The sequence below is a fragment of the Salmo salar genome, chromosome 14 (genome assembly GCF_965601325.2).
Source record: "Salmo salar chromosome 14, fSalSal1, whole genome shotgun sequence".
Taxonomy (NCBI): domain Eukaryota; kingdom Metazoa; phylum Chordata; class Actinopteri; order Salmoniformes; family Salmonidae; genus Salmo; species Salmo salar.
Genome location: NC_138304.1, coordinates 64,355,323 through 64,480,914, shown reverse-complemented (window position 1 = coordinate 64,480,914; position 125,592 = coordinate 64,355,323). Strand labels below are relative to the sequence as shown.

General features: G+C 41.3%; 4 protein-coding genes across 6 annotated transcripts; all 4 read left to right on the top strand.

The window, feature by feature from the left end:
• Positions 1–26,300: 26,300 nt before the first annotated feature.
• Positions 26,301–63,875, top strand: LOC106570109 (pre-B-cell leukemia transcription factor-interacting protein 1). Of its 3 annotated transcripts, none has more exons than XM_014142121.3 (10): positions 26,301–26,458; positions 29,406–29,518; positions 45,890–45,971; positions 46,123–46,196; positions 46,379–46,988; positions 47,725–47,934; positions 56,457–56,494; positions 57,373–57,465; positions 58,794–58,974; positions 60,158–63,875. In XM_014142121.3, exons 2-10 carry the CDS (start codon positions 29,444–29,446, stop codon positions 61,270–61,272), a joined length of 2,478 nt encoding a protein of 825 aa, XP_013997596.3. In that variant the 5' UTR covers positions 26,301–26,458; positions 29,406–29,443; the 3' UTR covers positions 61,273–63,875. The 3 variants fall into 3 exon arrangements, with proteins under 3 accessions (XP_013997596.3, XP_013997594.3, XP_013997595.3); XM_014142119.3 differs by having other exon boundaries at positions 46,123–46,205; XM_014142120.3 differs by lacking the exon at positions 26,301–26,458 and adding an exon at positions 26,466–26,600 and having other exon boundaries at positions 46,123–46,205.
• A 2,344-nt stretch (positions 63,876–66,219) lies between these two features.
• Positions 66,220–67,604, top strand: LOC106570111 (protein S100-A13). Its single transcript, XM_014142123.3, has 3 exons — positions 66,220–66,371; positions 66,578–66,733; positions 67,281–67,604. The coding sequence occupies exons 1-3, from the start codon at positions 66,279–66,281 to the stop codon at positions 67,407–67,409; spliced, it is 378 nt and encodes a 125-aa protein (XP_013997598.1). The 5' UTR covers positions 66,220–66,278; the 3' UTR covers positions 67,410–67,604.
• A 1,079-nt stretch (positions 67,605–68,683) lies between these two features.
• On the top strand, positions 68,684–83,502 carry LOC106570110 (uncharacterized). The gene is made up of 3 exons (XM_014142122.3): positions 68,684–68,977; positions 78,241–78,375; positions 81,453–83,502. Exons 1-3 carry the CDS (start codon positions 68,975–68,977, stop codon positions 81,846–81,848), a joined length of 534 nt encoding a protein of 177 aa, XP_013997597.1. The 5' UTR covers positions 68,684–68,974; the 3' UTR covers positions 81,849–83,502.
• An 8,406-nt stretch (positions 83,503–91,908) lies between these two features.
• Positions 91,909–93,601, top strand: LOC106570177 (protein S100-A1). The gene is made up of 2 exons (XM_014142215.2): positions 91,909–92,161; positions 92,333–93,601. Exons 1-2 carry the CDS (start codon positions 92,009–92,011, stop codon positions 92,537–92,539), a joined length of 360 nt encoding a protein of 119 aa, XP_013997690.1. The 5' UTR covers positions 91,909–92,008; the 3' UTR covers positions 92,540–93,601.
• The last annotated feature ends 31,991 nt before the right edge of the window (positions 93,602–125,592 follow it).

Below are 125,592 nucleotides of genomic sequence, written 5' to 3'. Positions count from 1 at the left end.
AATGTTCTCCCTCCTACAATGAGTCGGGGTTAATGACACTGATACCTAAGCCTAAAAAAGAAGTGCTGCTCATCGATGACTGGCATCCAATTTGTCTTCTTAATAATGACTATAAGATATTAGCCTTACTACTTGCAAAAAAGAATTAAAGAAGTCCTGGATGCAATCATTGATGAAACATAGTCTGGCTTTATGAGGAACAGACATATTTCTAACAATGTCAGACTAGTATTATACATACTTGACTACTCAGACCTAATAACCAAGGACAGCTTCACATTATTTTTAGATTTTTATAAAGCATTTGACACAGCAGAGCATCAGTTCCTCTTCCACTCCCTTGAGACACTTGGCTTTGGGGATTTTTTCTGTAAGGCTATTAAGACTCTCTATACAAATAGTAACAGCTCTATCAAATGGAAATATGGCACCTCACCTAGATTTGAGTTAAAGAGATGAATTAGGCAAGGTTGTCCTATCTCTCCATACCTGTTTTTATTAATCACCCAACTTCTTACAAATTCTTTAAATAATAGTCCTATACAAGGTATTTCCATAGCTGGTAAAGAAATTATTATAAGCCAGCTGGCTGACGATACTGCACTTTTTCTGGAAGATGCTAACCAAATTCCCATATCGATCAATGTGATACAATCCTTTTCCAAAGTGTCTTGTCTATTTCTTAACATTAATAAATGTGAACTCATGGCTGTCAAAGATTGTGTGACATCTTCATATTATGCTATTCCAGTAAAAGAAGAACTTACATATTTAGGCATAACCATTACAAAGGATCAGAAGTCTAGAGGCTTACTAAATTTTAACCCTTTTATTAAAAAATCCAGAAAAATCCAGAAGAAGCTAAATCAATGGCTACAGAGGGACTTATCTTTAAAAGGAAGAGTCCTAATAACCAAGGCTGAAGGTGTCTCTAGACTAACATATGGCGCTCTATCTTTATATCTTGACAGTAAAATAAGCAAGGAGATAGACAAGATGCTTTTCAACTTTCTGTGGAGAAACTGTACCCATTACATTAGGAAAACTGTTGTAATGAACACTTACGAGAATGATGGGATGAATTTTCTGAACTTTACTACCTTAAATAATGCTTTTAAGATCAATTGGATAAAACAGTTCCTAAGAAGACCCACTTCTATGTGGAATTTTATTCCTCATGTCTTCTCTACTTTTGGTGGCCTTAACTTCATGTTGGTTTGCAATTATAATATTGACAAAGTTCCAGAAACTTTCTGCTTTTCATCGACAGGTTTTCTTGTCATGGTCCTTAATTTATAAGCATAATTTTTCTCCACACAGATATTATATATGGAATAATCAGGATATATTGTATAAAAATACTTATTTGTTTTTAGAAAATTGGTGCCGAAATAATATCCTATTGGTGAGCTAACTGGTAAATGCAGAGGGTCTTTTACTCAGTTATAAGGAATTCTTATCACTTTACAAGGTCCCTGTAACACCAAAAGATTTTGCAGTTGTTTTAGATGCCATTCCCTCAGGTGTTGCTTTATTATTCAGGAACGTGTCCAGACCTGACCCTCAGAGCCTACCTTCCGTTGACCCTGTTGACTCATCAGTAGGAAAGATTTGTTTCTCTTTTGGTCCATTCAACAACAGAGCGATACGAACCTTGTTTCAGCAGGATGTTGTATCTCTATACCTTATGTCATGCCTTATTGAAATGGATTTATTGCTAATATCTGTTGGAAAAAAGTTTGGATGTTGCCACACTCATACCTACTTGTTAACAAAATTAAGTAACTTTCCTTTAAAATTATTCATAAATATTATCCTGCCAACCACTATATGTAGAAGTTTAAGGAAAACATCAACTCAAATTGCTCCTTTTGTAATGACCACCCAGAAACAGTGTTGTATCTTTTTTGGAATTGTATTCATGTAAGAAAACTGTGACAAGACATCAGTAGATTTATAATTGAACACATTTATGAAGATCTTACCCTATTGTGGAGAGATGTATTGCTTGGATTCTTTACCTACGATAGAAATAAGCTGAAACATTTTTATGTAACTAATTTCATTATTCTTTTGGCGAAATTTCATATTCACAAATGTAAATTTACAAACCAAAAAAACACATTTTCTTACCTTACAAAAATAAATTGAACTGTATTTTGAGACAATTAAATACTCTACTAACAAAAAAGTTGTTAGAATTATAAGTGTATGTATGTCCCCTAAGGTCCTGTATGTATGTCCCCCTAGCCCCGCCCCCAGCCCCGCCCCTAGCCCAATTGTCCATTGTATATTATTCATATATAATTGTGTTCCCACATGTACTTCCTGTATTGATTTGTTGTTAATAAAATAAATAAAAAATGTAACAAAAATTCTCTCCCACAACTCCGCCGTATAGTTACTGTTGCTAAGACAGATCAGTCAAGCAAGGTGCTGAAACGAAAGCTAGCAATATGATGGCTAATAGGTAGCTAGCTAGCTACAGGTATCTTATACTGAACAAAAATATAAATTGTTGCAACAACAATACGAGTTACAGTTCAAATAAGGAAATCAGTCAATTTAAATAAATCTATGGATTTCACATGACAGGGCAGGGGTGCAGCATAGGCCCACCCACTTGGGAACCAGGCCCACCCACTTGGAAGCCAGACCCAGCCAATCAGAATCAGTTTTTCCCCCCAAAAGTGCTTAATTACAGACAGAAATACTCCTCAGTTGCATAAGCTGTCCGGGTGGCTGGTATGAGGTGATCCTGCAGGTGAAGAAGCCGGATGTGGAGGTCCTGGGCTGGCGTGGTTACACATGGTCTGCGGTTGTGAGGCCGGTTGGACATACTGCCAAATTCTGTAAAAACGACATTGGAGGTGGCTTATGGTAGAGAAATTAACATTTAATTATCTGGCAACAGTTCTGGTGGACGTTCCTGCAGCCAGCATGCCAATTGCACGCTCCCTCAAAACTTGAGACATCGATGGCATTGTGTTGTGTGACAAAACTGCACATTTGAGAGTGGCCTTTTATTGTCCCCAGCACAAGGTGCACCCGTGCAAATATATTTAAAAAAAATCTAATTTACATAAGTATTCAGACCCTGTACTCAGTACTTTGTTGAAGCACCTATGACAGTGATTAACAGCCTCAAGTGTCCTTGGGTCTGACACTACAAGCTTGGCACACCTGTATTTGGGGAATTTCTCCCATTCTTCTCTGCAGATTCTCTTAACTTCTTAGGGATAGGGGGCAGTATTCGGAAGTTCGGATGACTGACGTGCCCAAAGTAAACTGCCTGTTACTCAGGCCCAGAAGCTAGGACATGCATTATTGGTAGTATTGGATAGAAAACACTGAAGTTTCTAAAACTGTTAAAATAATGTCTGTGAGTATAAAATAACTGATATGGCCTGAGGAGAATCCAGCCAGATTGTTGTTGAGGTGACCACCCATTGAAATGCTTGTCTATGGGAAAATCAAAGGAAATCCTCCCAGATTGCAGTTCCTATGGCTTCCACTAGATGTCAACAGTCTTTAAAAAGGGTTTCTGGGTTGTTTTTTGAAAAATGAGCTAGAATCTGTAGTTTTTCAAGGTGGCTCTCATTTTGACTGTAGTCTTGTGGCGCGCATGGATGAGGGCGCGCACTTCGTTATTTATCTCCGGTATTGAACACACTATTCTCCGTCTTAAATTGTATCGTTTATTTAAGTTGTTTGACTTGTTTGGACAAAGTTTATTGATAACGTTTGGGATCCTTTATATGCATTTTGAACGAGTGGAACAGGTGGATTACTGAATCAAGCGTGCCAAATAAACTGACTTTTTTGGGATATAAAGAAGGACTTTATCGAACAAAACGACCGTTTGTTGTGTAGCTGGGACGCTTGGGATTGCAAATAGAGGAAGATCTTCAAAGCTAAGTGATATATTTTATCGCTACTTCTGACTTTTGTGACGCCTCTGCTGGTTTGGAAAATGTTTTTAATGCTTTTGTATGCTGGGCGCTGTCCTCAGACAATTGCATGGTATGCTTTCGCCGTAAAGCCTTTTTGAAATCTGACAAAGCGGCTGGATTAACAAGAAGTTAAGCTTTTAAATGATATATGACACTTGTATTTTCATGAATGTTTATTATTACGATTTTTGTATTTTGAATTTCGCGGTCTGCAATTTCACCGGATGTTGTCGAGGTGGGTCGCTAGCAGCACGTCTATCCCAAAGAGTGCTCTGTCAGGTTGGATGGGGAGTTTCTCCAGAGATGTTCGATCGGGTTCAAGTCCGGGCTCTGGCTGGGCCACTCAAGGACATTCAGAGACTTGTCCCAACACCACTCCTGCGTTTTTTTGGCTGTAGGCTTAGGGTCGTTGTCCTGTTGGAAGGTGAACCTTCGCCTCAGTCTGAGATCCTGAGTGCTCTAGAGCAGGTTTTCATCAAGGATCTCTCTGTACTTTGCTCCATTCATCTGTCCCTCGATCCTGACTGATCTCCCAGCCTCTACCACAGAAAAACATCCCCACATCATTATGCAGCCACCACCATGCTTCACTGTAAGGGTGGTGGCAGGTTTCCTCTAGATGTGATGTTTGGCATTTAGGACAAAGAGTTCAATCTTTATTTCATCAGACCAGAGAATCGTGTTTCTCATGGTCTGAGAGTCCTTCAGGTACCTTTTGGCAAACTCCAAGCCGGCTGTCATATACGTTTTACTGAGGAGTGGTTTCTGTCTGGCCACTAGATTGGTGGATTGGTGGAGAGCTGCAGATGGTTGTCCTTCTGGAAGGTTCTCCCATCTCCACAGAGGAACTCTGGATCTCTGTCAGTGTGACCATCGGGTTCTTAGTCACCTCTCTGACCAAGGCCCTTCTCCCCCGATTGCTCAGTTTGGCCAGGCAGCCAGCTCTAGTAAGAGTCTTGGGTGGTTCCAAACTTCTTCCATTAAAGAAGGATGGAGGCCACTGTGTTCTTGGGGACATTCAATGCTGCAGACATCCTTTGGTACACTTCCCCAGATCTGTGCCTCGACACAATCCTGTCTTGGAGCTCTACGGACAATTGCTTCGACCTCATGGCTTGGTTTCTGCTCTGACATTCACTGTCAACTGTGGGTTCTACTTTGTGCATGACACAAGTACATTTTCAGTCAATTGGAGGTGTACCTGTGGATGTATTTCAAGGCCTACCTTCAAACTCAGTGCCCCTTTGCTTGACATCATTTGAAAATCAAAAGAAATCAGCCAAGACCTCAGAAAAAATATTGTAGACCTCCACAATTCTGGTTCATCCTTGGGAGAAATGTCCAAATGCCTGAAGGTACCATGTTCATCTGTACAAACAATAGTATGCAAGTATAAACACCATGGGACCACGCAGCCGTCATACCGCTCAGGAAGGAGACGCGTTCTGTCTCCTAGAAATGAACGTACTTTGGTGTGAAAAGTGCAACTCAATCCCAGAACAGTAGCAGAGGACCTTGTGAAGTTGCTGGAGGAAACCAGTACAAAAGTATCTATATACACAGTAAAACAACATAACCCGACGACATAACCTATATCGACATAACCTGAAAGGCCGCTCAGCAAGGAAGAAGCCACTGCTCCAAAACCGCCATAAAAAAGCCAGACTACGGTTTGTAACTGCACATGGGGACAAAGATCGTACTTTTTGGTGAAATGTCCTCTTGTCTGATGAAACAAAAATAGAACTGTTTGGCCATAATGACCATTGTTATGTTTGGAGGAAAAAGAGGGATGCTTGCAAGCCGAAGAACACCTTCCCAACCGTGAAGTATGGGGGTGGCAGCATCATGTTGTGGGGGGTGCTTTGCTGCAGGACAGACTGGTGCACTTCACAAAATAGATGGCATCATGAGGCAGGAAAATTATGTGGATATATTGAAGCAACATCTCAAGACATCAGTCAGGAAGTTAAAGCTTGGTTGCAAATGCATCTTCCAAATGGACAATGACCCCAACCATACTTCCAAAGTTGTGGCAAAATGGCTTAAGGACAACAAAGTCAAGGTATTGAAGTGGCCATCACAAAGCCCTGACCTCAATCATATAGACATTTTGTGGGCAGAAACGAAAAAGCATGTGCGAGCAAGGAAGCCTACAAACCTGACTCAGTTACACCAGCTCTGTCAGGAGGAATTGGCCAAAATTCACCCAACTTATTGTGGGAAGCTTGTGGAAGGTTACCCGAAACGTTTGACCCAAGTTAAACAATTTAAAGGCAATGCTACCAAATACTAATTGAGTGTATGTAAACTTCTGACCAACTGGGAATGTGATGAAAGAAATAACAGCTGAAATAAATAATTCTCTCTACTATTATTCTGACATTTCACATTCTTAAATAAAGTGGCGATCCTAACTGACCTAAGACAAGGAATTATGACTAGGATTAAATGTCAGGAATTGTGAAAAACTGAGTTTAAATGTATTTGGCTGAGGTGTATGTAAACTTCCGACTTCAACTGTATACACACACACACACACACACACACACACACACACACACACACACACACACACAAAGCACAAATAAAACTTCACAAATCACCCAGAAAAACAGTTACATTCCTACACAAGTAAGTCCCCAATCAATACTTTAAATTGCCCGAATGGCACCATAACATCAAGATGAAATGTATTTAGAATTTTGTTCTAGTAATACGGAGCATTAAAACTAAAACCAGAGTTACCTAGCTCGGTGGAGACCCTAGGAACCTCAAAAGTTAACCAATCCTGTGAACGGTCAGACAACTCAGGTGTCTATAATTCAATAGCAAAGTTAGATAAGACAGACGTTTATGAATTAGGGCCTTGTAAACAAAAAGGGAGTAATGTAGAGATCTACAGGTCTTCAGCGAAGTCCAGCCAACCTTTTGATACAGAATGCAGTGATGAGTATCAAAACTGTCTGCTGTAACAAAACAAAGGGCACTACGGTAGACGGCATCCAAAGCTTTAAGAGTAATAGCAGCTGCACATTGATCAATAACATCACTGTAGAAAAGGCCCATGGAGTTGGTGGAAGGATCCTTTAATTCATGGCCACTTGCTCAGCTGGGCCAGAGGCGCTTTAATTAGGTCAGGTGGAAATGTCCGACAGATCTCAACTCCATAAAAGGAGGAAATCGCCATCGCCCGATCTCGCTGCTTTCTCTTCCTTAACTCTGTCTAATCCAGAAGTTCTGTGCGTGCATGAATCCACCGAATCTGTTACCTTTCATCTGAGCTATCTGTTGCGATCGGGAGAGCGGGCCATCAGTTATTGTTTATAGTTATTACCGCGGAGCGCGGCTTGGAGCGCACGCTTCAAACCTATTGTGTAATGTAAATGGTCAATGATCACGGCCCTACAGATAATCACAGGCCAAGTATGCCATCGATATCTGGTTAATATGTAATGAAATTACATGTACATTTGAAGACAAACGTGAAAGGGTGAAATATGAAACGTCATTGTTTGCTGAACTGATCAATTCTGATAAACTAATGGGGATTATAGATTGAATAACCGATCACTGTTTGAATTATTTGCGAGCCTAAATGACGAGCCTAAATGACGAAAAGGATGATTCCTATTGACTTCTTAATGAACTGGATTGCTGAATTCCCTAATTATGTTAATAATGAATGATTGTTATGATTTCATCTTTGTGATTATGAATTTGATTGGATACATGTTTTTCTGTTTCCTTTGTTATGCAGCACAGACTACCCAGTAAATATACCACTTTATGGTTGAAGGAATTCCTGCCTCAGTCTCATCCATTCCTCTGTCACCTGACCCGTGACCACCTGTTCACCTTCACTGTCAGTCATCCTACCTGTCCAGCTACCCACACAGATTCCACTAATCTTTCAATCACTATAATCAAGAACAGATAAAAAGGTTGACTGAATAAACAGCTTCCTACGGATTTTAGAAATGTTTGCTAATTTATAAAAAAAAAAAAACTGATATCACATTTACAGAAGTATTCAGACCCTTTACTCAGTACTTTGTTGAAGCACCTTTGGCAGTGATTACAGACTTGAGTCTTGGGTATGGCGCTACAAGCTTGGCACACCTGTATTTGGGGAGTTTCTCCCATTCTTCTCTGCAGATCCTGTAAAGTTCTGTCAGGTTGGATTGGGAGCATCGCTGCACAGCTATTTTCAGGTCTCTCCAGAGATGTTCTATCAGGTTCAAGTCTGGGCTCTGGCTGGGCCACTTTTGAGTTTGCCCCACCAAGGATTTACATGCTAAAATCACCACTGCATGACATGAAGTTGGATTAAATGCTCATGACTGTACCAGTTTTCTACCCTTGCCAATCACCAAACGTGATCCCACAGTTGCTGATATCACCATCCCCCACCAGTTTTGAAAATACCGCTTCATTAGAAAAATGCACCAAAGCGATTGGGGAAAAGACTATAAACATCTGTATCCTGAATCAGTTTTCCAATAAAAGCTATTTACTGTATGTACTGACCAAGAGGCTTTTTAAATGTTTCTGAAATGTACCTTATATAGGAGACCTCCTTCACTGGTGTAGATGGACGTCACACGGATGGGCTCCTACATGTGCTCATCAATGTTGACCTCCAGTGTGTACACCCCCACCTGGAACTCCTAGGACACACACAAACAAATGCATACCAATGTAGCTCTCCAGAAGCAGGGTAAATGAAATCGAGAAAATGCAGAAAAGTGACCAGGGCACCAAAACCCTGAGTAGGAGGCCTGATTTTGGATCAGATCCCATATGTCCTTATAATGCGATGCTTTCTCTATGGGCTAGCTATACACAATAATACCAAAGACAATTGCGTTCGTAAATTCACTCTGGCTATCTACTCCGACTTCAGTGCACTCTCACCCGGAACACAGAATAACTGATGAATTTACGAACGCGCAACACCTGTTGAATATGACCGGTGTCAGTAAACGTTGGCCAAATTGTTTAATTAAATTGTTGCCAGCAGCACAGTTAGTGACCAGCAATCTAGACACCATGAAAACAGCCTAACCACCTCTGCTAGGGTGAGTAAAATGGTCAGAGTGAGGTGTTCTCTCATTTGTGTCTAGAAGTAGCTAGCAAGCTAGCCAACTTTAGCCAGTTAGCTTGGGTGCTTGACAGGCGCTGCGAGGTCAGAACTCTCGGATCAACCTAGGGTTGCCAACTGTCCCATATTTACTCGGGATGTCCCTTATATTGGGCTAAATTGGTTTGTCCCATATGGGACCTCCCTTGTCCCGTATATTCATCCAATCACAGTATAGCGTAAATGCGCCAATTCCTGCAAAGTAATTTCTGTTGTTGTTTGGTTGGTTTGGCATATCAAGGAAATATGGATAAACCTACAAAAAATAAAAGACTGTGCAGCTACAACAAACAATGGGAAGCAAAAAAGACATGGGTTAAGCTCGTCAGTGGTGACTCGATGAAAGATTTCTGTACTTTATGCCGTCGGGAATTCTCAATTGGCCATGGAGGGGAGAATGACCTAACTCAGCATGCATCCACAGAAATGCACAAGAAGGCCACGCTAGCTAAAGGTGCTAGCAATATCGATGCATTCTTCGAGATGTCTACTGCGGGAAATGACAAAATCATGGCAAGTGAAGCCTCGTATGTGTACCATACGGTTAAACACAGACTCGGCTACAACAGCACCGACTGTCTTGTTAAGCTCAAGCTCAACGGTGCTTTGTTTCATGACTCAAATGTTGTGAAGAAGATGCACTTGGGAAGAACGAAAGCGGAGATGATTACAATGAATGTTTTAGGACCAAAGACTGTGCGGGATATTTTGGATGATCTGTCCCCGACCGAAGGCGAGCCCGTGTATTTCTCAGTTGCCAGTGATGCCTCAAACAAGGGGAATAGAAAAATGTTTCCAGTGTGCTTGAGATATTTCTCTGTGTCTGATGGAGTGCAGTGCAGTGCAGTGCAAGTTACTTGATGGTATACATCAAGCTCTGATGAACTGTCTGGAAAAGCATGAACTGGATATTAGACACATCCCAGCCTATGCAGCAGATAATGCCAATGTCAACTTTGGAAAACACCTATCCGTTTACCAGTTATTGAGCAGTGCCAACAATCGCATTCTGAAAGCTAATTGCCCAGCTCACATAGCTCATAATGCCTGCAAGCACGCCTGCGATCAGCTGTCAGTGGATATTGAGACAATTGTTTTAAAGATCTAAAGCCACTTCTCAGTATCTGCTTCCCGAAGAGAGGAACTGCGTGCATTTTTTGCCTTTGTTGACATTGAGTGGCAGGAAATTCTGCGACATGTTTGCACAAGATGGCTCTCTCCTCATCCAGATGTCGATCGTCTCCTGCAAAGCTGGCCAGCTCTTACTTCATACTTCAGGTCCCTTGGGGAGACCTGTCCTGTGGCACTGAAGAGTATTTTTGAGTATGAAGAAAAAACAGAAGCTGCTGAGATTTATCTGTGCTTTGTCCACAACGTGGGGTGTTTTTTACCAACTCGTAAAAAAGCTGGAGGAAACAACGCTCTGCATCACAGATGTTTTACGAGGAAGTCCAAAAGTTCAAACTGAAGATGCTTCAGCAGAAACAGGGCAGCTTTTTTGGATACCAGACCAAGCAGCTGATGGACAAACAATTGTCAGCACAAAGGCCCAAGCAACAACAGGACATTGAAGTTCCATGACACTGTCATTACTTACATTGACAAGTGGTTTGATTTTTCACCAGAAAATGTAATGGTGAAACTAAAACCGATCGGCCTCTATGCGGAGCTCTCCTTCACTGGCCTGGAGCAGGTGGTGGTTGCCCTCAAAATGACAGAGACAGTCAGTATGGACCAACTCTATTAAGAGTTTTGTGCTAGCTGGGAGGACATACAGAGCCCGACAGGATACCACAAAATCCACCAGTGAGAAGTGGGTGGTAGTTTTCCAAAACCTAGGGAAAGCCAACTTGATCAACATGTTCAGGATTGTCTCATTTGTCCTCAGTGTGCCAGGCTCAAATGCCTTTGTAGAGAGGATTTTCTCTCTGATGACCATTAAATGGTTAGACTCAAGTAACAGATGCAGCACAGAGCTTGATCAAAAATGAACTTCAAATATCTGTGAACTGTAACTTGTCATGTAAGGACTTCTCTCTGGCTATGCAAAAGGAGAAAGGACTGCTTGAATCAGTCGAGCAGCAAAAAATATCCATGGAAAAAGTAGACTTGGTGAGTGACTCATGCCCCTCTTTTGCATTTGAAATGTTTTTGCTTTTTTGCTGTAGTGGTCCAAATTGATTTCCAAAGTGATTTCTTTGATCATTTGAGGTTTATTCACATAAGTTTACATAATGATAGTTTTAATAAAGCTATAGACTAAATGGAATATAAACATGTTTTTCCTTTCAAATTGAATGAGAATATTCACTGTATATTCATTCACACAACACAATGCCCACACCGCTGTGGCGCCGTGCACTGGTACGCTGCCTTTTGTCCCTTATTCGGTGGTGAGAAAGTTGGCAACCCCACTCCTCAGCCAGAGCGTCCAGTGTGTACACTCCAAGAGCGAAACGCTCTGAATTTACGAACGGACAATCTGACAACGCTCTGATCTAGGTTGCAATCAATCAAATCATTCAATCAAATGTATTTATAAAGCCCTTCTTACATCAGCTGATGTCACAAAGTGATGTACAGAAACCCAGCCTAAAACCACAAACAGCAAGCATTGCAGGTGTAGAAGCACGGTGGCTAGGAAAAACTCCCTAGAATAGCCAGAACCTAAGAAGAAACCTAGAGAGGAACCAGGCTATGAGGGGTGGCTAGTCCTCTTCTGGCTGTGCCGGGTGGAGATTATAACAGAACATGGCCAAGAGGTTCAAATGTTCATAGATGACCAGCAGGGTCAAATAATAATAATCACAGTGGTTGTCGAAGGTGCAACAGGTCAGCAACTCAGGAGTAAATGTCAGTTGGCTTTTCATAGCTGATCATTCAGAGTCTCTACCGCTCCTGCTGTCTCTAGAGAGATGAAAACAGCAGGTCTGGGACAGGTAGCACGTCCGGTGAACAGGTCAGGGTTCCATAGCCGCAGGCAGAACAGTTGAAACTGGTGCAGCAGCACGGCCAGGTGGACTGGGGACAGCAAGGAGTCATCAGGCCAGGTAGTCCTGAGGCATAGTCCTAGGGCTCAGGTCCTCCGAGAGAGAGAAAGAAAGAGAGAAAGAGAGAGAGAAAGAAAGAGAAAGAGAGAGAATTAGAGAGAGCATACTTAAATTCAAACAGGACACTGGATAAGACAGGAGAAATACTCCAGATATAACAGACTGACCCTAGCCCCCCCCCCCCGACACATAAACTACTGCAGCATAAATACTGGAGGCTAAGACAGGAGGGGTTGGGAGACACTGTGGCCCCGTCCGACTATACCCCCGGACACGGCTAAACAGGCAGGATATAACCCCACCCACTTGTCCAAAGCACAGTCCCTACACCACTAGAGGGATATCTTCAACCACCAACTTACCATCCTGAGACAAGGCCGAGTATAGCCCACAAAGATCTCCGGCACGCACAACAACAAGGGGGGGCGCCAGCCCGGACAGGAAGATCACGTAAGTGACTCAACACACTCAAGTGACAAACCCCTCGTAGGGACGTCATGGAAGAGCACCAGTAAGCCAGTGACTCAGCCCCTGCAATAGGGTTAGAGGCAGAGAATCCCAGTGGAGAGAGGGGAACTGGCCAGGCAGAGACAGCAAGGGCGGTTCGTTGCTCCAGTGCCTTTCCGTTCACCTTCACACTCCTGGGCCAGACTACAATCATTAGTCCAACAGTTGCAAACGAGAGTTTCTATTCTACATTCAGGTATGTTTATCCCCGTTTCGTTCCATTTTCTTCTCTCTTCAGTTGGCTCTCTCATTCAACAACTAGTGACCTTCTTCTTCGTCTTCTATGAGGTTTAACGGCGGTTTGCATCTAATTTGTTGCATTACCGCCACCTACTAGACTGGAGTACAACTCCCTTATACTTTGCTTGAAAAATAAAAATGTACTAAATATATACCCTACCATCTAACACTACACTCACTAATTTCAAAATTATATAAAATAAAATTAACACCACCCTACTCCACTAATAAAATGTATTTATTCCTACCTCATGCCATCATCCTGAAAGGACGGGACAGCACCCCTTAACACACCCTGAACTCTTCTGATGTCAAGTCTCGCACACCCAAATACCTCTCTGCAGCTGCCACCTCAACCTCAATTTTTTGCAACTTCTGTTCCGTCCCTGCAGTACAGTTGATAATCATGGCTATAAATGCAAAAAATCCAATCTTACTGAAATGTATATCACTTTTTGGCCTATCCATCTGTACTGGTATATCTCTATTACTCTCACCACTCCTCCCCCTTAACCCATCTTCCTCTACTTTTTTCACTGCCTCAGCATATGACAACTTCAACACTACTCTAACCCTGTAAACATCAACCTGTCTCTCTCGCACTGGACACTTCTGATCCCCAGCTCCATGTGTACCCCCACAATTAACATATTCCACTACTTTCCCCAATTCTACACATTCCATGGTCTCATGCTCTTCTGCACACTTCTCACACCTTGGACCCTCCCTCCTACACACTGCTGCCACATGCCCATAAGCTTGACACCTGTAACATCTTAATGTATTCGGCACATATGCTCGTACAGGATAACTTATATATCCTAACTTCACTTTGTTGGGCAAAGACCCAAAACGTATCTCATCTCACTGGTCACCATAGCAGCACCCACCCGTAGCACATGCTCCAGCAGGTATATTTCACTGGTCACCCCCAAAGCCAATTCCTCGTTTGGTCATCATTCCTTCCAGTTCTTTGCTGCCAATGACTGGAACAAACTGCAAAAATCACTGAAGCTGGAGACTAATATCTCCCTCACTAACTTTAAGCTCCAGCTGTCTGAGCAGCTCACAGATCACTGCATCTGTACATAGCCCATCTGTAAATAGCCCATCCAACTACCTCATCCCCATACTGTTATTTATTTTATTTATTTTGCACCCCAGTATCTCTACTTGCACACTCATCTTCGGCACATATCACTCCAGTGTTTAATTGCTATATTGTAATTATTTTGCCACTATGGCCTATTTATTGCCTTACCTCCCTTATCCTACCTCATTCGCACACACTGTATATAGACTTTTTCTATTGTGTTATTGACTGTATGTTTGTTTATTCCATGTGTAACTCTGTGTTGTTGTTTGTGTCGCACTGCTTTGCTTTATCTTGGCCAGGTCGCAGTTGTAAATGAGAACTTGTTCTCAACTTGCCTACCTGGTTAAATAAAGGTGAAATAAAATAAAAATAAAAAATATATATAGGTGAAATAAATAAATACATTAAAAAAAGAACAGACTGACTCTTCTGTTTCCCCACTCTCGCCACCCTGTCTGCGTCATATCAAACGACGAGCATCACATACACCGGGAATCTTTCCCCTCAGCTGGTCAACTTTTATATTTACTGCTAACCCAGTTATCACTCATTGGTGCCCTTTTCTTGAGAGTGAAACAATTCACTTTTCTTGCCCCCATTCGTTTTACTCCGAGCGCATTCCACCTCTGACCAACAGAAACACAAACAATTATCACTAGACCACTTCTGGTTACCCTCACCGATTCCACATTACCTAAGACTTTTTTTCAGCCACATGAAACCCCAAATGGATCAGCCAAAAGGCAAGAGTCCACTTTTTCCATAAACTTCACTCCTACTGTCACAGACTCATCTTTTTCCTGATCCTCAGTGCAAACCTCGGTCTCCAATAACTTCACCACACCTACCACCTCCGATACATCACCCTCACTTCCATTTCTCCTCCTGTCTTCAGCTCCCTCTGCTTACACGTTCTACCATTCTTCTTTAACAAACCACCTCCCTTTTTTCCACCATTTCTTCCACTCAAGCTCACCCTAATCTTCCCTCTTTCTCTTAGACCTCCTCTCCCTCTCTTTTTCCCTCCATTCCTCCTCCGTTTTCCAAAAATACGTCTCCTTATGATAATATTGCAATACTCCTGACAACCATCTTGTTCTTGCTTTCTCTAGGGACTCCATTTCCACGACTAGTGACAGAATTGCATTGTGGATTTTGTAGTCGACTTGAGCTGCAACAGATTTCCACAACGATTTTTCCACGTTGCTACCAACGTTACTATATTGCCAAAATGAAGGAAAAAAATTTTGTTCACAAAAAACATTGTTCTCACACATTAACACTGTAAATTAAAACCTCCCTGGGCAAGGTGGGACGTTTGCGTCCCACCTAGTCAACAGCCAGTGGAATCGCGTGGCGCGAAATACAAATACCTAAAAAATGCTATAACTTCAATTTCTCAAACATATGACTATTTTACACCATTTTAAAGACAAGACTCTCGTTAATCTAACCACATTGTCCTATTTCAAAAAGGCTTTACAGCGAAAGCAAAACATTAGATTATGCCAGGAGAGTACCCTGCCAAAAATAATCACACAGCCATTTTCAAAGCAAGCATATATGTCACAAAAACCAAAACCACAGCTAAATGCAGCACTAACCTTTGATGATCTTCATCAGATGACACTCCTAGGACATTATGTTATACAATACATGCATGTTTTGTTCAATCAAGTTCATATTTATATCAAAAACCAGCTTTTTACATTAGCATGTGATGTTCAGAACTAGCATACCCACCGCAAACTTCCGGTGAATTTACTAAATTACTCACGATTAACGTTGACAAAATACATAACAATTATTTTAAAAATTATAGATACAGAACTCCTTTATGCAATCGCGGTGTCAGATTTGAAAATAGCTTTTCGGCGAAAGCACATTTTGCAATATTCTGAGTACATAGCCCAGCCATCACAGCTAGCTAATTTGACACCCACCAAGTTTGGCCCTCACCAAACTCAGATTTACTATAAGAAAAATTGGATTACCTTTGCTGTTCTTCGTCAGAATGCACTACCAGGACTTATACTTCAACAACAAATGTTGTTTTGGTACCAAATAATCCATAGTTATATTGAAATACCTCCGTTTTGTTCGTGCGTTCAGGTCAGTATCCGAAGGGTGACGCGCGAGCGCATTTCGTGACAAAAAAAATCAAAATATTCCATTACCGTACTTAGAAGCATGTCAAACGCTGTTTAAAATGTTTTTTTTATGCTATTTTTCTCGTAAAATAGCGATAATATTCCAACCGGGTGACATTGTATTCATTCAAAGGCTGAAAGAAAAAAATTGAGAATTCACATGAACGCGCATCTCCAGTGTCACTGTTCTCAGCCTGACCACTCACAAAATCTCTTGCTGTTTTTCGCCCAGAGACAGGAGAGACGTCATTTCACTTTCTGGCGCCTTCTGAGAGCCAATAGAAAATGTCACGTTACAGCAGAGATGCTGTATTTTTGATAGAGATGCCACAGAAGGAGAACAAATTGTCAGACAGAGCACTTCCTGTATGGAATCTTCTCTGGTTTTGGCCTGCCTTATGAGTTCTGTTATACTCACAGACACCATTCAAACAGTTTTAGAAACTTTAGAGTGTTTTCTATCCAAATCTACTAATTATATGCATATTCTCGTTTCTGGGCAAGAGTAGTAACCAGTTTAAATCGGGTATGTTTTTTATCCGGCCGTGCAAATACTGCCCCCTAGCCCCGACAGGTTATTAAAGGAATGAGTGGTTTTGAGTGGATTCTTCCTTTAAAAACTTCTTATGCCTTGAATCCCGTTAGCGCGATCGATATGACGATAGCCAGTGAAAGTGAAGGGCGGCAAATTCAAAACAACAAAAATCTCATAATTAAAACTCCTCAAACATACAAGTATTATACACCATTTTAAAGCTTTAGTTCTTGTTAATCCAGCCACAGTGTCTGATTTCATAAAGGCTTTACGGCGAAAGCAAACCATATGATTATGTTAGGTGAGCGCCTACACACAAAAAAACAGCCATTTTCCAGCCAAAGAGAGGAGTCACAAAAAGCAGAAATAGAGAGAAAATGAATATGACTTCATGTTACACAATACATGTACATTTTGTTCGATAAAGTTCATATTTATATCCAAAAATCGCACTTTACATTGGCACGTTATGATCAGTAATCTTTTGCCTCCAAAACATCCGGTGATTTTGCAGAGAGCCACATCAATTTACAGAAATACTCATCATAAATGTTCATGAAAATACAAGTGTTATACATGGAACTTTAGATAAACTTCTCCTTAAATGCAACCGCTGTGTCAGATTTCAAAAAAGCTTTACCGAAAAAGCAATAATCTGAGTACGGCGCTCAGACACAAAAACTTGCCATACAATATATCCGCCATGTTGGAGTCAACAATAGTCAGAAATAGCATTATAAATATTCACTTACCTTTGATGATCTTCATCAGAATGCACTCCCAGGAATCCCAGGTCCACAGTAAATGTTTGTTTTGTTCGATAAAGTCCATCCTTTATGTCCAAATACCTCCTTTTTGTTCGCGCCTTCAGTTCACAAATCCAAAAATCACGACACGCAGGTCAGACGAAAACTCAACAATGTCCATTACAGTTCGTAGAAACATGTCAAACGATATATAGAATCAATCTTTAGGATGTTTTTATCGTAAATCCGCAATAAAGTTTCAACCGGAGAAATCCTTTGTCTTCAGAAATGCAATGGAACTGAGCTACCTCTCACGTGCATGCCTGAGCCTCATGCCCTGCTGGCAGTGTTCTGACTCCAGGAGCTCTTATTCACCCCCACTTACAGTAGAAGCCTCAAACAAGGTTCTAAAGACTGTTGACATCTAGTGGAAGCCTTAGGAAGTGCAAAATGACCCCACAGACACTGTAGTTTGGATAGGGAATCAATTGAAAAACGACAAACCACTTCCTGTTTGGATTTTTTCTCAGGTTTTTGCCTGCCACATGAGTTCTGTTATACTCACAGACATCATTCAAACAGTTTTAGAAACTTCAGAGTGTTTTCTATCCAAATCTACTAATAATATGCATATCTTCGTTTCTGGGAGTGAGTAGCAGGCAGTTTACTCTGGGCACGTCAGTCATCCAAGCTACGCAATACTGCCACCATCCATAAGAAGTTTTAACATGACTGAAGTCAGAGATTAAGAGGCCCAACTCAGCGGGAAATCAGTCTCTTTCCAGCAGGTGGCATACTTTCGTTGTTTCGCACTCATGGGGTCAATGAGTGTCGAATTTGGTCAACAATAAAAATGTATGGCTTATTTGCTACGTAAGGTTTATTTGATCGAGTAGAAGTTTCTCAATGCTTAAGTTGTTACGAGTGTACTGATTTAAGTAGGACACGTTAAGTCCTGGCAACTTTGAGAAAAAACACTTTATGTCGGCGTTGTCTCCAGATGGGTAAGCATATTCATGACATAAGGCTAGTACCATAGCATCTCTCTCCATTGTTGGAGAGAGAGAAATTATTACAATAATGAGATCTAGTATGTATGTGTGAAATTGTGGTTACTGTTTTATTTTGAATGTCAAACTTGGGCTGGATTTTATGTCTTTTTTTTAATTGAAAGGATGAAAGGATAGGAGGGAGCTAGACAGCCAGCCTTGCGGCTTTGTGGAAAACGACTCCCATTAGATCGGAGAGACATGTATCTTGTCAGTATATCCATATTTGCTGAAGAATACTCAAAGCTCCAACTCCATTTCATTATTATACACACAAACAGCAATCTTGGTCAGGGAGAAATCCAGAACCAGTCTAATTGGAATGAACGGCAGTAGATGCATATGTGATGCTTTTACTTATGCAGGAAATTAAAAGTAAGGCATGTGAAGTTTCAGAAATGTTGTAGGCCTAAGGGAATTATAGTCAATGTAAAATATTGTCATATAATTATAAATACAGTTTATACAGGTTTTATACACATTTTCTGTATAAATAGCCTCTAAAATATATGTAAACAGTCCATAAATGTCTCAGATTTAGTTTTCTTGGAAAGGTGTGAGTGCTACTATATTTATAGACATGATTTTATTCAACCTTTATTGAACTAGGCAAGTCAGTTAAGAACATATTCTTATTTACAATGACGGCCTACCCCGGCCAAACCCTCCCCTAACCTGACAACACTGGGCCAATTGTCCCTATGGGACTCCCGATCACGGCCGGTTGTGATACAGCCCGGGATCGAACCAGGGTCTGTAGTGACACCTCTAGCACTGAGATGTAGTGCCTTAGACAGTTGCACTGAAATCAGTGACTGGCTCAAATCAGTAGCCTACTTGTTGCATTTACTACTTGTTCTATTATCAACTGATTTGAGCCATTCTGGCTGGCTAGCTAGCTAGCTAACACACATACAGTGCAGATAAATTCTCCACATTCACTGTTTTACACTATCTTACACCACTGGCAAACCATGGTTGACCAAATCCCTGATCAACATGGCTGACCTTTCGACTGTCATAAGGTTCATGTCATTCTAGTATTCTAATTCCTAATTCACTGTAAATCAGGTCTAACAGTTGTCTCGTGCGGAACTGCACATGTGCAGGCCATCAAATAAAAGGCACTCCTTCGATATAAAGTTGTTTTGTTGAAAATGAAAACGTGTCAGTTTGTCACTTTCATGAGGTTGGTGTAATGTTCAACTACTTAAGACATTTTCTCAAATCTAGTTTGCCTTTTTTAGATTCTTTGAAAATTAACAACTAAGGAAGAACTTCACTTCTCTCATTGACTTCTCAAACTCAAGAAGCAGACACCTCCCCTGACACTCCTGTGACCAACCCAGCAGTCTCCTCTCGGACCAGGAAATAACCTGGTTATGCAAACTCAACCAGGGGAGACCTAAAACAATGGGGTGCGTGGGTGTGTCTATAATCAAGAAGGTGATCTGTTCTGAATGAGTGTCCTGGGTCAACAAAGAAATAAAAACAGTAATGAGATGTACGAGCCCTGTCCCTATTGGACGATTATCCAGGGCTCGAACCGTGCTTCTACACCTGCATTGCTTGCTGTTTGGGGTTTTAGGCTGGGTTTCTGTACAGCACTTTGAGATATCAGCTGATGTAAGAAGGGCTTTATAAATACATTTGATTTGATTTGAACCGGAATGAGTGACTGTAGGAGAACCAAAGGAATGCGTAATGCAGTGGCCAGTGCGCTATCTAAACAATTCCCGGCAGCTCCGGAATCAGAGCTAATGGGAGTGAAGGGCGAGAGTTCTGTTCCATTTTATAGAGACATTAAACGAGTCTGACACGAGACGTCATTTCCGGTCACAACTTGTAGACGTGCTGCTGTGTGTTTTGTTGCTAACCTTACTTTGCTACCTGCCAACTTTACGTTTTTTACTTTTTAATTACCGTTTATATTTTTAGTTTTTCCCCTCGCTCAACTTTTTTTCATTCAACTTTTTCACTCCGGACACTTTATCTGGACAGCCAAAGCTAAGTAGTAACATTAACATGATGCCTTCTAATTGCAGTCGCTGTACTCATAATATACAGGAGAACGATTGCCTTATGGCGAGGATAGCTGTGCTGCAAGCCCAGCTTCAGATGCAATCGTTAGGCAAGGGTAATTTAAGTGTAGGAAAGGATGAAACAGCGTCTGTGCCACCAGTAAGTACAGATAGTAGTATAAATCCCCTCGCACGGTCCCCGCAGCCGGACAACATTCTCATGGCTTCTGGAAGGAAATGCCGTAGGAATGCTCAACTGGTGTCGCTCATTCAGCCGACAGAAACTTTCAACCGATTCTCCCCATTAAGCAGCGAGTTGGAGTCAGAGGCCGAGTCAACTCTGGTCTCTACTCCTCTCATTACAGGGTCTGAGACACCGAAGCCTCCCACCATTAGCTCTGACAAATTGAAAACCCTAGTCATTGGCGACTCCATTACCCGCAGTATTAGACATAAAATGAATCATCCAGCAATTATACAGTCTACCAGGGGCAGGGCTATCGACGTTAAGGCTAATCTGAAGATGGTGCTGGCTAAAGCTAAAACTTGCGAGTGTAGAGAGTATAGTGATATTGTTATCCACGTCGGCACCGACGATGTTAAGATGAAACAGTCAGAGGTCACCAAGCGCAACATAGCTTCAGCATGTAAATCAGCTAGAAAGATGTGTCGGCATCGAGTAATTGTCTCTGGTCCCCTCCCAGTTAGGGGGAGTGATGAGCTCTAAAAGCAGTCTCACAACTCAATCGCTGGTAGAAATAAGTTTTCTGCCCCTCCCAAAAGATATAATTTGTAGATAATTGGCCCTCTTTCTGGGACTCACCCACAAACAGGACCAAGCCTGGCCTGCTGAGTGATGGACTCCACCCTAGCTGGAGGGGCGCTCTCATCTTATCTATGAACATAAACAGGGCTATAACTCCTCTAGCTCTACAATGAGATACGGCGCAGGTGAGGCAGCAGGCTGTTAGCCAGCTGCCAGTTTAGTGGAGTCTGCCACTAGCACAGTCAGTGTAGTCAACTCAGCTATCCCCATTGAGACTGTGTCTGTGCCTCGACCTAGGTTGGGCAAAACTAAACATGGCGGTGTTCGCCTTAGCAATCTCACTAGAATAAAGACCTCCTCCATTCCTGCCATTATTGAAAGAGATTGTGATACGTCACATCTCAAAATAGGGCTACTTAATGTTAGATCCCTCACATCCAAGGCAGTTATAGTCAATGAACTAATCACTGATCATAATCTTGATGTGATTTGCCTGACCGAAACATGGCTTAAGCCTGATGAATGTACTGTGTTAAATGAGGCCTCACCTCCTGGTTACACTAGTGACCATATCCTCCGTGCATCCCGCAAAGGCAGCGGTGTTGCTACCATTTATGATAGCAAATTTAAATGTACAAAAAACAAAAAATGACGGTTTCGTCTTTTGAGCTTCTAGTCATGAAATCTATGCATCCTACTCAATCACTTTGTATAGCTACTGTTTACAGGCCTCCTGGGCCATATACAGCGTTCCTCACTGAGTTCCCTGAATACCTATCGGACCTTATAGTAATGGCAGATAATATTCCAATTTTTTGTGACTTTAATATTCACATGGAAAAGTCCACAGACCCACTCCAAAATGCTTTCGGAGCCGTCATCGACTCAGTGGGTTTTGTCCAACATGTCTCCGGACCTACTCACTGCCACAGTCATACTCTGGACCTAGTTTTGTCCCGTGGAATAAATGTTGTGGATCTTAATGTTTTTCCTAATAATCCTGGACTATCGGACCACCGTTTTATTATGCTTGCAATCGCAACAAATAATCTGCTCAGACCCCAACCAAGGATCATCAAAAGTCATGCTATAAATTCTCAGACAACCCAAAGATTCCTAGATGCCCTTCCAGACTCCCTCCGCCTACCCAAGGACGTCAGAGTACAAAAATCAGTTAACCACCTAACTGAGGAACTCAATTTAACTTTGCGCAATACCCTAGATGCAGTCGCACCCCTAAAAACAAAAAACCTTTGTCATAAGAAACTAGCTCCCTGGTATACAGAATATACCCAAACTCTGAAGCAAGCTTCCAGAATATTGGAACGGAAATGGCGCTACACCAAACTGGAAGTCTTCCGACTATCTTGGAAAGACAGTACCGTGCAGAATCGAAGAGCCCTCTCTACTGCTCGATCATCTATTTTTCCAACTTAAATGAGGAAAATAAGAGCAATCCCAAAAGTATTTTGGATACTCTCACAAAACTAACTAAAAAGCAGCATTCCCAAAGAGAGGATGATTTTCACTTCAGCAGTGATAAATTCATGAACTTCTTTGAGGAAAAGATCATGATCATTAGAAAGCAAATTACGGACTCCTCTTTAAATCTGCGTATTCCTCCAAAGCTCAGTTGTCCTGAGTCTGCACAACTCTGCCAGGACCTAGGATCAAGGGAGACACTCAGGTTTTTTAATACTATATCTCTTGACACATTGACGAAAATAGTCATGGCCTCTAAACCTTCAAGCTGCATACTGGACCCTATTCCAACTAAATTACTGAAAGAGCTGCTTCCTGTGCTTGGCCCTCCTATGTTGAACACAATACATTTTTAGTCATTTAGCAGACACTCTTATCCAATCCAGAGCAATTTACAGTAGTGAATGCATACAATTCACACATACTTTTTCTCCCCCGTACTGGCCCCCTGTGGGAATCGAACCCATAACCCTGGCGTTGCAAACACCATGCTCTACCAACTGAGCCAAACGGCTCTCTATCCACCAGATGTGTACCAAACTCACTAAAAGTGGCAGTAATAAAGCCTCTCTTGAAAAAGGCAAAACTTGACCCAGAACATATAAAAACCTATCGGCCTATATAGAATCTTCCATTCCTCTCAAACATTTTAGAAAAAGCTGTTGCGCAGCAACTCACTGCCTTCCTGAAGACAAACAATGTATACGAAACGCTTCAGTCTGGTTTTAGACCCCATCATAGGACTGAGACTGCACTTGTGAAGGTGGTAAATGACCTTTTAATGGCATCAGACCGAGGCTCTGCATCTGTCCTCGTGCTCCTAGACCTTAGTGCTGCTTTTGATACCATTGATCACCACATTCTTTTGGAGAGATTGGAAACCCAAAATGGTCTACACGGACAAGTTCTGGCCTGGTTTATATCTTATCTGTCAGAAAGACATTAGTTTGTCTCTGTGGATGGTTTGCCCTCTGACAAATCAAATGTAAATGTTGGTGTTCCTCAAGGCTCCATTTTAGGACCACTTTGTTTTCACTATATATTTGAACTCTTGGTGATGTTATTCGGAGACATAATGTTAACTTTCACTGCTATGCGGATGACGCACAGCTGTACATTTCGATGAAACATGGTGAAGCCCCAAAATTGCCCTCCCTGGAAGCCTGTGTTTCAGACATAAGGAAGTGGATGGCTGCAAATGTTCTACTTATAAACTCGGAAAAAACAGAGATGCTTGTTCTATAGGTCCCAAGAAACAAAGAGAACTTCTGTTGAATCTGACAATTAATCTTGACCTTGGCGTTACTCTGGACCCTGATCTCTCTTTTGACGAACATATCAACACTGTTTCAAGGACAGCTTTTTTCCAGTGTAGTTCCACACTGAGGAAGAGGCGAAGAGAGAAGTTTTACTCCACCCAAACTCCACAAACAGCCCACGAAGTGAGGAATTTTGATATGGAGGTCAGTAGCTAGGTTTCCATCCAATTGGCAACAGATTTTCATGTGAATCTAATAAAATCTACATAAAGAAAATATGCACATTTTCCCACAAGTGGTGTGTTTCCACCAAACTGACTTGTTGCTGATAAAAATCAGTGCGTGGTGACGTAGTACATACAAAATGTACCTTTTCGCTTAAATAAAACTTTTATTATTGCATGCACATTTACTAAATGAAGAAAACCTATGTTATGCATGTATGTAATTGTCTTTAAAAAAAAGTATTTGAACACAAAAGTCATGCATCTGTTACTTTCTGAAGGAGCACTAATGGTATCATTTTATACATATATTTATAAGATAGTCGAATGGACCGCTCTAAGTCCTCAAAGATGGAAATCAGGCAGGAGGAGGCGAGATCTGCTGTGACCATTCTAGCCAATGAGAGGACACGTACACCATTTAACAGCAGGCCACAGAGAAAGATAGGACTCATTGGTGGCAGGTTGCCTAGTGGTTAGAGCATTAGACTAGTAACTGAAAGGTTGCAAAATTGAATCCCCGAGCTGACAAGGTAAAATTCTGTCTTTCTGCCCCTGAACAAGGCAGTGTTCCTAGGCCGTCATTGAAAACAAGAATTTGTTCTTAACTAGGCTCCATTACAGTCTGTGATAGCATGGGCAGTGCCATTGAGGTTATCTCAATTTTAAAGTGGTCAATTATCTTCTTTTTCATTGGCTGATTGCTGCCAACTTATAGGAATCCCCACCCAGTTGACTACTTTAAAATGGTAGAATACTTCAATGGCAATGTCCATGTTAAATCAGGTTATAGCCATGATGAGTCCTGTATCTTTATGACAACAGGAGATATCTCTATGAATACAGGCACAACTCTTATATAGTATTTTTTTCCCCAAAGTTGCTGAAATGCCACATGTGGTCCACTTTTAACAGTGCATTCGTAACAACTTAACCATTACAAAACTTCTACTTGATCAAATAAGCCTCATGTAGCAAATTAGCAATTACATTTTTTGTTGACTAAATTTGACACTGAATAACCACATTTCCATCCAGTTCTTATGTGAGTAAAGACATAACGAAAGAAAACAAATCACAACAGCTGTGATAGAAACAGGAAGTTTCAGTGCAATTTTGTAAATGCCGACAGATCATTTGTTTGTTCGACATGGTGGGATATTTCTTAGTGTCGGTAATATGTATTATATGAGAAATGGCGGTGGAAACGCCCAATGCACAATTATTGATATAAAAAACATCGTATAGAAGTAAACTTGGAGTCATGATATGGTGTGTGGTCCTCCCACTACAACTCGGGAAACCATGCAGTTTATTAGGCTAAAGATTAAATTACTTATGATGAACTTCACAGGATGGTGAAAGTGCACAGTGATCTTGATGCTCCTTTCCAAGAAATATCAAGGGTCTGATTCTGGTGACATAATAATGCTTGACTGCCATTTGACAAATAAAAATATTCTCCCTTTTATTCATAATCTCATTATGTAGACTAGCCTACGCCTTCCTGCACTGTATCTGCCAGCTGTTGGCTAGAGCACACGTGCGAAGACCAGAGTAGGCACATTTGCTATTTAACGCAACAGTTTTTGTGACAAAACTATCGGCAGAGTTAAAAATGTGATGGAAACACATTGAATTTTAGATTTTTATTCGGTATATGAACTTAAGGAGTTCAAATGTGGTTTGGGATGATATTTCATGGTTACAATAAATTACAATAGGTCTACAGGTGTCCAACATAGACAGACAAAACTGTACCGTTTATTTTAGAATCTGACGAAAGTAGGGGGCAATAATGAAACAGATGGGCAATCTCATGCAACGGGGTTGAAGTGGGATAGTCAGGCTGGAAGTCCCGACAAATATAGCTCACTGCAAACACGTCCAATGTAAGGCTGGTTGAAGTTGCCTCCACTCCCGTATATAATGTGCACATGCAAGCATCTTATCATCGGTGAAGGAAGGGGTCTGTATCCATTACCTACCGCGTTCACCTGCGCACGTCAATCAAGCCGTTTTCCTGACACAACACTTCACCCTGGTTGGCTGTTCTGTTTGAGGGAGGTGACGCAAACGGCCATATTGACATCCCATTGGAAAAGACAGTGTGAAGCATTGGAGTGACGCAGCTTGGAATTCCCACATTTTCCGACGTTCACGACAGCAAAGCTGTCTGTGAAATAATACCAGGACTTATCGAGCTAAAACGGTGAAATTGAAGTGAAGTACGCGGGGTAAGAACATGTCTAATATTACTTTGGGGGAATTATTTTGTGTGGTCAACGCTATTGGAAGCGGAAGAGAGAGAGAGAGAGAGAGAGAAAGAGAGAGGTTAACTGTGGGAGTGATTGCATACTGCAGCCTTTGTTTACCATGGTAAGCTGATCAAAATATGCTGCATGTGTCTACAAACATTTATTTCCTTTGAGTTTGGTGTCACGACTTCTACTCTTATTTCACCTCTCGCTGGAGCAATCGGGGACAATTCACAACGGAAATGTAAGGCTCTGGCTAAAAAGAGAACATGTCGTCCTGGTTTTGTCGAAGACTAATCGAAAGCTCAGGTTTTGTTTAGCTACCAAGCTAACAACTAGCCTCCAGCCTAAGTTCCAACTGGATCTGACTTTTTGCTCATATCTGAACGGCACAGATACGATAGATGCAATTGAGGCTACAGCGTGAGGCCCTAATCAAGCAAGGTTTAGTTTATTAGGAGCCTCATTAGCTACTGCACATGCAGCAGCTACTCTACCTGGGGTCCGCATAAAAAGTACAAATATTTATGTTAACCTTAAACTAGGCAAGTCAGTTAAAACATTCTTATTTAGAATGACAGTCGAGGGACAGCCTTGTTCAGGGGCAGAACAACAGATTTTTACCTTGTCAGCTCAGGGCTTCGATTTAGCAACCTTTCGGTTACTGGTCCAACGCTCTAACCACTAGGCTACCTGCCGCCCTATGAAAGTACAGAACAGTAATAGACAAGATATGACATTAAATAAAATTAGTCATACATACATGCATACATACATGCATACATACATGCATACATACATACATACATACATACATACATACATACATACATACATACATACAGTTGAAGTCGGAAGTTTACATACTGAGAATGTGACGAAAGAAATAAAAGCTGAAATCATTCTCCACTGTTATTCTGACATTTCACATTCTTAAAATAAAGTGGTGATCCTAACTGACCTAAGACAGGGAATTTTTACTAGGATTAAATGTCAGGAACTGTGAAACTGAGTTTAAATGTATTTGGCTAAGGTGAATGTAAACTACTGACTTCAACTGTGTGTTTGTATCTCTCGCTCTCATATATATATATATATATATATATATATATATATATATATATATATATATATATGAGACCCCTGCAAAATTCAGTTACTATTTTTAGGTATGTGTTTGGGTAACATGAACATTTTGGTTTTCTATAAACTACTGACAACATTTCTCCCAAATTCCCCCCCCAAAATGTCATTTAGAGCATTTATTTGCAGAAAATGACAACTGGTCAAAATAACAAAAAAGATGCAGTTTTGCCAGACCTTGAATAACGCAAAAAAAAAGGTCTGGAGATTGGGCTGCCATGACAGGGTCTTGATCTGTTCGTCCCCAGATCATCACCAATCCTCCACCAAATTTCAGTGGGTGTGAGACACTGGCTTGTAGGCCTCTCCAGGTCTCACACCCACTGTGGAATTTGGTGGAGGATCAGTGATGATCTGGGGGTGCTTCAGCAAGTCTGGAATCTTTGAAGGACGCATGAATCAAGCCACGCACAAGGTTGTCCTGGAAGAACTTGCTTCCTTCTGCTCTGACAATGTTCCCCGACTCTGAGGATTGTTTTTTCCAGCAGGACAATGCTCCATGACACACAGCCAGGTCAATCAAAGTGTAGATGGCCAGCCCAATCTCCAGACCTGAACCCCATTGAAAACCTCTGGAATGTGATCAAGAGGAAGATGGATGGTCACAAGCCATCAAACAAAGCCGAGCTGCTTGAATTTTTGCGCCAGGAGTGGCATAAAGTCACCCAACATCAATGTGAAAGATTGGTGGAGAGCATGCCAAGATGCATGAAAGCTGTGATAGAAAATCAGGGTTATTCCACCAAATATTGATTTCTGAACTCTTCCTAAGTTAAAACATTTGTATTGTGTTTAGAAATGAATATGAACTTATTTTCTTTGCATTATTCGAGGTCTGACAACACTGCATCTTTTGTTATTTTGACCAATTGTCATTTTCTGCAAATAAATGTCTATTTTTATTTGGGAAAAATGTTGCCAATAGTTAGAATAAAACAAAAATGTTAATTTTACCCAAGCGCATACCTATAGATAGTAAAACCAGAGAAACTGATGTGTGTGTGTGTATGACAGCAAAAATACTGTTTACACACTTCATATGTACATTTTTAAATACAGTACAGTTTAAATTGGATCATTAGAAATAAGAGAGGCGCTGTGATATGTTTTTAAAGTTAAACTTGCTTTTTGCCTGAGTAACCTCTTGTGCCAGACCATTCTATGATGACATGGCTCTATACATAACTAAGCGACGCATTACATCTATTTTTGGCATGGGTACCGTAAAGAAACCCATAGTGGCGTGTCTGAAGTATATGTAAATAGATTATACAAGTGAGAATACAAAAAAGGGTCAGTCTGTTTTTAAAATGGCCACTCCCTCTATCGCAATTCACTAACTATGTTTGCCAATGTTATCAATGTCTCTACATTTTTGCAATTTCTTACTTTTTGTAGGGCGTATAGGCTTTTGTGTAGGTTACAGATTACAATTATTGCAACTGGAGTTTAAGGTAGGCTATGCAGTCTATTTCTCAGATGGTTTTCTTAGTGTCAAATTCTTCACTGTAGCCCAATTGTGACATTTTGGTGTAATTCAATTTCTGATATGTTGGTTTGAAAAATGACTTTTCCAAAGCCGTGGTAATATACTGTCGTGATATTTCTTCTCTACTTAGATACTTTTAGGCCTATATGAATAGTTTCTTCAATTGCATAATGAGAACACGGTGCAAGTATATATGTAGAAACTGCAGACATTTTAAAACCACATAATGAGTTATTATTGGGTGATTCATAATGACATTTGTTACATGAGTCAGTGAATCTCTGTCCTCTACAGAATAAGTTGTAGTTGCTGTGCTGAGCACCAAGGGGGCAATGTCTGACAGCAGCAGCACAGGCAGCAGCCGCAGTGGATCCTCGACCAACAGTTGGACCATGCTGTCCCCAGAGGTAAGATATACACCAGGGTTTCCCAACTGGTGGCCTCAACTTGTTTTATCCCCCACACCTAAAAAAAATAAAAAAAAATAAAATGCTTTTTGTTTCATAGTAGGACATAAGACTGTAATAACACCACGAAATCGGCTCCAAGTGATTTTAATTTAAGAAGTATTCCCACAAATAATAGTGACACGTGATTGTATACAAATGTAAGCAAGGTTTGAAATGATTGTTTTATGCAAACATTATACTGTATCTGTTTGGCCTTCTTGCAGTCAATTTGCAGTCTACAAATTATTTGTAATTGTGTTCCGGCCCCCCGACCATCCACCCAAGAACAAATCGGCCCGCGGCTGAATCTAGTTGATGATCCCTGATATCCAACCTGTACCAACCTCTGGTGTGCCAGCCAGACCTGGGTTTCAAATACTTAAATCTATTAAATACTTTGCCTGTTTGAGCTTGCCTTGTTTAATAAATCAATACTAAAGTCCCAAAACTGCAAACCCCGCTTATGACACTCCATGCCAGGTCTAGCTAAAATCTCTAGCCCAATGACCACTCAAACCTGCCCAAAAGACCTGAACTAGGCAATTTTTTTACACTGCAAGAGAGGAGTTGCAGCATTTATCCAATAAACCCTTTTTCCATAGCATTATCAAGCCAATTAGGAAAGAGTATCAACGGAACTTGTAACGACTTCAGACCCAATTTTGGTTTATAATTTGAAATAAATCCCTTTTCTGCATGTGCATAACTACAGTGCATTTGGAAAGTATTCAGACCCCTTCACTTTTTCACATTTTGTTACGTTACAGCCTTATTCTAAAATTGACTTAAATCTGGGGGGTTTTCTTCTCAATCTACATACATTACCCCATTATGACAAAGCAAAAAAGGGTTTAGAAATTTTTACAAATGTATTAAAAAAATACACTGAAATATCAGTCACATAAGTATTCAGACACTTTACTCAGTATTTTGTTGAAGCACCTTTGGCAGCGATTACAGCCCCAAGTCATCTTGGGTATGACGCTACAAGCTTGGCACACCTGTATTTGGGGAGTTTCTCCCATTCTTCTCTGCAGATCCTATCAAGCTCTGTCAGGTTGGATGGGAGCGTTGTTGCACAGCTATTTTCAGGTCTCTCCAGAGAACTTCGCTCAGGTTGGGCCACTCCAGGACATTCAGAGACGTGAGTGTCCCAAAGACACTCCTACATTGTCTTGGCTGTGTGCTTAGGGTTGTTGTCCTGTTGGAAGGTGAACCTTTGCCCCCAGTCTGTCCTGAGCAGGTTTTCATCAAGGATCTCTCTGTACTTTGCTCCGTTCATCTTTCCCTCGATCCTGACTAGTCTCTCAGTCCCTGCTGCTGAAAAACATCCCCACAGCATGATACTGCCATCACGCTTCACCGTAGGGATGGTGCCAGGTTTCCTCCAGATGTGGTGCTTGGCATTCAGGCCAAAGAGTTAAATCTTGGTTTCATCAGACCAGAGAATCTCTTGTTTCTTATGGTCTGAGTCTTTAGGTGCCTTTTGGCAAACTCCAAGTGGGCTGTCATGTGCCTTTTTACTGAGGAGTGGCTTCTGTCTGGCAACTCTACCATAAAGGCCTGATTGGTAGAGTGCTACAGAGATGGTTGTCCTTCTGGAAGGTTCTCCCATCTCCACAGACGAGCGCCTTGAGTGACCATCGGGTTCTTGGTCACCTCCCAGACCAAGACCCTTCTCCCCTGATTTTACAGTTTGGCCAGGAGTCTGGTGGTTCCAAACCTCTTCCATTTTAAGAATGATGGAGGCCACTGTTCTTAGGGACCTTCAATGCTTCAGAAATGTTTTGTTACCCTTCCCCAGATCTGTGCCTCAACAAAACCCTGTCCGGAGCTCTACGGACAATTCCTTCGACCTCATGGCTTGGTTTTTGCTCTGACGTGCACCGTCAACTGTGGGACCTTATATAAACAGCTGTGGGCCTTTCCAAATCATTTCCAATCAATTGAATTTACCACAGGTGAACTCCAAGTTGTAGAAACATCTAAAAAATGATCAATGTAAACAAGATGTGCCTGAGCTCAATTGAGTCTCATAGCAAAGGGTCTGAACACATATCTAAATAAGGTATGTTTTTTTTATTTTTAATACATTTCTAAACCTGTTTTTGCTTTGTCATTATTAGAGGTCGACCGATTATGATTAACGCCGATACCGATTATTGGATGCCCCCCCCCCCCCCCCCCCCCCCCCCCCAAAAGGCCGATACCGATTACTCGGCCGATTTTATTTATTATTATTTTTTTTGTATTATTATTATTATTATTATTATTATTATTATTATTATTATTATTATTATTATTATATATATATTTTTTTATAATAATGACAATTACAACAATACTGAATGAACACTTATTTTAACTTAATATAATACATCAATAAAATCAATTTGGCCTCAAATAAATAATGAAACATGTTCATTTTGGTTTAAATAATGCAAAACAAAGTGTTGGAGAAGCAAAAGTGCAATATATGCCATGTAAGAAAGCTAACGTTTAAGTGCCTTGCTCAGAACATGGGAACATATGAAAGCTAGTGGTTCCTTTTAACATGAGTCTTCAATATTCCCAGGTAAGAAGTTTCAGGTTGTAGTTATTATAGGACTATTTCTCTCTATACGATTTGTATTTCATATACCTTTGACTATTGGATGTTCTTATAAGCACTTTAGTATTGCCAGTGTAACAGTATAGCTTCCGTCCCTCTCCTCACTCCTACCTGGGCTCAAACCAGGAACATATCGACAACAGCCACCCTCGAAGCAGCGTTACCCATGCAGAGGAAGGGAAATAACTACTCCAAGTCTCAGAGCGAGTGACGTTTGAAACGCTATTAGTGTGCACCCAACTAACTAGCTAGCCATTTCACATCGGTTACACCAGCCTAATCTTGGGAGTTGATAGGCTTGAAGGGGTGGGTATAATTTGTGGAACGTTCCAACAGGAATCTGTTCCAAAAAACGTAAAGTAAATGGTTGCCAACCAACAACGCATACAAAGTAGCAACGCATACAAACCTAGCTAACTCACCACGTAGCTTATTCTTAATGTTTGTCCATAGGCAAACAGACGTGAGGACAGACATTTTTCGGAATAAATGTGATGAGTGAAAAACGCAATGAAATAGACCACTCCCTACCCAGTATCTTATTCTGCCGCTATACAACTTTGTATGCGTTGTTTTTTGGAAACCTTGTTATTTACGAAGTTTTTGGAATAGTTTCCTGTTGGAACGTTCCACAAATTATACCCACCCAGGTTGAAGTCATGAACAGCGCAATGCTTGAAGCACAGCGAAGGGCTGTTTGAATGAATGCTTACGAGCCTGCTGCTGCCTACCACCGCTCAGTCAGACTGCTCTATCAAATCATAGACTTAATTATAATATAATAAACACACAGAAATACGAGCCTTAGGTCATTAATATGGTCGAATCCGGAAACTATCATCTCGAAAACAAAACGTTTTTTTTTCTTTCAGTGACATACGGAACCATTCCGTATTTTATCAAACGGGTGGCTAAGTCTAAATATTCCTGTTAGGCATTGATGTTTATGGTTAGGTACATTGGTGCAACGACAGTACTTTTTTCGCAAATGCGCTTGTTAAATCAACACCCGTTTGTCGAAGTAGGCTGTGATTCAATGAAAATTAACAGGCACCGCATCGATTATATGCAACGCAGGACACGTTAGATAAACTAGTAATATCATCAACCATGTGTAGTTAACTAGTGATTATGTTAAGATTGATATTTTTTAGTCTAATGTCTAATGCTAATCTAAGTCTAATGCTAGCTAGCAACTTACCTTTGCTTCTTGCTGCCCTCACGTAACAGGTAGTCAGCCTGTTAATCCTTGCGGAGTGCAATGTAAGGCAGGTGGTTAGAGCGTTGGACTGGTAACCGAAGGTTGCAAAAACGAATCCCCCCTGAACAAGGCAGTTAACCCCCGTTTCTAGGCCGTCTTTGTAAATATGAATGTGTTCTTAATCTGACTTGCCTAGTTAAATAAGTGTAAATTAAAAATTAAAATTGGCAAATTGGTGGCCAAAAATACCGATTACCGATTTATGAAAACTTGAAATCGGCCCTAATTAATCGGCCATTCCGATGAATTGGTCGACCTCTAGTCATTATGGGGTATTGTGTGTAGATTGTTGAGAAAAAATATATTGAATCCATTTTAGAATAAGGCTGTAACGTAACAAAATGTGGAAAAAGTGAAAAAGTCAAGGGGTCGGAATACCAAATGCACTGTATATATAAATCCGACAGGAGAGTTTTGAGTGAAAGTTGGACAGAGGATCTCAATCTCTGCGCAATAAATATTTGGAAGAACTTAAACGGATGTTAGTGTATTTTCTGGCAATTGTGCCAGATGTTAAGACTACACGGCAAAAAGTCAGCTCTCAAAAACAAGCAGTAAAATATTACTTAAAATAAGCAAAATTATTTGCCAACAGAACAGGAACATGCTATTGCAATCGTCTTGAAATAAGGCTATATACCCTGGAATTTACAGAAAAATTGCATATTGTGCTTAAAATAAGTAACCCTGACTAAGAAATGTACTTCTACTAGAAATGAGATTGGCCTGCTTAAAGAACGAATGAATCTCATTTCTTTTCACTTTATTGAGGACTCAGTATATCCAGAGGCTGATATTGGCAGAACAAAGGATGCAAAAACAACAAATGCCATTGGTGGTCAAGGTGAAAATGTAAGACCTATGACAAGATAACAAACGTAACTGTGCTTTAAACCTTCTTATAATAAACAACAAACGCCCTGCCTATTTATTAAAGGTTATCGGTTCTCGGATCGGCCAATACAAAGTTCTGTTATCGGGACCGGAAATGAAAAAAATTGTATCGTGCAACCCTAGTCAGTAATGAACTTTTTCCACTCGGCCATAGCCTTTTTTATATGAAGAAGTCATGTCCTGGTTGTGGATGGCGTCCGAGAGGACTTCTGTCTGCAGCACAGAGAGGAGTGTCGCAATGCACTTGGGATATGTGAGGTAAAGGTGTAATAACGCCATGAGATGCATCACGCTGGCATAGATGTCCTCTTTTGGGAAGGTCACCACAGGCATGGTTCCAATGGCCAGTATGCAGTTGGTTTCGCAGACAATCACGACAGGGCTGAAGAGTGGTCTCACCTGAAGAAAGGTGTTGGGGTCTTCTGCAGACTGACACACACACACACACACACACACACACACACACGAGAAACAAAAGTGACCTCAAACAATTCACTCTTTGTATGTTATGGTCAAGTAATATGAAAATTCTAATACATGCACACATTTCTTACCTCCAAGGATGTGAGCATAGCCTCACTTGCATGTCCTTATTTCTTTGGAGCCACAGGTGATGGGAACATGTCTGGTAAAGCCTTCATGGCGATTGAGTTCTTCACTGTTAAACTAAACTAGTCTCATTTGATTTACTGCAGCCAAATATTTAAACAAACATTAATACTTTAGAATTCCCTCGATCGAGGATCCGCCGGAGTTCATCCATAACCTGACACACACACAGACAGACCGAGACAGAGAGAGTCTTACACTATCTAGCTGGAGGCATAGGAAGCATTAGCCTGGTTACTACCAGTCCGAATTCTCGCGAGCTCACTGTTTTACATTTGCCCGAAGTAGTTTACCTCCGTCCCTGCTATGGCTTCTCACGCTGCTCAGTTGCCACACCGTATCTCATTTGAGATTTGGTCTGGTGTTTACCAGGCTAAGGAAGCATAGGCCTACTTAAAATTAATACATTTGTTTACATGACCCAGTTCTCTGAAGCAGGGATACGCTTGAAGTATCTTGGTAGGTCTGTCCTGCTCCTTGGTAGCATCAGTCGATAAAGGCCCGTCTTGCTTGGAATTCAAGGCCCAGGAGCTGGGAAACATCCTTCTGGTTGGGTCTGGCTTTGGTTTTGTACATCTCCTGTAGAGTTTTATAATGTCTGGTTCTGTAGGCTCTCAGTAGTTTTTGATGCCAGAACACATTATAAACCCGACCAATTAATTCATGTAGACTGAAATTATTAAGACCAATGTTTCCGCTGGTACTACCCCCCCCCCCAAACCTCTCATTCCACAGGAAACACTTAAGACTAAATAGTCACTTTGTTTCTAGTCCCTCGTTTAGAGTAGTAGTAGAAGTTGCATTTATACGGAAACACCATCGACTATTTCAATTTGTGTACTTACCATCCAACTGTTCAACCTCTGGGGTGCTGCATCTAGATTGTGGGGATCTCTCCAAGATCAAAGTTGAGGAGGTGGATTCATCAGTCTCATCAGTGGACATCTCCTGGCTGCTCTGAAAGCTAAGGCTTCGTGGCCTCTTTCTTGAAGGGGTCGCTCCCTGCTACTTTTTGGGGGTTGTCACATTCTGAATCCTTTTCAAAAGCTGCTTCTTCAGTTTCCTAACAAACAACATTGTTTGTTATAAATCACTAAACAAAATCGAATTCAGAAATGAAACGATACAAGCAGACACATGTTGCTCTGATTTGATATGAATGAAGCACATCCCTTCTATTTTAAGTGTCAGATGTTTTGCAATTTGGCTGCCAGGTATCCAATAGGTCCCAGAGGAGGTGCCTGGTCTACACAGGTCTGATTCTTGACCCTGTATAAGACATACATTTATTTAATGGTAATTATAAAGGCAAAGAACACCACCAAAACAACTACATCTTTAGATACATGTATTGTAATGGCCAGGAAATGCTTCTTTGTTTAACAGGAAACACTGTCTGCATGGTTAGATTAAATGTCAAAATATAACATTTACTCATGGTGAAAATGAGACAGTCTCCAAATGGTTCTCCTTCTGAAGAAGTGCTCTGGCCCGGGAGGGAGATCATGTAAATCCTCCTTAGAGAGGCTGGGCAGCATGTCTGTGCTTATATTAGCAGCTGGAAAACACATTTAACCGCATGGTAAAGAGTTAAGTAATTAGCAACTAATACATAGTTTATAGATGCAAAGTGTCAGGTTGATATAGGTTGAGACATTAGCATACTGTCTTCCCTTTTCAGTTAATGCAGGAATGATTTACCAAGCTAGCTACTGTTAGCTAACAAAATTAGACTACCAGTATATCATTAACGTTGACGTTAATTACTTTAAACCAAAAGATAGTGCAAGCTAATGAAAATAACTAAACGCTAAATTGTCGCCCATATTGAAAATCTTAGTTACGTTAATCTTTGCTTGCCTAGCAAGCCGTCTTTGGCGCCCTTTCTATTTATTTTCTATTGTCAACAGAAAGGGCGCCAAAGACGGCGACGCTAAATAATCGACGGTGTCAGTCATTAGGGCACATTTACACCGTACGCTATTTCTGGCAATAAAGCACTATCACTCTAACCAAAGTTCAAGTGTTTTCAACAAATGGCCATTTGTGCAGTTAATGTCTAACAGTCAACGTTACCTAGTTAAAATTAGCATGCTAACTTGGTTTGCCAACTTTCCAATTCAAATGAACGTTAGCTTGCTAAGGAGAAAGGTAGATGGTATAAACAAATTGACATTACCTTTTAACACTGCGGTTGATATATGATCCATGCCCGGATATGTGTAATCCATTCCATCTTCATTCATGGTGTTAAATGACTCAAAGATTTGGACCGTCTTTGACTTTTTATTTATAGGCCTCCCTTATGTAGCTAGATAATGTGACGGAGTGCTGAATATCAGCACGGCTGTGATTCGGTCGTAGGTACGAGGCCATAGACCGAGTGCTGAAGATAATAATCAGTGTAACAGCATGACCTCGAGTGTAATGTTGCTTTTATACAACAGTTCTACAAGCGCCATTTATTAGTTAACAGTAACAAGCACCAAAAGATTGATTTGCTTATTTTGCTCCGCCAACACATACAGTTCCACAACTGGGCTGGACTGTTGCCAAGCACCACAAACATTTTCCTTCACACTAGCTTGCTACTTTGTGTAGGTCTACACATTACCGTCCTCTCCTGATGACCATTCATAATTTAACTCAAATGTTAGTGGAAATATGTTCATCTTTGCGGTGCGAAGTTTGTTACAATCTAAGATAACGATCGTTAATATAATTAAAGTTTATTAGAACACCTGTAAAGCGGAGTGATACATGTATCGTTAAAAGTCCGTGCTGTTATACTCTACTCCAATCAAATTACTTGGTCGTATTATAAATACTTCTGAACATAATTTTCAGTTATTTACGCTCTTTTCATCAAAAGCAGCGGGACCGTTTTACCTGAGTTTGCTTTTAGTAACGTTCAAGATGCTTTGGCGGTGCGTTATCTGCTGCGTTTTTATTACTTTTTCATTGAAACTGTTATTGAGCCGTATCAATAGATTGCACAGTCGCAGCCCTGATTTCTAGTTGCTCTGTGGTATTGACGGATGCACTGAGGAATATAGAGTGTACAATTCCTTCTATCATGTAAAGAGAAGACACCTTCAACACCTACTTGAAGGCACCGGACCAGGTGAACAGCCATCGGAGGAAAGCCAAGTACTACCGGAACAAGTAAGTAGCTTGCTAGGATTCTTTTTCTTTCTAGGTTAAACTTTTTTTTTAATGAACTATTTGATCATTTTAGCTATAATGGCTAAAGCTGGGTTAATGTGAAAATGATAAATGGGAACAAAATACTTAAAGCTCTATTGGTGAAACAATACAGTTTAAAATAATAATCTGTTTCTTTGATATGTGGTACACAGGACAACATTCATCCCGATTAGCTTCTAGCTAACTCTAGCATCACTGATCAGCAACTCCATACACCTGACTTGGATGAAGGGCAAAGGGGCATTGACCAACATGGAGCTGTCACAGTGCAACAAGTAAGTTGCTCGGTTGTTGGCAATCAATCTACTGAAATTGACCATATTTTTTTTTAAGTACTTGGCTATACTAATAGCATTCATAGTCTTCACAATCACTTTTCCTGTCACAAACGTTATACTTGTCATGTACTAGTAATGTCCAGCCTGCACATGTCAGGATAGAACATTTAATGTCAACCTTTTGGGGGGGGGGGGGGGGGGGGTTGACAACACATGCCACTGCTTTTGTGATAAATGCCAGAGCCAAGCATCGTCACACAGGTAAGATGTTTTTTTTTCTGAACAGAGCACAGCATTTGGTTAGTTACATTATGCAGAGCATTTTGTAGTGGTTCAGTGATGGTTGAGTTCATTCTTAGTGCTAGGTTGTCCGCCTTAGTATTGTTGATCCCTTATGTTAATGTCATAAGCAAAATCTGTATATCATAAGTATACATGATGGTGTGTTCCAACCTCTGATTGATCTGTCTCTCTCACTCAAAGGCGTGAATGACATTGTTGCTGGGGTACAGCAGTATCAATCATCACTATTGGACAACTTCAGGAAGCAGATGGCGGCAGTGCTAAAGAAGCATTCAGGAAGCACATCAGGTCAACTTGAAAAAGATGCAATGGATATATTTGACAATTTCATTGACCCCTTTTGCTGACGTTGCAGCAACATTTAGACAGGACAGTTATTAAGAAGCAGTTTAGCTGTTTGGACGCAGAGGAAATTCCAATTGCTCGAACCATATGCAGGATGAAATGTGGAGGATCAAAATACTTTTTCATCAAAGACAAATTATTTCATTCTGTACCATTAGTCAAAAGTCTAGAACAGTTGTTATCACACCCAAGGATTGTGTCTATGGTTGAAAAGGGACCCCAGATGTGCAGGGAAAGTTCTTTTTTCATGACATTGTTGGTGGTCTTCTAAAATCACATCCCTTATTTTCAGAGGCAAAAGCATTGCAGATTGTTCTGTACACAGGTGAAATAGAGATCTGTAATCCACTAGGATCCTTTGCATCAAAAACAAGTTAATGGTGTACTACACCCTAGGAAATATAAATCCAAAATACAGGTCTAAACTGGCTGCTATCAGGCTACTTGCCATGGCTAGATCAGCAGACCGCCGTCAATCTGGTGTAGATGTAATATTGAATAGAATCAAGGAAGACATGGATGCATTGTACAGTGGGGTTAAAATGCAAACTTAATGGAGAGAAAACGATTTATGGTGCCTTGGCCTCTCTCTGGAGACACCCTGGCACAACATGAACTATCAGGGTTCAAAGAGGCTTTGCCTACAGTAAGTGCAGACACTGAGTGTTCTTTTGAGGACATGCAGTCACACTTCAATGAGGATGCATATACTAAAAGGACATTGGGGAAGCATGTCAGACAGTGTGATGAAATAGAAAAGGCAAAGACGGACTTGCTTCGCAACAGCCTGAGAACAACCTATGGGATCAATAGAAGGAGCAAGTTAGTTGAATTCTCAGCCTTTGATATACAAACTCCGTAAGACATTATGCAAGGAATTCTGGAGGGCGTAGGTAGCCCCATTAGAAATCAAATGTGTTTTGAATCATCTTGTTTTGTCAGGACCGATTTGATCTGGACTCGGTGAATTCTGCTATTCTTGGTTTCCCTTATTCCCCTCTAGATGTTAGAGGTCGGCCATCCCCAATTTCTTTTAGTACATTAACGTCAAGGGATGGTAAACTAAAACAGTAATCTGGGCAAATGCTTGTCCTGCTAAGGATATTGCCATTTGTTTTGGAGAGTTTGGAAGCCAGCGTTCAAGGGCCCCTTGACTCTCCGGATGATACGGATTGGAGACCTGATGGGAAATACAGTGTCTTTAACACATCTGAGAACAGTTTTGGCGAAGTTGGTTCCCTGATCAGTTTGGATTACTTTAGGGAGTCCAAACGTAGAGAAGAACTTCACTACAGTCTTAGCCGTTATAGTACGGAGAGGGATAGCCTCTGGGTATCGAGTAGCACTGCACATTGTTAGTAAGTACTGGTTACCTGACCTGGCTTTCGGCAACGGACCTAGAAAATCGATTTATCACTCGTTCAAACGGTTCCCCCACCACAAGAATCGGGCAGAGCGGCGCACAAGGAACTGTTTGATTCGCTTTCCCAGTGAGTTGGTGTGCATGACATGTTTTACAAAATTAAACCACGTCAGACTTCAAACCTGGCCAGAAGAAATGTCGAAGGACTCTGTTATAAGTCTTTGTGATCCCCAAATGTCCGGACCACGCCTGGTCATGGGCGAGTGACAGCAGTTGCTGTCGGAACGCTGTAGGAACAACCACTTGACACACTTCACTCCAGTCACTAACTGTTATGAGCTACCCATTTACGCATCAAAACTCCTGCTTCCATGAAGTAGGCGGTCTCCGTAGTTTTAGCTTCCTCGGTGGAAATTACCGAAGCAAAACACTTGCTAGTGTCTCCCTTTTGACATTCAATCACCTTCTTGGGGGTGACAGACAGAATGCCATGTAATTGGTGTGCGATTTCACTTGAACCAATTTATCATCTGTAGTTTTGGTTTCTGGCTTGTCTTTTACCTCTAACACAGGAGTGACGTTACCACCAGCGATATTGTTCCCTAGTAGCAATGTGACTCCTTTTACTGTGCCACACCGGTGTCTTGTAAGATTTGTATGGGCTTTTGATCAGCTTGTTCTCCAGTTAAGAGAGGTCCCGGGTTCAAATCCCAGATGAGCCCCCATTATGTTACGCACGCCTCTTGGAGGAGGGAATGCAACACCCTGCTACACTCAACTCCCCGTGGAGTGAAAGAGGTATGGGATTGCAGGTGCGGGCAAGGATGACCGAGGCAGAGAATTTCTGTTAACAGGGAATGTATTTCCTTCACACGGTAATTTGGGGAAAAGGGGCTGGACGGAACCAAAGCAAAGAAAGTAAATGTTAGTCCTCTCACCTGCCTACCCACTACTTTCCTAACCTTAAGCACGCCCAAGCTGTCTTCCCCTCCCCCTGGGAACAAATTAAATAATTACTAACTTTTAAAGTGAACAATTTCAATAATCACAAACGCAGTCCTTTTGGCATACACATACCACAACAGAACCGGCTACAAAATCCTTTATGGACCAACAACGAAATGCAGGACATACAAAGAAGCTCTCTCCTTCCTATCAATGGAACACTGTTTTTTTTTTATCCAGCTGCAGAAGGAGTTTGTAATTTCCAACAGCTGTATCCCCTAACGAGAGGGCGGGATCAGACCTCCACTCTGCAATGGGGCTGACCAATCAGCTGCTTGGGGGAATCCAGGAAGCCATTTCCTGAAATACATACATATACACAGAAACTGGGGAACATAACATATATATACAACTGATAATTGAGCTAATAGAGATTGTACAGATAGTATTTGCACCTGTTCTTTCCATTGCGACTGTGTCTAGGTTGAAGTTACTCATTGAAAATCATTTGAAGCATTGGAAGGAGCTTTTCCAGACCGCAATGTTACACCTTAACAGCATTTTATAATACATTTTCCATCACAGATAAAGTCATTGGGTCCAATGGTTAGACATGTGTATGCAGTTCGAGTCTAAACATTGTTTCTGTAAACAATGCGCTTCCAAGTTCAATTTAAAAAACATTTTCAAGTTTTTGATCAATCAGAACCAAATAGATGAAGCTGCCAAAATGTTGACAGTTCCATGCACCTGATTTTTCAAATGAAAGGAAGATGGGACAGAGAATAGAGGTTGAAGGTCTACAATATTTACGTGGAACATTGAGGGACTTCCTAGGTTTCAATGAAGTAAACCATGCTGTATCAGTCAAATGGCTTGTAATAAATACATAACTCAGAATTCCATGATCTTTGCTAAAGTTATGAATGCCAGGATTTGGACTAGTCAAAAACATATTTCTTGTTGATTCTAGGCTTTATTGTTTGGAATATCAACCATTTCAAATGATATGCTTTGATAGTAACGTCATGGCTTGTCAAGTTGAGGTCCCACACCTTGCACAGGCCACTGAGTTAGCGGATGCTGAAAAGCTGGTTGATTTTTACCTCTTGTTACACAATTAGCAACGAGCCAGACGTATGTACAAGTCAAATACTGTCTTGGGGATGAAATAGAATTGTACAACAGTTAAAATGACTCATAGTACACTTTTCATATCTGGGGAACACACTATCTTTGTTCTGTACTGTATTTTGTCTCTCTGATTGCTGTGCTGTGTGTAAGATTGACAATAAAACTGAATTCCATTTGGTCATTATCTGTTCTTAACATGTGAAGAGATGAAAAAGGATAAAATGCTTGAAATAAGAAATTCACTTTGACAAAGCAGTTTTGTAGTGTTGATCAAACAGCTTTATAATTCTGGTAATTCTAGTTTCAAGCATTAAGTTACTCAGAACCAGTAATACAATCTCAGTAACAAGTTATATCTTGTTAAAATAATTAAGGACAAAAAGCTTGAAACAAGTGAAATGCTCTAACATAACTGCCTGGTAAGAAGACGTATCTTGTCAGACAAAAAACAAGCATATTGCCTTGATTTAAGATATTTTATCTTACTTAGATTTCAATTTTTGCGGTGTATACAAACTGTTATAAATGGCTTGTTTGCAGACCCTACAGACCCAGATAGGCCAATATGTAAGCTGATGATTTAGCAGTTTGCTTAGTTCAAATTGACAGATTAATTTATTCAACATGAATAGCAAGGCGGTTTCGAGATAAGTGCTTGTCGCCCAGTAACCTGCTGGTATAGGCTACTGTAGATGGTGTTGTAATGTTAATCAAATATAAATAATATGGCTAGGAACTGAATTTGCTTGTCAACAACAGCCAGTGTTTTATAATTTTTTTGAACTGTAACCTAATCTGACTGTTACGTCAATCTAATTGTTTTCTAACAACTGATCGGCAAATGCGATAGAGCTTTGATAACTTCCAATTTAATGATCTAAACAGGGCCATTAATAATTGCATAATAACAAAGGGCTACAACGACAATAAACTGAAGTTATAGACTATTTAAATCTGTTTGCCATGTCCAAGTAGGCTACACAAGTGGCACACATTGATTTGAGATGGCTCAGGTAATGGCTTAATTTTTACATTTATTGGATCAAATAATAGGCTCCAGTAGCCCGCAATGGCATATAAATTAACCTCTCTAGGGTCGGCGGGACGAAATCGTCCCACCTACGTAACAGCCAGTGGAATCCTGTGGCGCGTTATTCAAATACCTTAGAAATGCTATTACTTCAATTTCTCAAACATATGACTATTTTACACCATTTTAAAGACAAGACTCTCGTTAATCTAACCACACTGTCCGATTTCAAAAAGGCTTTACAACGAAAGCAAAACATTAGATTATGTCAGCAGAGTACCCAGCCAGAAATAATCAGACACCCATTTTTCAAGCTAGCATATGTCACAAAAACCCAAACCACAGCTAAATGCAGCACTAACCTTTGATGATCTTCATCAGATGACACACCTAGGACATTATGTTATACAATGCATGCATGTTTTGTTCAATCAAGTTCATATTTATATCAAAAACCAGCTTTTTACATTAGCATGTGACGTTCCGGTGAATTTACTAAAAATTTACTAAATTACTCACGATAAACGTTCACAAAAAGCATAATTATTTTAAGAATTATAGATACAGAACTCCTCTATGCACTCGATATGTCCGATTTTAAAATAGCTTTTCGGTGAAAGCACATTTTGCAATATTCTGAGTAGATAGCTATAAGAAAAATGTTATTACCTTTGGTGTTCTTCATCAGAATGCATTCCCAGGACTTCTACTTCAATAACAAATGTTGGTTTGGTCCCAAATAATCCATAGTTATATCCAAATATCCTCTGTTTTGTTCGTGCGTTCAAGACACTATCCGAATGGTAAAGAAGGGTGACGAGCACGACGCATTTCGTGACAAAAAAATGGTAAATATTCCATTACCGTACTTCGAAGCATGTCAACCGCTGTTTAAAATCAATTTTTATGCCATTTTTCTCGTAAAAAAGCGATAATATTCCGACCGGGAATCTGCGTTTAGGTAAAAAGACGAAAGAAAATAAAGCATGGGGTCGACTCGTGCACGCGCCTAAGCCCATTGTCCTCTGATCGGCCACTTGCCAAAAGCGCTAATGTGTTTCAGCCTGGGGCTGGAATTACATCATTCAGCTTTTTCCCGCCTTCTGAGAGCCTATGGGAGCCGTAGGAAGTGTCACGTAACAGCAGAGATCCCCTGTTTTGGATAGAGATGATTAAGGAGGGCAAGAAATGGTCAGACAGGCCACTTCCTGTAAGGAATCTTCTCAGGTTATACTCACAGACACCATTCAAACAGTTTTAGAAACTTTAGGGTGTTTTCTATCCAAAGCCAATAATTATATGCATATTCTAGTTACTGGGCAGGAGTAGTAACCAGATTAAATCGGGTACGTTTTTTATCCGGCCGTGCAAATACTGCCCCCTATCCCCAACAGGTTTTAATTGGCTACAGATGCAAATGTATCATTCTCCACATTTTAATGTCAGTTTCATTGAGGAGTTTTTCCTCCCATAACAGAAGCACGCAAGGGAGTTTCATAACTTCCATTTCAAATTTCCAGCCCTCGAGACCCTAGAACTGAGCATGGGTAAAACACTTCGCTTGATACGGTTTATAAGCAAAGTCGACATTGGAATGGAATTTAAACCACCCCCGAGCAAATGTATCTAATGCGCCCGTAGTCGTTTTCCAGTGCTTTGTCGCTGTTATTTCTTGATGCGCATCAGTTCTAGCTTGTTAATGTTTTATGGAAAAAGGGTTGGTAAAAAAGAGGTCTCCATAAGGACAATCTAAATGTCCTACAACTGGTATAAAGTTGTCACGATTGCACGCGTTCTGCTCTGTCTTCACTCACGCGACTAGTGGACTCGGCTGCCTGCTGCAGTGCTCTCAACACACTCTCAGACACCCCTCCAGCCCTCCCCATCACGCCCACACAGACACAGCAACAGCCTGCCTCACTGCCTGATAGTCAGCAGCACCAGGTCACAGTGAAAGAGATTATTTTTTTAAAGAGAAATGTCATAGCGGCTGCAGTGCAACTTACAAGTAGCCCAAAAACCCGCAACCAAAACATTTTCACCTACGACATTGTTTTTCAAAGTAGCCCAATTTGTGGAAAACCGTGGCCATGCTCCAGGCATAATCAAGCAAATGCTCAAAGTATTTGAAATTGAGGTCTGATGCTGACACCTTGCCAAATGTTATGACAAAAGAATAGGCTGATCACCTCAACACAGCATTTGATTATAGATTAGTATTCAATGCTGTGAGTTTTATATTACATTTCCACTTTACCCACGTATTCTGTATCAGTGGCAGTGTGAATGAATGAATGGTGAGGTGAATAGACAAAGGTTGAGTTGACCATGAGAACCCTATTCCCTCAGGAAGCTGCTGAGAGCGTGGGTCCAGTGGATGATGGGACTGAGAGTCTTTGTGATGTCCCTAGTCTGTCAGAGGAAGTCACAGGTACCTGATCTCAATCTTACACTGATACTGTTTCCCTATGCTTTCTGTGTGGAGTATTCTGTTATTGTCCAAATGTATGGATGTTGTATAATGAAGTTGTGTGGATGTTATTCATGTTATGTTATTAATGTGTTGTTGGATGCTGTTCTAGGGGCCACTGTGGAGTCTAAGCCAAGTGACCCGGAGACTCCAGTACAAACAGTTCTGTCAGAGGAGGGCCAACAGGTCTGTACTGTGAGTCCCTGATGAAAACTGCTTTCTGATGGTATCGTTCTCACAGCATAATCTTTCATAATACAGTGTTCAAAATGTTGTTTTATGTTATATGGCAAATGATGTCTATGGTTATACCTCATTATTACCAATTACTATAAAGGTTTGTGCTTTTATTCTCCTCTGATTCCCAGGTTTGCCAGGAAACGACTCCTGATATCTGCGAGGGCCCTGTCCCCTCCGTCCCTACCCTGTTAAACCCATCCCTGTCTAGCCATGCATCCCTTGACCCTGACCTGGCGAGTCAACCTGAACCCCCCATCATCCATGATATGGTAACCAGCTCCCCCACTGACAATGAGCAACTCGCTGCCATGCCCTTTGTCACTCATGTCGACCTGGTTGTGCCACTGAATGTTCCCTTCACAGAACCACCCCCCTCAGAGGTTGAGCCTGAGTTAAGCCCCGTCCCTGAGAGCTCCACCCTTGATACCCACACTGTTCCAGGCCCTGTACCTGAGAGTCTTGCCCTAGAAACTAGTGCCGAATCTGACATAAGCATTCACACAGACTCTCTCACCCCAACGGGCCCCCAAGCTGACACTGTCACTGATATTGGCCCCCTCCCAGAGAGCTCTGAGGAGCCTCTAAGCCCTGACCCAGAACCCCATGCTGCTCCAGAAAGCCCAGCCCCTGATGGCCCTCCAGAGACCATTGGTTCAGAGGAGGCAGCAGAAGAGCCAGCAGTGGAAAAGGAGGAGACTGAATTGCCTGAAAAAGTGACTGATATACCAAAGGAAGACGGTATGGATTTGTACACTAGGTTGGAAATCAGTAAACATTTTCTGAGATATGGCATACAATTAACCCTAGAACATTATGGTTTTCCATCCTACAAGTACCTGATAAAGAATGTTGTCTGGTGTCCGTCCGTTTAGTCTACACATCAGATTCACCTACTGGGTTGTAATCAAACTGAATAAATACCATTGTACAAAATAATAATTTGATTGAATATAGTTATGTCTTAAGAATATTTAGTTTATATTGAATATTTGTATATTTTGAAGTACATAACATGCACGCACGAATATGTTCTGTATTATTCTGCAAAGGTCTACTGCAACACGTTTTATTTGTACATTTGATGAGTAATAGAATCCAATCCAGTTAAAGAATTTGCCATAAACACCAATGATTGATAAATAATGCAAAACAGACATGTGAAAGAAAATCAACATCAGAATCCGATGAAGACCCCACATTGTCATCGTCATAGTCGATTTCAGGCTCAGTATCCGATCCTCCATCCGACTCCAGCTCATCCAAATTCAAAAAACATGGGTGTTAACACACCCCGACTCAACGAACAGTTACAAAAACTAAATTTGCGTTCGAATTACACACAAGATATATCTACATTCAGCGCATTCTACCATCTAACACTTTTCTATTACATTTTCAATAGCTTTAGTGCATGATTTTATTTAATTTAGCTTATCATCGATCTTTCTGTTCTTCTTGTTTGTTCCTCTGCTAGAATCTCCCAGTAGCTTTGACTTTGGAAGAGCTGACACGAGTTCTGAGGAAGGAGTTGCTCTGAGGAGGAGATATGTGGCACCAGAAATGACATCGGAAGATGAAGAGGTGGAGTTCAAAATGGCTGAGAGGAAAGAGAAGAGCTTCTCTATGAACACATGCATTGTGTGTGCCCTTGTCCTGCTCTGTCTAGGGTCCCTCTTCCTCTCCGGTGAGTTCAACCTAAACCAGATATTGCTAGTGTAATCTTTTTCCATTTATTTTCTTATGGAATGGACATTTTTTAATACACACACACACACACACAGACTGAACAATGCGTCAATTTCATTCTTATGATAAAATCTATGACTTAATGCATTCGGAAGTATTCAGACCCCTTGACTTTTTCCACATTTTGTTACAGCCTTTTTCTAAAACTGATTCAAAAATGTTTTTCTTATCACTCTACACATCAATACCCCATAATGACAAAGTGAAAACAGGTTTTTAGAAATGTTTGCAAATGTATTAAAAATAAAAAACCGATACTTTATTTACATAAGTATTCAGACCCTTTACTATGAGACTTGATACCGAGCTCAGGTCCATCCTGTTTCCATTTATCATCCTTGAGATGTTTCTACAACTTGATTGGTGTCCATCTGTGGTCAATTCAATTGATTGGACATGATTTGGAAAGGCACACACCTGTCTATGTAAGGTCCCACAGTTGACAGTGCAAGTCAGAGCAAAAACCAAGCCATGAGGTCGAAGGAATTGTCTGTAGAGCTCCGAGACAGGATTGTGTCGAGTCATAGATCTGCGGAAGGGTACCAAAAACTTTCTGCAGCATTGAAGGTCCCCAAGAACACAGTGGCCCACATCATTCTTAAATGGAAGAAGTTTGGAACCACCAAGACACTTCCTAGAGCTGGCCGCCCGGCCAAACTGAGCAATGAGGGGAGAACGGCCTTGGTCAGGGATGTGACCAAGAACCCGAAGGTCACTCTGAAAGCGCTCCACAGTTCCTCTATGGAGATGGGAGAACCTTCCAGAAAGATAACCATCTCTGTAGCACTTCACCAATCAGGCCTTTACGGTAGTGGCCAGACGGAAGCCACTCCTCAGTAAAAGGCACATGGCAGCCCTCTTGGAGTTTGCCTAAGGACTGACCATGAGAAACAAGATTCTCTGGTCTGATGAAACCAAGATTGAACCCTTTGGCCTGAATGCCAAGCGTCATATCTGGAGGAAACCTGGCACCGTCCCTTTGGTGAAGCATGATGGTGGCAGCATCATGCTGTGGGTATGTTTTACAGCTGCAGGGACTGGGAGACTAGTCAGGATCGAGGGAAAGATGAACAGAGCAAAGTACAGAGAGATCATTGATGAAAACCTGCTCCAGAGCGTTCAGGACCTCAGACTGGGGTGAAGGTTCACTTTCCAACAGGACAACGACCCTAACCACACAGCCAAGACAATGCAGGAGTGGCTTTGGGAGAAGTCTGAATGTCCTTGAGTGGCTCAGCCAGAGCCCGGACTTGAACCTGATTGAACATCTCTGGAGAGACCTGAAAATAGCTGTGCAGCGATGCTCCCCATCCAACCTGACAGAGCTTGAGAGGATCTGCAGAGAAGAATGGGAGACACTCCCCAAATACAGGTGTGCCAAGCTTGTAGCGTCATACAGTCGTGGCCAAAAGTTTTGAGAATGACACAAATATTAATTTCCAATAAGTTTGCTGCGTCAGTGTCTTTAGATATTTTTGTCAGATGTTACTATGTAATACTGAAGTATAATTACAAGCATTTCATAAGGGTCAAAGGCTTTTATTGACAATTAACATGAAGTTGATGCAAAGAGTCAATATTTGCAGTGTTGACCCTTCTTTTTAAAGATCTCTGCAATCCGCCCTGGCATGCTATCAATTAACTTCTGGGCCACATCCTGACTGATGGCAGCCCATTCTTGCATAATCAATGCTTGAAGCTTGTCAGAATTTGTGGGTTTTTGTTTGTCCACCCGCCTCTTGAGGATTGACCACAAGTTCTCAATGGGATTAAGGTCTGGGGAGTTTCCTGGCCATGGGCCCAAAATATCGATGTTTTGTTCCCCGAGCCACTTGGTTATCACTTTTGCCTTATGGCAAGGTGCTCCATCATGCTGGAAAAGGCATTGTTCGTCACCAAACTGTACCTGGATGGTTGGGAGAAGTTGCTCTCGGAGGATGTGTTGGTACCATTCTTTATTCATGGCTGTGTTCTTCGACAAAATTGTGAGTGAGCCCACTCCCTTGGCTGAGAAGTAACCCCACACATGAATGGTCTCAGGAGGCTTTACTGTTGGCATGACACAGGACTGATGGTAGCGCTAACCTTGTCTTCTCAGGACAAGCTTTTTTTCCGGATGCCCCAAACAATTGGAAAGGGGATTCATCAGAGAAAATGACTTTACCCCAGTCCTCAGCAGTCCAATCCCTGTACCTTTTGCAGAATATCAGTCTGTCCCTGGTGTTTTTCCTGGAGAAAAGTGGCTTTTTTGCTGCACTTCTTGACACCAGGCCATCCTCCAAAAGTCTTCGCCTCACTGTGCGTGCAGATGCACTCACACCTGCCTGCTGCCATTCCTGAGCAAGCTCTGTACTGGTGGTGCCCTGATCCCGCAGCTGAATCAACTTTAGGAGACGATCCTGGCGCTTGCTGGACTTTCTTGGGCTCCCTGAAGCCTTCTTCACAACAATTGAACCGCTCTCCTTGAAGTTCTTGATGATCTGATAAATGGTTGATTTAGGTGCAATCTTACTGGTAGCAATATCCTTGCCTGGTAAGCCCTTTTTGTGCAAAGCAATGATGACGGCACATGTTTCCTTGCAGGTAACCATGGTTGACAGAGGAAGAACAATGATTCCATCCACATGATGTCAGCTGGTCCTTTTGTGGCAGGGCTGAAATGCAGTGGAAATGTTTTTGGGGATTCAGTTCATTTGCATGGCAAAGAGGGACTTTGCAATTCATCTGATCACTCTTCATAACATTCTGGAGTATATGGAAATTGCCGTCATACAAACTGAGGCAGCAGACTTTGTGAAAATGAATATTTGTGTCATTCTCTAAACTTTTGGCCAAGACTGTACACAATAAGACTCGAGGCTGTAATCACTGCCAACGGTGTGATAAACAAAGTACTGAGTAAAGGGTCTGAATAGTTATATAAATGTAATTTAATTGAAATAAAATTGTTTTTATAAATTTGTCCCAAGAAATTACACCTGTTTTTGCTTTTGTCATTATGGGGTATTGTGTGTAGATTGAGTGAGAAAAAAAACGATTGAATCCATTTTAGAGTAAGACTGTTACGTAACAAAATGTGGGAAAGTCAAGGGGTCTGACTACTTTCCTAATGCACTGTAATGCCTAAAGTCTACAGCCCCCTTGGATTTCTTCACATTTCGTGTTACTAAGTTGAATACATTTTTTTGTCAATGATCTACACAAAATACTCTGTTAAAGTGTATACATGAAATAAACCTAATATAAATCAAATTGTATTGGTCACATACACATATTTAGCAGATGTTATTGTGGGTGTAGCGAAATGCTTGTATTCCTAGTTCCAACAGTGCAGTAGTAACTAACAGTTCACAACAATACACACAGTAAAATAATGGAATTAAGAAATATATAAATATTAGGATGAGCAATGTTGGAGTGGCATTGACCAAAATTCAGTATATACATATGAAATGAGTAAAACCGTATGTAAACATTATTAAAGTGACTAGTGATTCCATATCTATGTACATAGGGCAGCAGTCTCTAAGGAGCAGGGTTGAGTAACCGGTGGTAGCCAGCTAGTGATGGCCTTGAGATAGAAGCTTTGTCTCAGTCTCTCGGTTCCAGCTTTGAACAATGATGGGCAAAAAGGAACAATGATGGGCATTTTGAAGCGTGTGGGGAGGGCGGACTGGGATAGCGAGAGATTGAATGTCCGTAAACCCAGGTGGTCTTCAAAGTAACCACCCTTTGCCTTGATGATAGCTTTGCACACTCTTGGCTTTCTCTCAACCAGCTTCACCTGGAATGCTTTTCCAACAGTCTTGGAGGAGTTAGCACATAGTCTGAAATTTTGGCTGCTTTTTCCACTCTGCGGTCCAACTCATCCCAAACCATCTCAATTGGATTGAGGTTGGGTGATTGTGGAGGCCAGGTCATCTGATGCAGCAGTCCATCACTCTCCTTCTTGGTCAAATAGCCCGTAAACAGCCTGGAGGTGTGTTGGGACAAATGATAGTCCCACTAAGCGCAAACCAGATGGGAAGGCTTATCACTGCAAAATTCTGTGGTAGCCATGCTGGTTAAGTGTGCCTTGAATTCTAAATAAATCACTGACAGTGTCAGTGATGTTGATGTCTGTTGCTTGAACTCTGTGAAGCATTTATTTGAGCTGCAATTTTTGAGGCTGGTAATTCTAATGAACTTATCCTCTGCTGCAGAGGATAACTCAAGGTCTTCCTTTCCTGTGGCGGTCCTCGTGAGAGCCAGTTTCATCATAGCACTTGATGGTTTTTGCAACTGCACTTGAAGAATCTTCCAAAGTTCTTGACATTTTCCAGATTGACTGACCTTCATGTCTTAAAGTAATGATGGACTGTTTCTCTTTGCTTATTTGAGCTGTTTTTGTCATAATCTGGACTTAGACCTATTGGTCACATGCGTTGAATACAACAGATGTGGACTTTACAGTGAAATGCTTACTCATGAGCCCATTCCCAAAAGTGCAGAGCTAAAAAGTATTTGCTAAATAAAAAAGGAAGTACTAACAAAATAAAAACAATAACGAGGCTATATACGAGGAGTACGAGTACCGAGTCAATGTAATTTCCTCACCATCTTAAATAAGCATGCCCCTTTCAAAAAATGTAGATCTAAGAACAGATATAGCCCTTGGTTCACTCCAGACCTGACTGCCTTCGACCAGCACAAAAACATCCTGTGGCGGACTGCACTAGCATCGAATAGTCCCCGCAATATGCAACTTTTCAAGGAAGTCGGGAACCAATACACGCAGTCAGTCAGGAAAGTAAAGGCTAGCTTTTTCAAACAGAAATTTGCATCCTGTAGCTCTAACTCCAAAAACTTTTGGGACACTGTAAAGTCCATGGAGAATAAGAGCACCTCCTCCCAGCGGCCCACTGCACTGAGGCTAGGTAACACTGTCACCACCGATAAATCCACAATAATCGAGAATTTCAATATGCATTTCTTTACGGCTGGCCATGCTTTCCTCCTGGCTACCCCAACCCCGGCCAACAGCTCCGCACCCCCCGCAGCTACTTGCCCAAGCCTCCCCAGCTTCTCCTTCACCCAAATCCAGATAGCAGATGTTCTGAAAGAGCTGCAAAACCTGGGCCTGTACAAATCAGCTGGGCTAGACAATCTGGACCCTCTCTTTCTAAAATTATCCGCTGCCATTGTTGCAACCCCTATTATCAGTCTGTTCAACCTCTCTTTCGTGTCGTCCGAGATCCCTAAAGATTGGAAAGCTGCCGCGGTCATCCCCTTCTTCAAAGAGGGTGACACTAGACCCAAACTGTTACAGACCTATATCCACCCTGTCCTGCCTAGTCTTTGGAAGCCAAGTTAATAAACAGATCACTGACCATTTCGAATCCCACCGTACCTTCTCCGCTGTGTAATCCAGTTTTCGAGCTGGTCACGGGTTTGAGCTTGGAAGCGCATTGTTTAAAGAAACAATGTTTAGACTCGAACTGCATACACGTCTAACTATTGGACCCAATGACTTTATCTGTGATGGCAAATGTATCATATAATGCTGTTAACCACTCTGGTATCATTGGGACGCTAGCGTCCCACCTCGACAACAGCCAGTGAAATTGCAGGGCGCCAAATTCAAAACAACAGAAATCTCATAATTAAAATTCCTCAAACATTCAAGTATTATCCACCATTTTAAAGATAAACTTCTTGTTAATCCAGCCACAGTGTCTGATTTCAAAAAGGCTTTACGGCAAAAGCATACCATACGATTATGTTAGGTCAGCGCCTAGTCACAAAAAAACATACAGCCATTTTCCAGCCAAAGAGAGGAGTCACAAAAGCAGAAATAGAGATAAAATTAATCACTAACCTTTGATGATCTTCATCAGATGGCACTCATAGGACTTCATGTTACACAATACATGTATGTTTTGTTCGATAAAGTTCATATTTATCTCCAAAAATCTCAGTTTACATTGGCGCGTTATGTTCAGTAATGTTTTGCCTACAAAACATCCGGTGATTTTGCAGAGAGCCACATCAATTTACAGAAATACTCATCATAAACTTTGATGAAAGATACAAGTGTTATGCATAGGATTATAGATAAACTTCTCCTTAATGCAACTGCTGTGTCAGATGTCAAAAACGCTTTACGGTGAAAGCACACCATGTGATAATCTGAGTACAGCGCTCAGCCACCAAAACAAGCCATACAGATACCCACCATGTTGTGGAGTCAACAAAAGTCAGAAATAGTGTTATAAATATTCACTTACCTTTGATCTTCATCAGAATGCACTCCCAGGATTCCCAGTTCCACAATGAATGTTTGTTTTGTTCGATAAAGTTAATCTTTATGTCCAGATACCTCCTTTTTGTTTGCGCATTTAGTTCACTATTCCAAATGCACAAGGCGCGGGCACTAAGTCCAGACGAAAAGTAAAAAAAGTTCCATTACAGTTTGTAGAAACATGTCAAACGATGTATAGAATCAATCTTTAGGATGTTTTTATCATAAATCTTCAATAATATTCCAACCGGACAATTCCTTTGTCTTTAGAAATGAAAGGGAACGGAGCTCGTGACTAAACTAAAGGCTTTCACCTAGCCATCTGCTTAGAGTGCTCTTATTCGCTCCCCTTTCACAATAGAAGCCTGAAACAACTTCTAAAAACTGTTGACATCTAGTGGAACCCTTAGGAAGTGCAATCTGACCACATTTACACTGTATATTGGCTAGGCAATCACTTGAAAAACTACAAACCTCAGATTTCCCACTTCCTGGTTGGCTTTTTCATTGTCATTTTTCTCAGGTTTTCGCCTGCCATATGAGTTCTGTTATACTCACAGACATCATTCAAACAGTTTTAGAAACTTCAGAGTGTTTTCTATCCAAATCTCCTAATAATATGCATATCTTAGCCTCTGTGCCTGAGTAGCAGGCAGTTTACTCTGTGCACGCTTTTTATCCGAATGTGAAAAAACTGCCCTCCAGCCCAAAGAGGTTAAACGCTAGTAAAACCAAATGCATGCTTTTCAACCGTTCGCTGCCCACACCCGCCCACCCGACTAGCATCACTACTCTGGACGGTTCTGACTTAGGTATTTGTAGTTGACCACATATTCTAGGTGTCTGGCTAGACTGTAAACTCTCCTTCCAGACTCATTTTGAACATCTCTTATCCAAAATTACATGTAAAATCGTCTTCCTATTTCGCAACAAAGCCTCCTTCACTCACACTGCCAAACATACCCTCTTAAAATGAACTATCCTACCGATCCTCGACTTCGGCGATGTCATTTACAAAATAGCCTCCACCACTCTGTAAACTGTATGCAGTCTATCATAGTGCCATCTGTTTTGTCACTAAAGCCCCATATACCACCCACCACTGCGACCTGTATGCTCTCGTCGGCTGACCCTCGCTACATATTCGTCGCCAGACCCACTGGCTCCAGGTCATCTATAAGTCTTTGATAGGTAAAGCTACGCCTTATCTCAGCTCACTGGTCACCATAGCAACACCCACCCGTAGCACGTGCTCCAGCAGGTATATCTCACTGGTCATCCCCAAAGCCAACACCTGCTTTGGCCACCATTCCTTCCAGTTCTCTGCTGCCAATGACTAGAACGAATTGCAAAAATCGCTGAAGTTGGAGACTTATATCTCCCTCACTAACTTTAAGCATTAGCTATCTGAGCATCTTATCGATCGCTGCAGCTGTACACAGCCCATCTGTACACAGCCCATCTGTAAATAGCCCATCCAACTATCTACCTCATCCCCATATTGTTTTTATTTACTTTTTTGCTCTTTTGCACACCAGTATTTCTACTTGCACTTCATCAGCAGCACATCTATCACTCCAGTGTTTAATTGCTAAATTGTAATTACTTTTCCACTCCGGCCTATTTATTGCCTTACCTCCCTAATCTTACCTCATTTGCACACACTGCATATAGACTTTTCTATTGTGTTATTGACTATATGTTTGTTTATTCCATGTATAACTCTGTGTTGTTGTTTTGTGTCACACTGCTTTGCTTTATCTTGGCCAGGTCGCAGTTATAAATGAGAACTTGTTCTCAACTAGCCTACCTGGTTAAATAAATAAATAAAAAAAATATATATATATTGCCTCGTTATTTTGTTCTTTTTTTACTTTATTTAATACATATTTTCTAAACTGCATTGTTGGTTAAGGGCTTGTAAGTAAGCATTTCACATTAAGGTCTACACCTGTTTCATTCGGTGCATGTGACAAATAACATTTGATTTGATTTTTTGGTCAGGCATGCAAATGGTCAGAGATTGTGCCAATGACCAAATAACTTCCCAACAATGTTATGCTCTGGTAGAGTAGTTAAAAATGGGCTTTGCCTTTTGGATGATCAAATATATGCAGGTGTGTTGATATACGTGACATAAGTTTGGAAAATGTGGTTTGATGTATTTTCTTTTTTGACAGATGACTCGGATGAGCTGAGTGGGAAAGAACAAAACCAGGTCTGTTGCTCTATCCTACCTTCTCGGTCATCGTCACTTTCAACAATGTTGTATTGGGATGGAAGTTAAAGGAACTGGACAAACTTAGAGATAAGAATGTGTAATCGAATGATATAAAAGGGGCATGCCCCGGGATGCTGCCTAGAAGGTTTTGCGGGTACTATTTAATGAAGCTGCCAGTTGAGGACTTGTGAGGCGTCTGTTTCTCAAACCAGACACTCGAATGTACTTGTCTTCTTGCTCAGTTGTGCCCCGGGACCTCCCACTCTTTCTATCCTGGTTAGAGACAGTGCGCTGTTCTGTGAAGGGAGTAGTTCACAGCGTTGTATGAGATCTTCAGTTTCTTGGCAATTTCTCGCATGGAGTAACCTTCATTTCTCAGAACAAGAATAGACTGATGAGTTTCAGAAGAAAGTACTTTGTTTCTGGCCATTTTGAGCCTGTAATCGAACCCACAAATGCTGATGCTCCAGATACTCAACTAGCCTAAAGAAGGCCAGTTTTATTGCTTCTTTAATTAGAACAACAGTTTTCAGCTGTGCTAACATAATTGCAAAAGGGTTTTCTAATGATCAATTAGCCTTTTTCAAATTATTAACTTGCAACATGCCACTGGAACACAGGAGTGACGGTTGCTGATAACGGGCCGCTGTACGCCTATGTAGATATTCCATTTAAAATCAGCCGTTTCCAACTACAATAGTCATTTACAACATTAACAATGTCTACACTGTATTTCTGATCAATTTGTTATTTTAATGGACAGAGAATTATCTTTTCATTTCAAAACAAGGACATTTGTAAGTGACCCTAAACTTTTGAACGGTAGTGTATATAATGCTGTGTTGATTTTCTGTGATTTGTATTCTGCTGGACAGGACTGGCTAAACGATCCTCAGGAGATGAAGGAGCTTTTGGATAAACTGGCACAAGAAAATCTGCAAATCTCCCAGTTAGAAACACAGCTCCAGGTCAGCGCATGAACCATATAATTATTTCAGAATGGCTGTGGATCTGACTTTTTCAGGATCTCCAGTCCGCTGGACTAGAAGATCCAGAGCTTCCGACGCTTCTGCGCATATGTGGATCACGTTCTGCGCATGTGTATATTCTCTACTTGACGGGCAGAGAACAGGCTACTCAGGCGAATGGTGCTTGTTTAAATAAAGTTGGATCAAAGCTGAATCAATGTCTGCAAGATCACATAATGATGACAGTATTCCACATAACAGAATAAATCATTACTATTATATTTGGTTCTGTTTTGTAGAATACTGTGATCTTGCAGACATTGATTCAGTATTTAACATGCACCATTCACCTAAGCAGCCTGTTCTCTGCGCGTAGAGAATATACACATGCACAAAACATGACCCACACATCAAATCTTATTGGTCATACACATGGTTAGCAGATGTTAATGCAAATGTAGCGAAATGCTTGTCATGCGCAGAAGCTTAGGGAAGCTCCGGATCTTTGGACTAAAAGATCCTACCTTACTAAGAATAAAGCAACGTTTTCCCCTCTCTGTTACAGGCCCATAAAGAGGAACTTGACAAATTACAATTCAATCTATTTCAATCCCACTTTGTAATGCAACATTTTTCAAAAGTATAGGCTCTGTATCTAGTAATCATCTGCAGACGTCATTGCAACAGGGAGTTCTGTTTCGTCCTGCAGCGCAGAGGACCTGAGGTGTAACATAACTGTAAATGTGTTAATGATTTGAAAACTGAGATGAGACCAGTTGAGAGCTGACAAATGACCATTCAAGATCATGAATGCAATACAGATTGCAATGCCTTCAGTCTTTTTATATTGGGAATCAACTCTTTAGTCAAGTGCCTTGGGCACCTGTAGGACCTATACAAAGACTTTGAGGCTCTATGACTAAGATGTGCTGTACCAACAGGTTGTTTCCCTGATCTGGATGACTAGGTTAGTAGAAAAATAAGAAATGGCAGTGTTAGCTTTTATGATTGCTAATTCTCACTCGCCAAAGGGCAAATCCTGTCTCACCCTTGAATACTGTGACCATTATGTGATCTTGCAGACATTGATTCAGTTTTGATCTAACTTTATGAAATGAGCACCATTCGCCTCAGCCTGTTCTCTGCGCATAAAGTAGAGAATATACACATGCGCCGGAGCTTCGTAAAGCTCAGGATCTTTGGACTAAAACATCCTGAAAAAGTCTGATCCACAGCCAAATGATTTAACATTTAAATCTTTTTAGAATCTTTATTATTATGTCCTACCTTCCTAGAAATAAAGCAACATTTTCCCCTGTCTGTTACAGGCCCATAAAGAGGAACTTGACTCCGTCCTAAATGCTGGATCCGCAAAGGGTAATGAAAACGGAAAAGGAGATCTGGAGCAAGAAAATAATATGAAAGAAGAGCTGTCATCCCTGCCTGGCCTGAAGGAGGAGCTGGAAACGCTGAGGGCTAGAGTGACCGAACTGTCCCAAATCACAGAAGGTACAGTATTTTCATTTCACTGTGAACACATTATTATTCATTAGTCTTTCTTCCATTGATAATATCCATAATTTGTTTGATAATCTATAAATATGTCAGTATTTTGGTTCATTCGAATAAGGCAGTTCGTTCAGGAAGTTAACTGACATTCCAATGACTTCTAAATAAACTGAAAACTAGAAGCAATTTATTTCAAAAGATGTAGAAATGTTTTATTGAAATCAATTCCTAAATTGACTGCCTTCAATTTGAATTTACCCCAACCCTGATCAAAGTGGTATGGTTCAGTGGAGGTTTAATTACTGTTGTGAATCTCTTCTTTAACATGCATGTAACATAATTCTCTGGTATGGTAGCTGAATGCTCTAACGGTAACTAATGCACTTTTGTACATTGCACTGTTCTGTACATTTGACCTTTTATTTATTTTAGCACCCCAAAAACGTAATACTTCCAGGTCAACTGTAAAGCACAATTTATTCCCTTTCCGGGTGGGGAAGCGAAAGCTACTGCGTCATAGTGAAAGGGGGGGATATGTCGTGTGCGGAACCGGCTTTTTTCACAAGATTTGTCCAACTTATCACCTCTAAAATGTAAATAAAACACAATATAAAGAGTTTATATAATGTCTCATTACATACCTATTTCAAGGTTTGTGTCATTTGAATAGGGTTTTTAGGGCGGCGCTAAATTTATCCTCACAATTAAACTGGGTGTCATGGTTTTTGAGTCATTATGGTTCGCAGTGTTTACACGAAAAATTTACAATTTATTGAATTAACTATTGATGAATTCACGAGTAATTAACTTTACTCTCACCATTGATCATTTCTTGTTTTTAATCTGCGAGAAAAGCACTACACCTGGTGGAGAGAGGCTGTATGACACAGATTGAGTTGCATTATGCTGCTGTACGTTACGTCGTGACACGTCACACTTTAACATACAGCATCAGAGGGGTCCGTTTTTTTTCAACTTTTCGCCAATAGTATTGGTCCATTACTATGTCAATCAATGCTGAATCCAAACTTAGTTCACACCCCGGATTTTGATGCCAACATTCGCTACAGTCCCATTAGTTTTCATTGCAGCCTCGTTTGATTGCCGCGATTGCCCACATATGTACGGAACGGAGTTAGCTACCGGTAACTCACTGATTTTTGTTCTGATATGTCTACCTCAGCCAACAAGGAAACACCCCCACCTCCCTCAAGCCCAACTCCACCCCCTACTGGCCAACCTGGGATTAGCAACCAGAGTAGCACCACAGCAGGGCCCGAAAGGAGGAGGGATCCGAGAGAGGGGGCCAGGGTGAAGGAAGAGCTTCAGAGGCAGAAGGTGCTTTTGGAGGAAAGCAGGAAGAGACTGGAGGGGATGAAGAAGGATGGTGGGTATAAGAAGGATGGTGGGTACCAGAAGACGGTGAGGGAGAGCCTGGCTGAGATCCAGAAGAGGCTCAGTGAGCAGGTGGAGAAGATGGGGAACAGGATTGAGGGCAAGAAGAAGCCAAGGGAGAGCGGGAACAAGAGGGACGGGAAGAAAGCCAAGGACAACAGCAAGGACCACTGGAAAAAGGAGAAGAAGGAGTGGAAGGGAGAGAAAGACTGGAAACACTCCAAAGACAACAAAGACAAGAATGAGGGCGGATGGAAAGAGAAAGACAAGAGGAAGGACAGGGACTGGAAGGCAAACAAACAAAACTCTCATAAAGAGGCCTGGAGGAAATCCCAGGATGAGTGGGAGAGAAAGAAGAATGAGCGCAGATTGGACAGGGATAAAAGAAAGCAGGAGAGGCCCTGGCAGTCCAGGAAAGACTACAAGAAAGAGTCCAGTCATCACCATCAACAAGACTCCAACCATCAGCAGCAACATCACCACCACCACCAGACCCACCAGTATGACCACACCAGCTTCTGGAAGCACCAGGAGGAGAAACTTGGACGCAACGTTCGCCCCCTGGCGGGCTGTAGCGGTGTTGAGGACTGCGCTAGCCAGGAAGGGCTCTTTCCTGTGGAACTGTCTGAATTCGAGGAGTTGTTAGATGGCTACCTGAGCAAGCTGGAGAGGGCTACGCCGGACAGCAAAGCCGAGATTCAGAAGTTGGTCGGCATGTTTTTTCAAGACGGTGTGTTTGTCCATGACAAAGTTCTCTTCAGTGACTTCGCTGAAGATGTGGCGGACATTTTAGAGGACATGGCAGACATTTTGGAGGTTGATGGGCAGGATGATGAAGCCCTGGAGGAGGCGATGGAGGAGTTTGAGCGAGAAGCTTTGTGGAAGTTTGCAGCCACTGCATAGATAGAAATAAACCAGACAAATGGAACACCAAGATACAGCAATGGTATTACATGGTGGTTAACAGTAGGTGTTGTTGCCTTTGAAGGGCTTCCTGCATGAGAAGGAGTGATCTTGCATCTTATAAACATGTCCCTAGCTCTGCATCTAATTAGCTGAAGTCATTCTTGTCTGTTGGGAATCCATTGTTGCCTACCTATGTCATGTCTTCAATGTCAAGTCCTACTTATTGACAGTTGTGTGGAGTTGATTTACCTATAGTATTTGGCACTTATAAAATGTAATGTCACAATTCAACATCAAAACATGATCAGATACACAGCAATGTGAACTCTTTGCTCCCACAACTGATTCCTGATAAGTCTCTTCTCCGTTGTTATGGTTAGGATCAGATCTAGTTGAACCGGTTCTGTATCAGCTCTGTTAGCTTCTGTTGTATCAGCTCTGCAAACATACAGTGCTGTGTAGGCGCTTGGCCCTTAGTGCTTGGTTTCATTTCACTAATGGTCTTACCCTTTTGAGTATAACTGTCGGTGAAAGCAGAACATGCTGGAACAATTTCAAGTTTTAATGTCACATGCACAAGTACAGTGAAATTCCTTTCTTGCAAACTCAATACCCCACAATGCAATAATCAATAACAATGTATTACTAGAAAAACACAATAATAGGAAATATGAAGTACACAATTAAGTAAGCATACTATATACAGGAAATATTTTAACGTTAGATCCAATACCATATTATACATGTGCAGGGATACTGGAGGGATGGAGGTAGACATGTATAGTGGTATGGGGACTAGACATCAGGATATAAGAAACAGATTAGCAGCAGTGGGTGTGTAGAGTCAGTAGAAATGTATGTGTGAGTGAGCAAATTATGGAGTGAGTGTTTGTGTGTGTAGGGCCCTGTGAATGTGCATAGAGACAGTGCAAATATTGAAATAAAAGGTCAATATAGATACAAGGTAAACTCAGATAGTCCGTGTTGCAATTTATCAGTCGTATTGCTTGGGGATAGAAGCTGTTCAATGAGCCTGCTGATGTCAGACTTAATGCACCGGTACTATTTATCAGTCGTATTGCTTGGGGATAGAAGCTGTTCAATGAGTCTGCTGATGTCAGACTTAATGCACCGGTACTATCTGAACAGACAGGACGGCGGCCCAGCGCTACTGCCTCAGTCTTTTTGACACAAGCAGTAGTTCTTACTTCTTATTCACGCTGAGACCATGATTGTGCTGTCCTAATGTAGCAGGAATCGGTTCTAATATATTTCAGTGTACTATGTTGTGCTGAGTTAGCCATAGACTTATACAGTAGATGGAGTGCAAAACCGTATTGGCAGTTTGACAGATCTGAACTATTGTTTTTGACACGTTTTGATAATTTGGATTTTCAATGTGCTCAGTTGCATTTTCCTTTTGAAAGTTATTTTGGTTAGTGTGATTTAACCTGGAAAATACCCAATAACACGATTGTTGGATGTGTCTATATAAGAAAGGTTTAACTGGTGTTTTATCAAGCAATGCCATTTGCATAGAGTTTATGCCAGATTTGAAAGTCACACTAAGTACAAGGTTAGGATATTAGTACATATTAAAAGTCATGGTTGGTACTTTACAAGATAGTTGAATCTGTACACATTTCAGGATGACCGTTTCCCATGTTTTTATGTTTATCTGTTGTCACAATCACTATCAATTACGTTAGGTGTGAAGTGTTTTGTTATCCTGATATTTAATTCAGGTTATTCATAGCTTATTTGTGTGTTTTAAAGAATCATAAGACTAGTCCCTAATTTTGCTTGTCCTGGCCTCAACACATTTATGGTTTTAACTTAAAACTAACTCTAGCTGTTCAAATGTCATGTGTCTGTCCCAGACAGTATATATTGTGAAAGAAATTGCTTGAAAGTCTCTAACATTTTATTTAGTGAAGATTTTGTTTCTGCCAGCAATGTGCCTTTTATAAATCCATTTTCACACTTGGTTTCAGTGTTTGACAGGCAATTAAATTGGTTTGATTATGTAAGCTTAAGAATTCATGCTATTTGTAAACTTGATTGGCTATGGTCCAGTTATTTTATGGTATTTTATGAAGAGAGAAAATGTAGGTTACTCCATTTGGGAATTGAATTAAATATAGTAAGTCATCTTTGTTTTTGGTTGAATTTAAAACCTGCAAATGTAAATTAATTGTTAATGCTTTTTGACCAAAGAAGTCTAGCTGATGTGGATAAAGACTTAAAAAAGCAACTTGAGAGATTATAAACAAACTGCATAAGCTGAGGAAATTAAGTTTAACTCCCAAATGCACACAATAAAATGTTCAGAGTATATTAAAAAAAAACTATTTTCTTTGTTGGTATTCATTCAAGTGGAAGATGTAAAATAACATTTTGATAAAACAATATATAATGGCCATATAATTTAGGAGTCAGGACATATCCCAGTTTAGCATTTAATTGATACATGTAAAGAAAGTCCTGAATCCTGTGACTTGTACAATTTTGAGTTAAGCTGAATGAGTAGTCTCCGCAGCCATTTCTCCTTTATAGTGGGTTTGTGTTGGACTTTCAATAAAAAAAATCAGAATCTTGAATGATAATATATGTTGTCATTTTTGTACGAATGATATATTTTCCTCTGTCTAAAGCCTTGTTCACACTGGTTGTTTGAAGTGACTCAAATTAATTTGGGGGGAATATTAAAATCTGTTCATTTTCTTGCAGTCTGAACAGCCAAAAAGCACATGGAATCTGATATTTCAAGCCACATTTCAAAACCACCTTTGTAGGTGATTTGAATTCAGAAATAAATCTCATTCCTGGCCAAGCGACTTGTCTGAACGGCCAAATCTGATTTATTTGCCGTCAAGTGGTTTTTGGACTCATTTGGCATTTTTTGTTGCTTGCTAGCTACTCTGTTGAGTTTGACAAGAACATGTAGGTTGTAGCTAACTAGCTTGTTAATTGTTTATAAACAAAATGAGTGAATGTGCTAGAAAGCTAAACAGCTACCTAGCTATAGCTGACTGCTGTGACTAGCCAAAAATGACTCCTTTTGAAAGTTAGTGTTCTTACACTATGATTTTGAAAATTCAAAGCAACTGGGAAACGTATAAGGCAGGCACCTTAGCTTGCTACATAACTTCTGAGGAATAGGAAGCACGAGCACCACCAATCAACCTGCACCACTACACATACACCTGTCGTTATGGCTACGCTATGACAACAGGCGTAGCCATGTCAGCAAATGACTGCTGTCTGAACCCATCTGATTTGGTCACTTGTAACTTGCTGTTTGGACAATCAGCATTAAGGCCTGTAGTGTGAACAAGTGTGTGTCACTTAGGCTACTGGCAGAGGGAGAAGTGCAGAAATGTGGGGAATTAATATTTTGTTGCGTCCATATTACTAGACAAAAGTATTTATGACACAGACTAATTCCTTGTAAGTAATAATTAAACCTTGTAAGCACCTCTAAGAAGCATGCACACAAAGACATGTCCACACGCAGCACACACCATTAGCACTGTGACTGCCTCTGAAATGGCACCCTACAATTTATTTTATAGTCCACTACTGTTGACCAGGGCCATATGGGTAGTCAGCTGTGTAAAGCACTTATGTAAAAAATATTTTGAAGGACTACTTAAGTAGGTTTTTTTGGGGGGGGGTGTGGTTTTTTACTATTTTATATTTTTGATAACTTTTACTTCGCTACATTCATTTTCTCTTACCCAAAAGTACTCATTACATTTTGAATTCTTAGCCGGTCAGGAATACATCCCTGGTCATGCCTCTGATCTGGGGATTCACTAAACACACATGCTTAGTTTGTAAATTAAAGCTGTGCGTTGGCTTGACATCTGGTTTGCTTAATATAAGGAATCTTAAATTATTTATACTTTTGATACTTATGTATATTTTAGTAATTACATTTACTTTTGATGTATAAGTATATTTAAAACAAAATACGTCAGGTAGTATTTTACTGGGTGACTTTTACTTGAGTCATTTTCTAGTAAGGTATCTTTTTACTTTTACTCAAGTATGACAATTGGGTCCTTTTTCCACCATTGTGGGTAGTAGTGGCCTATACAGGGAATAGGGTGTCGTTGGGGAGGTAACCCTATACGTGACTGAAGCAGTGAGTCTGTACCAGTCCTGATTAGATGTACTGTCAGTCTGTACCAGTCCTGATTAGATGAACTGTCAGTAATGTTGGATGGTTCCTGTCCAACACTTTGAAGCTGTCATACCTAACGTTCTACATCTCCCAAACACCTGGTCAAGCAGAAGCTTTACTATTGGGCCTCCCCACTCGGCCTAGATACATAGTGAACAGGACTCCCATTTTAAAACCTGAGGAAACACCACCACACACCATTTCTCAGAGATGCATAAACACACGCACACACACACACACACACACACACACACACACACACACACACACACACACACACACACACACACACACACTCTCTCTCTCTCTCGCGTTCTTGCTCTCTCTCTGATATGCATACATTTGTGTGCAGACTTACACTCCTGGATCACTATCATTTGATGATACAGCATTTTCTTCAAACCATTTTGTCCTTGTAGGGTTTGAGAGATGTTATGTATGAATCCATCTATGCTGATTCAGTTTTGATTCCGGTTCCTGATTAAAATGAGCTGACAGTGATGTTATCCTAAGTCCACAACACTGCAAGGAAACCAACTGAAATCAATTGTCCTGTCAGCAATATTGCAGAAGTTATTTGACTTTTGATCAAATGTTTATAACATCACAACTACAGAATAATATTGAATTGGACTGTAGTAAATTCCCATCATATCAATATATTTGTTCATGTCCAGTGGTATGTAAAAGTTGTATGTGCATTTGGGTCTGGGGTGATTGTGTGCCTTCCAGAAGGTGTGATGGAAAATTAAAAAGCTAGATAAGAATATCCTGATGGAAACTTGTTGGTTTTCCGCTGACGTCTGCATCATCAATGGGGAATGGAGACAATAAAAGAGGAGAAGAAAGATTGGAAAGACAAGACAAGGTTCTCCATACCTGCTGCAACCAGACCATACCTCATCAGGTGAGACAACATATGACTGGTTTTCCTTTAATACGGTTCTGTCTTTCTTCTCTCTGAATATGATTTCACATGATTTTCTGGTTTTTCATCATTTAGTTGCTGGCTTTATTTTAAAGTCTGCTTCAACAATGTATAAAAACATTGTAATAACATTTATTGACAATTCATAAGCAGACCGGTTTCTTTCTCTTGTCATGTATTCGCAGTCAACTCCTTCATACAGACTCAATACAATGGAATCTGCCATCAATGTACTTGTCTCCCAGTTCAAGACCTTTGCTGGAAAGGATGGATCCTCAAACACCTTGAGCAAAGAGGAATTCAGCAGCCTGGTGGCCTTTCAACTACCTACTTTTGTCAAGGTAAATCTTACTGAGTCCCAAATGGCACCCTATTTTCTATGTAGTACACTTCTTTAGACCGGAGCCTTATGGGCCCTGGCCAAAAGTAGTGCACTACATAGGGAATAGGGTACCATTGGAGACACAACCTTAGTCCTCTTCAGCACCCACTTCATACTTGGCATCCATTTCGCAATAAATTATCTAGAGCAGTGAGTGAGTGGCTGAATGACGTGATATCAAGCATCATATACGTTAGTGATAGCAGGCCAAGTCCTTTTCTGTACCATTGCTCTCGGAATAGGATGCCATTTGGGATGCAAGTCACCGGTATTTGCTCTGGCATGCTCACCAGGTGTTATGGCATAAACCTCCTTCCATTTTATTCTGCAAAACAACACTTTGCAAACAAAGTTTGTGGAACTCAGACTCGGTGCCATTTGTTCTATAGTACTGTACTATTATTTACCATTAGATGGCAGAGTAGCCTTAACCATGCAGCTCATTGTTAACCCAGTCTGGGCCTGAATGGGTCACTGTCCCCTTTCTCCTCTCTGATTGCCTGCAGAACGCCAGCGATCCAGTCGTGATCGAGCAGCTCATGGGCTCGTTGGACGAAAACAACGATGGGGAGCTGACATTTCTGGAGTTTTGGCAGCTGATTGGAAAACTTGCCAACAAGCAAGGGGGCTTTTAGCCAATAAAAAGACTTCATGGGAATCTGTTGGACTAAAGAGTGTGTAGCATTGTGCATTAGGCTACAGTCCAATGAAATGATCCTGTACGTAGCTGTGTGGTAAACTTTTGATCTGAATTGACATGCACAATTCTTTAGTTGATCATTTTCTAAAGCAGGTGACTTTGAATAAAAGGATCCATTGTCTTAACTCTCCTTCTGCCTTCTGTCTCCTTTGGTTCACTGGCCTCAGTATATGACATCTATTACTCAGGTGGATGCCTAGAGGGGGGGAAATGGGCTTGTGTTAGAAATGCCGGGCTCGATCTCTGGTCCCAGTCTGGCTCTGTCCACCACCCTCTTGTGAATTCTCTCATTTAGTGTGGGTCTATTACGACCTTGATTTAATAGCATAATTGGATCGTAACCCTAGACTGCTCCCACAACTACACCAGGTACAGCAAAACTATTCCATACGGGTTTATAATGCCTATACAAAGCTACCTTTCCAAGTGTTACACAGTGATGTAAATGCAGTCTACATCCCTGCTGCTATTTACCATCTCTGTGTCTCCATTACCAGTATACGTTTTTCCTAGGTCAACAACAATACATTGGATACAGGAGAGCGAGCTGCTTGGTGTCTGTACAAATACTCCCTGTCCCTGTACTCTGTTGTTTAATGAAGTTGTTTGTTTAGTGAAAGGTCAAAAATAGTGCACTATATGGGGAATAGGGTGCCATTTGGGACACATTCACTGCTATTTTCTCTGGCATGCTCACCAGCATCGCTTATTCTGCTAAGCGATGCTTCACAAGTAAAACATTTCCATTGAAATTTTGATACTGGGCAACTGTAGACTTTGTATCCTAATTAATCACAGCAAGGTGCCAGTGTGGGTGTGACTGATGACAAATGACTGTGTCAACTCTGACAAACAATGACACACACTGATACAGCATGAAACACTCCCTCAGGGTGTGTGTGTCGACATGCATTTTACTGGTGTGGTCCTGGAGTGGTCTGGGTATGCTCCTGAGGCAGTTGCCACTCCCATGAGCCTGGGTGTATGAGGGGGGTAAAGATTACTACTGTCCAAACATACAGCAGCCTAAGGCTAAACTTGTGTTAATTTAATAAAATGCAGCTGGAAGTTAATTTTGGATATAAAGGGTTAAAAGCAACTCAAACCTCAATGTCTCCTCTACACAGCCTTCTATGAATTCGAATTATTGGCGTGGAACAATTCAAATCACACATGACATAAACTAGCACCACATACCAAAGATAATTGAACAAAGAGGAATTAGGTTCCAAGGTTGTGATACACATTTCTACCCCTCATAAAAAAAAGTGTCTTATCTTTTCCACATTCCCCTTTATTTGTCGCACTCTCCCAGGTACACGCCCTTTGCCTTGTCAGGGAAAAAAGTTGAAGAAAAAAATAAATCACGGAAGAGATTATGCAGCGCTAGTTTGGCAAGTTTCTTTTGTGGTCTCAAAGCAGCGGAGATAGACGGAAAAGAAGAAAAACAAACACAAAGTTGGGCACATTTGATCTGTTCGCTTGTCCTGTAGGAAGTATATGGTGAGTTATATATTTTGTCCATACTTTATTGAAAAGGTTTTGCACTGTAAACTTGCTTAATTCATAACGCGTATGCCACGTTTTAGATTCACCCTTGCAGGAACTTTCTATACGCGTTCATCAAGGGACAGTGTCAACGACGACGCTTTTGGAGACTCCAAGAAAGACTCGTTTTTTTTACGTAGAAAGTAGCGGATAACGTTTGAATTCAAAGGGGGAAAAAAACTATTTAACTACATGTTAGTGCATTATTTATCATAAACGCATAGCTGTTCTTGATCAAAATACCTGAGATAAGTCTGCCTCTTTTGTAAACGGATCGATCAGCTGTTATCTAGCCTACCATGAGCCATATGAGCCTGTCTGGTTTGTACAACTGGCATAAAATGTATGGACTATCCGAAAGAACATATAACCTATGGGTAAACCTACACTGTAAAGGGGTTACCGTGATTTTGACAGTAGCTTACAGGCAGCTCGGTGGCAAGTACAATGCTGTTTTTCATATTACAGTACACCCACTAAAGTAAATATAATATCAAAGAAACCACTGGGTAATGACACAAAGTCAAAGGAGAAAAAAAAGAGTAAACGCTCCCATAGTCGGAATGAATTAATAAATAAATTAATGGATGAATGAAATTCATTGAGGGGAAGGGTTTGTATTTCACAGTATTTTACTGTAATTACAAGAGATTGGTGTAAGCAGGTTGGCTGCTAGGTAAGGTGTTTACAAACATTACAGCATATTAATGAATATTTTGTGTTTTTATCACTTGCACTTTCTAGAGGCCTTAGTTTAGGCTTGCAAACTGGCAGTGAACGACTAAAGGGCAAAACAGATCAAAAGGACATGGCAAAATGCTTAACCATTTAAGGTTTAAGGCTTGCTGCCACTTGAATCTGTCCTCTATAAATTTTAAATTGATGTGGCATTATAACCACATATGAGTTAAATTTGTACAGCATTCTCACTCACTGGTGTAACAAATATAGCGTTTTACAAGGCACGCCTCAAAATACGTTAATGAGATAGAAACAACAATATCATGCACCCACTAATGGTCAAGAGTTTTTTTTGCACTCCACAAATATGGTACGGTACTGTGTTCTGTGGGGCGGAATTACAGTACCACAAAAAATACAGCAATTATTTCCCCACCCACAACATTTTCCCACAATGCACCATAATTTACAGTATGCTGCATTAAAATGTTTCAGAGTATTATACCTTTGATAATACAAAAAATGACTGTATCATTTACAGTTTTCCGTTACACTGTATGTGTAAGGGTGATAATACGCATTGCGCCTTGCTCCCGAGTGGCGCAGTGGTCTAAGGCATTGCATCTCAGTGCTAGAGGACTCCCATAGGGCGGCGCACAATTGGCCCAGCGTCGTTAGGGTTTGTCCAGGGTAGGCCGTCATTGTAAATAACAATTTGTTCTTAACTGACTTGCCTAGTTAAATAAAGGTTAAATAAATAAAATAAATTATTGTCATAGTCTACATACTACAACCTATTTCCTAAAAGATCTACAATGATGATAAATGTCCAAAAGTAAAACCTGTGTAAACAACCAGAGCTCAAGGCACTCTTCAACTGGCTCAGCATTCTCATTCTTAGATTGGTGCACCATTGATGTTCAGTAGTATTTTAGTAGACCTATGTGATAAGCTAGAGAGGCACTGCAAACCTGTTCGGTGCAGTATATAGCCACAACCTAACTTGTTCCTCTCTTAATATTTCATGCCACACGAGCGGTAGTATTGCCATTACTCAGAACACATACTGTATCACATTCACCCATTTGGAAACACAACACTCAATCTCCTTTGGGCTCTGGGGTGAAACGGGAAACCTCTGTCTATATTTAATTATTTGCTGAGTAGTTTTTTTGCCTTTTGCTCCAAATAATAGGGATTAGTTGGTGTGTGTCGGAACTGAGGCGGGGTCAGAGCTGTCCTTGTGACATTGGCTAAATAATAGAAGCCATGTTTTCATTAATCAGATTTAGGGAGTGATGCGTCTCGACACATGCTGTCTGGCGACCGTTTGGAGATGAGGTCGGCTGTCACTGACCCTGACCGTGAGAAGGCATAGCCAGGTTGCAGCCAGGCCAGGCCAGGCCACCAAGTAAATAATACATGTAAGAATAGAACAGAAATGGAAATGCAAGAATTGTGACTGTACCAACGCGGTACCAATTTAACTCCTATGTGGATATATCAGCCTGAATTTAAAATTGATTAAATTTAGATTTTTTTTATCACTGGCGTACACACAATACCCCATAATGTGGAATTATTTTATAACAATTATTTTTTTATGAATTAAAAATTAAAAGCTGAAATGACTTGATTCAAGAGAGGCAGGACTAGAAGGCCAGCATCCCGGACTCGCCTCTTCACTGTTGACATTGAGACTGGTGTTCGGCGGGTACTATTTAATGAAGCTGCCAGTTGAGGACTTGTGAGGCATCTGTTTCTCAAACTATAGACACTAATGTACTTGTCCTCTTGCTCAGTTGTGCACCGGGGCCTCCCACTCCCTTCTATTCTGATTAGAGACAGTGCGCTGTTCTGTGAAGGGAGTAGTACACAGCGTTGTACGAGATCTTCAGTTTCTTGGCAATGTCTCGCATGGAATAGCCTTCATTTCTCAGAACAAGAATAGGCTGACGAGTTTCAGAATAAAGTTCTTTGTTTCTGGCCATTTTGAGCCTGTAATCGAACCCACAAATGTTGATGCTCAAGATACTCAACTAGCCTAAAGAAAGACAGTTTTATTGCTTCTTTAATCAGAACAACAGTTTTTTCAGCTGCGCTAACATAATTGCAAAAGGGTTTTCTAATGATCAATTACCCTTTTAAAATGATAAACTTGGATTAGCTAACACAACGTGCCATTGGCACACAGGAGTGATGGTTGCTGATAATGGTCCTCTGTATGCCTATGTAGATATTCCATTACATTTTTATTTCACCTTTATTTAACGAGGTAGGCTAGTTGAGGGAAAGTTCTCATTTGCAACTGCGACCTGGCCAAGAAAGCAAAGCAGTTCGACACATACAACAACAACAGAGTTACACATGGAATAAACAAACATACAATCAATATTACAGTAGAAAAATCTATATACAGCATGTGCAACTGAGGTAGGATAAGAGAGGTAAGGCAATAAATAGGCTATGGTGGCAAATTAATTATACTATAGCAATTAAACACGGGAATGGTAGGATGTGCAGAAGATGAATGTGCAAGTTGAGATACTGGGGTGCAAAGGAGCAAGATAAATAAATACAGTATGGGGATGAGGTAGATTGGATGGGCTATTTACAGATGAGCTATGTACAGGTGCAGTGATCTGTGAGCTGCTCTGACAGCTGGTGCTTAAAGCTAGTGAGGGAGGTAAGAGTCTCCAGCTTCAGATATTTTTGCAGTTCGTTCCAGTCATTGGCAGCGGAGAACTGGAAGGAGAGGCGGCCAAAGGAAGAATTGGCTTTGGGGGTGACCAGTGAGATATACCTGCTGGAGCGCGTGCCACGGGTGGGTGCTGCTATGGTGACCAGTGAGCTGAGATAAGGCGGGGCTTTACCTAGCAGAGACTTGTAGATGACCTGAGCCAGTGGGTTTGGCGACGAGTATGAAGCGAGGGCCAGCCATCAAGAGCATACAGGTCGCAGTGGTGGGTAGTGTATGGGGCTTTGGTGACAAAACGGATGGCACTGTGATAGACTGCATCCAATTTGTTGAGTAGAGTGTTGGAGGTTATTTTGTAAATGACATCGCCGAAGTCGAGGATCGGTAGGATGGTCAGTTTTACAAGGGTATGTTTGGCAGCATGAGTGAAAGATGCTTTGTTGCGAAATTGGAAGCCGATTCTAGATTTAATTTTGGAATGGAGATGTTTAATGTGAGTCTGGAAGGAGAGTTTACAGTCTAACCAGACACCTAGGTATTTGTAGTTGTCCACATATTCTAAGTCAGAACCGTCCAGAGTAGTGATGCTGGACGGGCGGGCAGGTGCGGGTAGCGATCGGTTGAAGAGCATGCATTTAGTTTTACTTGCCTTTAAGAGCAGTTGGAGGCCACGGAAGGAGAGTTGTGTGGCATTGAAGCTCATCTGGAGGTTAGTTAACACAGTGTCCAAAGTAGGGCCAGATGTATACAGAATGGTGTCGTCTGCATAGAGGTGGATCAAAGAATCACCAGCAGCGAGAGCGACATCATTGATGTATACAGAGAAGAGAGTCGGCCCGAGAATTGAACCCTGTGGCACCCCATAGAGACTGCCAGAGGTCCAGACAACAGGCCCTCCGATTTGACATACTGAACTCTATCGGAGAAGTAGTTGGTGAACCAAGCAAGGCAATCATTTGAAAAACCAAGGCTGTTGAGTCTGCCAATAAGAATGTGGTGATTGACAGAGTCGAAAGCCTTGGCCAGGTTGATGAATATGGCTGCACAGTAATGTCTCTTATCGATGGCGGTTATGATATTGTTTAGGACCTTGAGCGTGCCTGACGTGCACCCATGACCAGCTCTGAAACCAGATTGCATAGCGGAGAAGGTACGGTGAGATTCGAAATGGTCGGTGATCTGTTTGTTAACTTGGCTTTCGAAGACTTTAGAAAGGTAGGGTAGGATATATATAGGTTTGTCGCAGTTTGGGTCTAGAGTGTGACCGCAGCAGCTTTAAAATCTTTAGGGATCTCAGACGATACGAAAGAGAGGTTGAACAGACTAGTAATAAGGGTTGCAACAATTCGACGGATAATTTTAGAAAGATAGGTTCTAGATTGTCTTGCCTGGCTGATTTGTAGTGATCCAGATTTTGCAGCTCTTTCAGAACATCAGCTATCTGGATTTGGGTGAAGGAGAAGTGGGGGAGGTTTGGGCACGTTGCTGTGGTGAGCGCAGGGCTGGGCCAGGTGGAAAGAATGGCTAGCCGTCTAAAAATGCTTATTGAAATTCTAAATTATTGTGGATTTATCGGTAGTGACATCGTTTCCTAGCCTCAGTGCAGTGGGCAGCTGGGAGAAGGTGTTCTTATTCTCCATGGACTTTACAGTGTCCCAGAATGTTTTTGAGTTTGTACTACAGGATGCAAATTTCTGTTTGAAAAAAGCTAGCCTTAGCTTTCCTAACTGCCTGTGTATATTGGTTCCTAACTTCCCTGAAAAATTGCATATCACTGGGGCTGTTCGATGCTAATGCAGAACGCCACAGGATGTTTTTGTGCTGGTCAAGTCAGACAGGTCTGGAGTGAACCAAGGGCTATATCTGTTCCTAGTTCTACATTTTGGAGCATGCTTATTTAAGATGGTGAGGAAGGCACTTTTAAAGAATAACCAGGCATCCTCTACTGACGGGATGAGGTCAATGTCATTCCAGGATACCCCAGCCAGGTCGATTAGAAACGCCTGTTTGCCGAAGTGTTTTAGGGAGTGTTTGACAGTGATGAGGGGTGGTCGTTTGACCCCAGACCCATTACAGATGCAGGCAATGAGGCAGTGATCGTTGAGATCTTGGTTGAAAACAGCAGAAGTGTATTTGGAGGGCGAGTTAGTTAGGATGATATCTATGAAGGTGCCCGTGTTTACGGATTTGGGGTTGTATCTGGTAGGTTCATTGATCATTTGTGTGAGATTGAGGGCATCAAGCTTAGATTGTAGGATGGCCGGGGTGTTAAGCATGTCCCAGTTTAGGTCACCTAGCAGCACGAGCTCAGAAGGTAGATGGGGGGCAATCAATTCACATATGGTGTCCAGGGTACAGCTGGGGGCAGAGGGTGGTCTATAGCAAGCGGCAACGGTGAGAGACTTGTTTCTGGAAAGGTGCATTTTTAGAAGTAGAAGCTCGAATTGTTTTGGTACAGACCTGGATAGTAAGACAGAACTCTGCAGGCTATCTCTGCAGTAGATTGCAACACTGCCTCCTTTGCCAGTTCTATCTTGGCGGAAAATGTTATAGTTGGGGATGGAAATTTCAGGGTTTTTGGTTGTTTTCCTAAGCCAGGATTCAGACACGGCTAAGACATCCGGGTTGGCAGAATGTGCTAAAGCAGTGAATAAAGCGAACTTAGGGAGTAGGCTTCTAATGTTAACATGCATGAAACCAAGGCTTTTACGGTTACAGAAGTCAACAAATGAGAGCACCTGGGGAGTAGGAGTGGAGCTAGGCACTGCAGGTCCTGGATTAACCTCTACATCACCAGAGGAGAAGATGGATAACGGTACGGCTAAAGGCTATAAGAACTGGCCGTCTAGCACGTTCGGAACAGAGAGTAAAGGGAGCAGGTTTCTGGGCACGTTAGCATAGATTCAAGGAATAATGTACAGACAAAGGTATGGTAGGAAGAGAGTACATTGGAGGTAAATATAGGAATTGAGTAATGATGAGAGAGATATAGTCTCTAGAGACGTTTAAACCAGGTGATGTCATCGCATATGTGGGAGGTGGAACAACATCGTTGGTTAAGGCATATTGAGCAGGGCTAGAGGCTCTACAGTGAAATAAGACAGTAATCACTAACCAGGACAGTAATGGACAAGGCATATTGATATTAGGGAGAGGCATGCGTAGCCAAGTGATCGTATGGGTCCAGTGAGTGGTTGGGCTGGCTGGGGACACGTCGATTCAGACAGTTAGCAGGCCAAGGCTAGCAGTTAGCAGGCCGGGGCTAGCAAGCTAGCATAAGGGTCTTAGAGGGACGTCGCGATGGGGGAAAGTCTGTTTTTGCCTCCTCGTGCGGTGACGTCGATAGACCAGTCGTGTAATTAGTAGGGTTCCAAGTAGCAGAGGGGTCCAAGTCCAATTGGCAAAATGGGTATAGTGGTCCAAGAAACTGGTCGATGGATCATCTCACAGTCCAATATGCTATAGATAGCTAGCAGGCCGCAGTTAGCAGAATGGGCCTTCAGGAGACGTCGCGCCTGAGGGGCCTGTTGGGATCCTCGGGCAGATTATGTCGGTATTCCAGTCGTGAAGGATCGGCGGGGTTCCGTGCCCCGTACTGGCAATAGAAGGAGTCCGGATATTGTAGCCGAGGAGTTGGCTTCAGGAGTAGCCCAGGAGCCCTAGCCGGGAGATGGGTCTAGCATGGGCTAGCTCCAGGCTAGTTGGTGCTTGCTCCGGGACGGAAACATTACCCAGGAGTAGTCAACCCAGGTTGCGGTTAGCTAGCTGCCATGATCCAGATGAAAAGGTTCAGAGTTTGCGGTACGAATCCGGGGATATGGAGAGAAAAATAGGTCCGGTATGCTCTGGTTTGAAACGCGTTGTACGAACTGGCAAGAGCTTTCCAAGCTAAAGGTTAGCTGACTGATAGCTGGTAGCTAGTTAGCTAGCTAGCTTCAGTTGAGGTGTTCCAGTTCGGAGGTAAATTGAAATACTTTAGAAAAAAACCCAGATCCACACCACATTGGGTGAGGCGGGTTGCAGGAGAGTATTTTGAAGTTGAGGTTTAGGAAAAAATATTAAAACGAATGCGAAGAAAAAGATTTTAATAGATATATACATGGGACAAGACAAAGACGTCTGACTGCTACGCCATCTTGGAAATGCAAGAAAATCAGCCATTTCCAGCTACAATAGTCATTTACAACATTAACAATGTCTACACTGTATTTCTGATCACTTTGATGTTATTTTAATGGACAAAAAATTTGCTTTTCTTTCAAAAACAAAGACATTTCTAAGTGACCCCAAACTCTAACTTTTGAACAGTTGTGTATGTGTGGTCAGCATGTTAGTAACACAACAAAATGGTTGAGCATTTTGCAATGTCCTTTTGGTCTGTTTTGCACTGTAGTTGCTGTAGTTTGGAAGCCTTTGTTAAAGCCTCTAGAAGTACAAGTGATATAAAACACCAAATATACAATAATATACTGTATTTAACACTTTACCCAGGAGCTAACCTGCTTGCACCAATCCCTTGTATTTACAGGTAAATACTGTGAAATACAAACCCCTCCCCTCAATGAATTGTATTAATTAATTCATATTTTTATTGATTCCGATTATGATAGCAAATACTTTTTTACAGTATAATGCAGTGAATTTTACGTATTGTACTGTGTGTCATTACACTGGACTTGCTCTGATACTGTATTTATAGTTCAGTAAGTGTACTGCAATATGAAATACTGAATTTTACTTGCCACCAAGCTGCCTGTAAGCTACTGTCAAATTCACAGTAATCCCTTTACAGTGTATGCTTTTTCTTGACGGACGTGTGTGTGTGTAGTTTGTGTGCTACATTTAAATACTAAAGTTGACAAACGAGTGAGGTTGGTTCATTAAACGAGCAAACATCTCTCTCCACTGCTTTGGGGCAAACTAGTGTGGCCTGTAAATTCTTATCCTGTTTAAGTGATCTCCTCTGACAGAAAGGAATGGAATTCCTGCATGGATATGTCACCCACTGGTATGCATTGTATTTTGTGCTCAGTGTGAGGGCCATCTTACACATACAGCTGTCTATTGTGATTAATAGGACACATCACGCATATCTCATTCAATCAGTCCAACACTCACGGCTATATTACATACATACCGGATTACTCACATATAAAGGCGCATACAGCACACACTAGCACGCATGCACGCACACATACAAACATATTCACTATGTAAAATGTATGTCCCTCAAAAAAAATCATACTTTTTTTCTGGTCACATGAGAGTGCGTAAGGGCTGAGGAGGCAACAGAGATAAAGCAAGACAGATAAAGAAAGAGAGACAAAGAAAGAGAGAGACTATAGAGAATGAGATAGAGATCGAAAGGTAGAGTGGCAGGTAATCCCTGAGGTAATCTGAAACCTTGGCCCAATAGTGCTTCAGTAGATCAGATGACCTATCAAAGATCAGAACTTCCATTGCGCATCGCCACTTGTCTTTCAGTCAGACTCTCTCGCCCTCTTAGTTTATCACACTTCGCCTGTCCATTGCATACCTACCCTATTCTACCAAGGAGTTCCAGACACAACGCCTGAAACGACAAGCCTTTGTGTATATCAAGGACATCCACCGTTTCTTTTTCCACTGTGGTGTCCTATCTTTATCTCCTTCAATTAGATTGTAGATTGTCATGGAAAGAATTGTCAAATGTGCATTGCCTGTGTCACTCAATCAATATCTCGCACCATCTCTGTTTTCTCTCTCTCATTCCTTCTTACTTGCTTCCTCTCCCCCCTTTCCCCCAATCATCCTGTTCATCCCTCTCTACCAAACCCTATCCCCCTATCTCCCGGGGCAGCGAGAGACAGCAGTCATGGAGTCAGCCATTCAGACGGTAGTGGGTGTCTTCCTGAAATCAGCCAAAGGGAAGGAGAGTTTGGGAGGGAATGACTTCCAAAAGCTGGTGAAGAGCCAGCTCCACAACATCATGATGGTCAGTCAGACAGCAGCCTCCACACTCACCATGGTTATAAACCAGCTATAAACACTACACCTTTTTGAACTCTTTGATTCAGCTACAGTGCATTTGGAAAGTATTCAGACCCTTTCCCTTTTTCCAAATGTTGTTACGTTACAGCATTATTCTAAAATATGTTAAATCGTTTTTTTCCCCTCATCAATCTACACACAATACCCCATAATGACAAACTGAAAACAGTTTTTTATTTTTATTTTGCAAATGTATTAAAAATAAAAAACAGAAATACCTTATTTACATACGTATTCAACCCTTTGCTATGAGACTCGAAATTGAGCTCAGGTGCATCCTGTTTCTATTGATCATCCTTGAGATGTTTCTACAACTTGATTGGAGTCCACCTGTGGTAAATTCAATTGATTGGACATGATTTGGAGAGGCACACACCTGTCTATATAAGGTCCCACAGTTGACGGTGTATGTCAGAGCAAAAACCAAGCCATGAGGTCGAAGGAGTTGTCCGGTGAACCTTGAGACAGGATTGTGTCGAGGCACAGATCTGGGGAAGGGTACACAAAAATATCTGCAGCATTGAAGGTCCTCAAGAACACAGTTAGCTTTCATCATTCTTAAATAGAAGAAGTTTGGAACCACCAAGACTCTACCTAGAGCTGGCCAAATGGCCAAACTGAGCAATCCGGGGAGAAGGGCCTTGGTCAGGGAGGTGACCAAGAACCTAATGGTCACTTTGATAGAGCTCCAGAGTTCCAACGTGGAGATGGGAGAACCTTCCAGAAGGACAACCATCTCTGCAGCACTTCAGCAAATCAGGCCTTCATGGTAGAGTGGCAACACAGAAGCCACTCCTCAGTAAAAGGCACATGACAGCCTGCTTGGAGTTTGCCAAAAGTCACCTAAAGGACCCTCAGACCATGAGAAACAAGATTCACTGGTCTGATGAAACAAAGATTGAACTCTTAAGCCTGAATGTCAAGCGTCACATCTGGAGTAAACCTGGCACCATCCCTACGGTGAAGCATGGTGGTGGCAGCATCATGCCGTGGGGATGTTTTTCAGTGGCAGGGACTGGAGGACTGGTCAGGATTGAGGGAAAGATGAACGGAGCAAAGTACAGAAAGCTCCTTGTTGAAAACCTGCTCCAGAGTGCTCAGGAGCTCAGACTGGGGCGAAAGTTCAGCTTCCAACAGGACAATGACCCTAAGCACACAGACAAGACAACGCAGGAGTGGCTTCGGGACAAGTCTCTGAATATCCTTGAGTGGCCCGGCCAAAGCCCGGACCTGAACCCAATCGAACATCTCTGGAAATACCTAAAAATAGCTGTGCAGCAACGCTCCACATCCAACCGGACAGAGCTTGAGAGGATCTGCAGAGAAGAATGGGAGAAACTCCCCAAATACAGGGGTGCCAAGCTTGTACCGTCAAACCTAAGAAGATTCAAGGCTGTAATCGCTGCCAAAGGTGCTTCAACAAAGTACTGAGTAAAGGGTCTGAATACTTATGTAAATGTAAAATTTCAGTTTCTTATTGATACATTTTACAAATAAATCTAAAACCTGTTTTTGCTTTGTCATTATGGGGTATTGTGTGTAGATTGATGAGTAAAAACAAAACAATTGAATCAATTTTAGAATAAGGCTGTAATGTAACAAAATGTGGAAAAAGTCAAGGGGTCTGAATACTTTCCAAATGCACTGTATAGTTGTTAAGATTAAAATCACTTGTTTCGTCAATTTTACTCAAGGTCCAACCGGAATGTCATTTCCGCTTTATCCCAACCCCTCCAAAAGATACACATACAGTGGGGTTCAAAATTATTGACACCCTTGATAAAGATGAGCAATAATGCCTGTATAAAATAAATCATTAAAATGCTAAAAAAAGGGGAATTATATTATTTTATACTAATTCAATTACTCAGAGAAAGATATTTTGTTTAATATTTTTGTATAAGTAATACAAACAAATCTCAAAAAGGTAGGGGTCCAAATAATTGACACCCCTAAAGATTCTTAGAAATGAAGTAGTCAAAAGTATAGTATTTGGTCCCATATTCCTAGCATGCAATGACTACATCAAGTTTGCGACTTGTTGGATGCATTTGCAGTTAGTTTTGGTTATGTTTCAGATTATTTGTGTCCAATAGAAATGAATTATAAATAATGTATTGTGTCATTTTGGAGTCACGTTTATTATAAATAAGAACAGAATACGTTTCTAAACACTTCTACATTAATGTGGATGCTACCATGATTACGGATAATCCTGAATGAATGGTGAGTAATGATACGTGAGAAAGTTACAGAGGGTCAAAGATCATACCCCAAAGAAATGCTAACCTCTCACCATTAAAAAATAAGAGGGAAGGTTAGCATGGTTAGGGGTGACAATAATTTTGACCCCTACCTTTTTGAGAGAAAAAAGTATTTATTGTTAACAAAATCTATTTTCTGAGCAATTTAATTAGTATAATATAATTTCCCAATTTTTTTGAGCGTTCAATATAGCTCAGTATTTGAATTAGTTATTTTATATATTATTGCTCATATTTATCAAGTGTGTCAATACATTTGGACACCACTGTTCATATACAGGTTGGAGCAGGGAGCTGTCATACTGGGTGCCCTGTAGCAGTTGTGGGAGTTTAAGTACCCTGCTCAAGGGCACAACAGCAGGCAACGGTGTCTAGGATTTAATACCAGCAACCCTCTGGTTGCCAGCTCACTTCCCACCAGATTTTCCCGTGAGACCTGGGATACAAACTGGCAACCCTTGCTGGCTTATTTCTCTAACCGCTTGGCTGCCTGCTGCACTAGTAAGATAATGAAGGCTTCTTGGTAATGGCTAGTGTATGGCATAGGAGACACTACAGACCAACATATAAAATAGGGTGTGTTGCACCAACATGGATTAACTCTTAAACTTGGTTAAATCAAGGTCTATCTATTAATCAGGCTGCACAAAACAGTACTGTATTTTGAGATGTAAGGGGTCAGTTACTACAGAGGTCACCTTTGCTGGCGTCACCTTTGAGTCACGTCTGCCCGTCTCTGTATCTACTCTGTACCCAGGACACAGACAGCTCCGAGGCGGTGAAGAAAATGCAACAGGGCCTGGACGCTAACCAGGACGGTAAAGTCAACTTCGAGGAGTACATGAAGCTGGTGGGCTACCTAGCAACCTCCCTGAGCGTGCAATGCACCGCTGCCGTGGAGACGCCAGCTGAGAGTGCGGCCGCCACAACAGAGACCAAGAATGCACCAGCACCAGCAGCAACAGAGGTAAAGGAAGAGAAGGCAGAAGCCGAGGCACAGCCAGAGGAGGCACAGGCAGAGCCAGAGACAGCCACAGCTGTAGAGGCACCAGCAGAGGCAGCTGTAGAGGCAGAAAAGGTGGAAGAGGCGAAAAAGGTGGAGGAGCCAGCACCAGCAGCAACCGAGGAGGAGAAGACAAAGGAGGCCTCATAGGAGTTTACAACCGGTCCAGTCCGGACATTACAATACACACCAACACCAAACTGATAGACACCTCACTACCCTAATACAAACTACAGTACACTATACAATCCACCTTTCAAACAGGAGTGCTAATACCATAATAATAATAATAATAATAATAATACCGTGTAGTACAGTATATGTTGCAACACTACAATAGCATATTCATTTTCCTACACACATACATAAACCCAGTATTTGGTACTAAAATAAACTACACTACAATTACTTACATTGCAGCAGTACATGACGTTATATATTGATAAACTTCCCACTATATAGCACACTATACTTTATTAAATGTATATATAACTCATTCTGCCATTCATTGATGTGAAATTTTGACACCCTTTGAAATTGACACATTTCCACACCTGTAGATCTGATTGATTTTGATATACACTGACACACATGCAATAGTAAATGTTTTTATATTTGCATTCCTTCTTTCTCCCTTTGCCCATCTACAATGACGCAATGCAACACTATACTACAGTACATTCCACAATGTACAGTCAAGTCAGGCCATCTCAAGTTGTTCTTCTGAGAAGCTTGTTTGGCTTAATGGCTTTGCATGATGCAAGCAAGCACTGATGCATGGTTGCATGACATTTGCTACACATCAAATTCTCTAGTGTTAAATTAACACTGACAGTGTTAAATCAACACAGATAGCGTTCAATTTAACACAGGTCCAGTGTCTATACAGATCCACACTTTTCAGTGTTAAATTAACACACTGCTCAGTGTAAAGCCTTATTTACATATTTCCCAGAGGGCCTTGCCTTTCGAGTGAAGTTTAGAGTTACCACCCATGCCTGTATTTGTTAGTGACAGAGACATCGTTGTTGTAGTCATTCATTTCCAGTCCTGTGGCCTCCACCAAGTGAGATCCTAAGCGAATACATTATCATACAGTTTTTATTATGTAACACAATATATCATGTATTTCGTAAGGCCTTTTACCATTAAACAGTGACCTGAAACTCATGGTTTACAGGCCACATCAGGCCTGCAAGTCACATTGTGCTGGCTTGCAAAGCAATGTGTAATTTCTATTGGAATCCAGCCAGAGTGGGGATATTAAACGTTAAGAATTTTTATTGACCCTCATCCTGCATTCAGAACAACTGCTGGGTTGAAAAGAGTAAGATATAAGACCACCTTAACCATCTTAACTGGAACAACCATTTCAGTAATGGTGCGGAAGTCCAAGTACCAGATTGGATTAGTTTATAAAAATGTATGTTAGTTATATTTGAGAAGAATAAGATTAATGAATGAATCAATGTACATGTACATAGATATTGAAACAATTCTAAAAATCTGCCTGCAGTAGAGCATTCTGGGAAATATGATAATGATGGGCGTGGTTTTGGTTTAATACTGGTTATTAACACCAACACTGGGATTATTTTACACCAATGAGTGTTAATTTAACAATTACAGAGCGAATTTAACACATGCCTTAACATTAGAAATGTTACATTGACCAATTTGCTTTGCGAGATTGTCTAAGTGCTCTCTCTCTCTTTTCTTCCCCTGCAACTCTGTCATTGAAATGAAGCTCTGACATGGCATGACATGACAATAAACAAATTGTGTTGCTAGGGTTCTTTGTTCAGACTAGTCTCTCTCTGTCTCTTTCTTTGCTTCGTCTATCTCATTTCCTGGAAAATCCAAGCAGGGCAGCATCTGGAGTTTATGGACTCCTCTCCACTACTAGCTAGCCAATAGCCATGGATTTGGAGCTGGAAGATCAGGTGTGGTGTGTCCTAATAATGGCCTAGTAAATAATTGAGGGCCCAGGATGGAATCAACACCAGAACCCTTGCCAGGATCCTTGCAGCCCCAAGGGAGCCCAAAATAGCCCTTAAGCAGCAGGCCGCTGACCGGGGAGGCCACTAGGGGCCCTTGATATGGGTCGCGAGCCGTTTCTCCATGAAACCCAATCCACCAGGACCAGAACCAAGAGGAAAGGAAAACGAAACAGACACCCAAACTTGAAGAAAATGGGCTCTTATAGCCTGTTGGAAACGTTACACCTGATGTGAAAAGTCACAACAGAAACTTGACCCTTGTATAGGTATTGTGTTGGTATTGTTTCTACACTCTTAGAAAGAAAGTTGCTATCTAGAACCAAAAGCATTCTTCCGCTGTCCCCACAGGAGAACCCTTCGAAGAACTATTTTTGGGTTCCATGTAGAACCCTTTCCACAGAGGGCCAAAAGGGTTCTATCTGGAACCAAAAAGGATTATCCTATGGGGACAGCTGAAGAACCCTTTTTTCAAGTGTATTTTTTGTTGTTTTCCTCCTGGTTCCACAACCATCAGGTTTGCTGGTCACACCCCTGTTCTCTGTGTTGAGAGACCCTGTTTGACCTGAACTTACATCCCGGTGCTTAAAACCATTGACTTAGCCATGGCTTAAAACCATTGACTTAACCATAGTGGGCACACCCTTGGACAAAACCAACACAAGAGTTACTTGATTACTGATAGCTATCTGTGACTCATCTGAATTTCCTGAGTTCCAACGAATTTGCCAGACTTCAAATACTATTTTAAATCTTTTAAATGCTGTGAGTGTTTGCTTTAGCCTGCCCAGAGTGCCCGATGGCCGGGGTTTGACGTTTTTGGACTATTCTATTGGTCCATTACACCAGGCAACCTTGGCAAATTATTTCAAATAGTATTTTAACCCAGGTCCGTAAACTGATTTAACACTTAAACCAGTAGTGTTACAGAGAGTACTGTTCAAAGTTTTGGCTTAAAAACATGAAATATACTGAGCCATCAGACATCTGAAAACTATGTAGTGTGATTGTTATCAGCATGTGACTATTTTTTACTATCTAATATTATGTTCATATTACTACCTTTTATTGATAAAACAGCTACTATTATATGATATTATAACTATTATTACTCCAGCCATTCTAATGGCTTGCATTGTATATTATACTCTTTTAGCAAGTATAGTACCAGTCAAGTTTGGACACACCTACTCATTCAAGGGTTTTTCTTAATTTTACTATTTTCCACATTGTAGAATAATAGTGAAGACATCAAAACTATGAAATAACACATATGGATTCATGTAGTAAACAAACAAGTGTTAAACAAATCAAAATATATTTCATATTTGACATTCTTCAAAGTAGCCACCCTTTGCCTTGACAGCTTTGCACACTCTTGGCATTCTCTCAACCAGCTTCATGAGGTAGTCACCTGGAATGCATTTCAATTAACAGGTGTGCCTTGTTAAAAGTTAATTTGTGGAATTGATTTCCTTAATGCGTTTCAGCCAATCAGTTTTGTTGTGACAAGGTAGGCCCTATTTTTGAAGTTTCTTGAAGTGCAGTCGCAAAAACCATCAAGCGCTATGATGAAACTGGCTCTCATGAGGACTGCCACAGGAAAGGATGACCCAGAGTTACCTCTGCTGCAGAGGATAAGTTCATTAGAGTTACCAGCCTCAGAATTTGCAGCCCAAATAAATGCTTCACAGAGTTCAAGTAACAGACACATCTCAACATCAATTGTTCAGATGTCGAATTGCTGCAAAGAAACTACTACTAAAGGACACCAATACGAAGAAGAGACTTGCTTGGGCCAGGAAACACGAGCAATGGACAATAGACCGGTGGAAATCTGTCCTTTGCTATGATGAGTCCAAATTTGAGATTTTTGGTTCCAACTGCCGTCTCTTTGTGAGACACAGAGTAGGTGAACAGATGAGTAGGTGAACAGATGTGTGGTTCCCACCATGAAGCATGGAGAAGGAGGTGTGATGGTGTGGGAGTGCTTTGTTGGTGACACTGTCAGTGATTTATTTAGAATTCAAGTCACACTTAACCAGCATGGCTACCACAGCATTCTGCAGTGACATGCTATCCCATCTGGTTTGCGCTTAGTGGGACTATCATTTGTTTTTTAACAGGGTAATGACCCAACACACCTCCAGGCTGTGTAAGGGCTATTTGACCAAGAAGGAGAGTGATGGAGTGCTGCATCAGATGACCTGGCCTCCACAAATCATCTGACCTCAACCCAATTGAGACGGTTTGTAATGAGTTGGACAGAGTGAAGGAAAAGCAGCCAACAAGTGCTCAGCATATGTGGGAACTCTTTCAAGACTGTTGGAAAAGCATTCCAGGTAAAGGGTGGCTACTTTGAAGAATCTTAAATCAAATATATTTTGATTTGTTTAACACTTTTTTGGTTACTGCATGATTCCATATGTGTTATTTCATATTTTTGATGTCTTCACTATTATTCTACAATGTAGAAAATAGTAAAAAAAATAAAACAATTGAATGAGTAAATATGTCCTGAATTGGACCACTAACAATTTTTGGAAGCCTTAAAATTAATCTCCAGTGAAATCTCACTTTTAAAAGCTCATATTCCGTTTAACCCATACTCAAATAATGTTGTTGACTCGTCCTATACTCTTTTTGTGGCCAAAGCATAAATTAGTATTAGAGGCCAAAGCATACATTTACTAATTTAACGTGATGTCAAGTTGGCTTAATTTTTGAGCTGGCCAATCAGCTTCAGCTGCCTGACTAAACTAACCAGAAGGGAGTGCTAGAAAGCTGGCCTTTTTTACAATACATTTTATGAATATTTTTAATGACCGGTTAATACGCCTACACCAATCAAACACAGAAAAGCTGCTTTTTAACTTTTTTTTACCATTTCCTGGAAGGAAAACTGTTTCATTCATATTGTAATTAATTATAGGTCATATTTAACAGAAATCTGGAAACCCTGTACAGTTACTTTAATGGAACACAGGGGTTGTACTGTACAGCCCAAAACTCAGGTTATTTACACCCTAGTAAATATTTGTCAGATAGATACAGACAATTTGATAATTGTAGTTTAATGTTTTTTAAATTGTTCCTTCATTAATAATGCAATCATGGGAAAAATCTCGTGTTGCATCACGCATGAAACCACATTGCACCAATGACCGAGACATGGAGATATACAGTATTGGGAGGTTAAATATACAGTTTTTATTATGACAGGTTGAGCTTCAAACCCTTCGGTGAAATACAGAGGATGTCGAATCTACTAATAAGAATGACATGTAATGAGGTCAAAATGTCGCACCTTGACACTTGTAAAAAGTCTTCCCTTTACTTATCCAAGCATTTTACTACACTCTTGCTATTCTCTTACTACGCTGCATTGCTTGCACGATTCATTTAAACTAAGGAAAGCAAAGGCTCATCTGGCATTCTTTACTCATCCGAGCATGCTTTTTTTTCAACTAAACCGAGTTAAAGAGCATATTTTGTACTGTAATATTATTTGCTGAGGAAACCAATGTATTTTACAGTAATGCACAACGACATTACTTTACAGTTGTCCTATCTCGACTATGTGAAAAACCATGCCACTCACTAGCAGTTAGCATCATGCTAACATCTCCTGCTAATGCTACAGAATGAACATAGGCCTCATCCACTAGCACAGTGTACTGCATGCATGAGCTAGCTGTGTACCCTCCTGCAGTTCCCCACAGTCTAAACATCAACACTATGCACACCTGTGTTAGAATTGTGTCCACTCAAGGATGATGAAACTATGACACTCTGTACCTAAATGCAGGTAGGCTGACACTATAGCTTGATAGACAATGTGACCTATCACACTGTGCCCTACCCCAGTGTATTCTAAGAACTCTGCTATGTACCAGGGTTGGGTTCCATTCCAACTCAGCCAATTCAGTAGATTAATTAAAAAATCCTCACCAAAAATAAACAGCAATTCTGTGAATTGGCTTATTAACATCAAATTAACCCCAAATCTGATTTGTACAGGATACACAGATGCACATTTTCTTTTCTGTTTCCAGGTCTCTTTTCCAGTGGTATACTATACTAAATAGATATAAGTAGTGTTCACAGGTAGACCACCCACCACATGACATGCTGTTGCACACAAGCTCTATCACAGAGCCACTGCCATGCTCACCAAAAGCTATAATAAATGAACCACTATGCCAATGTTACACCTTCACAACCAATGCTGTATCATTTTCGCTAAGCTACGCAAATAGTATTTACAGTATGTAACCACTGTGTAACGGCCCATAATAAAATAAAATACTTTGACGCAAAGTTGTTGTCTGATCTGTCCTGAAGCTACTGTTGTGTGCTGAGGTCAAGCACTCTGTCTGTATGTGTGAGCACCTGAGAAGAAAGGGAGGGGGAGAGGAAAGAGTGAGAGAGAAATAGAAGCAGGTATGGTGGTACGTAGGTGGGAGAAGGGAAGAAGAAGGACGAGGGGACAGGTGATATTTAAGCCGCTGTCCACTCTCTCCTCATCTTTCTCATCCATCTTTCCTTGGCTCTCTCTCTCATCTCTCTCTCCCTCCCTCTTCACCAAAGACAAAGGAGGCCCTCCATCAGCACTAAGGTAAGATTGACAGTTTAGAGGAAAGTTGTGCCCTTCTCCTTATTTCTTCTCTGTAACTGATAACTGTTTTCTGGGATCAGCTTTACCCATGTTTTTATATATGTGCCTTATTGCGAATAGTGAAACACTTTTTCACAGTGAGATACCCAGGCGAGCACCTTGGTATCCAGAGCAATAAAACTTATGGGCCGATAATTTGAGCCCATCACCTCAAACTACAATTGGTTTGCCTGTTGTAAAGGAGGTTTAAAATGTTTAAGTTGGACAGACCAAAACCTGTGAAGAAAATTGTTTTTTCTATATAATGCTCGAAGAGTCAGTTAACTTGTACCATCAATGCTAATATATGAAATATCTTAATTTTAAGACAATCTATGTAATATAATACAAAAATCCCCCATCGAAATCGATCAGTTTTTTTGCATGGGCTGCGTCTCAATCTTCCACATCCGTCTTTGTCAGCCTTCTTCACCTGTGGTGTTTAGACCATCAGACTTCCCGAAAATCGGTCTTCTCACGAAAACATCTGTAGAGTCCGAAACGGTTCGGCCTACAAACTAATACCACTCTATGGAAAGTTAAGACTCTCACAAACACAATGGTGTTCTCCGTTTTGCTCTACGAGTGTCATGGGACTGGTCTAAAGGTAACTCCATACTGGTTAAAAAATGGATGGAAGTATGGAGGTAGTTTTGTGCCAACAACAAAAAAGAAGTTAAATATGTTTCCAAAAAACAAAAGCTTTCTTACATCTCCTAGTTAATAGGACAGACACCTCAAAACCTTATTCCTTATGATGTTTTTTTTGACTGTTTTGCCATTTATGAACGTGTTATTCAATGTGTTTCTATGGGCTGGACTGATAGTAAAGGCCAAATTCTATATTTTTCAAATCATTTGTAAAAAATGTTTTTATACCGCCCAGAATTCAAAATCAAATAGCTAAGTGATCCATGGTGTAACCATCTTAAAACAATTCCATATGTTATCTTAGGACAGAGGTCTCCAACAGGTCGATCGCAAGCTACCAGTATCTCGCAGGCCACCTCTGAGTTGCTCACCAAACAATTCTGAAAGTACATGCAATTTTCACATTCCACCCAAACTGTCATAAACAACTCTCACAAGTATCAGACGCTGCAAGCTCCAGGCTACTATCTAATCAAAGCAACATTGACATTATCCCACCCCTGGTTAGCCACTATTGGCTTAAAAAGCTACACCAAACACAATATCTGCCAATTAATTTCCAGCAATATTGCCCCGTCTGTCTGTGTGGTGCGCACATTTGTCTATTACTCAGTGTGTAGCCAGTTGATGTGATAACCATCTTGTGGGTTGACATAAATACTTTCCCCCAAACCTTCTCAATTAAATGTTAACTGCAAAGTAGGCTTACCTTGCAGAAGTATATCAGGAGGAAGTATATCATTTGTATCTATTATTTGCAAACTTTGCCATGAAATGAGCAGCAGCAGTACAGAACCATCACCGGACCGGCACATTAGAAGGCACATTCCTCACTTGCTAGACACTCAATTAAAGGGCCAGATTGTTTTGTTTTTCTCGAGATCAAAACCAAAAATGGACTTCTGATGTGATTTAAACATTGACATGGACTCAATTTCATTGTTTCATTATGAACAATTGTAATTTTAAGAGTGATCTTCTTAAGTGATAATGCCCGAGAAGCCGATGTTTGGAGGATATATTGGCACGGGTCATCTCGGGCCGGCAAACCATGCCAATATATCCTCCGAACACCGGCTTCAAGGGCATTTTCACTTTTATACAACGAGTTACTAACATATTCAAATAATGATTGACATATTTTCATTAAAAACGTTATTTGGATTAATTTATTCATACTATTTCATCCTTCCACAAGATATAGTCCCAACCCAAATCTAGGGTTGCTACCCAAGCCGGCTGGTCGTTTGTTCTATTGGTTCTGTTGCCAGAGACGTGACCCAGTCGTTCGTTCTAAATGTTCGATTGCCATACTGGCTGGCAACGTTCTTATCCCTTGCTTGCTAGCTAGCCAACTACGGCTAACTTACAGTCACGTCAAACGTCAAAAAGAATAACAGTAGCTGCATTTGCATTTGTTTAAGCTGTTTTCTAGTGACTTTTATTTGGATGCATCCGTACACAATGAGCTAATGAGGCGCGATTTCGCCTGGCATAGAAAATGTGCTCACTCGTCAGAAGTGACACTGTTGTTCAGAAGAGCTAACCAACAACACAGCTAACACAATCACTTCAAACTGAATCTGGAAAGACTGCAAACTAGCTGCACTTCATTTCATTTGACCTTTTTTCAATTGACATTTCTTTGTATATATGTCCATAAAAATGATGCCAGCTGATTCATGATTTAGATTGGCTGAAAAAAGCTGCCTGCCTGTCTGTCTGTCTCAACCCGACCCCTGACCCCTACACGTTCATTACTAGGGGACAGCTGGAGATCGAATTTGAATATTGCAACAATGTTGCAAATGTCGGAGAGACAGAAGGCAAGATTTATACAAATCTCCGCTGTTAAAAACTAAATGTTATTCTAAAAGAAATGTGAGATAATGTCTAGAAACCTTTTATAGTGGAGATCAAGGTTATAAATTGCATGGCTGGGCTGATGAGACAGTGGATTGCACAGTCAGATGGAACATAGTAAATAGGCATTTTAACGTAATAGATTTAGCCGGTGGTAACTTGTAGAATAGACACCAGCTGGAATGCTCTTTATACCAATCAGCATTCGGGATTAGACCCACCCATTGTGTAACGTCTGTCAATGAGACAGATGACCCCTATGACAGGAACATTTTATAACCAGACTTATTTATCTATGCTGCAGTTATTTGATTAAATTGAATTCCTTAGTAGATTATTTAGTCCATCTCCCATTAAAATGATATTGAGCAGTTCTGTATTATTGATCACACAGTCAACATCTGCAAAGGAATATTTTTCAGAGTTTGGAATGACTAGAGACAGATTGTTGTGTGTGTGTGTGTGTGTGTGTGTGTGTGTGTGTGTGTGTGTGTGTGTGTGTGTGTGTGTGCGCGCGCCTCGGGTTACAAGATCACCTGGTCTGAGTTCCTGATTGCCAGGTGGTTTATCTGCATTTTGACAGTTTTGTGTTTCACTTGTGGTTTCCTTCTGTCACATGATTGATATGATTGTGAAACCCTGAAACCTCCATCTGAAGTTACCTCAGTGACGTTATCTTTACTTAACAAGCTGCTTACAAGTCTGTCAACTGAGAGAGATTAAATTACCTATCTGTGTCTGTGTGTGCACAGTCTCTCCAACGAAACCAACTCAAGAAGATTCCAAGATGCCGGACACAATGTGTGTAAGACTGTTGCTTTTAAAAAGCTGTCTCTTCATCTTTCATCCATCACATCTTTCACGTCAAACCAAGTAAGGTTACAAAACACTGTCCAGTGGCCACAGTATGTCGAGAAGGAATAGCTAATTTGTAGCCTGTAATTTAACCTCCCAATATAGTAGCCTAGGTTTAGAATTAGGACACCTCTTTCTCTAGTTTGCTGATCTTCTTCCGTCCAGCGTGTATATTTCACTCTGTCTTGGTGGAGGCTTCACACCCATGTCCGTCATGTGACCGCACATGCGGTTTGGATGGAGCGTGCATCCTGTCGTAGTGTCTGACCTCTGCCCTTCCCTCCAGTATGTCCAAAGAACCCTCTTCCAACCTGGAGAATGCAATGCAGATGCTGATCAAAACCTTCCACAAGTACTCGGGGAAGGAGGGGGACAAGTACACTCTGAGCCGTGGAGAGCTGAGAGAGCTGTTAACAGAGGAGTTGGGGAGTTACTTAGGGGTAAGAGGGGTGTACTGGCCGAGAGAGAGAGACACACACAGACACGCAAACATACACAAACACTTACTCACAGGCAAAGAAAATACATGTACTGACAAGAATACACACAATTCTTTAACCCCTCTCCCTCCCTCTCCCCCTGTCCCTCTTCCTCTCCCTCTTCTCATCCAGAATGCCCGGGATGGAGAAGGGGTTGAGAAGGTGATGAATGACCTGGACGCCAACAGTGACGGTGAGGTGGACTTCACAGAGTTCATCATCCTCATGGGATCCCTGACGGTGGCCTGCAACGACTTCTTCATGGAATATAAGCCCGAGAAACTCGTCCACACACCCTTCAAAACAAAGGAGGCAACGATAGAGGAGATTAAAGAGTGAAGGAAAGATGGGAGGAGGGACTGGGAGGAGGGAAGGGGAAGGTGGAGGTGAAGGGTGCAATGAACTGTAGAGCAATAGTGAAAGGGTATAATTTATGGTTGTATGGTCATCTTATGCAATTTCTAAACAGTGAAACTGCAAAGTGTGAAAAGAGGCTGAGGGAACGTCACTGTGTTAAAGTAAGTAAAGTTTCGCTGATGGACACTTAGACAGGAAAAGCAGTGTTTTCCCTCTTCAACTATCCAAATACTTTTCATACCACAGTTAAGTCACAGGTACGGAGTCAGTTACTCTGTGTCCTCAAATCCATATACCGCAGGGGTCAGCAACAGGCACCCCGGCAGGCCAAAATCAGCACGTGAGTGATTTTATTGGGCGCCCCCAAAGTTTTTTTTTTATTTATTTTTATTTTATTTATTTTTTGGAATGAAAGAAGACTGTAAAATCACCAGGAATTTAGGAAAAAAATGTGTTTAACTTAGGAAATCTGTTCCCAAGTATTCCCACTAATAAAAACATGTGATATGTGATCAATGTAATCAGTGACTGTTATTTTCAAAAAAACATATTTTTTTGGGGCCTAGTTGTGGTCAATTTGCAGTGTACAAATTATCCTAATTATGTTACGGCCCGCAGATCACCCTCTCAGACAAAAATCAGCAGCGGCTGAATCTGATTGCCTTCCCCTTGTATACACAGTAGCATGTGTGTGTTCAGTTGTGTTCCCTATACAGCCTCAAATGTCAATTCAACTGTGCTTTGGTTATATACTCAGGATAGATTTCATTGAAAATGTTCATATTTTCAGTGGATGTTATTGTAACACACTACCACCAATGGAGTGAGATCGGGTCTGAAGCACAACAGGGTGATACTCTGAGTCTCATGAACATAACTGAACATAATGAACATAATACTTATTATCAGTAATATTGTGTGTTAAACTGTGTTAAACAGTGTTAAACATTTTAATATCACAAACCTTTTTCTTTGCACATATTTTGTAATTACCAATGTGTTATTCTAAGTATTAAACATAACATTTAACCAGCTATCAATCAACATTGCTTGGTCTTTTCTGTGTCAAAAACTGTGAACCTTCCTAGCCCGATAGTGATACACACCAACTAAGTGTGAAATGGTTGATGGATTTGGGTTAACTACAAATCAGATGTAAGCATTCAATAACCCAGGGCTGTAGAGTGTAAATAGACATCATAGAATACAAGAAAGCAAGAAGTTAAGTGTGTAAGATGATCCACAGAATGGAGAGAGTGGGTCAGCACTGCAGTATATACACAGTAAGGGAAATTGGTTGTCATACTTCTACCTGCAAATAGCGGTTGTGCTGCTCCTGGCTCATCCTCAGGTGTGGTCCCCACTTCATTAGCTGTTTCCGCGCTGCTCACTACACTTTCTGAACACTATCGTGTTGATCATGCACGACCTGAGCCAAGATTGGCTTAAAACCTGTTAGGGACCTTTTGGGGATAGAATCCCACTGACGGGATTGCTAGCATGGCGGGAAATTCAAAACAGCAAAAATCTAATAATTTCAATTTCTCAAACAATCAACTATTTTACACCATTTGAAAGATAAACATCTCCTTAATCGAACCACATTGTCCGATTTCAAAGAGGCTTTACGGCGAAAGCATAAAGTTAGATTATGTTAGGAGAGTACATAGCCAAAAAAGTACACACATCCATTTTCAATTCAAGGACAGGCATCACCAAAAGCAGAAAACCAGCTAAAATTATGCACTAACCTTTGACAATCTTCATCAGATGACACTCCTAGGACATTATGTTAGACAATACATGCATTTTTTGTTCTATCAAGTTCATATTTATATCCAAAAACAGCATTTTACATCGGCGTGTGTCGTTGAGAAAATGTGTCTCCCCCAAAACTGCCAGTGAATTTACAAAAAATACTCATTATAAAATGTGGTTAAGGTATTAAACTGTTATTCAAATAATTATAGATTAACCTGTTATGGCTAGGGGGCAGTATTTTCACGGCAGGATAAAAAACGTACCCGATTTAATCTGGTTACTACTCCTGCCCAGTAACTAGAATATGCATATAATTATTGGCTTTGGATAGAAAACACCCTAAAGTTTCTAAAACTGTTTGAATGGTGTCTGTGAGTATAACAGAACTCATATGGCAGGCAGAAACCTGAGAAAATTTCATGCAGAAAGTGGCCTGTCTGACAAGGTGTCGTTCTTCTTGTCTCTGTTTATTGAAGAGTGAGGATCTTAGCTGTCCCGAGACACTTCCTACGGCTGCCATAGGTTCTCAGAAGGCGGCAAAAAGCTGAATCGTGGCTTTGCAGGCTCTGGCTGAAACAAAGTAGCGCGTTTGGGTAGTGGCTGGTTACAGTACTGTGAGACTCAGGCTCGTGCCCGCGTCGACCGAAAGGTTTGTTTTCTTTCCTCTGTTTAGCTAAATGGACATTCCCGGTCGGAATATTATCGCTTTTTTACGAGAAAAATGGCATAAAAATGGATTTTAAACAGCGGTTGACATGCTTCGAAGTACGGTAATGGAATATTTAGATTTTTTTTGTCACGAATTGCGCCATGCGCACGACCCTTCTTTACCATTCGGATAGTGTCTGGGACGCACGAACAAAACGCCGCTATTCGGATATAACGATGGATTATTTTGGACCAAACCAACATTTGTTATTGAAGTAGCAGTCCTGGGAGTGCATTCTGACGAAGACAACAAAAGGTAATCAAACTTTTATAATAGTAAATCTGATATTGGTGAGTGCTAAACTTGCCGGGTGTCTAAATAGCTAGCCCGTGATGCCTGGGCTATGTACTTAGAATATTGCAAAATGTGCTTTCACCAAAAAGCTATTTTAAAATCGGACATATCGAGTGAATAGAGGAGTTCTGTATCTATAATTCTTAAAATAATTGTTATGCTTTTTGTGAACGTTTATCGTGAGTAATTTAGTAAATTGTTAGCAAATTCCCCGGAAGTTTGCGGGGGGTATGCTAGTTCTGAACGTCACATGCTAATGTAAAAATCTGTTTTTTGATATAAATATGAACTTGATTGAACAAAACATGCATGTATTGTATAACATAATGTCCTAGGTGTGTCATCTGATGAAGATCATCAAAGGTTAGTGCTGCATTTAGCTGTCTTCTGGGTTTTTGTGACATTATATGCTAGCTTGAAAAATGGGTGTCTGATTATTTCTGGCTTGGTACTCTGCTGACATAATCTAATGTTTTGCTTTCGCTGTAAAGCCTTTTTGAAATCGGACAGTGTGGTTAGATAAAGGAGAGTCTTGTCTTTAAAATGCTGTGAAATAGTCATATGTTTGAAAAATTGAAGTTTTTGTATTTTTGAGGAATTTGTAATTCGCGCCACGCCTATCATTGGATATTGGAGCAGGTGTTCCGCTAGCGAAACGTCTAGATGTAAGAGGTATAACATCTCCTGAATGCAACCGCATTGACAGATTTCAAAATAACTTTACTGGGAAAGCACACTTTGCAATAATCTGAGTACTCTGCTCAGAAAAATACACTACGCAATACAGATAGCCGCCATGTTGGAATCATCTAAAATCATAAATAACATTAGAAATATTCCCTTACCTTTAATAATCTTCATCAGAAGGCACTTCCAGGAATCCCAGGTCCACAACAAATGTTTTTTTTTTTTATGAAGTTCATAATTTATGTCCAAATAACTCCATGTTGTTCCGTGTTGTTAGCGCATTCAGTAGGCTACTCAAAATGTAGGGCACGGGAGGGAAAAGTCACGACGAAAAGTAAAAAAAAAAATCTATTTACGTTCGTTCAAACATGTCAAACGTTGTTTAGCATCAATCTTTAGGGCCGTTATTAACGTGAAACATCAGTAATATTTCAACCGGACCTTTCCTGTGTCTTGAAAAACGTTTTGAAAAAGGTCTGATCTCACATGAACGCGCATGAACGCGCAATAATGAAGTGACGACATCCCAGGGACATCAACTTCCCTTCCTTCTCATCCGGTCTCTGTTCATCATAGACGGTTCAAACAACTTTATAAAGACTGTTGACATCTAGTGGAAGCCATAGGAAGTGCAAAATGAATCCTTTGTCACTGTGTGTTTTATTGGCAATGACTTGAAAATAGTACAGCCACAAGATTTTCATTTCCTGCTTGTATTTTTTCTCAGGTTTTTGCCTGCCATATGAGTTCTGTTATACGTAGAGACACCATTCAAACAGTTTTAGAAACTTCAGAGTGTTTTCTATCCAAATCTACTAATGATATGCATATTCTATTTTCTGGGCCAGAGTAGTCACCTGTTTAAATTGGGTACGTTTTTCATCCGGCCGTGAAAATACTGCCCCCTAGCCCCTAGAGGTTTTAAGGCAGTTACAAACTCCACTCCGCTGATCTATGTGCATGCATGCCCTTGGGTGGAGACATTTTTTGGGGGGGGCAGCGGACACTTTTTTCGTTGCATTCCCCAGAGAGGAAGTCTGCCTTGTGTAGTGTATATCCACTAGAGGGCTTGGGGAGCCAGAGTAGCTTACATAGCAAAAGGGGCCAAGACACTTTTTTTGACTCTAGCTAGTGATGACATTTGAACTTCTGATCCGGTGTTCTGCCTGTTTACAAATACTAACTAGCTACATATCAGCCTAGTCTGGTGTCACACGCTTTACGACACTACTTTTTATCCACAGAAGTAGAAGTGAACACATCACTTTTTGAATTGCAGTTGCTGCAAAATGAGCAGATATCGGCAGAGATTTTGTGGATCGTTGGAATTCTCAGTTTTGTGCAGGAGCTGTCAATGGAAAACATTTTTGGATCTGAGCTTTGGCAAACTCGGGCAGCAAGTACTAAAACTACAAGGGCTTTTTCGCAATGGTCCTGATGGCAGTCTGCGATGCAAGGTACAGCTTCACCATATTGACATCTCCCTCTCTCCCGATATGGTCTTGAGGGAGATGAGGGAATCTTCTCGCGAAGCAAGTTCGGCTACTAACTCATTTCAGGCCAGCTGCCGCTACCACGGCCAGAGGGCTTGCCGGAGACCCAATCACCATGCCCATATGTCTTTGTCGGATACGAGGCGTTCCCTCTGAGGGGAAACCGGATGCGACCATATCCAGGTAAGATACTCTAAACACAGTTGAAGTCGGAAGTTTACATACACCTTAGCCAAATACATTTAAACTCCGTTTTTCACAATTCCTGACATTTAATGTAAGTAAAAACTCCCTGTTTTAGGTCAGTTAGGATCACCACTATATTTTAAGAATGTGAAATGTCAGAATAATAGCAGAGAGTATGATTTATTTCAGATTTTATTTATTTCATCACATTCCCAGTGGGTCAGAAGTTTACATACACTCAATAAGTATTTGGTGGCATTGCCTTTAAATTGTTTAACTTGGGTCAAACGTTTGGGGTAGCCTTCCACAAGCTTCCCACAATAAGTTGGGTGAATTTTGGCTCATTCGTCCTGACAGAGCTGGTGTAACTGAGTCAGGTTTATAGGTCTCCTTGCTCACACATGCTTTTTCATTTCTGCCCACAAATGTTCTATTGGGTTGAGGTCAGGGCTATGTGATGGCTACTCCAATACCTTGACTTTGTTGTCCTTAAGCCATTTTGTCACAACTTTGGAAGTATGTTTGGGGTCATTGTCCATTTGGAAGACCCATTTGCGACCAAGCTTTAACTTCCTGACTGATGTCTTGAGATGTTGCTTCAATATATCCACCTAATTTTCCTCCCTCATGATGCCATCTATTTTGTGAAGTGCACCAGTCCCTCCTGCAGCAAAGCACACCCACAACATGATGCTGCCACCCCCGTGTTTCACGGTTGGGAAGGTGTTCTTCGGCTTGCAAGCCTCCCCCTTTTCCCTCCAAACATAAAGATGGTCATTATGGCCAAACAGTTCTATTTTTGTTTCATCAGACCAGAGGACATGTCTCCAAAAAGTACAATCTTTGTCCCCATGTGCAGTTGCAAACAGTAGTCTGGCTTTTTATGGCAGTTTTGGAGCAGTGTCTTCTTCCTTGCTGAGTGGCCTTTCAGATTATGTCGATATAGGACTCGTTTTACTGTAGATATAGATACTTTTGTACCTGTTTCCTCCAGCATCTTCACAGGGTCCTTTGCTGTTGTTCTGGGATTGATTTGCACTTTTCGCAACATAGTACGTTAATCTCTAGGAGACAAAACACGTCTCCTTCATTGAGCGGTATGACGGCTGCGTGGTCCCATGGTGTTTATACGTGCGTACTATTGTTTGTACAGATGAACGTGGTATCTTCAGGCGTTTGGAAATAGCTCCCGAGGATGAACCAGACATGTGGAGGTCTACAATTTTTTTCTGAGGTCTTGACTGATTTCTTCTGATTTTCCCATGATGTCAAGCAAAGAGGCACTGAGTTTGAAGGTAGGCCTTGAAATACATCCACAGGTACACCTCCAATTAACTCAAATTATGTCAATTAGCCTATCAGAAGCTTCAAAAGCCATGACATCATTTTCTGGAATTTTCCAAGCTGTTTAAAGGCACAGTCAACTTAGTGTATGTAAACTTCTGACCCACTGGAATTGTGATACAGTGAATTATAAGTGAAGTAATCTGTCTGTAAACAATTGTTGGTAAAATTACTTGTGTCATGCACAAAGTAGATGTCCTAACCGACTTGCCAAAACTATAGTTTGTTAACAAGAAATTTGTGGAGTGGTTGAAAAATGAGTTTAATGACTCCAACCTAACCGTATGTAAACTTCCGACTTCAACTGTATGTTCTCTTCTTCTGGTCGATGTCTGTTCACATATCGTGTTGTGAGCTACCCACTTGGTTTTCCTGTTTGGATTTTGCTGTTTTTCTTATTCACACTTTACAAATTCCAGTAAAGACTACCATAATAACAATCACTTCATCCTAGTTTTTCATATTTATTTCAGGCTAGACCCTCAATACATTTACCTAACCTTGTGCCATGTCCAGTAGCCTTTCAATGAGGACTTTCCTGCTATAGTACATGGGTGAGAATGGCTGTCCAGCTGGAGACGATAACGCTAGAACCTCGAGACATCAATCTCATCTACATAAGACAAGGTTGTACATTGGTGAGTGTCCAGCTGTAGACAGTTAATTGGAGTGACTGATTCAAAACAATAATATTTTCTGCCACAAGTGGAAATACATTTGCAGACCATTTAGATATTTACTTACTATAACAAGAGGAAAATAGTAAAATAGTAAAATAATAAAACAATTTAATGCACAGGTGAAAAGTGTGATGAAAGGGGAAATAAGTGAAAATAAACACCAGTAACATGTGAATGAGGAAACAAATGAATATTTTTTTTAAATGCAAAAAAAATAAATTACCCACCCTAAAAACAAAAAGATTTGTCTCACTTTGTCTCACTCGAGAGTAGTCCGAGCGGACACAGTACTGATCGATGGTCCTGGGAAAGTACATCATCATGTCCCTGAGAAACGGGAGACATTGATCAGCAGGAATTGACACCATCCATTGTACCATGACTTCGTAGACTGCCTTTGCTGGACACTGCTGCCGTTTCTGTAACTCCTGCTGTCGTTACTCTAAGTCATCCATTTGCTGCATAATGTCAGTGTCCAAAAGATTCTTAGCTGTCTTCCTCTTCCGGCCATTGGAGCTGGGTTCGGGAGATGGGGTGAATGTTGACTGAGTTGCAGGGCAGAGAGCAAGGGTGCGCTCCGTCGGCCCTGTTTGTGTATTGTCTGTAGACCTCTTTAACCATTGCTATGCCCTCTTCAGCCACAGCCATTGTGATGCCCTCTCTGCCTCCTGCCCGGCGGTGTGACAGATCATCGTCCTCTGTGCTCTTTTTACTCTAAGGATACTTAGTGCCCTCCACAGAGACCGGCCTGGAAATCCACTTGCCCCAACCTCCACTGGTACACACTTTCATCCCTTGTCAGTACTTTCGCCCACAAGTGCCTGGTACTTTAATAGCTTCCTCTTGTAGCGTTCCTCAATCATCTTCTCCCATGGAACCGTCAGCTTGAGCAATATGTTCTTCTTTGTGTTCCTTGACCAGATCAGCAGACATGATCTGGGTGATATGTTGACGATATTCTGGGGGAAGATGAGGCGTCTTCCGAGGTTAGCTCGTACCTCCCAGTCCGCTCCTGTTCCCAGTAAGCCACTTTTGTGGGTGCCAGCAGATCTTTCCCAGCTCCTGACAAAACGGATGAAGACAGGCCTTTTCTTTTTCAGACTTCCTGAGTTCCTCTCCCAGCTGTGATGATATTGTTATCAGGACCTTGTCTTGTCTCCACCTGTACCTTCCATCTGTTCCCCAGAAAATGTATTCACTGTCCCAAAAATGTCCTGCAAATTCATTATTTTGTCCTACTTTTGGAAATTTTAAATATGGTCACCCTATTTGTCAGGCTTGGTAGTACGTCGTACACACTGCGGAGAAGGAACTTTATTCTGCTGGCCTCCATCATCCAGATTTTGGCCCATGTTATCTTCCTCTCTCTAGCTCCTTCCCAGCATGTCCAACTGCCCTGCTGCCTCATCCCAACTGCTTTTGTTTGTCTTCCCTCCTCCGCCATGTGCCTTATCTCTTCTGCATGAGATCCATTCTCTCCCGGTTGCTTGCTCCCTTCCAGCACACTTGATTCAGACAGCCAAGTCCCAGGTGTCCTGAGGTGACTGTTTTTGTGTTATAGTCTTGCCTCTGCCTCCTTCAATGCTGATGTTGCCGACCACTTCCTCTCATTGCGAACCTCAAACCTTGCCGTCCTTAGGTCCTCATCTCTGCAGTCTCTGATAATAAGGACCTGCCTTTCTTTAGTCACTTGGTACTCCTAATTCAGGCCTCGGAATGGCAGTTGTAACTTTGTCCACCCTGCTGTAGAGGTTAATGCTGCTGAAGCTTTGGGGCACTCCAAGCCATCTTCTGAGGTAGCCACTGATCTTCCTTTCCATAGCCTCTATCGTTGTCATTGGATTTTGTATTCCATTAGGGGCCAGAGTAGCTAGGGCAGAACTCCATGTTGGTAGCACAAGGCTTTGTATTCGGGAGACCAATTGGAGTATTCAAGGTGACAGACAGTGACACTTCAATTCTGCCTTGCACACTCTTGCCTGCATCTAGCTGATCTAGGGTGTAATCATTAGTCCAAACAGTTGCAAACAAGAGTTTCTATTGGACAAATTCAGTGAAGTTTTTCACAGTTTTGTTCTGTTTGCTTCCGTTTATTAAGATTCTTTTTTCTACAGAATCGGCAGAATAAATACACCCCTGTTCACCCGCACACACAGTTCACTTTCATAGCAGCTCCACACAAACAGCATCATCAATTTGCTTGTTGTATAATTCCTTCTCGCATCTATGCGCTCTCCTCCTCTCACCTTTTCCCTTTGCTTGTGGACTTCAGTGCATAACACAACAGCTCCGACAGCCCAAAAATGACTTTCCAAGCCAAACTTTCATACCATAACCGCTAAATGCTACACACAGCCTACATCGTCGTCACCATTTAAGCTAAAGTCATTGTCAACATAGCTACTAGGACTAACGCGATACTTAACTCACTACAGTCATGCAGTACAGTGTAGCAGTTTAGCAGTTACACTCTGTTTGAGCTGGGTGTTTGAGTGGGTTAAAATTAGCTAGCTGCATTAGCTAGCTAAGTAAGTGAAAAAATACAACGAAATATAGCTAGCTCTCTCTCTCTGCTACTTCTCCTTAATTTTTGAAGAAATGTATTTGTTCAAAACTGTTCAACTATTGTCTTTCTCTCTCTTTGAGTCAATTACTCCCCACATTTTATGCACTGCAGCGCTAGCTTGCTGTAGTTTATGCTTTCATTAGTAGATTCATTCACTGATCCTTTGATTGGGTTGACAACATGTCAGTTTATGCTGTAAGAGTTCTGATAGGTTAGGGGACGTCCTCCAGAAGTCGTCATAATTACTGTGTAAGTCTATGGAAGGGGGTGAGAGTCATCAGCCACCTAGGTTTTGTATTGAAGTACCAGAGGAGGAGGGAGGAGGGATTTTTAATTGTACCCCTTGAAGAATAAAAAATGTAAATGTAAAAAAATGGTATGAAAGATTTTTGGCCTTACTGCTATTAGCCCATACAAACACATTGAATAACAGATTACATACATGGAACAACAGATAGTCCCCCCCAAAAAATCTAAAGGGTGTTTGTTCTGAAGTGTCTGTCCTATATCTGAGGGATATATCAAAGATCAGGAAACATTTATTTTTCTTTTTTACAAAAAAAGAATTATTTTTTTGGCACTAAACAGTCTCCATAATTTCATTCATGTTATCAACTGGTATCGGGGGACCGTCAGATGAGTCTTGTGAGGCCTGTGGGCATCCTAGAGCAAAACAACCAACATGTACATGTTCGAGAGTCTCACCTTTCCTCAGAGGGGTCATATTAGTGTGTAGCCCAAACTGTTTGGACGTTACAGACAGAAGTTGGCTGATCGACTGTGCCGACTTCAGACAAGTCCCAAGACACGTGGGGGTCATAGAGCAAAATGGAGAACACCATCGTGTTCGTGAGAGTCTCATATTTAGTTTGTAGGCCAAACCGTTCGGTTTATGGTCTGAGAAACACCGCTTAAGCTCTGTCACCTCTCACCGCAGATACGGAAGTGCGACATCGGCGGATGCGGTGGATTTGTCTTAGGACGGTAAGTTGGTGGTTGGAGACATCCCTCTAATGGTGTGAGGGCTGTGCTTTGGCAAAGTGGGTGGGGCTATATCCTGCCTGTTTGGCCCTGTCCGGGGGTATCATCGGATGGGGCCACAGTGTCTTCTGATCCCTCCTGTCTCAGCCTCCAGTATTTATGCTGCAGTAGTTTATGTGTCGGGGGGCTAGGGTCAGTCTGTTACATCTGGAGTATTTCTCTTGTCTTATCCGGTGTCCTGTGTGAATTTAAATATGCTCTCTCTAATTCTCTCTTTTTCTCTTTCTGTCTTTCTCTCGGAGGACCTGAGCCCTAGGACCATGCCTCAGGACTACCTGGCATGATGACTCCTTGCTGTCCCCAGTCCACCTGGCCGTGCTGCTGCTCCAGTTTCAACTGTTCTGCCTGCGGCTATGGAACCCTGACCTGTTCACCGGACGTGCTTGTCGCACCCTCGACAACTACTATGATTATTATTATTTGACCATGCTGGTCATTTATGAACATTTTAACATCTTGTCCATGTTCTGTTATAATATCCACCCTGCACAGCCAGAAGAGGACTGGCCACCCCTCATAGCCTGGTTCCTCTCTAGGTTTCTTCCTAGGTTTTTGGCCTTTCTAGGGAGTTTTTGCTAGGGAGTTTTTCCTAGCCACCGTGCTTCTTTCACATGCATTGCTTGCTGTTTGGGGTTTTAGGCTGGGTTTCTGTACAGCACTTTGAGATATCAGCTGATGTACGAAGGGCTATATAAATACATTTGATTTGATTTGATTTGATTTGGATTGAGACAGATCTCTATCTTAAATTGGACTCAGGGGGATTTTAATGTTTCACTATTTTTATGAGATTCACTGAGTAGGATGGTCCATCCATTCCTCTTCTGAGGAGCTTCCACTGGTCCACCTACCCTCTCTGTGCTTCCCTCGACTGGCTCTTAGAGGCTCCTAACACTGTGGTTTGAGTCCTGGTTTGGTTCCTCCTCTGTCTCACCAAGGTCTTGCCTTGTGCGTGTTGCCTGTTGTTGGCTCACTGAACAGCCCATGTTGGTGCTGTGGATTTTCAGCCCTCTCTGGTTCTCAAGCACTTTTCCACAACTGCATGTTTTATATCCGAGTCCTCTCTCCTTGTCCATTGTTCAGGCAAGGTTGTCATCTGTGTCTGTGTCACACAAGCCTTCGCTTTGGCTCCCCCTACTGTCCAGCTCAGGCGTTCGGCGTCGCCAGCCTTCTAGCTGCTGCCGAACCTTCTGCTGGCAAACGCCCTTCACTCATCAACCCCAGACTTGTCTTGTCATCGTTACACACATCTGATTCCAATACCCACTCCGTATATATACTCCCTCTGTCATTTGTCTTTGTCGGTCATTGTAAATGTTGCTTGTTTTCCTGAGAGGAATCTCTCCTACTATTTTCCTGAGTACTTTATTATTTTGCATTTTGGGTTTCGTCCAGGTTTTATAACCTGCGACTGCCTCCTGCCTACTCCTCTCTACACTTGTGACAGTCTGGCCAGTGAGCCGTTCTTCCTTCACCCCTCTCGGGTGCCTCATGATGTATCTCTCCATAAATCATTCCATAGCAATGCTTTTGGGGTCATAGCCACAGGAAGGAGGGGTGCTGAGGGTGTTGAAAATACAATAATAATTATTATTCTATTTTTTTTTTTAAACGCAGCACTGCAAACTACTTCTCATGACGGAGCTCCCTCATTATTGCATGCTTTGCCTAGCCAGGCCTCTGCTCCCAATGCTGTCTTTCCAGCTGTCACCAATCTTTCTTGGTTGCCAACCAGTCTGTTCCTGGTTGTCACTGAACTTTCAGTTTTGGAATGTACCTGCAAACAGCAGTAGTGTTGCTCCTGGCTCATCCTCAGGTGAGGTCCCCTCTTCATTAGGTGTTCCGGCACTGTTCATTACACCTTCCGAAAAGTGCGCCGATCAGTTTTATCCAGCCCGATCTGAGCAAGGTTGGCTGGACCACTGCTCCTTCCTCTTGACCACTGCTCCTTCCTCCAAGCCATTGTGTTGACCTCTCTGCTTCCTGCCCAACTGTGTGACAGATCTTCTTCCTCTGTACTCTATTTACTTCAAGGATCATTAGTGCCCTCCACTGAGACTGGCCTGGGAAGCCTCTTGCCCCAACCTCCACTGGTAGACACTTGGCCCTCAATCCCTTGTTAGTACATTCATCCAGAAGTGCCTGGTACTTTAACAGCTTCCTCTCGTAGGCTTCCTCAATTAGCTCCTCCCATGGAACCGTCAGCTTGAGTATGACATTAAAGTAGAGCACGCTAGAGTACAGTATTATTTACTGTACTGTACTGAACTCTATGCTGCTGTACTGTAATGTCCAAACCTCTGAAACATAGACGTCTATGATTGGTACAGATGTGGTCCAATACAACCAAATTTGGTCATGAATTGGGGAAGAGCTCATAAGAATAATAGCCAGTGTAGAATGATACCCAAATATGCAACGGAGAATTCTAAATTGTCCTACTTTGTGTACTAGGATACATCACCATTAAGAGAATGACATTCATAATTATGTATTTCTGTATAGTACAAATCTGGGACCCATGATGCCAATCTGTTATCGTGGAATTTCCCACAAGATGGAGGGAATGTTGGAACATAACTAACGAAATTACAATTAACGAAAATTACACTTAATCCAGTATAAACGAATGTGTAAAATGTATTACACAAGAGACAAAATTATCTAATTCTACAGCACAACGGCAGAGTCATGTCTTAAGTGTAAAAGTTTATTGGGAAACTGAGCCCGTGTGATAACAGCCAGTCACCTGCAGGAACCAACCCTATGAACCATGCCTATGTAGCTTTTTTGTGAAGCAGTATATAAGAGGACTGAAGGGACTGCCCTGGGGGAGCTTGTGGCACACTTGTACTTTGTACCTGTGTTTGTTGTAAACTCTCCAGTTAACTGACTATAAAGAGTGATTCATTTAATATTGACTTCAAGTGTCCCTGGTGTTGAATTTCTACAGGATCAGTGATTCCACCCTTGCAGCATCCCAGTGAAGGTCTGCAAGAGAACACCAGGGGTGCATTCCCTGTGAAGGAAATTCCCATCTGACCAAAGATGACGTGGACCCACCCAGACCAGACTTTTACTGTGAGCTGCCCGGGGGAAGATACCTGATCCACAAACCTCTGAGGCACAGTCAATTTAAATGAATTTGTATAAAAAATAATAACAATAATAATAAAACCAATAAAACTAAGCATAAAAATTAAGAAATGTACCATAGTCTTAGAAGAATAGAGCTCATCTTAGAAGAAGGCTAGAGTGAGTGCAGGAAGAGCACCACTGACAATTGTCTGTAGGCATTTATGAGAAGTGTCTACGTGTGTAACGCCCTGGCCATAGAGAGGTTTTTTTTGTTCTTTATTTTGGTTAGGCCAGGCTGTTACATTGGGTGGGCGTTCTATGTTCTTTTTTCTATGTTTTTGTATTTCTTTGTTTTGGGCCGTGTGTGGCTCCCAATCAGGCACAGCTGAAGCTCGTTGTTGCTGATTGGGAGTCACACATAAGGAGCATGTTTTTCCTTTGGGTTTTGTGGGTAATTGTTTCTGTCACTGTGTTTCACCTGACAGGACTGTTTGGCTGTCAGTTTCCTTGTTTTGTTTTTGAATAGTGTTCTTGCTTAATTAAAGATGACGAACACTAACTCCGCTGCGTTTTGGTCCACTCTCTCTTCAGACAGCCCTTACAACGTGGTCTGAGAACCACTGGTAATAGCACCTGGTGTTATTTTATATGTATAGGAAGTAGCGGAAAGAGAACCGTTAGAGATACATATGTATGCATAGGAGGTAACGACAAGAGAATCGTTGAAGATGCATAAGCGTTTAAGTATGGGAAAGGGAAATAGTAAGAGTAGGATGGAGGATCTGTGCTGGGAACCAAAAGGACTGTGTAGTGTAATGGCAAAAAAAAATGGTAGGGGGGTACTGGACCAAACAGAAGACTGAACAAGATGAACAGTGAAGTGGGACGATTTCAGAAAGTGGGCGGGAGAAGCAGAAAATGCAAAAGGAAAACTGTAAGACGATTGATGGTAAATCAAGTGGAACCGGAGAAGAAAGTGGAAGAAGGACAAAATAAAAAGAAGAAGCCTGGCTGGCCTTTCTCTGAGTGGAACCTTCTCATGCCCCCCCTCCCCTGTATCTGCCACTGCCAAATCCTCCACCCACAGACAGAGATGGTGGCCTCCCACACCCTCATAACCCACTTGGGGGTGGGCCTTTGCCAGGTGGAGGAGCCGTGGGATTAGGAGCTGTTGGAGGAGCTGCAGAAGATGCTGGAGCTGAAAACAGAAAGCAACCAGCCAAGACAAGAAGCAGAGCAAACGAGCAGAGAGAAAAAGAGGAGAGAGAACGTGAAGAAGAAGAGCTAGAGGAACATAGAAAAGAAAGGAACTGAAGACAAAAGCAGAAAACAGAGGACGGAGCAAAATGTGACGCTGAAGCCGAACACAGAGTAAAAGTAGAAAGAATGAAGAGATTGAATAGGAATAATGTAAAATTCAAGAAGAACAAGAGGAAAGAGAAGCAGCAGAGAGGACAGCAACGAAGGAAAAATAATTAAAGACAAGAAGAAGGATAAAAAGAAAACCCCCAAAAAGAAGCCTGGGGGCATGTTACCAATAATACGCTACCCCAAACCCAAGGGAGGTAGGATGTTGGAAATGGAGGGACCATGGGATTTTGACGAAGTAAAAGCGATAGTGGGCGATGTCACTGAACCAACAAAAGATGCTGGGAGTTTTGAGGAAGAGGTAAAAGCAATCATCTCCACGCACAACCCCACCGTCAGAGAAATTGAAGAAATATTCCGCCGCTGCTTGAAATTTAAATGGAAGGACTATAAACACATGTGGGACCGCGATGTACTAGCGGTTAATCGTAGTGACCAGCTGGATGCAGGTTTTACCGCTATAAAGGCTGCTTTCCCCAAACACACAGACTGGCATAAAATCCATTCCACCAATCATTGAAACATGTTGTGACTACTTTGAAAGGGTGGAGACAGTCATCCTCCAACACTCAGGCCTGACGCGTGAACAAGACTCATGCAGCAGCCTAATGTGCCATGCTGTGGTGACAAGCCTGAGACAAGATCTGAAGACAGCTGTAACTACAACTTGTATTGCATGGGAAACAAAGCCACTGCCTGACATAAATCCATATATCACCCATGTGGAAAGACAGTTGAAGGAAAATGAAACTAAGGACGTAAAGACACTGAAGAATGGACAGCTGATGTACTACTCTGGAGGAGTAAGAGGACAGCGAGGAAATGGCGGCAACCATGGAAACCAAAGAGGCAGAGGAGGAGGAAGAGGCTGAGGGGCCCCTGCTGGAGCTGACGGAGGGAGAGACTGGAGCTGCTATAACTGTGGGAAGTTACAGCATTTCTCAAGACATTGTCATGGATCAGGAGAAGGCCAAGGAGAGTGGCCGTCCCTACCTGTTGGCGTGCAGGTGGAAAACCCATTTGGAAGAGGAGGTGGATAAGGGGACTACCAAACATAGGATGAGGCAGAAACAGAAGAAGAAACGAATGAAGAAAAAAATTATGAAGAACCAGAAGAAACCTGTCAAATGCTAAAATTGACCACGAGTGGCTAATCTGCTTTTGCCATCCGTACTGTTAGCCAAAGTACAATCGCTGGAAAATAAATGGGATGAAATAAAAGCACGTATATCCTAACAACGGGGACATTAAAAACTGTAATATCTTATGTTTCACAGAGTCGTACTGAACGACGACATTAATAACATACAGCTGGCGAGTTATACACTCTCGGCAGAATATAACAGCAGCCTCTGGTAAGACAAGTGGTGACGGTCTCTGTATATTTGTAAACAACAGCTGGTGCATGATATCGAAGGAAGTCTCGAGGTTTTGCCCGCCTGAGGTAGAGTATCTCATGATAAACTGTAGACCACATTATCTACCTAGAGAGTTTTCATCTGTATTTTTCATAGCTGTCTACATACCACCGCAGACCAATGCTGGCACTAAGACCGCACTCAACGAGCTGTATACCGCCATAAGCAAACAGCAAACGCTCATCCAGAGGCGGCGCTCCTAGTGACCGGGGACTTTAATGCAGAGAAACTTAAATCAGTTTTACCTCATTTCTTTCAGCATGTTAAATGTGCAACCAAAGGGAAAAAACTCTACACCACCTATACTCCACACACAGACACCTACAAAGCTCCCCCTTGCCCTCCATTTGGCAAATTTGACCATAATTCTATCCTCCTGATTCCTTAAATTAAAGTGACTCGGTCAATAAAAAAGTGGTCAGATGAAGCAGATGCTAAACTACAGGACTATTTTGCTAGCACAGACTGGTATATGTTCCAGGATTCTTCCGATGGCTTGAGGAGTACGCCACATCAGTCACTGGCTGTGACTGTACATACATACCCCAACAAGAAGCCATCCGCACTGAGCAAAAGGGTAGAGCTGACGCTTTCAAGGAGCGGGAATCTAACTCGGAAGCTTTTAAGAAATCCTGCTATGCCCTCCAACGAACCATCAAACAGGCAAAGCGTCAATACAGGACTAAGATCGAATTGTACTACACCGGCTCCGACACATTCGTTGGATGTGGCAGGGCGAGCAAACTATTACAAACTACAAAGGTAAGCAAAGCCAAGAGCTAACCAGTGACACAAGCCTACCAGACGAGCTAAATAACTTCTATGCTCGCTTCGAGGCAAGTAACACTGAAACATGCATGAGAGCATCAGCTGTTCCAGACAACTGTGGGATCACACTCTCCGCAGCCGATGTGTGCAAGACCTTTAAACAGGCCAACATTCACAAGGCCGCAGGGCCAGACGGATTACCAGGATGCACTGACCAACTGGCAAGTGTCTTCACTGACGTTTTCAACCTCTCCCTGTCTATAATACAAACATGTTTCAAGCTGACCACCATAGTCCCTGTGCCCAAGAACACTAAGGTAATCTGCCTAAATGACTACTGACCCATAGCACTCACGTCTGTAGTCATGAAGTGCTTTGAAAGGCTGGTCATGGCTCACATCAACACCATTATCCCAGAAACCCTAGACACACTCCCATTTACATACCGCCCCAACAGATCCACAGATGATGCAATCTCTATTGCACTCCACACTGCCCTTTCACAGCTGGACAAAAGAAACACCTATGTGAGAATGCTATTCATTGACTACAGCTCAGCGTTCATCACCATAGCGCCCTCAAAGCTCTTTGCTAAGCTAAGGACCCTGGGACAAAACACCTCCCTCTGCAACTAGATCCTGGACTTCCTGACGGGTCGCCCCCAGGTGGTAAGGGTAGGTAACAACACATCCGCCATGCTGATCCTCAACACGGGGGCCCCTCAGGGGTGCGTGCTCAGTCCCCTCCTGTACTCCTTGTTCACTCATGACTGCACGACCAGGTCCGACTCCAACACCATCATTAAGTTTGCCGATGACACAACCGTGGTAGGCCTTATCACCGACAACAACGAGACAGCCTATAGGGAGGTCAGAGACCTGACTGTGTGGTGCAAGGACAACAACCTCTCCCTCAATGTGAGCAAGACAAAGGAGATGATTGTGGACTACAGGAAAAGAAGGACCGAGCACGCCCCCATTCTCATCGACGGGGCTGCAGTGGAGCAGGTTGAGAGCTTCAAGTTCCTTGGCGTCTACATCACCAACAAAGTAACATGGTCCAAGCACACAAAGACAGTCGTGATGAGGGCACGACAAAACCTATTCCCCCTCAGGAGACTGAAAAAATTTGGCATGAGTCCTCAGATCCTCAAAAGGTTCTACAGCTGCACCATCGAGAGCATCCTGACGGGTTGCATCACTTCCTGGTATGGCAAATGCTCGGCCTCCAACCACAAGGCACTAGAGAGGGTAGAAACCTGTCAAATGCTAAAATTGACCACCTTGTCAATCCAAAACCCCCTTATTGACATTTTAGTTAATAAACATAAAATTACATTTTTGGTGAACACTGGGGCTGTGGCCTCAGTCGTGAAAATGTCTGCCATGTCTGTCCCCCTTAAAGAAAACAATGCACACAGTTGGAGCATCTGGAATTCCATCTGAGGAATGTTTGACCTTTCCCTTGTACGTGGAGTGGGGAGAGGGAAAATGGAGACACCGATTCCTATACTCCTCTGCCTGTCCAGTAAATTTATTAGGAAGAGATTTGATGTATAAAATGTATTTATCTGTTGCCTGTAGTGAAGAGGGATTGAGAGAAAATGGAATCTTCCCGTGTCTGATGAACTGTTACTATGCTTGTCACCTGAATGATCAACATGTTGAGGGGGAGCTGAGAGAGCAATCCCTCTCTTCCCTATTGCATGCTAACTGGGAAGGGTCTGAATACCTACATTGTACTGCTGCTGTTGCCTCATGCGAAGAGGACCCTGAATACCAACAGAGATGGTTAACCTGTTGTGGTATAGGGGGCAGTATTTTCAAGGCCGGATAAAAAACGTACCCGATTTAATCTGGTTACTGCTCCTGCCCAGAAACTAGAATATGCATATAATTAGTAGATTTGGATAGAAAACACTCTAAAGTTTCTAAAACTGTTTGAATCGTGTCTGTGAGTATAACAGAACTCATATGGCAGGCCAAAACCTGAGAAGATTCCATACAGGAAGTGCCCTGTCTGATAATTTGTTGTCCTTCTGTTGCATCTCTATCGAAAATACAGCATCTCTGCTCTAACGTGACACTTTCTAAGGCTCCCATTGGCTCTCTAAAGCCGCCAGAAAGTGGAATGGGGTGTCTGCTGTCTCTGGGCAAAGTACAACAGCTCTGTTTGTGAGTGGTCAGCCTGGGTACAGTGACACTGAGATGCGCGTTCAAGAGAAATCTACATTTTTCTCTTTCAGCCTTTGACTGAATAAAACGTTGCCCGGTTGGAATATTATCGCTATTTTACGAGAAAAATAGCAAAAAAATTGATTTTAAACAGCGTTTGACATGCTTCTAAGTACGGTAATGGAATATTTTGAAGTTTTTTGTCACGAAATGCGCTTGCGCATCACCCTTCGGATAGTGACCTGAACGCACGAACAAAACGGAGCTATTTGAATATAACTATGGATTATTTGGAACCAAAACAACATTTGTTGTTGAAGTAGAAGTCCTGGGAGTGCATTCTGACGAAGAACAGCAAAGGTAATCCAATTTTTCTAATAGTAATTCTGAGTTTAGGTTGTCCCAAACTTGGTGGGTGTCAAAGTAGCTAGCCGTGATGGCCGAGCTATGTACTCAGAATATTGCAAAATGTGCTTTCGCCGAAAAGCTATTTTAAAGTCGGACATAGCGATTGCTTAAAGGAGTTCTGTATCTATAATTCTTAAAATAATTGTTATGTATTTTGTCAACATTTATCGTGAGTAATTTAGTAAATTCACCGGAAGTTTTCGGTGGGTATGCTAGTTCTGAACATCACATGCTAATGTAAAAAGCTGTTTTTTTATATAAATATGAACTTGATTGAACAAAACATGCATGTATTGTATAACATAATGTCCTAGGAGTGTCATCTGATGAAGATCATCAAAGGTTAGTGCTGCATTTAGCTGTGGTTTTGGTTTTTGTGACATAAATGCTTGCTTTGAAAATGGCTGTGTGATTATTTTTGGTAGGGTACTCTCCTGACATAATCTAATGTTTTGCTTTCGCTGTAAAGCCTTTTTGAAATTGGACAATGTGGTTAGATTAACGAGAGTCTTGTCTTTGAAATGGTGTAAAATAGTCATATGTTTCAGAAATTGAACTTATAGCATTTATGAGGTATTTGTATTTCGCGCCACGCGATTCCACTGGCTGTTGACTTGGGTGGGACGCTTGGTTAACCTGTTGGGGGTAGGGGGCAGTATTGACACGGCCGGATAAAAAACGTACCCGATTTAATCTGGTTACTACTCCTGCCCAGTAACTAGAATATGCATATAATTTTTGGCTTTGGATAGAAAACACCCTAAAGTTTCTAAAACTGTTTGAATGGTGTCTGTGAGTATAACATAACTCATATAGCAGGCAAAAACCTGAGAAGATTCCTTACAGGAAGTGCCCTCTCTGACAAGATCTTGTTCTTCTTGTCTCTGTTTATTGAAGACTGAGGATCTTTGCTGTAACGTGACACTTCCTACAGCTCCCATAGGCTCTCAGAGCCCGGGAAAAAGCTGAATGATATCGAGGCAGCCCCAGGCTGAAACACATTATCGCGTTTGGATAGTGGCCGGTCAGAGTACTCTGAGACTCAGGCTCGTGCACGAGGGCACGAGATGTTTTTATTTTCTCTCTCTTTGTACGTATACACGCTTTCCCGGTCGGAATATTATCGCTTTTTTACGAGAAAAATGGCATAAAAATAGATTTTAAACAGCGGTTGACATGCTTCGAATTACGGTAATGGAATATTTAGAATTTTTTTGTCACGAAATGCGCCGTGCTCGTCACCCTTCTTTACCCTTTCGGATAGTGTCTTGAACGCACGAACGAAACGCCGCTGTTTGGATATAACTATGGATTATTTGGGGCCAAACCAACATTTGTTATTGAAGTAGAAGTCCTGGGAGTGCATCCTGACGAAGAACACCAAAGGTAATCAAACTTTTCTAATAGTAAATCGGAGTTTGGTGAAGGCTAAACTTGCTGGGTGTCTAAATAGCTAGCCCTGTGATGCCGGGCTATCTACTTAGAATATTGCAAAATGTGCTTTCACCAAAAAGCTATTTTAAAATCGGACATATCAAGTGCATAGAGGAGTTCTGTATCTATAAATTCTTAAAATAATTGTTATGCTTTTTGTGAACGTTTATCGTGAGTAATTTAGTACATTTTTTGTAAATTCACCGGAAGTTTGCGGGGGGTATGCTAGTTCTGAACGTCACATGCTAATGTAAAAAGCTGGTTTTTGATATAAATATGAACTTGATTGAACAAAACATGCATGTATTGTATAACATAATGTCCTAGGGTTGTCATCTGATGAAGATCATCAAAGGTTAGTGCTACATTTAGCTGTGGTTTGGGTTTATGTGACATTATATGCTAGCTTGAAAAATGGGTGTCTGATTATTTCTGGCTGGGTACTCTGCTGACATAATCTAATGTTTTGCTTTCGTTGTAAAGCCTTTTTGAAATCGGACAGTGTGGTTAGATTAACGAGAGTCTTGTCTTTAAAATGGTGTAAAATAGTCATATGTTTGAGAAATTGAAGTAATAGCATTTCTAAGGTATTTGAATAACGCGCCACGGGATTTCACTGCCTGTTACATAGGTGGGACGAAATCGTCCCACTGGCCCTAGAGAAGTTAATGGGATAAACAGAGGAGAAGACTTAAAAGCAGCTGGAGTGTTGCAGATGGATACTAAGATGAGTCTGTATGAAGTCCCTGGCTCTGTTCTACATTGTAGCTTATCAAAAGCTCCTGGAACACAATGGAAAGCCGCGGGTGTTTGGATGAAGAAAGTGATGGAAGCAACTGATTGGGTGGCCTGGAAGGACAGGGAAAGGGGTCAGCTTCAACAGCAACTTTCCATTCCCCATACTGAGCTACTGCAATGACAATTCAAGGAAAATAACCAATTCCCGTTGAAACCATGCCTGTGGTATTACAAGATAATTCACACATTGATTGGCTAAAAGATACACCTGAAGAACTGTGGGCTAAATCAAAGACCGACATTGATGCATGAAAGGAGCTGCGCCAGTTGTGGTCATTCCAAAATGCAGCTGTGGTGAAAGCACCCGTGAAAGAGATCATACCCATGTGGGATCTGCCATCAAAAATATCTTCCGACAATGGTTAACCTGTTTAGGATAGGGGTCAGTATTGACACGGCTGGATAAAAAACGTACCCGATTTAATCTGGTTACCACTCCTACCCAGTAACTAGAATATGCATATACTTATTACATATGGATAGAAAACACCCTAAAGTTTCTAAAACTGTTTGAATGGTGTCTGTGAGTATAACAGAACTCATTTGGCAGGCAAAAACCTGACAAGGTTTCAGGCAGGAAGTGGCCTGTCTGACAAGGTGTCGTTCTTCTTGTCTCTGTTTATTGAAGAGTGAGGATCTTAGCTGTCCCGTGACACTTCCTACGGCTGCCATAGGGTCTCAGAAGGCGGCAAAAAGCTGAATCGTGGCTTTGCAGGCTCTGGCTGAAACAAAGTAGCGCGTTTGGGTAGTGGCTGGTTACAGTACTGTGAGACTCAGGCGCGTGCCCGCGTCGACCGAAAGCTTTGTTTACTTTCCTCAGTTTAGCTAAATGGACATTCCGGTCGGAATATTATCGCTTTTTTACGAGAAAAATGGCATAAAAATGGATTTTAAACAGCGGTTTACATGCCTCGAAGTACGGTAATGGAATATTTAGATTTTTTTTGTCACGAATTGCGCCATGCGCGCGACCCTGATTTACCATTTCAGATAGTGTCTGGGACGCACGAACAAAACGCCGCTATTCGGATATAACGATGGATTATTTTGGACCAAACCAATATTTGTTATTGAAGTAGCAGTCCTGGGAGTGCATTCTGACGAAGACAACAAAAGGTCATCAAACTTTTATAATAGTAAATATGATTATGGTGAGTGCTAAACTTGCCGGGTGTCTAAATAGCTAGCCCGTGATGCCTGGGCTATGTACTTAGAATATTGCAAAATGTGCTTTCACCAAAAAGCTATTTTAAAATCGGACATATCGAGTGCATAGAGGAGGTCTGTATCTATAATTCTTAAAATAATTGTTATGCTTTTTGTGAACGTTTATCGTGAGTAATTTAGTAAAATATTAGCGAATTCCTCCGGAAGTATGCTAGTTCTGAACGTCACATGCTAATGTAAAAAGCTGGTTTTTGATATAAATATGAACTTGATTGAACAAAACATGCATGTATTGTATAACATAATGTCCTAGGGTTGTCATCTGATGAAGATCATCAAAGGTTAGTACTGCATTTAGCTGTCTTCTGGGTTTATGTGACATTATATGCTAGCTTGAAAAATGTGTGTCTGATTATTTCTGGCTTGGTACTCTGCTGACATAATCTAATGTTTTGCTTTCGTTGTAAAGCCTTTTTGAAATCGGACAGTGTGGTTAGATTAACGAGAGTCTTGTCTTTAAATAGCTGTAAAATAGTCATATGTTTGAGAAATTGAAGTAATAGGATTTTTAAGGTTTTGAAAATCGCGCCACAGGCTTCAAGTGGCTGTTACGTAGGTGGGACGAATTCGTCCCGCCTAGCCCATAGAGGTTAACATTTTCTGAATGAGATTGTTCAGTCCCTGCCAGAGGCTTTGCAGATTGATTTGAGAACCCATTGTGCCTATCGTCCAAAATCTGGGGGTGCGGTAGAACGGGCGAAACAAACTCTGAAAACAAAATTGATTAAACTAATTGGTTGAAACAAGCCTGACATGGGTAAAGGTACTTCCATTGGCACTGATGAGTATGAGAGGCAGATCCCACACAGTCACTGGTCTCGACATACGAGGTGCTGACTGGTCATCCCATGAGGGTGACTAATAAACATTTTCCCCAGAATAGGTTGTCCCTGCAAGGAATGGAGGAAGACACCCTTAACAGTGTTCTTAAGACTATTTACCTCTGGGTGAAGGTGTCTTTGACAAACCTGGTAGATGGACCTGGGCACTGTTTGAACCCAGGTGATTTCATGGTGGTCAAGGACTTCAGGAGAAAGAGTTGGAAGGACCCTGTTGGAGAGGACTGTATCAAGTTCTTCTGACCACCCCCACTGCGGTGAAGGTTGCTGAGAGAGATACCTGGATCCACGTGTCGCACTGCAGACAAGTTCCTGACCCAGGAGAAGATGGGGCCTCGCCAGTTATGGTGGTGCAGTGTGGCCCTCCTCTGCATTAGCACAGGAGTGCTAATAAGAACAGTAGGTTGTCCTCTTGTAGGAAACCTGACAGAGGGCGAGATGAGTCAGGTTTACCACTTGTGGGAGTTCCCATATGGATAAATCTGACTATGCAAATGGTCATACCATTCGTAGTGGAGTTACCACATACCCTGACCCCATGACGTATTTTGCATTATACAACCACACAGACCCACCATCTTTTGCTTGGACAGATAATATTTTACTCCCACCCATTTCAGTAGCAGGAGCGATGACAGCCCTTTGGTGTATTAGAGGAGAAGGAGATAATAATTTGGATGAACTAGAATCTAATTATACAATGTATTACAATGGATCCAATACCTGTAAGTTAACCGTTAACCTCTCTTGGGTAGGGGGCAGTATTTTGACGTCCGGATGAAAAGCATGCCCCAAGTAAACTGCCTGTTACTCAGGCCCAGAAGCTAGGATATGCATATAATTGGTAGATAATTGGTAGATATAGATAGAAAACACTCCAGAGTTTCTAAAATTGTTCACATTTTGTCTGTGAGTATAACAGAACTGTTATAGCAGGCGAAACCCAGAGGACAAACCATCCCAAAGAATTCAGCCTACCACTATTTTCAATGGCCATCACTTTTATTATAAGGCCAAGTCCTCCCAGATTGCAGTTCCTAGGGCTTCCACTAGATGTCAACAGTCTTTAGAAAGAAGTTCAGGCTGGTTTTTGAAAAAATTTGCCAGAAATTGTAGTTTTTCTAGGTGGCTCCCATTTTGGCTGTAGTGTTTCCAAGCGCGTGAATGAGAGCGTGTTCTTTGGTATTTTTCTCCAGTAAAGACAATAACGATTCTCCATCTTAAATTTGATCATTTATTTACGTATTAGGGTACCTAAGGTTTGATTATAAACATTGTTTGACTTGTTTGGAAAAATGTATTAGTAACGTTTGGGATTAATTTTGTATGCATTTTGATGGAGGGAAACTGGGTGGATTATTGACTGAAGCACGCCAAATAAACTGAGTTTTAATGGATATAAAGAAGGACATTATCAAACAAAAGGACCATTTGTTATGTAACAGGGACCTTTTGGAGTGCCAACAGAAGAAGATCAAAGGTAAGGCATTTTTTATATCGCTATTTCTGACTTTCGTGTCACACCTGCCTGGTTGAAATATGTTTTTAATGTGTTTGTATGCGGGGAGCTGTCCTCAGATAATCGCATGGTTTGCTTTCGCCGTAAAGCCTTTTTGAAATCTGAAAAAGAAGTTAAGCTTTATTTTGATGTGTTACACTTGTGATTTTATGAAAGTTAAATATTTATAATACTGTAATTTGAATTTCACGCTCTGCGATTTTTCCGGATGTTGGGCAGGTGGGACGCTAGCATCCCACCTGCCCATAAGTAGTTTTAACAATGCCGACACTGGGGAACCTGGTAATGTTACTTACGGTATTTCAGTCTATAATGTTATTATCCTTTTGAGAGGAGCCCCGAATGGCACTTATTGGTTGTGTGGTAAGACGGCTTAGTATAGCCTTCCCCTGAACTGGGGAGGTACTTGTACTGTTGAGTTTGTGGTGACAGCTATGAGAACGATTCTAAACAATGGCAAGAATCTGAAGGCCCCAGCTTTTTGAAGGCCCTAGCGGATTTGTTAACCTCTCTGGGCTAGGCGGGACGAATTCGTCCCACCTACGTAACAGCCAGTTAAATCCTGTGGCGCGATTTTCAAAATCTTTGAAATGCTATTACTTCAATTTCTCAAACATATGACTATTTTACAGCTATTTAAAGACAAGACTCTCGTTAATCTAACCACACTGTCCGATTTCAAAAAGGCTTTACAACGAAAGCAAAACATTAGATTATGTCAGCAGAGTACCAAGCCAGAAATAATCAGACACCCATTTTTCAAGCTAGCATATAATGTCACAAAAACCCAGAAGACAGCTAAATGCAGCACTAACCTTTGATGATCTTCATCAGATGACAACCCTAGGACATTATGTTATACAATACATGCATGTTTTGTTCAATCAAGTTCATATTTATATCAAAAACCAGCTTTTTACATTAGCATGTGACGTTCAGAACTAGCATACCCCCCGCAAACTTCCGGGGAATTCGCTAACAATTTATTAAATTACTCACGATAAACGTTCACAAAAAGCATAACAATTATTTTAAGAATTATAGATACAGAACTCCTCTATGCACTCGATATGTCCGATTTTAAAATAGCTTTTTGGTGAAAGCACATTTTGCAATATTCTAAGTACATAGCCCAGGCATCACGGGCTAGCTATTTAAACAGCGGTTGACATGCTTCGAAGTACAGTAATGGAATATTTAGATTTTTTTTTGTCACGAATTGCGCCATGCTCGTCACCCTTCTTTACCCTTTCGGCTAGTGTCTTGAACGTACGAACAAAACGCTGCTGTTTGGATATAACTATGGATTATTTTGAACCAAACCAACATTTGTTATTGAAGTAGAAGTCCTGGGAGTGCATTCTGATGAAGACAGCAAAGGTAATAACATTTTTCTTATAGGAAATGTGACTTTGCTGAGTGCTAAACTTGCTGGGTGTCTAAATAGCTAGCCCTGTGATGCCGGGCTATCTACTGAGAATATTGCAAAATGTGCTTTCACCGAAAAGCTATTTTAAAATCGGACATATCGAGTGCATAGAGGAGTTCTGTATCTATAATTCTTAAAATAATTGTTATGCTTTTTGTGAACGTTTATCGTGAGTAATTTAGTAAATTCACCGGCAGTGTTCGGTGGGAATGCTAGTCACATGCTAGTCACATGCTAATGTAAAAAGCTGGTTTTTGATATAAATATGAACTTGATTGAACAAAACATGCATGTATTGTATAACATATTGTGCTAGGGTTGTCATCTGATGAAGATCATCAAAGGTTAGTGCTACATTTAGCTGTGGTTTGGGTTTATGTGACATTATATGCTAGCTTGAAAAATGGGTGTCTGATTATTTCTGGCTGGGTACTCTGCTGACATAATCTAATGTTTTGCTTTCGTTGTAAAGCCTTTTTGAAATCGGACAGTGTGGTTAGATTAACGAGAGTCTTGTCTTTAAAATGGTGTAAAATAGTCATATGTTAGAAAAATGTAAGTTTTTGCATTTTTGAGGAATTTTAATAATGCGCCACGGGATTACACTGGCTGTTGAGTAGGTGTGACGCAAGCGTCCCACCTAGCCCATAGAGGTTAACTTCTCTGGGCAAGGTGGGACGGGACCATCCCACACTATTCAACAGCCAGTGAAATAGCATGGTGCGAAATACAAAACAGCAAAAATATAATGATTTCAATTTCTCAAACATACGACTATTTTACACCATTTTAAAAATACACTTCTCCTTAATGGAACCACATTGTCCGATTTCAAAAAGGCTTTACAGCGAAAGCAAAACATTAGATTATGTTAGGAGAGTACATAGACAAAAATAACCACAAAGCCATTTTCCTAGCATGGAGAGGCATCACAAAAACCCAAAACACAGCTAAATGAAGCACTAACCTTTGACGATGTTCATCAGATGACACTCCTAGGACATCATGTTACACAATACATGTATGTTTTGTTCAATAAAGTTCATATTTATATCCAAAAACAGCATTTTACATTGGCGCGTGATGTCCAGAAAATGTATTCCCACCAAAACTGCCGGTGAATGAGCACATCAATTTACAAAAATACTCATCATAAACGTTGACAAAATACATAAAGTTATTTTAAGAATTATAGATACAGTACTCCTTGATGCAACCGCTGTGTCAGATTTTAAAATAGCTTTTCGGCGAAAGCACATTTTTCAATATTCTGAGTACATAGCTTGCCATCATAGCAAGCTATACAGACACCCGCCAAGTTCTGGGGTCACCTAAACTCAGAATTAGTATTATAAATATTCTCTTACCTTTGCTGATCTTTGTCAGAATGCACTCCCAGGACTGCTACTTCCACAAGAAATGTTGTTTTTGTTCGAAATAATCCATATTTATGTCCAAATACCTATGTTTTGTTCGTGCGTTCAGGTCACTATTCATAGGCATAATGCGCGAGCATAATTCGAGACACGAAAAGTCAAAATGTTCCATTACCGTTAGTATAAGCATGTCAAACGTTGTTTACAATCAATCTTTATGGTATTTTTAAAGTAAAAATTCGATAATATTCCAACCGGACAATAGCGTATTCAATCCAGAAGAAAAAGAAGGAAGGGCGCGCTATTGGGGTCGCGCATCACCAAGTCCTCATTGACTGAGCTCCTATTCTCTGCCCAGTTACAGGAGAATGATGAAAAAACTTTCTGAAGGCTTTTGTATTTTCACGGCCGGATGAAAAACATACCCAAATTAAACTGGTTACTACTCTGGCCCAGAAACTAGAATATGCATATTATTAGTATTAGATTTGGATAGAACACACTTTGAAGTTTCTAAAACTGTTTGCATGATGTCTGTGAGTATAACAGAACTCATATGGCAGGCAAAAACCTGAGAAAAATCCAACCAGGAAGTGGGAGATCTAAGAATTGTAGTTCTTCTTCTGAATCCCTTTCCAAACTACAGTGTCTGTGGGGTCACGATGCACTTCCTAAGGCTTCCATTGGCTGTCAAAAGCCTTCAGAAAGTTTTTTCATCATTCTCCTGTACCTGGGCAGAGAATAGGAGCTCAGTCAATGAGTGGACTGCCTATGGACAAAGGGTTTGGGTATGCGCGATCCCGCGAGCGCGCCGTTCATTATTTTTCTCCTGGAATGAATACACTATTGTACAGTTGGAATATTATTGCAATTTTACATTAAAAATACCCCAAAGATTGATTGCAAACAACATTTGACATGCTTCTTCGAACGGTAATGGAACATTTTGACTTTTCGTTTCTGGTACTGCGCTCGCACGTTAACCTCTTACATCTAGACGTTCCGCTAGCGGAACACCTGCTCCAATATCCAATGACGGGCGTGGCGCGAAATACAAAGTCCTCGAAAATCCGAAAACTTCAATTTTTCAAACATATGACTATTTTACACCATTTTAAAGACAAGACACTCCTTTATCTAACCACACTGTCCGATTTCAAAAAGGCTTTACAACGAAAGCAAAACATTGGATTATGTCAGCAGAGTACCCAGCCAGAAATAATCAGACACCCATTTTTCAAGCTAGCATATAATGTCACAAAAAAACAAAACCACAGCTAAATGCAGCACTAACCTTTGATGATCTTCATCAGATGACACTCCTAGGTTATTATGTTATACAATACATGCATGTTTTGTTCAATCAAGTTCATATTTATATCAAAAAACAGCTTTTTATATTAGCATGTGACGTTCAGAACTAGCATACCCACCGAAACTTCCGTTGAATTTACTAAATTACTCACGATAAACGTTCACAAAAAACATAAATTATTTTAAGAATTATAGATACAGAACTCCTTTATGCAATCGCTATGTCCGATTTTAAAATAGCTTTTCGGTGAAAGCACATTTTGCAATATTCTGAGTAGATAGCTCGCCATCACGGGCTAGCTATTTTGACACCCACCAAGTTTGGCCCTCACCAAACTCAGATTTACTATAAGAAAAATTGGATTACCTTTGCTGTTCTTCGTCAGAATGCACTCCCAGGACTTCTACTTCAAACATAACAAATGTTGGTTTGGTTCCAAATAATCCATAGTTATATCCAAATAGCGGCGTTTTGTTCGTGCGTTCAAGACACTATCCGAAGGGTGACGAAGGGTGACGCGTTTCGTGACAAAAAAATTCAAAATATTCCATTACCGTACTTCGAAGCATGTCAAACGCTGTTTAAAATCAATTTTTATGCGATTTTTCTCGTAAAAAAGCGATAATATTCCGACCGGGAGTCATGGTTTTCGTTCAAAGACTGAAAATAAAAACATGGAGTCTTCTCGTGCACGCACCCCCAGTCTCATTTTTCTCAGATCGACCACTATCCAAATGCGCTACTGTTTTTCAGCCATGGCCTGCAAAGTCATCATTCACCGTTCTGCCACCTTCTGAGAGCCTATGGGAGCCGTAGGAAGTGTCACGTTACAGCAGAGATCCTCAGTTTTCAATAAAGAGAGTGTAGAAGGCCAAGAAATGGTCAGAGAGGGCACTTCCTGTAAGGAATCTTCTCAGGTTTGGCCTGCCAAATGAGTTCTGTTATACTCACAGACACCATTCAAACAGTTTTAAAAACTTTGGAGTGTTTTCTATCCAAAGCTAATAATTATATGCATATTCTAGTTTCTGGGCAGGAGTAATAATCAGATTAAATCGGGTACGTTTTTTATCCGGCCGTGAAAATACCGCCCCCTATCCATAACAAGTTAAGCCTTTGGATAGTGATCTGAACGCACAAACAAAACTGAGGTATTTGGACATATATATGGATTATTTCGAACAAAAATAACATTTCGTGTGGAAGTAGCAGTCCTGGGAGTGCATTCTGATGAAGATCAGCAAAGGTAAGAGAATATTTATAATACTAATTCTGAGTTTAGGTGACCCCAGAACTTGGCGGGTGTCTGTATAGCTTGCTGTGATGGCAAGCTATGTACTCAGAATATTGAAAAATGTGCTTTCTCCGTAAAGCTATTTTAAAATCTGACACAGCGGTTGCATTAAGGAGTAGTATATCTGTAATTCTTTAAATAATTGTTATATATTTTGTCAACATTTATGATGAGTATTTTTGTAAATTGATGTGCTCATTCACCAGTAGTTTTGGTGGGAATACATTTTCTGAACATCACGCGCCAATGTAAAATGCTGTTTTTGGATATAAATATGAACTTTATCGAACGAAACATACGTTCTGTGTAACATGATGTCCTATGGGTGTCATCTGATGAAGATCGTCAAAGGTTAGTGCTTCATTTAGCTGTGTTTTGGGTTTTTGTGACACATATACTTGCTTGGAAAATGGCTGTGTGGTTATTTTTGTCTATGTACTCTCCTAACATAATCTAATGTTTTACTTTCGCTGTAAAGCCTTTTTGAAATCGGACAATGTGGTTACATTAAGGAGAAGTGTATCTTTAAAATGGTGTAAAATAGTCGTATGTTTGAGAAATTGACATTATTAGATTTTTGATGTTTTGTATTTCGCACCCTGCTGTTCAATTGGATGTTGGCTAGGCGTTCCGCTAGCGGAACGGCTATAGCCAACAGGTTAACCGTTTCACATGTACCATCACACGGGTGTGATCATTCTACAGTGGTCCCTGAAGCATACGATCACACCTGTGTGATTAGAACACTTATTTAGAATGCTTATTTAGAACGGCCAGTTTCGAATGACGCAACAATCAGCATTTGAGCTGGCCACACTTTTTTCAGAAACTATTTACACAAACACAGTCCTTACAAAGTTATGTCCATTCTGTGAGCAGTTTATTTTTGGATGCAATGTTCAGATATTCACAGAAGTATCTATAGTGTAACACAATCATCCAAACCGGAAAAATGTAGGCTACATTTGTCCTAGAGCTAACTGAGGAAAGATTGACGTAACACAATCGGTCATATTTTTATAACTCTCGGCTGACATAAACTACAATTTGAATTAGCTAATAGCAATTACTATTTATAATTAATCACATCACGGGTGAGCTCACCATTGATCGAAATATTTCAGTAAAACACTTTCTAGAAATCGAAGTAATCCGACGATAATTAGTTTCAGTGCGCAGCCATGCTTTTTTTCCTCACAGAAACCAAAGATAATAAGAGAAGACAAGATGAGTTTGGTCTGTTTATAGTATGCATGTTGAAGGGATGTGTCGTCTACCATCGTTCACATCCCACCATTCACTTCCTGAAGTTCTCAAAAAATTTGTGAACCCTTACTCACCTAATTTTCTAATAGCATCTTTGGTCCGACAGACTATTACGTGAAACCCAGAATGCATTGTATGTCAACAAACATGGCTCACACATAGCTGGAATTAGCTTAGCTCATCATAATCAGTACAACCTTCAAAAAAGTATTTTACACACATAATATGTGCCCATTACAATCTATGCAAGAATTGGAATGCATGATCTATCACCGTTACTTTAAAACGTGAATAAAACAGTAAATATATCAATAATTACCACACAAAACATTTTCTGATAGTAATTTATTGATGCAAATGGCGTGTGCCGGCAGTCAATCACATAACCTCTCACTCCCTCTCTGAGCCATTTAGTGTTGTTGTTTATGTATGTAGCTAGTGAGCTAAGCTGTAGCATTAGCAATGTCTTTCAAAAGGAGACAACTCACACATGCGGAAATTCTGTAGATTTGAAAAAATTCGGACAATGAGTCTGAAAGTCAGGAATCAGATTCTGACAGTGA

What these genes read in the sequence shown, in the direction of transcription:
- LOC106570109 (XM_014142119.3), top strand. Translation starts at nt 29,444, where the DNA reads ATGTCTGACAGCAGCAGCACAGGCAGCAGCCGCAGTGGATCCTCGACC. An exon ending in TCTGTCAGAGGAAGTCACAG is followed by an intron (nt 45,972 to 46,122) that starts GTACCTGATCTC and finishes ATGCTGTTCTAG; the next exon opens with GGGCCACTGTGGAGTCTAAG. An exon ending in GTGGGAAAGAACAAAACCAG is followed by an intron (nt 56,495 to 57,372) that starts GTCTGTTGCTCT and finishes TCTGCTGGACAG; the next exon opens with GACTGGCTAAACGATCCTCA.
- LOC106570111 (XM_014142123.3), top strand. Translation starts at nt 66,279, where the DNA reads ATGGGGAATGGAGACAATAAAAGAGGAGAAGAAAGATTGGAAAGACAA. An exon ending in ACCAGACCATACCTCATCAG is followed by an intron (nt 66,372 to 66,577) that starts GTGAGACAACAT and finishes ATGTATTCGCAG; the next exon opens with TCAACTCCTTCATACAGACT. An exon ending in AACTACCTACTTTTGTCAAG is followed by an intron (nt 66,734 to 67,280) that starts GTAAATCTTACT and finishes GATTGCCTGCAG; the next exon opens with AACGCCAGCGATCCAGTCGT.
- LOC106570110 (XM_014142122.3), top strand. An exon ending in AGCTCCACAACATCATGATG is followed by an intron (nt 78,376 to 81,452) that starts GTCAGTCAGACA and finishes CTCTGTACCCAG; the next exon opens with GACACAGACAGCTCCGAGGC.
- LOC106570177 (XM_014142215.2), top strand. Translation starts at nt 92,009, where the DNA reads ATGTCCAAAGAACCCTCTTCCAACCTGGAGAATGCAATGCAGATGCTG. An exon ending in AGTTGGGGAGTTACTTAGGG is followed by an intron (nt 92,162 to 92,332) that starts GTAAGAGGGGTG and finishes CTTCTCATCCAG; the next exon opens with AATGCCCGGGATGGAGAAGG.